Below are 125374 nucleotides of genomic sequence, written 5' to 3'. Positions count from 1 at the left end.
CGACACCTCGGACTCCCCCCCTTCCGTCCCAGGTGCATCGGGTGGGCAACGGGCAGGACAGGCTGGCAGCTCACCATCCCAGTCGCCCGGGCCGCAGCCTGGCCCATCTAGGCCAGGACGCCCCAGGAAACGGCCGCCAAAGGGATCCAGTGTCAGAGGGCAGGAATCACAGGAGTCCACCTCCAGTTCTGCTGTACCGTCTGGGGAACCACGTAGACGTAGTCAAAGGGCCCGTAAGGCCAAACAATTAGACACTGAGTAAGTTGGCACGGGTGCAGGGCACAGATGAGTTTTAGGGGCTAGGGCACGTGCATGAACTCCTTTGGTTATTAAAGTCAATGTTACACCCCCTCCCCAACCTCCACCCCAGCACGGACCCCCCCCCCCCCCCCAACCTCCACCCCGGCACGGACCCCCTCCAACCCCCAACCTCCACCCCAGCACGGACCCCCTCCCCAACCTCCACCCCAGCACGGACCCCCTCTCCAACCTCCACCCCAGCACGGACACCCCCCCCAACCTCCACCCCGGCACGGACCCCCTCCAACCCCCAACCTCCACCCCAGCACGGACCCCCTCCCCAACCTCCACCCCAGCACGGACCCCCTCCCCAACCTCCACTCCAGCACGGACCCCCCCCAACCTCCACCCCGGCACGGACCCCCTCCATCCCCCAACATCCACCCCAGCACGGACCCCCTCCAACCCCCAAACTCCACCCCAGCACGGACCCCCTCCCCAACCTCCACCCCAGCACGGACCCCCCCCCCAACCTCCACCCCGGCACGGACCCCCTCCAACCCCCAACCTCCACCCCAGCACGGACCCCCTCCCCAACCTCCACCCCAGCACGGCCCCCCCCCCCCAACCTCTACCCTGGCATGGACCCCCTCCAACCCCCAACCTCCACCCCAGCACGGACCCCCCCCCCCAACCTCCACCCCGGCACGGACCCCCACCAACCCCCAACTTCCACCCCAGCACGGACCCCCTCCCCAACCTCCACCCCAGCACGGACACCCCCCCCAACCTCCACACCGGCACGGACCCCCTCCAACCCCCAACCTCCACCCCAGCACGGACCCCCTCCCCAACCTCCACCCCAGCACGGACCCTCTCCCCAACCTCCACCCCAGCACGGACACCACCCCCCCCAACCTCCACCCCGGCACTGACCCCCTCCAACCCCCAACCTCCACCCCAGCACGGACCCCCCCCCCCAACCTCCACCCCGGCACGGACCCCCTCCAACCCCCAACCTCCACCCCAGCACGGACCCCCTCCAACCCCCAACCTCCACCCCAGCACGGACCCCCTCCAACCCCCAACCTCCACCCCAGCACGGACCCCCTCCAACCCCCAACCTCCACCCCAGCACGGACCCCCTCCCCAACCTCCACCCCAGCACGGACCCCCCCCCAACCTCCTCCCCGGCACGGACCCCCTCCAACCCCCAACCTCCACCCCGGCACGGACCCCCTCCAACCCCCAACCTCCACCCCAGCACGGACCCCTTCTCGGCACTCCACCGGGGCCCAGCCTACTCTAACCACCCCCCCCCCCCCCCCCCCCCCCGCCGCACACACACACACACAAGCCGAGTCACACCTCTCCTCACGCAATCAGTCTGCGGCCACGCCATTTCCTGCCCAGAACCAACCCCACAGGCCATCACTCACCTCCACGCTGGTCGGCGTGAGCCTGGAGCACCGGGTCACGCCGATGGAAAGGAGGTTTGATTCACGTCGACGTGAACGGTCATCACGTCGACGGGACTTCGGCACATCCGGAAGGGAGAATATCGGCAGGCCGAAAATCGTCTGCCTTGCGCAGACCCGTGACATTCTCCGCGGCAGCGGCGCCATTAACGCCCCGCCGACTTTTCTCCCTTCGGAGACTTCGGCGGGGGCGGGGGCGGGATTCACGGCGGCCAACGGCCATTCTCCGACCCGGCGGGGGGTCGGAGAATGACGCCCCAGATCACTGCATTTGAGCAGAGAGCAGACAGAGTGTTGTTATTGTTCTCTTATCTTTGTTCTCTATTTTGTTGCTCTTTTTAGCCTTAGTTTATTAGATCTGATTACGTCACCTTTGCTCACGAGTCACCAGGTATCTTTCTGATGCTGCCACGTGGTTCAAGCTCAAGTTCTGATTAATAAGTCAGCACACCGCTTAGTAAGATTGAAATCAATGGTCATTTATTATATACAACAAGTAATGTTTACACAATAATCCTACTATCTATATAGATACCTATCACTACTGGCCAATACTTAACTTTAGGAAGAGCCCACCAGGTCAGGGAAACGAATGGCTTATCGAATCGGATCTGGCCCGCGGGATTCAAAAGGCTGATACAGGTCGATGGCTAGGAGTCTTTATCGGATAGCGATCGCTGGATTCAAACTTACAGTTGCTGGTTGATGTTCTTGCGAAGGTCTCGAGCAGGCGAAGAAGGGAGAGAGAGAGAGAGATCTGAACTTGGCCCCTCACTTTATAGGGCCCAGGGGCTTCCCGCCTCCCGGGGCGGCCCCTGACCCTGAGTCCAAGTGATTGGACTTGTTCCAAATCACTGGGTTCGATACGTCCAATTGCAAGGCGATTCCCCGATCGGGGGGTGGTCATTCACCTGTACTTTGTTTCGGCCACTGCAGGAGCCGACAGGTCTGCCCCGGTATTCAATTGCTAATATGTTGCAATTGTTCCCGGGGATAGCCAATTAAACTGCAGATGTCTGGGTTGATGGGCTGCTAATAGTCCTGAGTATAACTGCAGATGTCTGGGTTGATGGGCTGTTAATAGTCCTGGGTATCGATCTGGGACGACTTCCCCAGAGCCGAATATGATATTCTGCCTGCAGCTGTCCGTTTGTGTCCTGTTGCCTGCTTTTCCCATCAGCCTTTTCGGTTAGCCATTTTAAATCGGGTTTTGGCCAAATTAATAGGGAAGCAGCCATTTTACGTGGCTACATCCTGCCTTGTGATCCTAACGCGAAGCGTGAAGGATCACATAAATTTGTTTCTTCCATTCCCTGACCGGGGGGGGGGGGGCACCTCCTACATGGCCACTACTCTGACCCTAGCTATGCACAAAAACATACCTAAACAATTCTTGAGGGCGCTATGTCAGGCAGGGGCATGTATCTAAAAAAAAATAAAGCTGGGAACCTCTAGCTTTACCTAAACAACTCATCAAGCATTGCATAATCCTATCTCTCTAAACATACAACAACAATCATAATATTCCATATATTCTTTCCTGGCTTGGCAGTCAACGCAGGATCATACATTTCCATACATTTCTTTTTTATTTACAGGAAAACGCAAGTGCATGTTTCATTATTCATAGGTCGCGGGGGATCTGGGGTCTGGTCATAACCGAATATCGGAGATCGGATCCGATATACCGGGGTTCGAGCGCGGTACGCTCTCCTTTTCCACTTGCGGAGGCGCATGGTCTGTACTGCACAGCAGAGTATTGCCAACGCTAACAGTGCCTCAATGACGTACGATAGGGAGTACCAAGTTCTGAATTTGGCACACCAGGATAATGCAGCGTGGCTGGTGACTGGGCCCTCGGTACTACGGGGCAGTGAAACATTAACAGCAGGGGGGTTTGGAGTAATGGGGTCTGCGTTCCCGCGCAACCAAATGTTCAGAAAAAGAGTGTTGAGCACGATGAAAGGAGTCCTCATGGCTGTCCTCTTTCTTTTCTTTCTCTGTGTTCTCTGTTTTTCTCCGGTCCTGGAGCTTCTGAAGTTCTGTAAAACAAGCATAGTATCTGTAACTACCTTGGTTTAATATCCGGTGTGTTAGTGTGTCTGTCCTTCTTGGGGCCAATTAAACCCTTATAATTGGTCACAATATGTGACTTCTCCCCCATTTTTTTTTTCAAAACAAATGTTTGGACACGGCACACTTCCCACTGGTGGACCAGTGCTAAGTTTATCATCCAAATGTTCTAGGATGTAAATAGCATTTGGCAGCAACCCAAAGGTTGCCTAAATTAATAAAACTGTTTTTGAAAGGAAAAGGTCGAATGAGGTGCGTATGCGCCGCGACGGGTAAGATTTGGATGGAGTCCCCGGGTAGGACGGCTACCAATACCGTATGTCCCCTACCCGAGCGTTTTTGACCAACGGGGGGGTCCCCAGGCAGGGCGGGTCTCACGCCGTTTCTCCACTGCCTGAGCAACCGACAAGAACGGACAAAAATGTAGTCATCATGGTGGGGTTACTGTTCTGAATCTCCCGTCAAATCAGAAGAGCAGTTACGATCGGGCGTCTGATACCCGAACAAGTATCAGCTGAAAAGCTAGTTCCTCTGAACAAGCGTCTGGTGTCGGTGGGTGGCTGAGGCAAGTCCTCAGAGGTGTCAGCCGAATGGACGCGTGGCGGTGGTGGGTGTCAGTGGGAAAAAGTTAAAAAGTTCAGGTGAATGGGTGTGTGGCGGTGAGAACATTCTCCTGTTGGACGAACAACATTAAACAAACATACAAACAACGGAAAACATTCTGCAGGTTCCATCAGGAAGTACAACACTTTTCACCAAGTGTCTCCTTTAAATCATCATGTGGACACCTCAGTTCTCTGTTGCCAACAGGGTCGCAAAGGGGTTGGCAGCTTGGGAGTCAGACCCGAGGTCGTCACCTTCTCCCAGGTGCCAAACTCTGGAGTGAATTAGGGCTGAAAGGGCTGCGTGGTGTGAGTTGGGGTTGCTCTCGTCGTTGCGGACGAGTCTGCAGGAGTTGTCGCGGTGCCAATGAGTTGGGTCGAGTTGGGTGGGAACAAAGTCGGGGTCGTCCGTGTGGTTCGGTGGTGTGGTTTATTTAAGTAAGTGATGAGGAAGGGGTCACTGGAGTCGAAGTCGGAGTTGCTGGGTGTGGGACCAGGATAGTAGGGAGGCGTGCTGTGGCTGTCGTCAGAGTCACAGTCGCTGGCTGTGCTGCTGCAGTCTGTGGGCGTTCCGGGGCGGAGCGTAAAGTTTGTGGGTGGAGTCGGGGGCGAGTCCGTGTCTGGGCTGGACGTGGAAGGGGTTGGTGTGGTTACGTTGGCTGTGGGCGGGGTTTGGTCTGCTGCGTCAAGCATGACGTGGTGGGCATGGTTTGACTGTGCTCCATAAACCTTTAGCTGGTTTATGTGAAACCATGCAGTCTTACCATTTTGGTATTTGATTTTGTATACCGATGGGCTTACTTTATCCGTAATGGAGTACGGACCCGAGTATTTCAGAGACAGAAATGTGCTGGGGTTATACACAGACAACATCACTTGTTGTCCTATATTATACTCCGTCGCATGCACTGCCTTATCAAAACAGGCTTTGCTCTGTTTTCTTTTAGTGCCCAGTTTAACAGCGGCTGCTAACTGAGCCGTTTTTACATTTGCGAGTATTTGTTTAACGGCTTTCTCATGGGTGAGGGCCGTAACTTCAGGGCTGGTCAGGTCTAAACCCAACAAGTACTCTGTCCCTTTCATGGGGCGTCCAGTCATGAGAGTGTGTGGGGTAAAACCTGTGGAGGTGGAAACAGTGTTATGCAAAAACATCAGCGCAAAGGGGAGGACCGAATCCCAGGTGGTGTTGTTCTGCTGGACCATTTTTCTAAGGGTGGTTTTTAGGGTCCGATTCATGCGCTCCACTATACCACTCGACTGAGGGTGGTACGCAATGTGAAATTTTTGGGTTATGCCAAATATCGTGAGGACGTTCTGCATGACCCGTCCCGTAAAGTGAGAACCTTGGTCCGATTCAATACTGCGGGGGAGTCCCCATCTTGTAAAGATGTGGTGGGTGAGGATTTTGGCTGTGGTTTTCGCGGTGTTGGTGCGGGCTGGAAATGCTTCCACCCACTTTGTAAAAGTGTCTATGACCACCAGAACATATTTATAGCCATTCCTGCAAGGGGGCAATGGACCTATAAAATCGATCTGGAGGTTAGTCCAGGGGCCGTTAACGGGTCGGGTGTGGCTGAGATGTGCCTTTTTGGCATATCTATCTGGGTTGTTCTGAGCGCAGATGAGGCAATTCTCGATGTAATAGGATACATCCTCTTTGAGATTAGGCCACCAACAAAGCTGTTTGAGGTGGGTTGTGGTGGGTTCGATTCCCTTGTGTCCATGACCATCATGGAATAAACAGTTCATTTGATTCCTATCCTGCTCACGAACTACATAAAGGGTGTCCTTTAGCACCACACCATCATGTGTGGTTATTGTATTTCTGTACCTCTCGTATGAGGCTGGAAACTTTCCTTTCACGATGTCAGTGAGAGCGCTATCCTGCTTCTGGGCCTCTACTAGATCTTCGATCCTAGTCTGCGTGACCTGAACTGCACTCACTGGGGCGCTCTCGGGGGACTTCCAAAAATACCCATGCCTGGATCCTGCCTTAGCCAGCGCGTCGGCTTTTACATTTCCGGGGGGGAGGAACGATGGTGGCTGCGGACTTTTATAGTGCCAAAGGTCCGGTTCTTGGCTTTTTTCAGAATATGGCGGAGTAATGGGGCTGAGGGGAGGGGCTTCCCATCCGCGGAAAATAAATCCTCTTGTTTCCCCGAGGGGCAGAAATTCAGTGAGGTTGTTGCAGACGTATAGACTGTCTGAATATATGTCTGCTGGGCTGGGGAAGGAATCTGGGTGGTCTACAATGTAGGCGATGGCCGCAAGCTCTGCTGCCTGCGCGCCTAAGTGTCCGAGTAATTTTAATGCGATTTCCTCGAGGGCGCGTCCCTGCGCGTCCTCCACATAAATCCCACAACCTGTTATGCGCTGCCCATCCAAGACTGTGGAAGATCCATCCACATAAATCCTAAGGGGTCACACGTGTCTGGGTGAGGGGGGTTCTGAGATGGAGTGGCTAGTTTTCTGGGGGGTGTTTTAGCTATAAAGGGGCCTGTATTATGGTGGGGCGAGATGATTTCACACTCATGGGGGGTTCCGGGGTACTGTAGATTGTCCGCTAAGTATGTGTGTGTTTTGGTCCGTTTGACTGTGATGTCCCGTCCTTGTAAGAGAAGGGTCCACCTAGCAGCGCGGATTTGGCTGACGGTATCGTCTTTAAGTCATCCGTCTCGTAAAAGTTGGGTGGGGGTGTGCTCGGTCAAGATGGTGATGGGGTTCAGACCGGTAATGTATGAGAAGTACTGGACTGCCCAGAAAACTGTGAGCAGGTGCCTCTCACAGGCTGAGAATCCCTGCTCCACAGCATCTAAAATCCGGGAGGCATAAGCTACGGGTCTTAGCTGGTCGTGCCGTTCCTGCAGGAGCACGGCTGAAAGGGTGCGGTCTGTGGTCGCTACCTCTATGGCGTAAGGGGAAAGCGGGTCGGGAACTTGTAGTGCGGGGGCGGCTATGAGCGCCTGTTTTAATGAGTCCACAGCATCCGTATGCTGCGGAAGCCATTCCCAGGGGGTTCCTTTCTTTAGGAGATCTGAGAGGGGCGCTGCCTTGCTGGCGAAACCGTCAATGTGGTTTCGGCAGTAGCCAACCAGTCCTAAAAACGACCGGAGGGCTGAAACGTGTTAGGGAAGGGGCAATTTAGCAATCGAGTCAATTCTTTTGTGCTCGATCTCGCGTTTGCCGTGTGTGATAATTGTACCCAAATATACCACTTTTTCTTCCAATATCTGGGCTTTTTTGGGGTTTACTTTACAGCCAATGGAATGTAGTAATTCCAGGAGTTCGGACAGAAGCTCAATGTACTCTTCCTTTGTGTCTGTCTGCAGTAGTAGGTCGTCTACGTACTGTACCAGACATTCGGGGCGAGAAATCTTTGCTAGTCCATTTGCCAGCTGTCGGTGGAAAATGGAGGGGGAGTTGTGGAAGCCTTGTGGCAGGCATGTCCACGTGTACTGCTGCGCTCTGAAAGTGAAGGCAAATTTATACTGCACGCCTTTGCCAATGGAATGGACCAGAATCCATTACTGACGTCCAAAACCGTGAAATATCGGGCATGGAATCCCTGTTTGAGCATGGCCTCGGGACTTGTTGCAACGGTGGGGGCTGCTGCGGGGGTGACTTTATTGAGTTCCCGATAATCAATGGTCAAGCGCCATGATCCGTCGGGCTTCCTTACTGGCCAAATTGGGGCATTATTAGTTGAGGCTACCGATCTTAGGACACCCTGATCTAATAAGCTTTCTATGACCTTTAGGATTTCGCCCTCTGCTTCTAGGGGAAATCTGTACTGTTTCTGGTGTCTAGGGCCCGGTCCTGTTATTTGTACGGAACCGGTCATCCGTCCACAGTCGTGTTTGTGGGTTGCGAATGCTGCCCTGTTCTTTTGCAGGACTGCCCTAACCTGTCGGTCCGTGCTGAGTGTGCTGGGGTTGAACCAAAACTCGCCTACTGCGCTAATTTTGTTCATATAGTCCCCTATATTGAGCGTTGCAGGGGCTCTAGCGGATTTCGCCATCTTCCAGACACACTGGTTGACTGGATCGAAAGAGAGGTGATGAGAGTTCATGAAGTCGATCCCCAAAATGTGCTCTGCTGTTGGGGGCAGGTCGACTAACACTACGGGGTGTTTCGTATTAATGGTTCCGATCTGGATGGGTACAGGGGTTGTGATATGTCCCTGTTGTGAGTGGCCTGTGAAGCCGCTGAGGGTGATAGTGGCTGTGGTGGGCCACGTGTCCTTACCAAGGGTGGAGGAATTTAATGTTGTGCGGGATCCTCCTGTGTCCCAGAGAAGCTCGATCGGCTGTCCCCTAACCTTTGCTGCGACTATGGGTCGTCCTGACCTATCCCAAAGGGTATCGCAGACCCAGCTGGGGGAGCCTGTACACCGTCAGTCCGTTCTGGTCAAGTGTGTCTGATCGGACTGGGCGCTAACGCTATGTATGAGCTCTGCCTTTTTCTTATTGAGAGTGCCTGTCTGATGGGCTCTCTGTGGTTTTTTAAGGGCCTTGCATTCTTTGGCAAAATGTCCCAACTGTCCGCAATTGTAGCATTCTTGCGGTTTTGCTGGGGGGCTGCTCTTTCCCTCGTTTACCCAGGCGGGGTTGTGAAGAGTGGTTCTTACTGCCTGCACGTCTGCGGCGGCTTGGTTTTCCTCAGGGGTTCTAGCTGCGGATTTACCGTGAGCCGCTTGTTCCCAAACGCGGAACAATCTTTTGACCACCCACTTCTCATTATGAGCCTCTTCCGAGGCATGGGAGATAAGGGTGCGGGTCCATTTGGCCATATTGTCTGCGGACAAATGGGCACGGTCTACGTTGCCGAAAACGGCTTCAAAGTGAATCCACAAGCGTCCTGCGAACGCTGTGGGGTGTTCAGACTTTTTCTGTCTGCATTTATTTAGACCGTTTACGGGGTCGCCCTGGTTGTACCCGATCGCATCCAGGATCGCGGTATGCATTTCTGCAAGGGTGCCTCCTCCTACATTCTGTGGGTCGGGAAGGGCTGCTGCGACCGATAGGTCTAAGCTGAGGACCGTGAACTTTACCTGCTCTTTTTCATCCAGGCCGTACATGGTCGCCTGGTGTTTGACGGTGGCAAAGAAATGGTGTGGGTCTGAAGCGGGGAGGAACGGTGCGATTTTAGCACACGCGTCCCGTAATTGGGTCACTGTGAGGGGGGTGGAATATAAGACTTCCGCCTCGTCTGCTGTGGCGGTGCGGTGGGTTGTTACAGGGTTCATGGGAGCCTGTATTACCTGCTGTGTGGGGGGTGGGGGTGCTCTCCTCCTTTGGGGTTTTCCCTGCGCACATGCTCCCTGAACATATCTCTGCGCTGTCTCTTGCAGTTCTTCACAATCAGGGCTGTCTTCCTGGTCTAAACTTTCCCCAAAGGTGTCTTGGAATCCCTTTTGGACAGAAAGCATTGCTTGCAGGTCTGCAATTTGCTTTCGGCACTTTGCATGGTCTAAGGTACTCTGCCTTTGTTCCGTGGTTGCAGCATGGAGCGCTCTCAAGGCTGCCTTGAGATCACTACATTGCTTCTGTAGTGTCGCCACCTGCTTCTCCGCCTCTTTCTTAACCAGGATGGCACGCTGCGTGTCCTGATAGGCCTTCTCATACTGGGATTGAAAACTGCTTAAATGCGCCAGACAAGACTGGTGACCCCGTTTGGCGTCAGCCACCTCTTTGTCCTTGGCTTCTAACTGCCTTTTCAATTCCAGGTTTTCCTTTTCCATCTCGCATACATCGATTTTACTCATACGATGTATGCCCTCTATTTCCTTTCGGAGCGTCCTGACGACCTCCTCTGTGCCTCGCAATTGTGCCATGCAGGGCACGATTGCCATCGGCTTGCGCGCTTTTGCTAAGCTCTTTTTATGGATCTCACTCAGGTTCTCCCACCAAGTATGCCCTATACTTCCAGGACCTGAGTTGTCGTTATTACAGAAACCGCTCCACACGGGCCATCCTTTGCCCTGCAGAAATTTGCGAATTTCCACTTCCCAAATGGGACACTGTCCCACTCTGATTGGTGAGACCGCAAATTCTTCGGGGTTCATGAGGCACTGCATTGCCTGCATGGCTATCTCTCTTATCTGCTCGTTACGTTCAAATTTGGAACAGGGGGCTAAGGTGGTGTCGTAGATGCGGGTACGGCTTGCGCTAATTTCCGAAAATACAGACTTCCGACAGTTTTGACGCAACAAAATCTATCAGTTTTACCTTATAACCCTGTTAGTTACGCATGCATACACACACTTCCGAATTGTGAATTATTAACCAGAACCGCTTGAACACTTGTGGTTTTTTTGTTTTTGTTTCCAATTGGATTCTATTCAAATTGTTGGGGTTCTCCCGGAGTGGTTTTCCACTTCTATGTCGGGTCCCGCCGGAGTCGCCAATTATGTTGCCCTTTTTAGCCTTAGTTTATTAGCTCTGATTATGTCACCTTTGCTCACGAGTCGCCAGGTATCTTTCTGATACCGCCACGTGGTTCAAGCTCAAGTTATGATTAATAAGTCCCCACACCGCTTAGTAAGATTGAAATCAACGGTCATTTATTATATACAACAAGTAATGTTTACACAATAATCCTACTATCTATATAGATACCTATCACTACTGGCCAATACTTAACTTTAGGAAGAGCCCACCAGGTCAGGGAAACGAATGGCTTATCGAATCGGATCTGGCCCGCGGGATTCAAAAGGCTGATACAGGTCGATGGCTAGGAGTCTTTATCGGATAGCGATCGCTGGATTCAAACTTACAGTTGCTGGTTGATGTTCTTGCGAAGGTCTCGAGCAGGCGAAGAAGGGAGAGAGAGAGAGATCTGAACTTGGCCCCTCACTTTATAGGGCCCAGGGGCTTCCCGCCTCCCGGGGCGGCCCTTGACCCTGAGTACCAAGTGATTGGACTTGTTCCAAATCACTGGGTTCGATACGTCCAATTGCGAGGCGATTCCCCGATCGGGGGGTGGTCATTCACCTGTACTTTGTTTCGGCCACTGCAGGCGCCGACAGGTCTGGCCCGGTATTCAATTGCTAATATGTTGCAATTGTTCCCGGGGATAGCCAATTAAACTGCAGATGTCTGGGTTGATGGGCTGCTAATAGTCCTGAGTATAACTGCAGATGTCTGGGTTGATGGGCTGTTAATAGTCCTGAGTATCGATCTGGGCCGACTTCCCCAGAGCCGAATATGATATTCTGCCTGCAGCTGTCCGTTTGTGTCCTGTTGCCTGCTTTTCCCATCAGCCTTTTCGGTTAGCCATTTTAAATCGGGTTTTGGCCAAATTAATAGGGAAGCAGCCATTTTACGTGGCTACAATTTCCCCTTCAGTTATTTCACCTTCTGACCTAACGCCATGGTTTCCACCCCCCTGCCCTATTAGTTTAAATCCACCCGAGTTAAAACCTCCCACGCAGGTTATTGGTGTCCCTCCAGTTTAGATGCAACCCGTCCTTCTTGTACAAGTTCCACCTGCCCCGGATGAGATCCCAATGGCACAGTAATCTGAACCCCCCACCCCCCCCCCGCCCCCCGCCCCCCCCTCCTACACCAGCAGTTTAGCTATGTATTTAGCTGCACTATCCTCCTATTTCTAGCCTCACTGGCACGTGGCATAGGGAGTAATCCTGAGATTACAACCCTAGAGGTCCTCCTTTTTAGCTTACTGCCTAACTCCCTTAACCTCTTCTGCAGGACATCATCGCTATTCCTGCCTATGTCATTAGTACCTATGTGTAGGCCTTTAGTTCACCCTCCCCTTCAGGACGTCCTGTGTTCGTTCAGAGGCATCCTTGACCCTGGCACCAGGGAGGCAACACACCATCCTGGAGTCTCTTTCACGTTCACAGAAGCACCTATCTTTGCCCCTTACTATCGAGTCCCCTATAAATATTGCTCTCCTGCACTTTGCCCGCCCCTGCTGAGCAACAGAGCCAGTTGTGGGGCCATTGTTCTGGCTGCTGTTGTTTTCACCTGATCGGCTATCCCCCCCAAACAATATCCACAACGGCATATTTGTTAGAGAAGGGGACAGCCACAGGGGATTCCTGCACTGACTGCCTGTACTTTCTAGTGGTCACCCATCTATCTGCCTACACCTTGTGTGTGACCACATCTCTATTACTCCTGTCTATGACACTTACCACCACCTGCATGCTCTTAAGTGCATCCAACTGTTACTCCAACTGAACCACGCCGTCTGCTAGGAGTTGCCATTGGTTACACCATTGGTCAACCGGAACGCTGGAAGGGTCACGGACCTGTCACATCTCACAGTTAGAGCACTGCACCCCGCTGAGTGAAATGCAAGCACTAGTTAATTAATTTAAAATAAATACTCATTAAATTGTTTTTCGATTAAGTTACAATTACGATATGGGGCGAGATTCTCCGACCCCCGCCGGGTCGGAGGATCGCCGGGGGCTGGCGTGAATCCCGCCTGCACCGGAGATTCGGCGGGGGCGGGAATCGCGCCGCGCCAGTTGGCGGGCCCCCCCGCGCGATTCTCCGGCCCAGATGGGCCGAAGTCCCGCCGCTAAAATGCCTGTCCCGCCGGTGTAGATTAAACCACCTACATTACCGGCGGGACAAGGCGGCGCGGGCGGGCTCCGGGATCCTGGGAGGGGGCGCGGGGCGATCTGGCCCGGGGGGGCCCCCACGGTGGCCTGGCCCGCGATCGGGGCCCACCGATCCGCGGGCGGGCCTGTGCCTTGGGGGCACTCTTTCCCTTCCGCCTTCGACACGGTCTCCACCATGGCGGAGGCAGAAGAGACTCCCTCCACTGCGCATGAGCGGGAATGCTGTCAGCGGCCGCTGACGCTCCCGCGCATGCGCCGCCCGGAGATGTCATTTCCGCGCCAGCTGGCGGGGCACCAAAGGCCTTTTCCGCCAGCTGGCGGGGCGGAAATTCGTCCGGCGCCGACCTAGCCCCTTAAGGTTGGGGCTCGGCACCCAAAGATGCGGAGCATTCCGCACATTTAGGGCGGCGCGATGCCCGTCTGATTTGCGTCGTTTTGGGCGCCAGTCGGCGGACATCGCGCCGTTTCCGGAGAATTTCGCCCATGGTTCCTGGCGCTAGATTTATACTGAAAAATTAAATGCTAAATACTAATCTCCGCCCTCAGGTTTAGTTACTCCTCTACCTAGTTAATTAATTAGCTTTTTCAATGTTTTTTTTTTCAAATCTAAATTTACTGTGATATCACTTCTCAGTTTTTCCCCCCCACAATTTGAAAACACCGAGAGACACAGACACAAATTACCACTTACCTTCCCAGACTGCACTCTGGATTTCTCCAGCTCAGTTCGCTGCAAACTACTTATATCCTCCTTACATCCTGCCTTCCCTTCCACCTTTGCATCATCCAGAAATTGCCCACAGTATATTCTGTTCCTTCCTCCAAATTATAAATATATATTGTGAAGAGCTGAGGTCCCAGCAGTGATCCCTGTGGCACTCCACTGGTTATTGCCCGCCAACCTGAAAAAGACCCCGTTTTGCCAGAATATTACCCACAACACCATGAGCTCCTATCTTGCATAGTAGCCTTTTGATGCTCCTTGGAGTTAAATGGCTGCAGGGCCGCCAATATCGGGGGAGGAGGATGCGTCCATCACTAACGCTTTGGTGAAATGGGCAGCATGGTGACACAGTGGTTGGCACTTCTGCGTCACAGCGCCAGGGACCCAGGTTCGATTCCTACCTTGGGTGACTGTCTGTGTGAAGTTTGAACGTTGTCCCTGTGTCTGTGTGGGTTTACACCGCATGCTCCGGTTTCCTCCCACAGTCCAAAGGTGTGCAGGTTAGATGGATTGGCCATGCTAAATTGTCCCCTAGTGTCCAAAAGGTTAGGTGGGATTACAGGAATAGGATAGTGGCGTGCGACTAGGTAGGGTGGTCTTTCAGAAGATCGGTGCAGACTCGATGGGCCGAACTGGCTCCTTCTGCACTATTGGGATTCGATGATTCTATGAAATGCCCACTATCTGAAAAACCCTGGTCGTAGAAACAGGAGTGGCCAAATTAGCTCAACAGACTTATTCCATCAATTAATGATTCCATGGTCGATCTATGTACTAATTCCAAATACTTGACTTTGACCCATATTCCTTATAACTTTTGGTCAAAGAAAACAGAATTAAAGTTAACCCAGAACCAACTGCCATTTACAGGAGCAAGTTCCAAATCTCTTGCATCCCTTACATGGAGAAGTCTTTCCTAACTTCACTCCTAAAAGGCCTGGTACAAATATTTAGGTTGTGTACTCCCATGTCCGAGTTCCTCAAAGCAGCAGAACTAGATTCTCTCTTTGCCCAATCAGTTCCCCAGAATATTTCATGCCTGCATCTTCTAAATTCTTGGGTATACAACCCTCATTTATTCGGTCTCTCCTTGTACCTTAAGCCTTGGGAGCCCAGGGGCTTTCGAGAAAATCTACTCTGCACTCCTTGCAATGCTAATACGCCCTACTTAAGGTGCTCAGAAAACCCCCCCCACAGTGCTTCATGTGTCGTCTAACTTGGGCTTTGTATGTCTGTTGCATAATTTCAAATCCGTTGTTTTCTTTTTTTTCTAAATTAAGATCAGTGTTACATTAACAGGTCTGGTGGACAGCATTCCATTCAGTTTAGTAATCCCCTCTGCCAGTTTTCCGAAGGTGAAATAGTTTCTTTCAGAGTAAATTGTTGTATGCTGTAGGTTTTGGATAATTCAGGACACAAGAGGAAAGGTTAATACATATTACAAAAAAACATGGGGCAGAATTCTCCGATTGCTGACGCTGAAATCACGTTCGGCGATCGGACGGAGAATCCCTTTTTACCCCGAAATCGGGGGCGGCGCCGTTTTTCAGAAGCTCCGCCCCCTCAAAAACAAGTGTATTCGAGATGTACGCCGCACGCCATTGGGATGGCCTCAGGACGTTATATGAGGACCTCCCCCGATGCTCCGCCCCCGATGGGCCGACTTCCCGACGGCGTGGGACACGTGTCCTCTCCGGACTGTGCCCAGCGCCGGCAAGGTCGGGAAGGAGGGGGGAGGGGAAGCCGTTCCTCTGGCAGGGCGGGCTTTGGCGTGGGCTGGGGGGACTGGTGGAGGGTGGTGCGGGGGTGGTGAGGGGGGTTACAGGGGACAGTATTTGGCAGGCCAGGTTCGTGTGTGGCCGGCGCCATGTTGTACGGTGTGGCCGCCACAGCGTGCATGTATGGCCACGGATCCGGCAATTCTGCTTCCGCATCGGCAGGTAAGGGGCTTTACGTGGCGTGGCTGCTAGCCCGCCACCAGGCGGAGCATCGGTGCGGGGTCGGCACTGACATTTTGGCCATAAGACCAGACGCTTCCTCCGGATATAGCCGCAGAATCGGAGTATCCAGCCCATGGAGTGCTGGATGAAGCCTGTTTAGTAACGTTGTCCATTTTTATTTCAGATTTCCAGCATCAGCAGAACTTTACCTCAGTATTACAAAAAAGTGTGATCTGAAACATTCTTGTCATTTTGGGAATGCAGTGGCGTAGTAACATTGTTGTTGGACGAGTAATCCAGGAAACTTAGGGTAATGCTCTGGGGACCTGGGTTCGAACCTCACCAGGGAGGATGGTGAAATTGAAATTCAATAAAAATCTGGAATTAGAAGTCATAATGATGATCATGAAACCATTGTCGGAAATGCCCATCTGGTTCACGAATGTCCTTTCGGGAAGGAAATCTGCCAGCGTTACCTGGTCTGGCTAACGTCTGGTGCGAAATTCTCCGGTATCGGCGCGATGTCCGCTGACTGGAGCCCAAAATGGCGCAAATCAGTCGGGCATCGCGCTGCCCCAAAGGTGCGGAATGCTCCGCATCTTTGGGGGCCGAGCCCCAACATTGAGGGGCCAGGCTGGCGCCGGACGAATTTCTGCCCCGCCAGCTGGCGGAAAAGGCCTTTGGTGCGGCTGACGCGGAAATGACATCTCCGGGCGGCGCATGCGCGGGAGTGTCAGAGGCTGCTGACAGCATTCCCGCGCATGCGCAGTGGAGGGAGTCTCTTCCGCCTCCGCCATGGTGGAGACCGTAGCGAAGGCGGAAGGGAAAGAGTGCCCCCACGGATCGGTGGGCACCGATCGCAGGCCAGGCCACCGTGGGGGCACCCCCCGGGGCCAGATCGCCCCGCGCCCCCCCCCCCCCCCCCAGGACCCCGGGGCCCACCCGCGCCGCCTTGTCTCGCCGGTAAGTTAGGTGGTTTAATCTACGCCGGCGGGATAGGCATTTTAGCGGCGGGACTTCGGCCCATTCGGGCCGGAGAATCGCGGGGGGGGCCCGCCAACCGGTGTGGCACGATTCCCGCCCCCGCCGAATATCCGGTGGTGGAGAATTCGGCAAACGGCGGGGGCGGGATTCACGCCAGCCCCCGGCGATTCTCCGACCCGGCGGGGGGTCGGAGAATCTCGCCCCACTCCAGACGCACAGATGTGGTTGACTCTTAATTGCCCTCTGAGCAATCCACTCAGTTCTCGGGCAATTAGGGATGGCCAATAAATGCTGGCCCAACCAGTGACACCCACATCCCATGAACGAATAGACATATATATATTGAAGGGCAAAGATTCTCACTGTGTTCTGGAGATAATGCAATATTGATAATGATGGTGGCAGCCTCACTTTCTTACACACAACAAAAATAAGATAAAAAAGACAATGAGGTTAAATTTACAATCTCTTCCTTGAAGAGAACACCCTTGACACACAGATGTTTTTTGAGTGCGCATACACAGCGACTATATCAAAACAACTACTGCTAAATTTAATATAATATTAAATTTATATTCTTGACATCGATTTCTGAACTTAACCAAGGTTACCCTCCAGAAGCTCAATTAGTGCTTTTGAAATTTAAAAATGTACTGAACATTAACAATGAAAAATCAAGGCGCTTTGAAAATTATAGGGAGTGTATTTAGCTACTTTGAAGCTTTTTCAGGCAGAAGAGGTGAGAGATCAGCAGGAAGTCCAACCCACTCGGGTAAAAACGCCGCCTCATACTTAAATAACTTTAGAAATGGTGACTCTGGCAAAGTAAAGTTTGTGAGGTAAATTGTCTCCCCACCTGCCAAGTAGCCGGCCCAGTAACCAAATGTCCCTACTGTCATTATGGTGTGATTACAATGAGCAAGGATAGCAATGTCATCAGCTGGACTGGATTGCTTTGCATCGTCTGAAAAGAAAACATCTCCTTTGGATTTATCGATGTTCTCCTTACTCCAATCCATTCCATTACTTGTCACGACAAAAACAACGTTTTTGTATTTATTTCTGAAGTAAGCCATTGCTGTGTCTAAATATTTCTTATCAGCTATAACTCCTTTCCACACATCTGGCATGATATGTATGTAATCTCCCCTTCGAACGTGAACACCAACATACGTCACATTCTTTCGCTCCCCTGTAATGCGTCTAAGGAACGTATTGATCTGTTCTTTCAGAAAGTCATGAAAGGTGAATTCATGGAGAATTTCTTCTCGGATATGATGATAAAATGTCCATGAACATGGGTGTCCAGCGAACATAACACAGTTTCCTTGAATACTGCGGTATTGATCCTCCATCCAGTCATTGACATGAAATTCTTTCCAAAGTATTCCGTATTTCATACTGTCATGGAGGGTCGGAAGGGTAATTTTGAAGATAGGGGACAGGTAATTGGCCATGGCAGGCAGAATGTATGCTTGGTGACCGTTCAATTTTGCCAATGCGTACAATGTTGCATATTCCCCCATCTGGTTGCCAAGTCGTCCATCAGAGTTAATTGTCCAAATTCCTTTTATAGAAGTGTTGTCATTTTCAGAGTCTTTTGCTATTTCACATTGCAATGCCATGGTTATATTTCCAAACAAATAAAGGTATTTGGCTGGTACGATACTATATGCTAATTGATATTTGTAGATTACGGTAATTAATGTTAGTGCAGAGAAGAATATTAAAAGGATCAGCAGCTTTTTCTTGCTTTTCCAAACACAAACTTTGCTTAAATTAACCATCTCTGCTGCTTCTTCAGGCTGTGATAGATTTCCGCAGTTCAGGTTGGGTTCCTGAAATTTCAGAAATACCTCATTATTATAGAACAATGATGAAACAAACCTTCAAAATTCGCTGTTGGCTCATTTTTTTTGACGAAGTTACTCTAGTAAAATGCATTGGACTCATTATTGATGAAATTGAGTGCAATAACAACTTAATGCAAGCAGATATGAAGTAGTAGGCCTGAAGGGTAACAAATACTTAACATCATTATCAGCATCACACTACGATTTGAGGACACTTACTTTGTTAATATATTTATCATATTGTTAGGATACCAGACCAGACCCCAATGTATGTTAGGAAACTGGACAAGAAACCCAACCATTTTTCAATTTGTGAATTGTGAGGAAATTATACTTCGCTCCCCAGGAGTGATTCCACTGACAAGAATGGATCTTTTATATCAAAAAAACTTTATTCTTAACACAGGACCAACTACATTAACATCACAGAAAATAGCTTACAATTAACAGTTAAAGAATTCTTAACAATAAAACAAAACACTTTAATTTCTAACTTATACCTTCTCTATCTCAAATTAAATAAAGCACATTACAGATTAAAAGCCACTTGTAAGTAAAGTTAGCAAACACACGGATACTTGTTGTCCTCTGTGTAGAGAGTTAGTTACAGCAAAGGAGAGAGACCCTTTCAGACACAAGCTGCATGTCCTTCTGTCTTTGGCAGACTAAAAGCTAAACTGCTTGCTATAGACCTGGCTCCTCCCAGTAATTACATGATTTCTATCCCACGAACTGTCTTATGACCATCTTACTAAGAACCATAGAATTCATAAAGTGCAGAAGGAGACCATTCAACCTATCAAGTCTGTACTGACCCTCTTGTTAGAGCACCCTACCCAAGCACCCTGCCCTGCCGTATCAGCATAACTCCATAAACCTACCTAACCTGCGCATCTTTGGACACTGTGGGGCACCTTAGCATGGCCAATCCACCTAAATTGCACATCTTTGGACTGTGGGAGGAAACCAGAGCAGCTGGAGGAAACCCAGGCAGCCACGGGGAGAAATTTCAAACTCCACATAGACAGTCAACCAAGACCGGAATTGAACCTGGGTCCCTGGCGCTGTGAGGCAGCAATGCTAACCACTGTGCCACCACTGTGGTAACCACAACCCCTCAATTATCTAAAGTCTAGGGAACCTTCTTTCTCCAACAAAAGTCCATTACCCCTTTATAGGTAAACAATTGAATACACTGTGGTGTATCTGGTGGAGTGAGCAAAGCAGGACATATTGTGATACAGAAAACCAAGTTGAGGCTTAACCTTAGCTTGTGAAAGCCAATATGGGAATTAAACATCCGAGCATGGTCCAGACATATCCTGAGATATTTGTAAGCGGAAACTTGCTCAAGTTCAGAGTTATGAAGCGTTAACATTTCATGATCAGAGGCAGAGTAAGACAGTTTCCGAATAAACAGCATTGACTTTGCTTTAGTCGAATTCAGCAGAAGGCGAAGACCAAAATATCGGGCGGGATTATCCGGCCCCCCGCCGGGTTGGAGAATTAGAAGTCATAATGATGATCATGAAACCATTGTCGGAAATGCCCATCTGGTTCACGAATGTCCTTTCGGGAAGGAAATCTGCCAGCGTTACCTGGTCTGGCTAACGTCTGATGCGAAATTCTCCGGTATCGGCGCGATGTCCGCTGACTGGAGCCCAAAATGGCGCAAATCAGTCGGGCATCGCGCCGCCCCAAAGGTGCGGAATGCTCCGCACCTTTGGGGGCCGAGCCCCAACATTGAGGGGCTAGGCTGGCGCCGGACGAATTTCTGCCCCGCCAGCTGGCGGAAAAGACCTTTGGTGCGGCTGACGCGGAAATGACATCTCCGGGCGGCGCATGCGCGGGAGTGTCAGAGGCTGCTGACAGCATTCCCGCGCATGCGCAGTGGAGGGAGTCTCTTCCGCCTCCGCCATGGTGGAGACCGTAGCGAAGGCGGAAGGGAAAGAGTGCCCCCACGGATCGGTGGGCACCGATCGCAGGCCAGGCCACCGTGGGGGCACCCCCCGGGGCCAGATCGCCCCGCGCCCCCCCCCCAGGACCCCGGGGCCCACCCGCGCCGCCTTGTCTCGCCGGTAAGTTAGGTGGTTTAATCTACGCCGGCGGGATAGGCATTTTAGCGGCGGGACTTCGGCCCATTCGGGCCGGAGAATCGCGGGGGGGGCCCGCCAACCGGTGTGGCACGATTCCCGCCCCCGCCGAATATCCGGTGGTGGAGAATTCGGCAAACGGCGGGGGCGGGATTCACGCCAGCCCCCGGCGATTCTCCGACCCGGCGGGGGGTCGGAGAATCTCGCCCCACTCCAGACGCACAGATGTGGTTGACTCTTAATTGCCCTCTGAGCAATCCACTCAGTTCTCGGGCAATTAGGGATGGCCAATAAATGCTGGCCCAACCAGTGACACCCACATCCCATGAACGAATAGACATATATATATTGAAGGGCAAAGATTCTCACTGTGTTCTGGAGATAATGCAATATTGATAATGATGGTGGCAGCCTCACTTTCTTACACACAACAAAAATAAGATAAAAAAGACAATGAGGTTAAATTTACAATCTCTTCCTTGAAGAGAACACCCTTGACACACAGATGTTTTTTGAGTGCGCATACACAGCGACTATATCAAAACAACTACTGCTAAATTTAATATAATATTAAATTTATATTCTTGACATCGATTTCTGAACTTAACCAAGGTTACCCTCCAGAAGCTCAATTAGTGCTTTTGAAATTTAAAAATGTACTGAACATTAACAATGAAAAATCAAGGCGCTTTGAAAATTATAGGGAGTGTATTTAGCTACTTTGAAGCTTTTTCAGGCAGAAGAGGTGAGAGATCAGCAGGAAGTCCAACCCACTCGGGTAAAAACGCCGCCTCATACTTAAATAACTTTAGAAATGGTGACTCTGGCAAAGTAAAGTTTGTGAGGTAAATTGTCTCCCCACCTGCCAAGTAGCCGGCCCAGTAACCAAATGTCCCTACTGTCATTATGGTGTGATTACAATGAGCAAGGATAGCAATGTCATCAGCTGGACTGGATTGCTTTGCATCGTCTGAAAAGAAAACATCTCCTTTGGATTTATCGATGTTCTCCTTACTCCAATCCATTCCATTACTTGTCACGACAAAAACAACGTTTTTGTATTTATTTCTGAAGTAAGCCATTGCTGTGTCTAAATATTTCTTATCAGCTATAACTCCTTTCCACACATCTGGCATGATATGTATGTAATCTCCCCTTCGAACGTGAACACCAACATACGTCACATTCTTTCGCTCCCCTGTAATGCGTCTAAGGAACGTATTGATCTGTTCTTTCAGAAAGTCATGAAAGGTGAATTCATGGAGAATTTCTTCTCGGATATGATGATAAAATGTCCATGAACATGGGTGTCCAGCGAACATAACACAGTTTCCTTGAATACTGCGGTATTGATCCTCCATCCAGTCATTGACATGAAATTCTTTCCAAAGTATTCCGTATTTCATACTGTCATGGAGGGTCGGAAGGGTAATTTTGAAGATAGGGGACAGGTAATTGGCCATGGCAGGCAGAATGTATGCTTGGTGACCGTTCAATTTTGCCAATGCGTACAATGTTGCATATTCCCCCATCTGGTTGCCAAGTCGTCCATCAGAGTTAATTGTCCAAATTCCTTTTATAGAAGTGTTGTCATTTTCAGAGTCTTTTGCTATTTCACATTGCAATGCCATGGTTATATTTCCAAACAAATAAAGGTATTTGGCTGGTACGATACTATATGCTAATTGATATTTGTAGATTACGGTAATTAATGTTAGTGCAGAGAAGAATATTAAAAGGATCAGCAGCTTTTTCTTGCTTTTCCAAACACAAACTTTGCTTAAATTAACCATCTCTGCTGCTTCTTCAGGCTGTGATAGATTTCCGCAGTTCAGGTTGGGTTCCTGAAATTTCAGAAATACCTCATTATTATAGAACAATGATGAAACAAACCTTCAAAATTCGCTGTTGGCTCATTTTTTTTGACGAAGTTACTCTAGTAAAATGCATTGGACTCATTATTGATGAAATTGAGTGCAATAACAACTTAATGCAAGCAGATATGAAGTAGTAGGCCTGAAGGGTAACAAATACTTAACATCATTATCAGCATCACACTACGATTTGAGGACACTTACTTTGTTAATATATTTATCATATTGTTAGGATACCAGACCAGACCCCAATGTATGTTAGGAAACTGGACAAGAAACCCAACCATTTTTCAATTTGTGAATTGTGAGGAAATTATACTTCGCTCCCCAGGAGTGATTCCACTGACAAGAATGGATCTTTTATATCAAAAAAACTTTATTCTTAACACAGGACCAACTACATTAACATCACAGAAAATAGCTTACAATTAACAGTTAAAGAATTCTTAACAATAAAACAAAACACTTTAATTTCTAACTTATACCTTCTCTATCTCAAATTAAATAAAGCACATTACAGATTAAAAGCCACTTGTAAGTAAAGTTAGCAAACACACGGATACTTGTTGTCCTCTGTGTAGAGAGTTAGTTACAGCAAAGGAGAGAGACCCTTTCAGACACAAGCTGCATGTCCTTCTGTCTTTGGCAGACTAAAAGCTAAACTGCTTGCTATAGACCTGGCTCCTCCCAGTAATTACATGATTTCTATCCCACGAACTGTCTTATGACCATCTTACTAAGAACCATAGAATTCATAAAGTGCAGAAGGAGACCATTCAACCTATCAAGTCTGTACTGACCCTCTTGTTAGAGCACCCTACCCAAGCACCCTGCCCTGCCGTATCAGCATAACTCCATAAACCTACCTAACCTGCGCATCTTTGGACACTGTGGGGCACCTTAGCATGGCCAATCCACCTAAATTGCACATCTTTGGACTGTGGGAGGAAACCAGAGCAGCTGGAGGAAACCCAGGCAGCCACGGGGAGAAATTTCAAACTCCACATAGACAGTCAACCAAGACCGGAATTGAACCTGGGTCCCTGGCGCTGTGAGGCAGCAATGCTAACCACTGTGCCACCACTGTGGTAACCACAACCCCTCAATTATCTAAAGTCTAGGGAACCTTCTTTCTCCAACAAAAGTCCATTACCCCTTTATAGGTAAACAATTGAATACACTGTGGTGTATCTGGTGGAGTGAGCAAAGCAGGACATATTGTGATACAGAAAACCAAGTTGAGGCTTAACCTTAGCTTGTGAAAGCCAATATGGGAATTAAACATCCGAGCATGGTCCAGACATATCCTGAGATATTTGTAAGCGGAAACTTGCTCAAGTTCAGAGTTATGAAGCGTTAACATTTCATGATCAGAGGCAGAGTAAGACAGTTTCCGAATAAACAGCATTGACTTTGCTTTAGTCGAATTCAGCAGAAGGCGAAGACCAAAATATCGGGCGGGATTATCCGGCCCCCCGCCGGGTTGGAGAATTAGAAGTCATAATGATGATCATGAAACCATTGTCGGAAATGCCCATCTGGTTCACGAATGTCCTTTCGGGAAGGAAATCTGCCAGCGTTACCTGGTCTGGCTAACGTCTGATGCGAAATTCTCCGGTATCGGCGCGATGTCCGCTGACTGGAGCCCAAAATGGCGCAAATCAGTCGGGCATCGCGCCGCCCCAAAGGTGCGGAATGCTCCGCACCTTTGGGGGCCGAGCCCCAACATTGAGGGGCTAGGCTGGCGCCGGACGAATTTCTGCCCCGCCAGCTGGCGGAAAAGACCTTTGGTGCGGCTGACGCGGAAATGACATCTCCGGGCGGCGCATGCGCGGGAGTGTCAGAGGCTGCTGACAGCATTCCCGCGCATGCGCAGTGGAGGGAGTCTCTTCCGCCTCCGCCATGGTGGAGACCGTAGCGAAGGCGGAAGGGAAAGAGTGCCCCCACGGATCGGTGGGCACCGATCGCAGGCCAGGCCACCGTGGGGGCACCCCCCGGGGCCAGATCGCCCCGCGCCCCCCCCCCCAGGACCCCGGGGCCCACCCGCGCCGCCTTGTCTCGCCGGTAAGTTAGGTGGTTTAATCTACGCCGGCGGGATAGGCATTTTAGCGGCGGGACTTCGGCCCATTCGGGCCGGAGAATCGCGGGGGGGGCCCGCCAACCGGTGTGGCACGATTCCCGCCCCCGCCGAATATCCGGTGGTGGAGAATTCGGCAAACGGCGGGGGCGGGATTCACGCCAGCCCCCGGCGATTCTCCGACCCGGCGGGGGGTCGGAGAATCTCGCCCCACTCCAGACGCACAGATGTGGTTGACTCTTAATTGCCCTCTGAGCAATCCACTCAGTTCTCGGGCAATTAGGGATGGCCAATAAATGCTGGCCCAACCAGTGACACCCACATCCCATGAACGAATAGACATATATATATTGAAGGGCAAAGATTCTCACTGTGTTCTGGAGATAATGCAATATTGATAATGATGGTGGCAGCCTCACTTTCTTACACACAACAAAAATAAGATAAAAAAGACAATGAGGTTAAATTTACAATCTCTTCCTTGAAGAGAACACCCTTGACACACAGATGTTTTTTGAGTGCGCATACACAGCGACTATATCAAAACAACTACTGCTAAATTTAATATAATATTAAATTTATATTCTTGACATCGATTTCTGAACTTAACCAAGGTTACCCTCCAGAAGCTCAATTAGTGCTTTTGAAATTTAAAAATGTACTGAACATTAACAATGAAAAATCAAGGCGCTTTGAAAATTATAGGGAGTGTATTTAGCTACTTTGAAGCTTTTTCAGGCAGAAGAGGTGAGAGATCAGCAGGAAGTCCAATCCACTCGGGTAAAAACGCCGCCTCATACTTAAATAACTTTAGAAATGGTGACTCTGGCAAAGTAAAGTTTGTGAGGTAAATTGTCTCCCCACCTGCCAAGTAGCCGGCCCAGTAACCAAATGTCCCTACTGTCATTATGGTGTGATTACAATGAGCAAGGATAGCAATGTCATCAGCTGGACTGGATTGCTTTGGATCGTCTGAAAAGAAAACATCTCCTTTGGATTTATCGATGTTCTCCTTACTCCAATCCATTCCATTACTTGTCACGACAAAAACAACGTTTTTGTATTTATTTCTGAAGTAAGCCATTGCTGTGTCTAAATATTTCTTATCAGCTATAACTCCTTTCCACACATCTGGCATGACATGTATGTAATCTCCCCTTCGAACGTGAACACCAACATACGTCACATTCTTTCGCTCCCCTGTAATGCGTCTAAGGAACGTATTGGTCTGTTCTTTCAGAAAGTCATGAAAGGTGAATTCATGGAGAATTTCTTCTCGGATATGATGATAAAATGTCCATGAACATGGGTATCCAGCGAACATAACACAGTTTCCTTGAATACTGCCGTATTGATCCTCCATCCAGTCATTGACATGAAATTCTTTCCAAAGTATTCCGTATTTCATACTGTCATGGAGGGTCGGAAGGGTAATTTTGAAGATAGGGGACAGGTAATTGGCCATGGCAGGCAGAATGTATGCTTGGTGACCGTTCAATTTTGCCAATGCGTACAATGTTGCATATTCCCCCATCTGGTTGCCAAGTCGTCCAACAGAGTTAATTGTACAAATTCCTTTTATAGAAGTGTTCACATTTTCAGAGTCTTTTGCTATTTCACATTGCAATGCCATGGTTATATTTCCAAACAAATAAAGGTATTTGGCTGGTACGATACTATATGCTAATTGATATTTGTAGATTACGGCAATTAATGTTAGTGCAGAGAAGAATATTAAAAGGATCAGCAGCTTTTTCTTGCTTTTCCAAACACAAACTTTGCTTAAATTAACCATCTCTGCTGCTTCTTCAGGCTGTGATAGATTTCCGCAGTTCAGGTTGGGTTCCTGAAATTTCAGAAATACCTCATTATTATAGAACAATGATGAAACAAACCTTCAAAATTCGCTGTTGGCTCATTTTTTTTGACGAAGTTACTCTTGTAAAATGCATTGGACTCATTATTGATGAAATTGAGTGCAATAACAACTTAATGCAAGCAGATATGAAGTAGTAGGCCTGAAGGGTAACAAATACTTAACATCATTATCAGCATCACACTACGATTTGAGGACACTTACTTTGTTAATATATTTATCATATTGTTAGGATACCAGACCAGACCCCAATGTATGTTAGGAAACTGGACAAGAAACCCAACCATTTTTCAATTTGTGAATTGTGAGGAAATTATACTTCGCTCCCCAGGAGTGATTCCACTGACAAGAATGGATCTTTTATATCAAAAAAACTTTATTCTTAACACAGGACCAACTACATTAACATCACAGAAAATAGCTTACAATTAACAGTTAAAGAATTCTTAACAATAAAACAAAACACTTTAATTTCTAACTTATACCTTCTCTATCTCAAATTAAATAAAGCACATTACAGATTAAAAGCCACTTGTAAGTAAAGTTAGCAAACACACGGATACTTGTTGTCCTCTGTGTAGAGAGTTAGTTACAGCAAAGGAGAGAGACCCTTTCAGACACAAGCTGCATGTCCTTCTGTCTTTGGCAGACTAAAAGCTAAACTGCTTGCTATAGACCTGGCTCCTCCCAGTAATTACATGATTTCTATCCCACGAACTGTCTTATGACCATCTTACTAAGAACCATAGAATTCATAAAGTGCAGAAGGAGACCATTCAACCTATCAAGTCTGTACTGACCCTCTTGTTAGAGCACCCTACCCAAGCACCCTGCCCTGCCGTATCAGCATAACTCCATAAACCTACCTAACCTGCGCATCTTTGGACACTGTGGGGCACCTTAGCATGGCCAATCCACCTAAACTGCACATCTTTGGACTGTGGGAGGAAACCAGAGTAGCTGGAGTAAACCCAGGCAGCCACGGGGAGAAATTTCAAACTCCACATAGACAGTCAACCAAGACCGGAATTGAACCTGGGTCCCTGGCGCTGTGAGGCAGCAGTGCTAACCACTGTGCCACCACTGTGGTAACCACAACCCCTCAATTATCTAAAGCCTAGGGAACCTTCTTTCTCCAACAAAAGTCCATTACCCCTTTATAGGTAAACAATTGAATACACTGTGGTGTATCTGGTGGAGTGAGCAAAGCAGGACATATTGTGATACAGAAAACCAAGTTGAGGCTTAACCTTAGCTTGTGAAAGCCAATATGGGAATTAAACATCCGAGCATGGTCCAGACATATCCTGAGATATTTGTAAGCGGAAACTTGCTCAAGTTCAGAGTTATGAAGCGTTAACATTTCATGATCAGAGGCAGAGTAAGACAGTTTCCGAATAAACAGCATTGACTTTGCTTTAGTCGAATTCAGCAGAAGGCGAAGACCAAAATATCGGGCGGGATTATCCGGCCCCCCGCCGGGTTGGAGAATTGTCGGGGAGCGGCGTGAATCCCGCCCCGCCGCTCTGACGTCGGCCGCGATATTCTCTGGCAGTCAAAAAAACGGAGCGATGGGAATCGCGTCGCACGCCTCACAGAATGGCGAGAATCGGCACGACGCAATGGGCCCCGGGGCTGCACCAAATCACCGGGCTGGGTGGGCCGAAGTCCCGCCGACGTGACCACAGGTCATGCCGGCGTAAATCAAACGCCCTTTTTAACGGCGTCAACCAGTCGTGCTGGCTGACGCCGGCGAACGCAGAGGTAGGGGTCGGCGTGGGGTGGCCGCAGGAGAGGAGCTGTCATGGCCGTAGGTGGGGGGAGGGGGGGTCGCGGGTGCCGATGGAGGGATCGTGGTCGGTGCCGGGGATGGGGGGGGTGGGGTGCTGGGGAGGGTGAGTGCTGGGCCGGTGCGGGGGGGGGGGGGGAGGCTGGGGAGCGTGAGTGCCGGGTAGGGTGAGTTCCGGGAAGGGTAACAAATTCCATGGCAGTTTTAAATAACAGTAATTGTTGGTACACACGTTTGTTGCAAGTGAAACCTTCTGCTAATTTGGCATATCTGGGTACTTCTGGTACTAGGTGCCGGTCCAATTTGGCTACCTGGTTCACAGTTAGTTTGCAGCCTCCACATATTCTAATGGTCCCATCTGGCTTCACCACTGGCACAATAGGAGCTGCCCATTCTGAGAGCAGTGCAGGTTTGATGACACCGAATTCTTCTAGTCATTTGAGTTCAGACTTAACCTTCTTGTTTAAAGCATCCACGTAAATCCACGTAAATCTTTGCTTCAAAGTCCTGCATCTTGCAGACTCATCTTGGAAAACATTCTGATTTTTTAAAAGATGTTAAGAAGAGCTCCTTCATTAATTTGCAAGATTTCTAGCAAATATGATGAAGCCAATCTGTCCCAATTACCTATCCAAGATAATTGTCTATCTAGACGATCTATTGACTTGGCCATTGGCCCCCCCGCTACTATTAGGGTCAGTTGAGCTAACTGGTTCGGGTAGTTTATGGGCGCTGTGGCCGTTCCGAGGATTCGTAAAGCTTCCCCAGTATACATGGCTAGCCTGGCCGATATGCTCTTTAACTTAAGCTCTGGAACACACCATGCAGATAACAATACGTTTGTATAGTAATCCAGGCTTCACAAAGAAGAAGGCCAACAGGTTTATTTTACCCCAAAAGATAAAGCTGCTCTCACAGCGTATAACATAAATGTTCCAGCTCGGGTCTATCGGAACTTCCTGTTGGGTCTGGGACCAGCATTTAAAAGGCTCACTAACAAGACCCAGCTGGGTGAGCCTCCACCCCCTACAACGGGACTCGTACTCTACCAGCCCCATGGGGAGATCGATTAGTGACCTCATGGTCCCCGTGGGGGTTACCACATCTCTCCCTTCTCCTAAGTCCAGATCACCCCCCCCCCCACCCCCCCCCCACCCCCCCCAACACTCCCACGATGCTGAGGCCTCCTTGGGCCAACCGTCAGTGGAGCCGGATGGGTGGGGAGTGGTGTGGAATTGTGGTAGGGGATTATCAAAGGGTCAAGGCACCACTGATGGGGCTTCCTTTCGATGCTGACCTCCAGCTGAGGGTCAGTGACCTCAGTCTCCATTTCTGATCCCAGGTCTTCGTCCTCAAGAGGAATGGCTCTCGGGTTCTCCTGGACTGTTTGTGGGAAGCATGGTAGCTTATTGGTTAGCACAGTTGCTTCACAGTTCCAGGGTCCCAGGTTTGATTCCCGGCAGGGTCACTGTCTGTGCGGAGTTTGCACGTTCTCCCCGTGTGTGCGTGGGTTTCCTCCGGGTGCTCCGGTTTCCTCCCATAGTCCAAAGATGTGCGGGTCAGGTGGATTGGCCATGCTAAATTGCCCTTAGTGTCCAGAAAATGTTAAGTGGGGTTTACTGGGCTACGGGGATAGGGCAGATACGTGGGCTTCAATTGGGTGCATTTTGTCAGGGCCTGTGCAGACTCGATGGGCTAATCCTTCTGCAGTGTAATTTCTATGATACCATGAAACTATGGACTGAGTCCCCTGCCCGGAGGCGGGCACAAAGGATGTTGAGAGCATCATTCTGTCCAGAGTTATTTCAACAGGGGAGGGTTCCCTGCTCCTAAGATGGTCCACATATTTCTTATGGTCTTCTCTTTAGCCCTGACCTTGTACAAAACGGGGCCAGCCTTTTCCAGTATGACTCCTGGGATCCAAGGCGATCTGTTTCCAAAGTTATGTTCATAGATTGTGCCTCCTGTCTTGAAGGTCCTGTAGGGCCTTCGGGTCTCAAAATTTATTTTCTTGTCCTGACTCCACTTTTTGTCCTAGATTGGGCAACACTAGGCTGAGTCAGTGGCCCATGAGCAGCTTTGCCGGCATGACTCCTGCTGCAGTGTGTGGCATGGTCCTGTAATCGAAGAGGAACCTGGCCAATTTGGTGTCCAGAGAATCAGTGATCTGTTCCTTCATGTCATTTTAAAGCTTTTGGACCGCTTGTTCAGCCAGGCTGTTGGCGGATGAATGGTATGGTGCCATTTGGATATGTTTCATCCCATTGGACTTCACAAATGCTTGGAATTTTCTGCTGCTGAAGGGACTCTCGTTGTCTGAAAAGAGGATCTCCAGTATCCCATGAATGCAAAATGATTACTGGAGTTTCTGTCTTGTCTTATTGCAAGTTGTGGAGGACATCCAGTGTATGTCCACCTATTTAGGATGGTTGTCGACCAGATTAAGAACATTGATCCCATGAACAGCCCGGCATGGTCTGCATGTACCGCATGATACCCAAGATCTCCTTGGCCATTCCCATGGGTGCAGTGCAGCTGAAGGTGGGAGTTTCTGGTTCTCCTGACACAAAGGGCACTATTTCACCAAGTTCTCAATTGTCATATCAAGCCCGGGCCACCAGGCGTAGCTCCGTGCGAGCATCTTCATCGTGGAGACTCGTGAGTGACCGTTGTGTAACTCTGCCAAGATTGGGCACTGATCTGGGTGGGGGACAACCACTCAGATCCCTCATTGGATGATGCAATCTTCCACGTTCTTGGTATTTGGATAGGAAGGGCTTCTGTGGGGTGTCCTCGAATTCTGCCACTTAGGATCGTGCGGCGCAGTTTGTCAGTTTGTTAGCGTGGGGTCCTTCTGGGCCCATGCCTGGACTTGTTTCACTGATTCATGCACGCCATCCAGGAAATTTAGTGTCATTATTATTTCTTCCTTAACTGGCAGAGGGGCCAAATTCGTGGGCAGCAGTAGGCGACTCAGGAAGTCAGTGTAGGAGATGTGTGTGCCAAGGTGATCCAACAATGGATCTGAGTCGAAGAGATGGGGGTTCACTTTGTCCTTGTTAAATAGGCCCAACAGTGGTTTATGGACCGTGATTATCGCAAAGTGTCGGCCGTGGAAGTACGGATAGAATTTCTTCACTCCATACATCAAGGCTAGTCCCTCTTTTTTGATTTGGGCACAGCATCCTTTTGCATCTGCCAAGGTGCATTATGCATGTGCAATTGGTCACTCAGTGCCATCATCTTACCGCTGGAAGAGGACTTCCCCCTACTCCGTATGGAGAGGCATCGCATGTTAGTACCAGCCATCATGTGGGATTATAGTGTGCCAAAATGTTGGACGATAGCAGCTGTTGGTTCACTTTCATGAATATGTCGTTCTGTGGCACCTGCCACAATCACTTCTTGTGCTTCATCAATAGTGCATGCAGGGGTGCTAGTGAAGTAGCCATGTTGGGGTTGAATTTTGCATAATAATTTATGAAGCCTAGGAATGACTTCAGTTCCATCATGTTTCACGGGATTGGTTTCAGCAGCCTTGCAACTGTCGCTTGAGGTCCTCTGGGAAGCTTCCCTAATATATCTGGAATTTTGCAGCCATCCATCCATATTCTTGACTGAGTGGCGAACAGGCGATGGGTGGGTAACGTGAGTGCTCTCGAATGGGATCGCCCGACACTGAACACACAACTGTCCATTGACCCTTGAAGTTCCTGGGCTCCTTTCTCCAGAGACGTCAGTTTTGTGGCTCTTTTAAGGCCTAGGGTGTGTTCTACTCATAGCTTTCTCTGTGTTCCGATGTTGTTTATTCTGTATACCAATTGGTCCCATTGCATCTCAGGAAGGGATAGCCCATACTCACAGTGTTCCACCAGTTCCCTGAGCCTGGTCAGGAATTCGTTCATGGATTCTCCAGGGGTCCAGACAGCCACGTTAAATCTGTGATGCTGGAGAATTATCGAAGATCTCAAATTCCCTATATTTCTGCAGTCTCGTTTGCTCCCAGCCCCTTTGTTCTTTGGACTCAGTGACATCTCTGACGCCACGCAGCGGCTTCCCATCAAACCTGGTGGACCTCGTGTGGTTGGATGCTCTGCAATTCCATCGCCTCCCTTTGGTGCTTTCAATAGCCCGGGTGACATTGAATGCCTTCTTTAGGATCATCTCTGCTAACGATTGTTTTTGTATGGTCATGATGTTAACAACACAGACCAGCCTGTCTTTCAACATGTCATTGAGTGTAGACCTGAATTTGCATTGTTCAGCCATTTGTTTTATGTGTACCATGAGCACGGCAATTGTCTGCCCTGTGGCCCTTGTCATCGAATTAAATTTGTAACGCTGTGAGGGCTTTGCGTGATAATGGCCCTTGACTAACTCCACCAGCTCCTCAAATGTTTTGGAATCAGGGGCATCTGGAGAAATCAGACTCCGAATCATGTTGTAAGTGGGAGTCCCGCAGGCTATAAGTAGGATTACCCACTGCTTTTCCTCCACCCAATTTTATTGGCCTTGAAAATGTAAAGGAGGAGTTTGTCATAGAACAGCCACTGCTCCGTACTAAGGTCGATTGGTTTTACTTTTCAAAATAGGAAAATTCTGGCACTCAACGACTGTTGAACGAGTTTGCTTCGAAGGAAAGGATTACACATGAGGTTCTCCCGCCCGATTTCTGTAACAGCAGGGAGACACTCTGGTTGATTCTCGTCGCCAATATAATATTGTCATGTGAGAGTACCATTAAGAAATGGGTGTTTAAGAAATGTACCTTTAGGACTTCCGGGTGCGGCGATGACCAGCTAAGTCGCACGTTTCGGCAGCTCCCAGTGGAAAGGACTTTTGGGCTCTTAATAGGAGCCCCACCGGCAATTTTAACGGCTAAAAACACTGTGCGATAAACCAGAAGGGAATCCCCCCTGGACACGGATGGAGAAAGTGGCCGGATTGCGGTGGATCCTCTAGAGCAGCGGCCAGGAAGGCAGGCACAAAGCAAGATGGCGTCGGAAGGAGGCAGTTTAATATGGGGCCCTGACCAACAAGAATTCCTGCGGCGTTGCGTGGAAGAACTTAAAAAGGAGATGAAGAAGGAGCTGTTGGCCCTGATATTACATGCGATTGAAGGGCTAAAGGAGGAGCAAAAGACCCAGGAGCAGGAGCTTCGGGTCGTGAAGGCAAAGGCTGCTGAGAATGAGGACGACATACAGGGCCTGGTGGTGAAGACAGAGATGCACGAGGCACAACACAAAAGGTGTGTGGAAAGGCTGGAGGTGCTGGAGAATAATGCGAGGAGGAAGAATTTAAGGATTCTTGGTCTTCCCGAAGGTGCAGAAGGGGCGGACGTTGGGGCATATGTGAGCACGATGCTGCACTCATTAATGGGATCAGAGGCCCCGACGGGCCCATTGGAGGTGGACGGAGCCTATTGAGTTATGGCGCGAAGACCGAGGGCTGGAGAAATTCCTCGAGCCATAGTGGTGAGATTTCACCGATATAAGGACAGAGAGATGGTCCTCAGATGGGCAAAGAAAACTCGGAGCAGTAGGTGGGAGAACGCGGTGATCCGCGTATATCAAGATTGGAGTGCGGAGGTGGTGAGAAGGAGGGCAAGCTTTAATCGGGCCAAGGCGGTGCTGCACAAAAGGAAGGTTAAATTTGGAATGCTGCAGGCGGCAAGACTGTGGGTCACACATCAAGGGAAACACCACTACTTTGAAACGGCAGAAGAGGCGTGGACATTTATTGTCGAGGAGAAACTGGAATAAGCGGGCTAGAAAAAGTACGTTTGGGACAAAGTGGTGGGGCGAATATGTGGGGTGAAGAGGGGGAAAAGGGGGAAGAGATGATTTCCCAAGTTGTCAATCCTGCGACCCTCTAACTTTTCTCTCTTCCCCATGTCGTGGGGGAGGGGGGGAGGGAGGATGAGGAGCTGGGGGCGCCGGCCATTGGGGGCGGGGCCAAATGGGAAGCGCGGGCTGTGTTCCCGTGCTATGGTAATCATGGCGGGAACAGGGAAGCAGGAAGGAGGGGGCCTCGCACAGTGGGAGCCGAGGTCACGGGGGGAAGCCGAGGTCGGCCAGAGTTTGCTGACTTCTGGGAGCAACATGGGGGGTGCAATTACGCTAGTGAGGGATCTAGCGGGGGGGGGGGGTTAAATGGGTTGCTGCTGCTGGGGAGAAGGGGGAGCTGGTATGGGGCGGGGTGGTCGGGGCGGGAGGGCGCCGTTGGGGGGAGATACGGCTACGTGGGAACCAGGTGAGGAGCTGGATTGAAAAAGGAGATGGCTAGTCGACAAGGGGGGGGGGCGGGTAAAGAGCCCCCCAACCCGGCTGATCACGTGGAATGTGAGAGGGCTGAACGGGTCGATAAAGGGGGCACGGGTACTCGCACACCTAAAGAAACTTAAGGCAGATGTGGTTATGCTGCAGGAGACGCATCTGAAACTGATAGACCAGGTCAGACTACGCAAAGGATGGGTGGGGCAGGTGTTTCATTCGGGGCTAGACGCAAAAAACAGGGGGGTGGCTATACTAGTGGGGAAGCGGGTAATGTTTGAGGCAAAGACCATAGTGGCGGATAGTGGGGGCAGATACGTGATGGTGAGTGGCAAATTGCAAGGGGAGGCGGTGGTCTTAGTGAACGTATATGCCCCGAACTGGGATGATGCCAACTTTATGAGGCGTATGTTAGGATGTATCCCGGACCTAGAGGTGGGGAAGTTGGTAATGGGTGGAGATTTTAATACGGTGCTGGACCCAGGGCTGGACAGATCGAGGTCCAGGACCGGAAGGAGGCCGGCTGCAGCTAGGGTGCTGAAGGACGTTATGGAGCAGATGGGAGGAGTAGACCCCTGGAGATTTAGTAGACCTAGGAGTAAGGAGTTTTCGTTTTTCTCCTATGACCACAAAGTTTATTCACGGATAGACTTTTTTGTTTTGGGAAGGGCACTGATCCCGAAGGTGACGGGGACGGAGTACACGACTATAGCTATTTCGGATCACGCTCCACATTGGGTGGACCTGGAGATAGGGGAGGAAAAAGAACAGCGCCCACCCTGGAGAATGGACATGGGATTATTGGCAGATGAGGGTGTGTGTTTAAGGGTGAGGGGGTGTATTGAAAGGTACTTGGAACTCAGTGATAATGGGGAGGTTCAGGTGGGAGTGGTCTGGGAGGCGCTGAAGGCAGTGGTTAGAGGGGAGCTGATATCTATTAGGGCACATAAAGGAAAGCAGGAAGGTAGGGAAAGGGAGTGGTTGTTGAAAGAACTTCTGAGGGTGGACAGACAATATGCGGAGGCACCGGAGGAGGGACTGTACAGGGAAAGGCAAAGGCTACATGTAGAATTTGACTTGTTGACTACGGGTAACGCAGAGGCACAATGGAGGAAGGCACAGGGTGTACAGTACGAATATGGGGAGAAGGCGAGCAGGTTGCTGGCCACCAACTGAGGAAGAGGGGAGCAGCGAGGGAGAGAGGGGGGGTGAGAGATGAGGAGGGAGAGATGGAGCGGGGAGCGGAGAGAGTGAATGGAGTGTTCAAGGCATTTTATGAAAGATTATATGAAGCTCAGCCCCTGGATGGGAAGGAGAGAATGATGTGCTTTCTGGATCAGTTGGAATTTCCTAAGGTGGAGGAGCAGGAGAGAGCGGGACTGGGAGCACAGATTGAGACGGAGGAAGTAGTGAAAGGGATTGGGAGCATGCAGGCGGGGAAGGCCCCGGGACCAGACGGATTCCCAGTTGAATTCTATAGGAAATATATGGACTTGCTGGCCCCGCTACTGAACATAGAACATAGAAAATACAGCACAGAACAGGCTCTTCGGCCCACGATGTTGTGCCGAACCTTTGTCCTAGATTAATCATAGATTATCATTGAATTTACAGTGCAGAAGGAGGCCATTCGGCCCTTTGAGTCTGCACCGGTTCTTGGAAAGAGCACCATACCCAAACTCAACACCTCCACCCAACACCAAGGGCAATTTGGACATTAAGGGCAATTTATCATTGGCCAATTCACCTAACCCGCACATCTTTGGACTGTGGGAGGAAACCGGAGCACCCGGAGGAAACCCACGCAGACACGGGGAGGACGTGCAGACTCCGCACAGACAATGACCCAAGCCAGAATCGAACCTGGGACCATGGAGCTGTGAAGCAATTGTGCTATCCACAATGCTACCGTGCTGCCCTTAAGAACAAATAAATCTACACTATATCATTTTACCGTAATCCATGTACCTATCCAATAGCTGCTTGAAGGTCCCTAATGTTTCCGACTCAACTACTTCCACAGGCAGTGCATTCCATGCCCCCACTACTCTCTGGGTAAAGAACCTACCTCTGATATCCCTCCTATATCTTCCACCTTTCACCTTAAATTTATGTCCCCTTGTAATGGTGTGTTCCACCTGGGGAAAAAGTCTCTGACTGTCTACTCTATCTATTCCCCTGATCATTTTATAAACCACTATCAAGTCGCGCCTCATCCTTCTCCGCTCTAATGAGAAAAGGCCTAGCACCCTCAACCTTTCCTCGTAAGACCTACTCTCCATTCCAGGCAACATCCTGGTAAATCTTCTTTGCACCTTTTCCAGAGCTTCCACATCCTTCCTAAAATGAGGCGACCAGAACTGTACACAGTACTCCAAATGTGGCCTTACCAAAGTTTTGTACAGCTGCATCATCACCTCACGGCTCTTAAATTCAATCCCTCTGTTAATGAACGCGAGCACACCATAGGCCTTCTTCACAGCTCTATCCACTTGAGTGGCAACTTTCAAAGATGTATGAACATAGACCCCAAGATCTCTCTGCTCCTCCACATTGCCAAGAACTCTACCGTTAACCCTATATTCCGCATTCATATTTGTCCTTCCAAAATGGACAACCTCACACTTTTCAGGGTTAAACTCCATCTGCCACTTCTCTGCCCAGCTCTGCATCCTATCTATGTCTCTTTGCAGCCGACAACAGCCCTCCTTACGATCCACAACTCCACCAATCTTCGTATCGTCTGCAAATTTACTGACCCACCCTTCAACTCCCTCATCCAAGTCATTAATGAAAATCACAAACAGCAGAGGACCCAGAACTGATCCCTGCGGTACGCCACTGGTAACTGGGATCCAGGCTGAATATTTGCCATCCACCACCACTCTCTGACTTCTATCGGTTAGCCAGTTCGTTATCCAACTGGCCAAATTTCCCACTATCCCATGCCTCCTTACTTTCTGCATAAGCCTACCATGGGGAACTTTATCAAATGCCTTACTAAAATCCATGTACACTACATCCACTGCTTTACCTTCATCCACATGCTTGGTCACCTCCTCAAAGAATTCAATAAGATTTGTAAGGCAAGACCTACCCCTCACAAATCCGTGCTGACTATCCCTAATCAAGCAGTGTCTTTCCAGATGCTCAGAAATCCTATCCTTCAGTACCCTTTCCATTACTTTGCCTACCACCGAAGTAAGACTAACTGGCCTGTAATTCCCAGGGTTATCCCTAGTTCCTTTTTTGAACAGGGGCACGACATTCGCCACTCTCCAATCCCCTGGTACCACCCCTGTTGACAGTGAGGACGAAAAGATCATTGCCAACGGCTCTGCAATTTCATCTCTTGCTTCCCATAGAATCCTTGGATATATCCCGTCAGGCCCGGGGGACTTGTCTATCCTCAAGTTTTTCAAAATGCCCAACACATCTTCCTTCCTAACAAGTATTTCCTTGAGCTTACCAATCTGTTTCACACTGTCCTCTCCAACAATATCGCCCCTCTCATTTGTAAATACAGAAGAAAAGTACTCATTCAAGACCTCTCCTATCTCTTCAGACTCAATACACAATCTCCCGCTACTGTCCTTGATCGGACCTACCCTCGCTCTAGTCATTCTCATATTTCTCACATATGTGTAAAAGGCCTTGGGGTTTTCCTTGATCCTACCCGCCAAAGATTGTTCATGCCCTCTCTTAGCTCTCCTAATCCCTTTCTTCAGTTCTCTCCTGGCTATCTTGTATCCCTCCAATGCCCTGTCTGAACCTTGTTTCCTCAGCCTTACATAAGTCACCTTTTTCCTCTTAACAAGACATTCAACCTCTCTTGTCAACCATGGTTCCCTCACTCGACCATCTCTTCCCTGCCTGACAGGGACATACATATCAAGGACACGTAGCACCTGTTCCTTGAACAAGTTCCACATTTCACTTGTGTCCTTCCCTGCCAGCCTATGTTCCCAACTTATGCACTTCAATTCTTGTCTGACAACATCGTATTTACCCTTCCCCCAATTGTAAACCTTGCCCTGTTGCACGTACCTATCCCTTTCCATTACTAAAGTGAAAGTCACAGAATTGTGGTCACTATCTCCAAAATGCTCCCCCACTAACAAATCTATCACTTGCCCTGGTTCATTACCCAGTACTAAATCCAATATTGCCCCTCCTCTGGTCGGACAATCTACATACTGTGTTAGAAAAGCTTCCTGGACACACTGCACAAACACCACCCCATCCAAACTATTTGATCTAAAGAGTTTCCACTCAATATTTGGGAAGTTAAAGTCGCCCATGACTACTACCCTATGACATCTGCACCTTTCCAAAATCTGTTTCCCAATCTGTTCCTCCACATCTCTGTTACTATTGGGGGGCCTATAGAAAACTCCTAACAAGGTGACTGCTCCTTTCCTATTTCTGACTTCAACCCATACTACCTCAATAGGGTGATACTCCTCGAACTGCCTTTCTGCAGCTGTTATACTATCTCTAATTAATAATGCCACCCCCCACCTCTTTTACCACCCTCCCTAATCTTATTGAAACATCTATAACCAGGGACCTCCAACAACCATTTCTGCCCCTCTTCTATCCAAGTTTCCGTGATGGCCACCACATCGTAGTCCCAAGTACCGATCCATGCCTTAAGTTCACCCACCTTATTCCTGATGCTTCTTGCGCTGAAGTATACACACTTCAACCCATCTCCGTGCCTGCAAATACTCTCCTTTGTCAGTGTTCCCTTCCCCATTGCCTCATTACATGGTTTGGCGTCCTGAATATCGGCTACCTTAGTTGCTGGACTACAAATCCGGTTCCCATTCCCCTGCCAAATTAGTTTAAACCCTCCCGAAGAGTACTAGCAAACCTCCCTCCCAGGATATTGGTGCCCCTCTGGTTCAGATGCAACCCGTCCTGCTTGTACAGGTCCCACCTTCCCCAGAATGCACTCCAATTATCCAAATACCTGAAGCCCTCCCTCCTACACCATTCCTGCAGCCACGTGTTCAACTGCACTCTCTCCCTATTCCTAGCCTCGCTATCACGTGGCACCGGCAACAAACCAGAGATGACAACTCTGTCTGTCCTGGCTTTCAACTTCCAGCCTAACTCCCTAAACTTGTTTATTACCTCCACACCCCTTTTCCAACCTATGTCGTTGGTACCAATGTGCACCACGACTTCTGGCTGCTCACCCTCCCCCTTAAGGATCCTGAAGACACGATCCGAGACATCCCTGGCCCTGGCACCCGGGAGGCAACATACCTTCCGGGAGTCTCGCTCGCGACCACAGAATCTCCTATCTATTCCCCTAACCATTGAATCTCCTACAACTATTGCTTTTCTATTCTCCCCCTTCCCTTCTGAGCCCCAGAGCCAGACTCCGTGCCAGAGACCTGACCGCTAGGGCCTTCCCCCGGTAGGTCATCCCCCCCAACAGCATCCAAAACGGTATACTTGTTTTGAAGGGGAACGGCCACGAGGGATCCCTGCACTGTCTGCCTGTTTGTTTTTTTCCCCCTGACTGTAACCCAGCTATTCTTGTCCTGTACCTTGGGTGTGGTTACCTCCCTGTAACTCTTCTCAATCACCCCTCTGCCTCCCGGATGATCCGAAGTTCATCCAGCTTCAGCTCCAGTTCCCTAACACGGTCTTTGAGGAGCTGAAGTTGGGTGCACTTCCCGCAGGTATAGTCAGTGGGGACACCGGTGGTATCCCTCACCACCCACATCCTACAGGAGGAGCATGTAACTGGCCTAGCCTCCATCCCCTCTTACCTGACAGAATATAGCTGCTGTGTGGACTAACTAGGTCTCCGCCCTCCGACTCTGCTCCCAGTCAGCTACACTTCCTGTAAACTCCTGGCTCTCTTCGCACTCTTTGCGGAAATGTCGGAAACAAAATGAAAGGAGCACCTTACTCCCTCCTCACCTAACTCCCTCGGTCACCAAACTCTCACTATCGCACTCAAAAAGCACCAAATTCAGCACTCAGTGCAAACAAAGTCTGCACTGTAGGGGATCACTTTTATACTGTGAATCTCGCCTCTGAAAAACTGGCCTAATCCAATTAACTAATTAACAAGCTCCAGCTGCAAGTGCCTAGAAGTAGAAGCCTGTTTAAAGCTGATTGAAAATTCACCTTCTTCTAAACCAAACAGCAACTTTTAAGTTAATTAACTAAATAAAAGAAAGACTAAACTTTAGAAAAAAATTAAGCCTTATACTCCCTCGGTCACCAAACTCTCACTATCGCACTCAGAAAGCACCAAATTCAGCACTCAGTGCAAACTGATGAGAACCTTTAATGAGGCGCGGGAAAGGGGGCAGCAGCCCCCGACTATGTCAGAGGCAACGATATCGCTCCTCCTAAAGAAGGAAAAAGACCCGCTGCAATGCGGGTCCTATAGGCCTATTTCCCTCCTGAATGTGGACGCTAAGATTCTGGCCAAGGTAATGGCAACGAGGATAGAGGATTGTGTCCCGGGGGTGGTTCATGAGGACCAAACTGGGTTTGTGTAGGGGAGACAGTTGAATACAAATATACGGAGGCTGCTAGGGGTAATGATGATGCCCCCACCAGAAGGGGAAGCGGAGATAGTGGTGGCGATGGATGCCGAGAAAGCATTTGATAGAGTGGAGTGGGATTATTTGTGGGAGGCGTTGAGGAGATTTGGCTTCGGGGACGGGTATATCAGGTGGGTACAGTTGCTGTATAGGGCCCCGATGGCGAGTGTGGTCACGAATGGACGGGGGTCTGACTATTTTCGGCTCCATAGAGGGACGAGGCAGGGATGTCCTCTGTCCCCGTTATTGTTTGCGCTGGCGATTGAGCCCCTGGCCATGGCACTGAGGGGTTCCAGGAAGTGGAGGGGAGTACTTAGGGGGGGGAGAAGAACACCGGGTATCTCTGTATGCGGATGATTTGTTGTTATATGTGGCGGACCCGGCGGAGGGGATGCCAGAGAGAATGCGGATACTTGGGGAGTTCGGGGATTTTTCAGGGTATAAACTGAACATGGGGAAAAGTGAGCTATTTGTGGTGCATCCGGGGGAGCAGAGCAGAGAGATAGAGGATTTACCGTTGAGGAAGGTAACAAGGGACTTCCGGTACCTGGGGATCCAGATAGCCAAGAATTGGGGTACATTACATAGGCTTAATTTAACACGGTTGGTGGAACAGATGGAGAAGGATTTCAAGAGGTGGGACATGGTGTCCCTGTCATTGGCAGGTAGGGTGCAGGTGGTTAAAATGGTTGTTCTCCCGAGATTCCTTTTTGTGTTCCAGTGCCTCCCGGTGGTGATCACGAAGGCTTTTTTCAAAAGAATTGAGAAGAGCATTATGAGTTTTGTGTGGGCTGGGAAGACCCCGAGAGTGAGGCGGGGATTCTTGCAGCGTAGTAGGGACAGGGGGGGGGGGGGGGGGCTGGCACTACCGAGCCTCAGCGAGTACTACTGGGCCGCCAATGTTTCAATGGTGTGTAAGTGGATGGGAGAAGGGGAGGGAGCGGCGTGGAAGAGATTGGAGAGGGCGTCCTGCAGGGGGACTAGCCTGCAAGCAATGGTGACGGCGCCGTTGCCGTTCTCACCAAAGAAATACACCACAAGCCCGGTGGTGGTGGCTACATTGAAAATTTGGGGGCAGTGGAGACGGCATAGGGGAGGGATGGGAGCTTCGGTGCGGTCCCCGAGAAGAAACAATCATAGGTTTGTTCCAGGCAGAATGGATGGGGGATTTGGAGCATGGCAAAGAGCTGGGGTAGTACAATTAAGAGATCTATTTGTAGATGGGACGTTTGCGAGTCTGGGAGCGCTGACGGAGAAATATGGGCTGCCCCAAGGGAATGCATTTCGGTATATTCAATTGAGGGCTTTTGCGAGGCAACAGGTGAGGGAATTCCCGCAGCTCCCGACGCAGGAAGTGCAGGATAGAGTGATCTCAGAGACATGGGTGGGGGACGGTAAGGTGGCGGACATATACAGGGAGATGAGGGGCGAGGGGGAGATCATGGTAGATGAGCTGAAAGGGAAATGGGAAGAAAAACTAGGGGAGGAGATTGAGGAGGGGCTGTGGGCTGATGCCCTACGTAGGGTAAACTCATTGTCCTCGCGTGCCAGGCTAAGCCTGATACAATTTAAGGTGCTACACAGGGCGCATATGACTGGAGCACGGCTTAGTAAATTTTTGGGGGTAGAGGATAGGTGTGCGAGATGCTCGAGAGGCCCAGCGAATCACACCCACATGTTCTGGTCATGCCCGGCACTACAGGGGTTCTGGGTGGGGGTGACAAAGGTGCTTTCGAAGGTGGTGGGGGTCCGGGTCGAACCAAGCTGGGGGTTCGCTATATTTGGGGTTGCAGAAGAGCCGGGAGTGCAGGAGGCGAGAGAGGCTGACGTGTTGGCCTTTGCGTCCCTCGTAGCCCGGCGCAGGATATTGTTAAAATGGAAGGAAGCCAAACCCCCGGGGGTGGAGACCTGGATAAACAATATGGCAGGGTTCATAAGGTTGGAACGGGTTAAGTTCGTGTTAAGGGGTTCGGCTCAGGGGTTCACCAGGCGGTGGCAACCGTTCGTCAACTACCTCACTGAAAGATAGAGGGAATGGAAAAGAAATAGACAACAGCAGCAACCCAGGGGGGAGGGGGGGGGGTGGGGAAGGCCGGGGGGGAGGAATCGGATGGACTCTCAGGGATGTTATTGTATATGTATAGGTATTTGGTATATGTAATTGTATATTGGATTGTTGGATTGTATTTTTGGAGAGTATTTATTTTGGACAAGGCAGTTGCCATGTAGTTTTGTTTTTGTTTTTGTTTATATATTATTTATTTATTTGTTTAAAACTGGCCACGGTTATTTATATTGCTTTATTGTTGTGTAAAAGAAACACTACGTATTGTTACGTTTGGCCAAAAAGCTTGAATAAAATATATTTAAAAAAAAAGAAATGTCCCTTTAAGAAATGGGTGTTTATCAGTGATGTCAGAGAGTGGGTGGAGCTGAGCTGTCTGTCAGCTTTTTACTTTCGTTTTAGGCTGTTTGCTGCAGGGTGTGTTTTAGTTTTGTTTTTAGTGTTGGAGCTGAAGCCAGACAGAGCAGGTGTACTGTTGATCTCTCTGCCATGAAAAGACTATCACTTGATCATTTGGTGAATTCAGAATTACAAATGTTCTCCGTAGTGAATGTAAACCTAATGTGCTTCTGTTAAAAGATGTTTCTTTTGACTTATCATAGAATTTACAGTGCAGAAGGAGGCCATTCGGCCCATCGAGTCTGCACCAGCTCTTGGAAAGAGCACCCTACCCAAGGTCAACACCTCCACCCTATCCCCATAACCCAGTAACCCCACCCAACACTAAGGGCAATTTTCGACACTAAGGGCAATTTATCATGGCCAATCCACCTAACCTGCACATGTTTGGACTGTGGGAGGAAACCGGAGCACCCGGAGGAAACCCACGCACACACGGGGAGGATGTGCAGACTCCGCACAGACAGTGACCCAAGCCGGAATCGAACCTGGGACCCTGGCGCTGTGAAGCAATTGTGCTATCCACAAGGCTACCGTGCTGCCCACTAGATTGTGGTATGGGGAACACATGGCCCATTCTACAAGTGTGGTACAGCAGAAATGGAAAAGTATTTTTTAAAGCAAAACAATGTTTATTCTATGAACTCAAGTTAACCTTTTTAAAACATACAGTAAACATCTTAGCAACCATCAATTCAAATACAACCCCCAAAGAATACAACACTAAGTAGTACAACACACAAGACTTCTGGATGTTGTTTGGGAAGTTATTAAGGATTACTTAGTGTTGTATTCTTTGGGGGTTGTATTTGAATTGATGGTTGCTAATATGTTTACTGTATGTTTTAAAAAGGTTAACTTGAGTTCATAGAATAAACATTATTTTGCTTTAAAAAATACTTTTCCATTTCTGCTGTACCACACTTGTAGAATGGGCCATGTGCTCCCCATACCACAATCTATTAAAAGTTGTGGCTTAGGTGAACCCCATGATACTCTTTGGGGTTCTCTAAACCCTGGCCCACAACAATATCCTGACCGACGGACGACCACCATGTCGGTTAACAAATAAAGTTTTATGAAAGTACGAACATACAGAGAGTGAGATAAAAGCTACCATTTTCAAAGACTCCAAACTCCCATCTAAGTGGGAAACCCATGCTCCCTCCCCAGGGTTCACGAGCTCTGGCCCCATTGGCCGATCGGGTCACATGATACTCCAGCAACACGCCCCCTTAAAGGGGCATGCGATCACACTATTTAAACTAAGAAAAGAAATGCTGAACAAGTTTTTTTAACGAATAGTTGAAGAAGTGGAAAGTGGGAGATCTAGGAGAAATGCAGAGAGACTAGATTGAGAAGCGCGAGCACATGGGTAACAATGGGCGTAATTTCACCAAAACAAATTTAAATCCGGTTTTGGGCGCATTTAATGGGGTGTTTCTCGGCAGCTGCAGCACTGATAAATCCCCAAGGATGGCACTGCCAGTGTGCCAAGCTGGCAGTGCCTAGTTCCAGAGCAGTGCCAGTTGCCATGCCCCTGACCATCAAGGAGTCCCCAAAGGCTTGAAGACCTCCTCCTCCCTGTCCCCCGGGTCCCATTACGACTTGTCCACTTTTGTGGTAACCAGTACTAAACAACACCTTGGCGTGGTCTCTCAGCTGTGACCTAATGGCTAATTTAGATATGCTGATCTGGGTCACACCCAGTGAGGGCGAGATCCAGATTGCGACATTTCGCGAGACTCCCGGTAAATCCCCCGGGGCTTTTCAAGCGTCGCAAATCTGGCGACATGCCTCTCGCTGCATTGAGCAATGTTGGTGCAGAACGAACATGTACCAGCAGAAAGCAGCTATTGCTGCCGAGTGGTAGTGAAAAGAATTAGACTTGGGGCTGGGGAAAGTGAAGGGTAATCCTCCAGTTAAGGAAAAGTCAAACATAGATCAATCACAAACAAACCTTTTGGGCTTTAACCTGGTGTTGTAAGACGTCTTACTGTGATCACAATTAGGTCATTAACGTCAATTTTGAGCTGAGCACATTTGTTTGCAGAAGTTATCATTCACCTCCCCACATTCAAAACTCCAGTCTTTGCTCGCTTCTACTTTTAACTTTGCCCACCTCAATTACTTTATGCTCCTTCGTTCCTTTAATTTTCTTCCACTCTCTTCTCCGTCTTGGCCAGTGAGTTTTTATTATCTTTGCCTCATGGGTTCTTTCCCACTTCCCCCTTTCACGCCACGCTGTTTCGATGTTGCAAGATGTACAATGCTGATCGTCCCTTCCCAGGGAGCGTTGTCCGTCTGGCCCCAGTTTAAGCAAAATATTTGGTATGCAGCAATATTGACACGAGTAAAGCAGACACACAACCAGTCAAATTAAAATGATCGTGGCTGTCAAAACCAGGAAGTTAAAAGCACTCTTTTTCTTTGACCTTGTTAGATAGAGAAGTCAATGGTTTAAGATAGAAAGGAAAGTTTAAAAAAAATACTTTGCAAAAAAAAGAATCGTTTTAAAAATGTTTTTTTTTTGTCCACCACGGAGAAGTCATATTACATGTGCGTAACGAGCAGGTAAGTGTGACTCGCAGTAATTAGAAGGTAGTAAACACCTTTGAAAACCCAGCCACACCTTATTCAAGATGATATTGAACAGGTTTTTACAGCTATCCATCACATGTTCAATTGCAAATCACAAGCAACTTTGGAACTAGTCTGAACGCACATTTGTATCTCCGCCGTGCACGCTCCAATGCCCACGTTTGTTTGTAGTTTCAGATTAAAAACTGTCAACTTTGGCAGCTTCGCCAAAATCTGGCCCCTGTAGCCAGCCTCGCCAATCACGGACCATCCCCCACCAGTCCCCCCAGCCCCTGCCGAAGCCGCCCCTGCCAGCAGAGCGGCTTGCCCCCAACTGTGGTGGCGCTGGGCACAGCATTGTGAGCGTTGTGAGCGCACGTGTCCCACGCGTCGGGGACTCCACCCATCTGGGGCGGAGCATCGCACAAATGGCGCCGCCCATGATTTCGCCGTAAATGGGGATTCTCCGGCCGACTTTTAATTCCAGATTGTTATTGGATTCAATTTCACCATCTGCAATGGTGGGATTCGAACCCGGGTCCCCAGTGCAATACCCTGGGGTTTCTACGTCAGTGACAGTGACCTGGGGGCAGCCAGGTGGTACAGTGGTTAGCACTGCTGCTTCACAGCTCCAGGATCTCAGGTTCAATTCCTGTCTCGGTTGACTGTGTTCAGCTGACGGAGTTTTCACTTTATCCCCGTTTCTGCATGGGTTTCCTCCGGGTGATCCGGTTTCTCTCACAGTCCAAAGATGTGCAGGTTAGGTGGATTGGTCATGCTAAATTGCCCCTTAGTATCCAAATGGTTAGGTGGGGTTACTGGGTTACAGGTAGGGTGCTCTTTCCAAGGACCGGGGCCGACTCGATGGGCCGAATGGCCTCCTTCTGCACTGTAAATGATATGAATTACACCACTGCCTCCCCATCATGGTCAGAATCCCCCATCGGCAGAATCATCCCTATTTTGAAATGTATGGACATCAGGTGAGCACAGGTTCAGCTACAGGTATAAAACCTCCCATTGTCCATCTTGCACCTTCAGCATGGGCAACGCGACTTGATCAGGGTTTAAAATTAGAGTTCTTGCCATGAAGCAGGGAGTGGATGCCACTGCTGCTGTTGCTCAGGGGAGATAATCGACAACATTCTATTGTCGAACTACAGATAATCCACTCCAATATTTTGTATCGACGCAGGCAAGTCCAATGCCTCAGGGGATAACTGCCAAACATCACATTTGCCAGTAGCCTGATGTCAGTTTCAACCAGATGAAATACAAGTTCATAAAAGTTCAACCTTGAGATAAAGAAACAATTTCAAGACTTAGTAGCAGCACCCCCCCCACCCCCAACCCCATCAGCAAGACCTTCTTAAAGGTAAGCAGTTCTTAAAAATTCATTTATGGGATGTGGCATCGCTGGCTGATCCAACATTTATTGCCCATCCTTAATTGCCCTTGATCTGAGTGACTTCCTAAGCCATTTCAGTGGGCATTTTTAAGAGTTAACCATATTGCTGTGGGTCGGAATTCACATGTAGGCCAAACCAGGTAAGGTTGGCAGATTTTCTTCCCAAAAGTATACTAGTGAAACAGTTGGTTTTTATTGTGACAATCGTTTCATGGTCATCATTATACTTTCTTCAAATTCCAGATTTTTATTGAAATCAAATTTCATTATCGGCCCTGGTAGGGTTCAAACCTGGGTCCTCAGGGAATCACCCTAGGTCCAGTCACAGTACTACTACACTCCTGTCTCCCCTTAACTCAGGCACATGCAGTCTCAGTTCTAAGAGGGGGATCAATGATCAGACAAGATCAATTAATCAAGTCCAAAAATGTGCAGGTTAGGGTGGGTTACAGGATCATGGGAAAAGGGCGGGGGAGTGGGCCTAGGTGAAATGCACTTTCATCGGTGCAGACTCGATGGGCCAAATGGCCTCCTTGTGCACTGTAGTGATTCTATGATTCTATAAAGTGAGTATTGTGTTGAGTGCAGTAATCCACATTTAAGTATTGAACAGTCATTTAAGTGGATTTTCTGTAGGCCAAGATGCCGTGTACGCACCAGCAAAGCACGTTTAGGGGCGTGGAGAGAAATCATCGACCCTGGTGCTTCTCCAGTTTCCAGCCCCTTATTATCCCCGTCCTGTCCCTAATCAGACAATTACGCACAACTTGTAGTCAGTCATATTATTCAACCAGCTCCGCATTTTGGAATCCGGCCCTTTTACAATATCTCGACAGCAACGAAAATTATAAAACTTTCCAGTAAATTGAGCAACAACCAACCCAATCATTTGCAATCAAGTGCTATTTCTACCCCACAAGTGGGCTTGATTAACTGAAAACTTACACTTTGCATTGAGCGATTATTAGTTTATCATTTTCAATTGAAACTGACCACACTGACAAATGCACCAGCACTGAACGTGTAATAGGAGAGCAAAGTACTGCAGATTCTGGAAACCTAAAATTAAAAATGCTGGAAATACGCAGCAGGCCAGGCAGCATGTGTGGAGAGAGAAACAGTGGGGTGAGTTCTCCACCGGCGGGATTCTCTGCTCCGCCGGCAGCGCTACCCCGCCTGCGGGTTTCCCGGTGCCGTTGGTTGGCTACAACGGGAAATCCCATTGGCCAGTGGCGGGAACAGAGAATCCCACTACCAGCGATGGTGCGTCGCCAAGAAACCCGCGGCTGGGGAGGCAGAGACTTCACCCTTGTGTCAATGTTGCAGGAGCATGCGATCTACACAACTGATTCCATTTCTCTCTCTGCACAAGCATTTTCAACATTTCCCTTGTTCTGTTGGAGCAAGTTTAATCACCTTTGACAACTCTCCAAAGATCAATCTGATTGTGAGCCTTCCATTCCCCTTCGGCAACAAACCCAGCTGCAGCTGCCTGAGATTGGGTTCGACACAATATTAAAACTGAATTTCAAAAAAAAGGTACAGCATGACAAAAACATAAGCCACTTGCTGAGCTTAAAAATCCAGCTCAAAGCAATAAATTGATCATTTTATATCATTAAAAAAAAATAAGTAGTTAATAACAATGACCATTAAGAAGTACCAAGCAGCAGAACTAACTCACAAAACCTTTTTTGCCTCTTTGTTTCAGAAGCAGATGTAGAGAGAGAAAGACACACTTGAGTCCGTACGACTTCCTGGTCATTAGGATAGGGGAGGGGCCAGGGTTGAACCGAGGATGTGCGTTTAACTAACACCAACATTTGCATTCATCCCTGAAGGTGCACAGTCAGAGCTGACCTTGACAAAATTCATACCAGTGTGGGGTTTAGAAGCAGGATGCCTTTTCGCTTGGGTTTCCCTTCTCTCCGACCTCCATGTGGGGATTGATTTTTGGGGAGGGAGGGAAAAGAGGGGGAGGATGTGCGTCCTTGTACTGATCAACATTTAAGTGTGTGTGTGTTGTGAGAATAGATGTTATTTTAAAAATATTTGGGGGAAATATTGTGCTATTCTGTAAAGAAGCCTGTGTGTGTGTGTATATGATTTAATTGAGCTGGGGAAAGGTTCATACAGACCATTTATCTGTAAAAGTTGAGGGATGAAAGGGGTGAAGCTGCAAGGTGCATGCATTAGGAATGAAGCTACAGTCAAGTGCTCTTTTTAAGCAATAAAGTTTAGAAACTTGGGTTAAGAGGACTTAATTTATCAACTGTTAAATTTCTTTGGGGAATTAAATGCTTTTGCAGCTTGCACTGACAAGCGGGACCTCCTCAGTGCTAAATTACGCTAAAGTGTGGCCTCGGGGGGCATTCCCCGCAGGGGCCCGGAAACAAAACAGAGTGTCGCTCGAAAGTGGGGTCCTTGTGATCCCGGCTGCAAGTTCCAGGAACGCCCCACTAGTCCGCCCAGAACAGACTGTTGTTTTTAGTTAAATCACACCTTAAGTGTGGGTGAATAGAGGTGTGGATTTGACCCGAAAAGCCAGCGACAATCACCCCGTCAAACCCACCCAAAGTAACACTAACGGCATGATCCAATGGCCATGCTGTGCAGGAAAAGCAGCTCGCCGCGGTGCAGCATGGCCGATAAAAACCTGGAGACCCGCTCTCGGATCTACCCGGCATGCAATGCATGGCGAGATCCAACGTGATTTTGTGAGACGTTGCGATGTAAATCCCGCCCATTACGGATGGGATCACGTTTTGGCAAATCTGCATATTATAGCAAGACAGTTGGGCGCGATTCTCCAGCCTTGTCGCGCTCTCGCTCAAGCGAAACAAGGCCGGTGAATAGCGGGAGAGGCCAACAACATGAAACGCACCAGGTGCTAAACAGTTTGCGATGCAAATGGCCCGCTGCCATAGGCAAAATTGGGATCGCGCTGTAGGTGGCGAGAAGCCAATTATCACCGCTTATGCCTAATTTCCATACAATAAATGAGAGCCCCCCCCCCCCCCCCCATATCCAATGGCCTCCCGTCATTCAGCGGCCTCCCAGCAAGTGGTCACGCTGGCGCCAATTAGTACTCCTTTTGAAAAACGTGAACCTGGTGGAAGGGCTTCTGTGGGGAGCCGAGGATGTGAATGGGGGGGGGGGGGGAGGAGACGCTTGGGTGAGAACCAGTGGGAACCGCTCGCAGCACCACCATTTCAACTCCTGGATCATTTACCCATTCCGGGGGCAACCCTTGTTCCTGCCCGTCTGCCCCAATGACCATTCATAGCCCCGCCGACTGCAGTCGTCTCTGGCCATGCGGCTGGAGGCTTTTGCTAATCGAGAATTGACAATCGTGGTTAAGTGAGCACTTCACACATCCAAAGTGGATTCCCATGGGTGGGCGGGCCATATAGCATGTGGGAGTGTTGCCAAGCATCCCAATCACACCTTGATGCCTGGACACTGCGGGAGGCAACACCACACACGCAGCAGCCAACATCCGAACACCCAAGGGTAGGGACACAGCTCCGGGGGCATGCCCACGGCCGGAGGGTGGGTGGGTGCCACTGGGAGGGGGAGATGCCTGGAGAGATCGGAGGTCAATACACATTGCGGAAGAAAATGACAGGCGTCATAATGGTTGTGCACAAGGGTGTTGAATGTACAATACGAGTCCTCAGTTTCCCAATGCTGCCCCCCCCCCCCCCCCCCCCCCCATGGCATGCTGACTTCAAGATGCGGCCATGGGATGGGTCCGGGTTGGCAACCAGCCCTGTCGGAGCCCATAGGGCCCTGGGGTTCACCTTGGGATGGAGGGGCAGTTGATTTGAGCCCCGGCTGCCCCTGCATCCTCTGGCTCTATCAGCCCTCATGCTTCCCCATGGTCCGCACCATGATGTTGATGCTCCTCAGTGATTGGGCCATGCTCTGTAGCGCCTCGTCAATGCCCACATGCGACTGGGACAAGCTCCGTAGCGCCTCGGTGATGTCCATCTGAGAGTGGGACATATCCCACAGAACCTCATCAAGGTCAGCCTGGTACTGGATGGCATCCCCCAGTGAGGCAGACATTCTGCTGAGACCCTCAGCGATGGCCATCACCGACTGCGCAACGCCTTGGACACCTTCATTAATGGTTCTGACGCCGTGCACCAGGCTTTTCACTGCGGTTGCCACCCTAGCAGTGTTGGCCCAGTGCCACGCATTGCCGGTGGCATCTCCTGCATCCATAGCCTCTGGGACTCCTCCAAGCGGCTATGGATCTGCTGGAGTATGCAGATTCTCTCTCTGCATGTCCCGGCTGCTCCTTGTCATCTCCATCAGCTCCGAGTACCTCTGTAACACAGGCTCAGCATCAAGCTGGGTCCCAACCTGCGATCGAACAGCCCTCCGACTGCTGTCTCTGGGGGTTCCTGCCTCCACCTGATGTACATCAGCAGCTGTGTGGTGCTCACCAGATTGTGCCCCTGAAGCCTGACCTCTAATATGTCCCACCGAGGTGTGTGTTTCTGCGCTGGTGGAGGGTGGGGATGACAGCAGTGCCGCGATTATAATGGTTGCATCCTTGGTCTCATGGGAGGCAGGCGAGGGTACGGCGATGTCAGCTGGAGGGCTTGCAGGAGAATTAACATGTGGTCAGTGGGAGGGATGGGTCAGTCAGTCAATAAGGCAGTAAAAGCTCATGTTTGACAGGTCCCCCAGGTGGTCCCTCCCCATCTGCGGCGTCCACCAGCCTCCGCGTGGGTGACCGCCCTGTCCACAGCCACCCCAGCCACCTCCAGGGCCTGCTCCTCGAAGGAGGTGAGGATTCTTAAGTCTGGCAGCCCACCGTCAATCTGGGCCCTCTCCCGATGATTATGGGAGACCTTTACCTGAGGAGACACAGAGGGGGGCATCATTAGCCACATGCGTGGTTCACAGTGGTGGGAATGGGGGTGTGAAGGGAGGGTTGAGGTCACATGGGGAGTTGGGGGGTGGATGCTCCCTTGCGGGGGAGGGGGAGGTGTTGGTATCTACTCACGCATGCTGCCCGATGTAGGCCGTTGACCCTTTTTCGTCACTAGAGGCCAGTCCTCCTGGTCACACTCCCCGAACTCACAACTGCCGTCACCTCGCCCCAGGCAGCACTGGCTGCCCTATGGCTCACCCTCCGGGGCTCTCAGTGGAACAGGATATCCCTCTTGGCCTACACCATGTCTAGTAGCCTCCCCAGGTCTGCATCGCCAAATCTTGGGGCTGGTCTCCTGGGTGCCATTGTTGCGAGCTGGCTGGGGTTGGTTGAGCAAGTGCAGCTTCAGTGCGGCTCAACCTTGTTAGCGGGTGGGCTGGCGAGCGTGGTCCCAGCGATCCAGCTCGCGCGCCTTCATTTGCAGTGGGAAGCCCATGAGGCCTCATTAAGTGGACCCATTAACATTGAATTGCATTGCCGGCCACAAAGGGCAGAGCGCCAGGAAGCTTGCTACCACACTTAGAATTTTTTTGGAGAATCGCGCCCATTGTCCCACTCTAATGTGCAGATTCCTGAGATACCTGAGGCTTTGGGGTTCATCCCCTTCGCCTCGGAGTCCTCGGGTGAGCGCCGTTCAGCACTGGTCTCCACAAACGGGGAACAGACAGAACGGCACTCATGGGGGCCTCCCAGGAGATCGGACACACCCAGCTGCATGCGCTTTGGGCAGGATGATGCCTTGGCACCATTCTGGTGGGGTGGGGAAACACATACAATGACACCTTTAGACTTTCCAATGCAAGCAGCCCAGCGATTAGGTAGACGATGGCATCATTGGCCAGGGCACCCGGCCATTGTAGCTGGCATGGGTGCTGGCATGTGGGGCAGGGTGGGGGTTCGGCTGTCCCGGGGGAGGGGGGTTACATGGGTGTGGGGGGTGGGGTTAGTGCCAGGGGCAGATGTTGCCTACTCAGCCTGGCCGCCCTGAGGAGGTCATGCAGTTTCTTCCGGCACTGCATGCCAGTCCGGACAATGTTGCCCATGGCACTGACCGCATCTGCCACCTGTGCCCAGGCACGGCGAGTGGCGGCGCCTGCTGGCCTTTCTCCCAGGCTAGGGCACATGGTCATCCTTCTCTCCTCCACGGCGTCCAGGAGGATGTCCAGCTCAGCGTCCCTGAACCGGGGCACTGCTCTCCTTCCAGCCATCTTGTTGACTGGAACGCTGTGTGTGTGTGTGTGTGTGTGTGGGGGGGGTGGATCATCAAATTGCGGCTGCGGTGTGTGAGCCTCATGTCCGCCAATCATGGTCCCGACAAATTCGGAGTCATTTTACATGGAATCGGTTGCGTTCCACGTGTCGATGGTGCTAGCCCATTTAGAGTTGCTAAATCGGTGCAGCTGTTGGCTGTTTTCCTGTCGTAAAACACCACTATCTCCATGCCATCTCGAAATCGGAGAATCCAGCCACCCCGACTCTCTAATGTACTCATTCTCTCAAAAACACGCACACACTTAGGCCGGAATTCTCCGGCGGCGGGATTCTCCGTTATGCCGGCGCCCGGGGTTTTCCCGACGGCCCCACAATGGGAAATCCCATTGGCCGGCTGGCGTAACGGAGAATCCTGCCGGCCGGTCGGAGCAGGAATGTGGGCCGGAGAATCCTGCCCTTATTCTCTCACTCAGGTTAAATCACCACCAGTTATCTCCCTCTCTCAAAGAGAAAGCAGCCTCTCGTCCTCTGGGACTACTCATTTTCATTTTCTTTCTCTCGTAAACATACACACGCTCTTTCGTCTCAGAAGCTCCCATTCTCACACACAGAATTTTCTGTTTTATTGATGAAGGGTGAACTCAGGAGGGAGAAGTGGTGAGAAACGCTCCCCCCCCCCCCCCCCCATCATGCACACTCCCCCCCCACCTGCCCCACACACCTCCCAGGCAACCCCCCACTGCTTAGGCCTCCCCATCAGAAGCCATCCTCCCTGGCACTGCTCTCTGACACGGTTCAGGAATTTTCCTCTTTTAGTGCCCAAGCATGGCCCCCTGGCATTGTGTGAAGTACCAGGTGGCAGTGCCCGAGCACTGCCAGGGTAGTCATAGTCATAAAGTCATAGAATCATACAGCCCTTTCGGCCCATTCTGTCTGCGCCGGTCAAAAACAATCATCTATCCATTTTAATCCCATTTTCAGCACTTGACCCATTGCCCTGTATGCCCTGTGATCGCAAGTGCACATCTAAATGCATCTTAAATGTTATGAGGATCTCTGCATCCACCACCTTTTCAGCCAGCGAATTCCAAACTCACAAAACCCTCTGGGTAAAAATGTTTTTCCTCACACCCCCTCTCAATCTCCTGCTCCTTAAATCTATGCCCCCTTGTCATTGACCCCTCCACCAAGAGGAAGGTTTGTTCCTGTCTAACCCACCTATGCCCTCAGAATTTCATACATCTCAATCATGTCCCCCCTCTCAGTCTCCTCTGTTCCAAGGAAAACAATCCAATTCTATGCAATCTCTCTTCATAATGTAGCCACCTGGGTTGGCCACTTCCCGACTTAAAATGGAGAACCTCAAAGACTGAAGGGAAATTCAGCCAACTCAGGCAAAGACTAGCAAGTACAGAAATCATGTGTATTGAAACCTGTAAAAAACCAGACAGCACTGAAACCAGCAGCCATCTGCATAGTAATGAGCAATTCAAATGCACAATTGCAACAGTTAAGGTGAATAAAGCCAAGCCAGACTCCTCGGCGCCAGCAAGAGCCAAGACAAAGGAAGGCCAACGGACATATAGGGACCGCCCAGCGATCAGTGAACAACTCCAGTGTTGGAGAAATCGATCAAAATGATCGGAACGCAGTCCAATCATTTGGAACCAGGTACGGGGTCCATCCCGAAGGACGGGAAGACCCTGGGGACTATAAATTAAAGCCCCCAAGTTCAAATCGTCCTTCTTGGCAGGGTCACTCAACAACGCGAATCAACCCTGAGAGTGAACTGCCCAAGCGGCCACATCAACCAAGTAAGTCTCAAGTCAACGCTCGCTACGAGATAGGCGTTCCTAGCTACAAGTCCATACCAGCTTTTGAATCCTGCAGACTCAGGACCTGAACGAAAGGCCATTTGTTCCCCTGACCTGGTGGGCCAATTCCAAAGCTAAGTAGGGGCCTTTTAGTGATAGGAATAGTCTAGAAAGTAGAGTTTATGCATGAGTAATGATTTACTGTGTATAATAAATGTGTTTTGATTTGAATCTTACTAATTGGTGTGTTGAGTTATTGATCATTACTTGAACTTGAACCTCGTGGCGGTATCATAAAGATACCTGGCGACTCGAGAGCAAAGGTTAAACAAACAGAGCAAATTACAAATTAAGAACCAACCAAAAGTTAGCAACAATAACTAACACTCTCCAGCCCAGGTGTTATGGGTCAGGGTTTAGAGAACCTCAAAGTGTATCATGGAGTTCACCTGACCCACAACTTTTGCTAGATTGTGGTATGGGGAGCACACGGCTCACTCTACAGGTATTGTACAGCAGACATGGACCAGTGTTTTTTTTAAAACAAAACAATGTTTATTCTATGAACTCAAGTTAACCTTTCTAAAACAAACAGTGTACATCTTAGCAACCAGTAAATCAATACACCCCCCAAAGAATACAACACTAAGTAATCTGTATGCTGTTCTTTTAACATCCAAAAGACTTAACAAACCTCCAAACAGGAGCGCATCAGGGTTTACATTCAAGACTGAAAGCATTTATACTTCTTCTGAATTCACCAAATGATCCATAGATAGTTTTTGGATGGCAGAGACCAACAGCAGTGCAGCTCACTTTTAACTTCAGATTCAGCTCACTGAAAAACACAGACACACCCAAGCTTTCTCAAAGTGAAACTAAAAAGCAGAAGTGGAGCTCAGCTCCACCCATACTCTGACATCACTCCTGTAACCTGAGCAGCTCCATTTCTTAAAGGTACATTTCTTAAACACCCATTTCTGAAAGAGTACTCTCACATGACACAGGCAATATCCTGGTAAATCTCCTCTGCATCCTTTCCAGTGCTATCACATCCCTCCTATAATGTGCAACTGCACACAGTACTCTAGCTGTGGCCTAACCTCACCTCCATGCTCCATGCTTGGGTATTGCCCAGACATCACCCTCTCCCCCCTGGGGGCTGGACTTACCTTTGCGCTCCCAGCAAGGATCATTCACCAGATTCTTGTCTTTAATGGCTTCATGACCCCATTAATTCTTTGGCAGGGCACAATTGAAATGGGAAATCCCAACGGCGGAAAAGCCATTTGGCGACTCCCGTTGGATTACCTGCCCCTGTCGCCAATCCTGCCCACCAAAAATGGGGGGCGAGGATTCCTCCCACTGTCTCACAAACACACATTCAAACACACACACTCTCACATACACACACTCTCACACACACACTCTCACACACAGACATTCACTCTTACTCTCTCCCACATACACACCCACTCTCTCACACACAAACACAATCTCACTCTCTCACTTATACACACACACACATGCACTCACTTGCTCACTGTCATGCACACACTCTCATTTGCTCTCATACACACTCAACCCTTTCTCACTCACACACAATTTCCTAATTACTCACCCTCTCTCACACTCACTCTTGTACACACACACATCCATTTTATCTCTCTCTCACACACACTCACTCACTCACTTACTCAGTCTCACTCACTCATTCTCACACACAAACATTCACTCACACTCATGCTCACTAACATGTTTGCATATTGCACATTCAATCAATCTCTCATTCAGTCTCACAAAGGGAAACTAGGGATGAAGCAGAGGGCAGGAAGGGCTAGGGACCACTGATACCAATGATCAAGGGAAGACTTTGTATTATAATTGGTTAATAGCCATTGTGCTAATATCTGGAGTGCATCTTCAATTATGTCAGATGATGAAAGATCGAATGAACTGGAACCTGAGGGAGGCAGGTTTGAATGGAGTCCTGCTTATGTCTGTCATTAAATAGTCAAGAAATATTCAATATTTTGCAACAAATAATACTCTGCTGTGGTTTCCAGCTGTCTTCTATAAAAGGCACCCAGAGCCCAGTCAGATATTAATACATGGTGGCAATAGTCTGCGAACCATGTATTTTAAGGGAATAAAATAGCTTTCCCATCATTGAAGGCAGAAAAGAGGAATAGCAGTCACTTCAGCAGAGTACACTCGAGAAACACTTGCAGCAGAAAATGGAGCAACAAATTGTTATTGGACTCTAATAACAGCTGACTGTTGCTGAGTAGGCAAGATGACTGTGACGAATGGTTACTGTATCCTTAACACCATGTAGGTGATGCCTCTTTAAGACCGGGTTTGGAACCCTGGGGAACTCCGCCTCCGGCTCCGCCCACCAGGGAGCCTTATATAAGGTGATGCCCTGTAGGTGGCACTCAGTAAGCGCACGTCTCGGTCACTGACTAGTTCTCTGCTTATTAAAGCCTTCATTTACCATTCTACACTCTTGTGTCGTTATTGAGGGTACTACAATGACTAACATTGTGCCATGAGCAACAATGGTAAAAGAGGTCAACAGATTTGTGTGTGTGAGAAAACCTGCAACTCTCTGCATAATGAATTTAGTGGGATCAGACAGAATGAAGGCTTACAACTGAAGATTTTGCTGCGAAGACTTTATTTTGGAACAGCGAGAGCAAGGCTCTCTCAAGGATGAATAAGGCCTGTAGTCCCCAGGACTTTTTCCATGAATGAACTATACACTGTGAACTAAAACATTATAAAATAGCCGGGACTTCTGAGATTCAGCAGCTATCACCCTGGGATCAACATTCACAAGATAAGACCGGAGTTTGGAAACTCACAGCGACATCCTCAAACGTGAACCTGACAAAATTCTCTCTACCGGGTAGTGTGTTTACGTGCAAGGTGTGAGTCTTAAAACCTATGTGACTGTTTAAATAAGCTTAGTGAGAAAATAAGGACTGCATCAATTCAACTATTGTTATGAGTACTGATTTACCGCCTCTTCGGTTGCCACCAGCAGAGGCAGCAATACTGTCAAGCCACAGGACCTCATGTAGGGCCTCGAGCAAGCTGTGTACTGGAGAAACGAGCATTGCCAATTCCATCAATACCAGATCTCCTATCATTCTTTTAAATTACAGAAGATACAGGCCTAGTTGACCCAATCTCTCCTTAAGCAACAATCTTGCCATCCCAGGAATCAGGCTGAATCATCTTTGCATTCCCTCTATGGCAAACATATCCTTTCTTAGGTAAGGAGACCAAAGTTGCACACAATGCTCCAGGTGTGGTCGCACCAATGTCCTGTACAGCTGCAGTAAGACATCTTTGCTTCTTTACTCAAGTCTTCCTGCAATGAAGGCCAACATGCAATTTGCCTTCTTAACTGCTTGCTGTACCTGCATGCTTACTTTTAGTGATTGACATACAAGACCACTCAGGCCCCTTTGTCATTCAACATTCACAGTCTATCACCATTCAAATAATACTCTGGCATTCTGTTTTTCCTTCTGAAGTGGTTTACTTCACATTTATTCACACCATTCTGACAGAGCACCGAGGCAGGTTGAAACATTTATGAACAGGTGTTTATTGTGACCTGGTGAACATGTATCTACAGGTTTGTGCCCTAGCCCCTAATGCTAGGAAACAGGGATAATCCAGCAATTTATAGGCCAGTGAGCCTGACATTAGTCATGGGGAAGCTTTTGGAAAAGAAACTGAGGCACAGGATATGTGCACATTTGGAGGAAAATGGACTAGTTAGTGACAGGCAGCATGGTTTTGTATGGGAAGGTCAGGTCTCACCAACTTGATTGAGTTTTTTGAAGAAGTGACAAAACAAATTGATGAGGGAAGGGCTGTGGATGTAAAATCACACAGGATTCAGGGTGGGCTGGCTAGGTGGATACAGAACTGGCTTAGTTAAAGAAGACAGAGAGTAGCGGTGGAAGGATGTTTTTCAGAATGGAAATCTGTAGCTAATAGTTTTTCGGAGGGATCAGTGCTGGGACCTCTGTTGTGTGTAGTATATAAAAATGTTCTGGAGGAAAATGTGGGTGGTCTGAGTAGTAAGTTTGCAGGTGATTTGCATAATGATGAGGATAGTGAGAAAGAGCGTCAAAGTCGAAGGCTTGGTGGGGATCGATTTAAATATGTCCAAGCATTGCCAAGGTTTGACGAGAAGGAGATAGAAGCCTTTTTCATTTCACTTGAGAAGGTGGCTAAACAAATGAAATGGCCACAGGACATGTGGGTATTACTGATTCAAACAAAGCTGCTAGGTAAGGCTAGTGAAGTGTTTGCATCACTACCGGAGGAGGTATCTGGGACGTATGAGGAGGTGAAAAAATCCATCTTAGGTGCATATGAAGTAGTGCCTGAGCTTACAGAAAAAGGTTAGAAATTTACGGACAGAATTTGGTCAAACATACATGGAGTTTGAAAGCATCAAACAGAGTAATTTTGATAGGTGGATAAGGGCTTTGAAAATAGACCAAACGTATGAAGCTCTCAGAGAAATTATACTTTTGGAGGAGTTCAACAATTTAATTCCTGATGTAGTGAGAACTCATGTGGAAGAGCAGAGGGTTAAAACTGCAAGGTTAGCAGCAGAAATAGCAGATGATTATGAATTAGTTCATAAATCAAAGCTTGGTTTCCAACATCAGTTTCAGCCTGTGAAGGATAGAAACTGGGGACATGAGAAATACTCACATGATGGAGGTAAAGGTGATCTGGTGGGAGATAATAAGGAGAGTGTACCTCAGATTAAAAAAGAAATCCAGGAGGGTGGAAAATAAATGAAAAGTTTCAAATGTTTTCACTGAAATAAACGTAGAGTCACAGTGTTGGTGGTTGAAGAAAAGCACTGGGAAGGATGATGTGGTAAAACAGGATAAGACAGTGGGGTTTGTGAAAGTTGTAAAGGAAAGCCCAAGTGAAGCGAAGGAGCTGCAAAAGATTGTACAGCCTGATCAACAGGTGATTGATAAGAAGGTGCCAGATCTCTTAAAAAATGTTACTTGTGTGGGTAACGTTTATACATGTGTATCAGGAGGAGCAGGTAAAGAAGTCGATCTTTAATAGTAAGAGATGAGGAGTTATGTAGTTTGGGAAGATTGTTGCCAGAAAAAGTGGTGATATGTGGAATTCAGGGTGAGAGGCGTAGTGTTCCATTATATAAGGTATGGTTGGAAAGTCCAGTGAAGAGTGGTGAAGTAGTAGTAGGAGTAATAGAGAAACTATCTTGTCCAGGAATACAGTTTATCTGGGTAATGATATAGCTGCATCGCAGGTGGGAGTGATGTCTACTGTGGTTGATAAGCCAGTGGGAAATCAGACAACTGAAGTGTTGAAGGATGAATATCCTGGGATTTTTCCGGATTGTGTAGTAACAAGGTCGCAAAGTCACAGGTTAAGCCAAGAGGAGAAATCAAAGAGTGAAGATGAAGTTGAAGTGCAATTATCAGAAACGATTTTTGATCAGATGGTTGAAAAAGAACAAGAACAGGTGGAGGATGAGGCGGATATTTTTAGTTCTGGAAAATTGGCGGAGTTACAACAGAAAGATGTAGAAATAAAACGGATGTATCAGAAAGCATACACGAAAGAGGAATCTGAGTGTATACCAGAGTGTTATTACCGTAAAAGTAATGACTTGATGAGAAAATGAAGACCTTTATATATGCAGGCGGACAAAAAGTGGGCAAACTTTCTTCAAGTAGTATTGCTGGTAGGGTATAGAAATGAGATGTTGCGAGGTACCAGTGGGAGGTCATTTGGGAAAAAGGAAAACTCAATCTAAAATCCAGAACCATTTTTATTGGCCTGGACTACATAAAGATGTAGTTCAATTTTGTCAATCATGTCATACATGTTAAATGATAGGGAAACCTCAAGCAGTGATAAAACCAGTGCCCTTAATCCCCATTCCAGCATTTGAGGAACGTTTTACAAGGGTCCTAATTGATTGCATTGGACCGCTTCCTAAAATGAAAAGTAGGAATCAATATCTTTTGACGATAATGGATGTGTCTACTAGGTTTCCAGAGGCCATTCCAGTATGTAATATTACAGCTAAAAGGATTGTGGAGGAGTTACTTAAATTCTTTACTCGATATGGACTACCCACAGAAATACAATCGGATCAAGGATCAAATTTTACCTCAAGGTTATTCAAAGAAGTTATGGGTAGCTTAGGAATAAAACAATTTAAATCAACTGCGTACCATCCAGAATCACAGGGAGCGTTAGAAAGGTGGCATCAGACATTAAAGACAATGTTAAGTGCTTATTGTCATGATTATCCAGAGGATTGGGATAAAGGAATTCCATTCGTACTGTTTGAATTAGGGATGCACCTATGAGTCAACCAAATGTAGTCCTTTTGAACTAATTTTTGGTCATGACGTAAGAGGACCACTGAAATTGATTAAGGAAAAATTGGTGAGTGAGAGATTGGAACTTACATTATTGGATTACGTGTCAAATTTTAGGGAACGATTAAATAGAGCAGGTGAATGGATGAACAACATTTGAAAGTTGCACAAAATGTGATGAAACGGGTTGCGGACAAGAAATCCAAAGTTCGTAGTTTCGCCAGTGGAGATAAAGTCTCTTTCCTTGAGGAGTTTCCGATACCCTCAAGACGACGGGAAATAATATGGGAAATAATGTGATTTCTTGGCATGAGTGGATTTGATCGAACATTTGTGCCAAATTGTTGTAGCATGGTTGCTCCACTGTTGGATTTGCTGAAGAAACGTCAAAAATTTCAGTGGACAGGGGAGTTTCAACAGGCATTTGACGGCCTGAAAGCTGTGATAACCAAAGCTCTTGTGTTGGAGAATTACAAGGGACTCTGTGATCAGATTGAACGAAAGTATCTGACTTTAAAGAGACATGCCGAGTTGTAGAGAAATAGATGGACCGTGCAGAGACCTTCTTGTTCAAAGAGACTGTCAATCGAGAAAGATTTCAGTTGGAGGAAGAACAAAAAATGTTTTTTTTAACGATAAAGTATATTTACTTTGTGCATTTCCTAAAGGATGGTGAAAAGGTGAAAAATGAAACCATCTTTAAGTTGATGGTTTATTTATTTTTTCTTGTGGGGAGGTGTCATGTGAGAGTACCTTTAAGAAATGAGTGTTTAAGAAATGTACCTTTAAGAAATGGGTAGTTATCAGTGATGTCAGAGTGTGGGTGCAGCTGGGCTGTCTGTCAGCTTTTTACTTTTGTTTTAGGCTGTTTGCTGCAGGGTGAGTTTTAGTTTCGTTTTCAGAGCTGGATATCTGTAGTCACAGCCAGAAGGTGTATGAGTCTCTCTCTCTGTAATCTAAAGACTGTAAGATCCTTTCGTTATTTAAAACTAATAACTGCCCTCAGTAGTGACTTTAACCTGATGTCCTTCTGATTAAAGTTTTTTTTAACGTCTTATGGATGTTAAAAGGACAGTTTAAGGATTACTTAGTGTTGTGTTCTTTGGGGGTTATATTTGAATTGATGGTTGCTAAGATGTTCACTGTATATTTGAAAAAGGTTAACTTGAGTTCATTGGATAAACATTGTTTTGCTTTACAAAATACTTTTCCATTTCTGCTGTACCACACCTGTAGAGTGGGCCGTGTGCTCCCCATACCACAATCTATTAAAAGTTGTGGGCCAGGTGAACTCCATGATCCTCTTTGGGGTTCTCTAACCTTGGCCCATAACAATAGTGACGGCACTTTATTAACAAGGTGAAAGTAAAACAATGTTAACCAAGTTAATGTTAAGTGGAAATTTACTGCATAAAGCAGCAATTATGATTAAGTCTGCCTTCAACCAATTTTCATTCTCTCCTTGCAAAGAAAGAGACATAATAATAAATGTACTCTGTCCCTTTCATGGGCTGACTTTCCTGTTTTAATGTGACCATCCCTTCTAGCAGCAGGAACAGACCTGCTCCAAGTCCCGGACTCGAACTTATTTAGGTAGAATTTTCTTTGCGTGCCACTGGTGTTGGATTTCCAATTTTCATGAAGGAACATGCAATAAAAAGGTGCCTGCACAGAGTGTGGCTTCCAACCATATTGACAATGGGGTTCCGTAGAACCCAGTTTGGGCACCCCTGCATTAGATGACTATTTGAACAGAAGCAATGTGCAATGGTACAGGGAAACGTCATTAAATCATAATGCTCATTGTGAGAGCCAGTTCAAAGTGGTTAGGCTGAATGGCCTTAACAATTCTGGAATTCTGTGATTTTTCTTTTGATAATTTTCCCTGCAGAGAAAGTAATGATAACAAGGATTTGCTATTTCCATCCTGTCAACAGTCACGAACTTCAGAGGTGAGGTGGGAGTGACCGCCCTTGACATCAAGGCAGCTTTTGTCCAAGTTTGGCATCAAGAAGCCCTCGCTAAACTTGAGTCAATGAGAATCAGGGGGAAAACCCTCTGTTGGTTGGAGTCATACTTGGCTCAAGGGAAGATGGTTGTTGAAGTTGGACATCGATCATCTCAGCTCCACGACATCACTAAAGGTAAGCGTGACTCATGTCAAATTTCCTAAATGTGCGCCCCCCACTGAGCTTTGCGTAATGTCCTCGATCTGGGAATGGGGTAACAGTCCAGTCAAGATAAACGGTTGACCATAATTTTATCGTTGCCACAGATACGTACGATTCCATCCAGTTTCATGACCGGGACAACCGGCGCCGCTCAGTCGGAGAACTGTACCAGGCGGTTGATGTCCAAGTTCTTCATCCGCTCCACCTCTGGGAATAGCCAGGGCGTCCATGATCTCACCGACATTTTGACTTTGCGGGCCCATTTCAAGGAGCAATGTTCCTCATCCTCATTGATGCCAACTCAAAGTGGATGGAAGTCCTCAAGATGCAGGCGACGATGGCCTGGACTACCATAAACTCTGGCACATTTTCAGCACGCAGGGCACACCTGAGGTTCTGGTGTCAGACAATGGTACAGTGTTTACGAGGGTGGAATTTGCAGCACTCATGCCTGCCAGCGGGATCCGTCACGTGAGGACCACCCCATACCACCCAACTTTGAATGGGTTGGCTGAGCGGGCAGGACAACCTTTTAAGCTCGGCATGAAAAAACAAACATCGGGACCATGGGGTTCCCACTTTGCAAGCTTTTATTCTACTACCGGACAACCCCACATGCCATGACGGGCATCGCGCCAGCCGAGATGTTGATGGGTCGCCGCCTCCGCACCCATTTGAGTCTCCTCCTTCCGGATCTTGGCGGAAAGGTTCGCCACGCTCAGGACCGAATCGAGGTAGACATAGATGGCCGCAGGCCAATGAGCGATTTCGCACCGGGAGACGCAGTACACATCCGGAACTTCAGCGGAGGGGCCACTTGGACCCCGGGTATCGTGCTGGCAAAAACAGGTCCAGTTTCGTACCAAATACTGGCACAGGGCAGCGAGTCTAATTGCTACGTGGAACATCTCTGCAGCCGCATGTGGGACACTCCCACCATACCGGCCGTTGATTCAGGCATCACGTCTTCACTGTTGCCCCAGCCACCCCTGTTAGCACCAATGCTCCCGCCTCCGCCGGTTGCCGAGGATTCAGCGGTAATTTCTGAGGACTCTGAGATGTCGGATGAAGAATCATCCAACTCCGAATCGGAAATGGACATTCTGCCACCGCTGGTGGTGCTCGTGTTGGCTCCCGCGGCCACGCCAGCATTGCCGCCGCCACCCAGACGCTCGTCATGTAAACACAACTCACCGGCCCGATATACGCCTCCCGAAGCCACGAGGGCAGTGCCTGCACGCCACCCACAGACAAGAAGGTCGAAAGGTCCGGCACACTTACCCATGGATGTGGGCGTTGCTCTGGACGTTGGGGGGGGGGTGGAGTGTTATAACCCCAATGGAGGTCCCGGGATCAGGACTATACGATTTCCCATGCCCTCCCGGGAATATCTCTTTAAGACAGACAAGCCTTCCCCTTTTACAAGGAGTGCCCCAGTTGTATAAAAACCCCGGCCTAACTGCAAGAGAAGGAGACCCTTAGGGGAGTGGAGAGGGACTGTAATTGTCTCAAAATAAAGCTTGTCCTGTGATTTCTACTTTCGTCTGTGCGTTCAGCTTGGAAGACTCAACTGTGGGGTACTGCCGAAACCACATCAAGGTTTTGCCACCAAAGCCGCTGCCCTTTCAGAATGAGCACCAGACACACAGGCTGCCTCAGAGTTAAAACAGGCCCTAACGCAGGTCCAAGCACACTTGCTGCCGTACTTCTGCAGGAATGTCACAGGAGACTCAGGCCAATAGCCTATGCCTCCCGGCTCCTAACCCCAGTTGGACAGGGTTTTTCAGTGTGCACCATTGATTTGTCAGTTAAAATAAGACGTTGAGAAGTAGCAAGATATATTTTACAGGTCAGAATAAACAGGATAAAAATTCAGCAAATATATGAACAACCATATGAACAGCAAAGCACCATCTTGTCCATTAAATGTTTCACACTGTTGTTGGAGCTTGTGCGTCATAATGGTCTGTACCTTCCTTTCGGGTCCCAGCTGAAGTAGCTGGACCGCCACACATGCGCTGGAAGTTTCCGAGCATTCAAACACCCGGCCTGATTTTTTGGGGACAGATTGAGCGATGCGCTGACCAGTTGAATGCAAATTAAAGGGGCAGCATTAACTTGGTCGACCTGCCCCTAGGTACGTTTTTACGCCTTTTTATTTTCAATTTTATTTCTGGGTCCAGGATCATCGAACAGAGACAGGCGGCATTGGGAGCCATTTGTTTGGTAGGTTAGTGTTTCATATTATTCGTGTTTAGTGTTTATAAATATGTTTAAAATGCAAATAAAGTGAAAGAAAGTTTTTTTTTTAAACTTTGGTTTGTCATGAGGCAGTGTGGTATTATCAGGTATTACGGTACTTGAGAGGCTGAAGTACCATTGGTTAAACCTAGGGGTTTACCATTGGCTGTATAGTATTGTAGCTGCGCCCTGATAGGTGGGGTATAAGAACCCGTGCCGTCCCAGCAGCCCTCATTCTGTACCTGAGCTGCTGGGGATCAGTTCTTGCTTATTAAAGCCTTCAGTTGTACGACAACCTCGTTTTAGTAGTTATTGATCGTGCATCAATTTAATAAGCTAGAACTAAGTATAAAGAATGGAGCTCCGAATCAAGCCGGAGTGTCTGCAACTCAGTCCTCATGCGACAAACTCAGCGGCGATTTTTAAGCACTAGCTGGCGTGTTTTAAAGGCTACCTTGAGATGGCTGGAGGCACACTCTCGGGGGAACAGAAACTGCACGTCCTGCACTCAAGAGTAAGCCCAGAGATCTACACCCTCATTGAGGAGGCGGAAGATTTTGATGCAGCAATCAAACTTTTAAAAGGATACTATATTCGCCAGTAAATCAGGTCTACGCTTGTCACCTGCGTGCACCAAGACGCCAAAACCCCGAGGAATCATTGGAGGAATTCTACCGTGCGCTATTGGTGCTGGGCAGAAGCTGTGGCTGCCCGCAGGTTTCGACGAGCGAGCACACGGACTCCTAATCCGGGTCGCCTTTGTAGCAGGTATGAGCTCTTCAGAAATCCGCCAGCGTCTTTTGGAGAAAGACACCCTAGGACTTAGGGAGGCACGGGCCCTTGCAGGCTTCATGGATGTTGTCTCCAAGAACGCCTGATCCTACATGCCTGACCACGCGGCGGCCCCCTGGGCAGCATGGAATCCCGCAGCGGCTGCCCCAGAGACCTTCCCCACTTCTCCGCAGGCCTGCGCTGTAAGGCGGCCCGCCATCCGCGATGGACCCCGCTACTTCTTTTGCGGGCAGGAAAACACCCCCGCCAGCGCTGCCCGGCCCGCACATCCATCTGCAGGGGATGTGGCAAAAAGGGCCATTTTGTGGGGATCTGCCAGGCATGAGCGGTTGCCACGGTCTCCAGCGGCGACTCCGGACTGCCACAGCGAACTTCTCCAGGGGCCCCGGGCGGCCAGTGGTCGCCGCCAACCCCGTATCCCAGGCCCACGTGTGGACCCCGGGCGCCGCCATCTTGTCCCTCGGACACTACGCTGGACGGATGGGCGCCACCATTTTGTCCACCCGCGACCACCATGTGCGACTAATGGGAGACGCCATCTTGGATGCCCCAGGACCCCAGCTCGGCCGACCACACACTGCCTGAACGAAATCCACAACTACTGCATCTGGCCTCGGTGACCCTGGCTCAAACTCGACCTCGAACACTCAACAGCATCGACGGCCGTCTTCATCAAAGGCCACGAGACGTCCTGCCTGATCGACTCTGGGAGCACGGAGAGCTTTATGCACCCCGACACGGTAAGGCGCCGTTCCCTCTTTATCCACCCTGTTAATCAAAGAATCTCCCTAGCCTCCGGTTCTCACTCTGTAGAGATAAAGGGGTTCTGTTTAGCAAACCTCACAGTCCAGGGAAGGGAATTCAGAAATTTCCGCCTTTATGTTCTTCCCCACCTCTGCGCGGCTACACTCCTGGGTTTAGACTTCCAGTGTAACCTTCAAAGTCTGACCTTCCAATTCGGCGGCCCTATATCCCCCCTTACAGTCTGCGGCCTCGCGACCCTTAAAGTCGACCCGCCTTCCCTGTTTGCGAACCTCACCCCGGATTGCAAACCCGTCACCACCAGGCAGATGGTACAGTGCCCAGGATCGGATCTTTATTAGGTCAGAGGTCCAAAGGTTACTGAGGGAAGGGGCCATTGAAGCTAGCAACAGTCCCTGGAGAGCTCAAGTCGTGGTGGTAAAGACCGGGGAGAAGCATAGAATGGTCATCAACTACAGTCAGACCATCAACAGGTTTACGCAGCTGGACGCGTATCCACTCCCCCGCATATCCGACCTCGTAAACAGGATCGCACATTATAAGGTCTTCTCCACGGTGGACCTCAAGTCCGCCTACCACCAGCTACCCCTCCGTACTAGTGACCGCAAATACACTGCCTTTGAGGCAGACGGGCGGCTCTATCACTTCTTAAGGGTTCCCTTTTGTGTCACTAACGGGGTCTCGGTCTTCCAGCGCGAGATGGACCGAATGGTTGACCGGTACGGTTTACGGGCAACGTTCCCGTATCTCGATAATGTAATCTGCGGCCACAACCAGCGGGACCACGACACCAACCTCCGAAAATTTCTCCAGACCGCTAAAATCCTTAACCTAACATACAATAAGGATAAATGCGTGTTTAGCACCGACCGTCTAGCCATTCTCGGCTATGTAGTGCGAAATGGAGTTATAGGCCCCGACCCTGAACGCATGCGCCCCCTTATGGAGTTCCCTCTCCCCCACTGCCCCAAGGCCCTGAAGCGGTGCCTAGGTTTTTTCAGTTACTACGCCCAGTGGGTCCCCAACTACGCAGACAAAGCCCGTCCCCTGATCCAATCCACAACTTTCCCCCTGTCGATAGAGGCCCGCCAGGCCTTCAGCCGCATCAAAGCAGACATTGCAAAGGCCACGTGCACGCCATCGACGAGTCCCTCCCCTTCCAGGTCGAGAGCGATGCGTCCGACGTAGCACTGGCGGTATCCCTCAACCAAGCGGGCAGAACCATGGCCTTCTTCTCCCGTACCCTCCATGCTTCCGAAATCCGCCACTCCTCAGTCGAAAAGGAGGCCCAGGCCATAGTAGAACTGTGCGACATTGGAGCCATTTCAGACCACCACCCCCGCCGGACTCTTTTTTAACAGGGGTGAATGTGGTATTATAGGTATTACGGTACCTGACAGGCTAAAGCACCATTGGTGGAAACTGTATGCTCTCTATTAGTAGAATGTATGATAGCTCCGCCCCTGATAGGTGGAGTATAAGAACCCGTGCCACCCCAGCAGCCGTCATTAAGTACCTGAGCTGCTGGGGGAAACATCTAGCTTATTAAAGCCTTCAGTTGGACTACAACCTCGCTTTAGTGGTCATTGATCGTGCATCAGCTTTCAAATAACTCGAAAAGCTGTCAAAGAAGTATCAAAGCATACTCGGTGACATGGTATGAAAGGGCTAAAGGCAGAGAGTGATGGCTCGAGGTTAGCATGAGCTGGCTCTCAGTTAGCAGAAGGACTATGATTAGCCTTGAGGATGTGAGAGGTATTGGGGGTGAGAAAGGCCATGGCAGGCAAGTATCGGGGCATGCAGAAGCTAATTTGCAATGGAATACACTGTGCTAGGCACAGGGCCCCAACCAATGGGGGAGCCTAGCCGACTGGTGTCTGTGGACACCAGTGAGAGCTTGATAATTCTGTATTTGTAAGCAGGCTCAAAATGAGCCTATCAGCAGTCGATGCAGAGCGACATCAGATTCTGGAGTCCCCCTGGAACAGGAAAACAGGTTGGTCCGAATGTGGAGGTGCACACATGCAAGGAACGAGAGGCGACTAGGCAAAGATGGAAAAAGGCAGAGGCAGAAGATGCTGTGTTTTACTTTTGCGAAAAAAGGCGCAACCTGTGATGCACGATCAATTACACAAAGACGAGAGTAGGATGTAATCGAGGCTTTATTACACTGAGATGTGTGGCCTCCTACAGCAGCTGACAAAATGGCTGCTGTACTGGGAGCACACATATTTATACTCCGCCTACTGGGCGGAACCAGCAGGCAGGGATCTACCCCCGTACCTGTAGTACAGGGCCTTACCGTAAAGCTCCTATATCAACATCCTATATATACATATATACATCAGTGGTGACTACCACAACCTGCAGGTTTCTCGCCCCAGCCTGAGGGCAGGCCAGCCAGCAACAGAGAGGTGAGGCGTCAGGCCAAAGCCACAAGAGAAGGTGAGCCAGCTGATCAGCAGCTGCGGAGCAGCCAGGGGAGCAGGCGAGGGGCGACTCGACACAGCCAGAGCTGAGGGCAGGCCAGCCTGTCACAGCGAGGCGCAAAGCACTGAAGCAAGCCCTACCGAATGAGAAGACGGCGAGTGAGACTGGAAGCTGCCTTGAAGACCCCAGGCCAGCAAGGTTAGTGATATTCTTAGAATGGCAGAGTGTGAGTGGATGAGGGGTGAGGGGGAAGAGTGTAAGGGTGTGGGGAAACCTGGGGGAGGAGAACATGTGAGGGGGAGACGGGGCGGCGGGTTAGCCGGGATTACAGACCTACAGGGAGGGTGAGCGTGAAAGGGCTGGGTTATATTTTTGAAGGGGGAGAGAGTTTGTGAGGAGGGAATGGACAGGTGAAGAGTATGGTGACTGGTGTTTGAAATGCAGCATCACAACTCAATAGTTAAACACGAATCCAATTTTTGCAGAGCTTGAATAAATTTGGGATTGACTGTGCAAACATCTGCTCTTTCAGGAAACGCATTAAAATCAAGATCAGTTTCATTCGCAATATGAAACGACTTATCAATTCTGCTGTCAAAATTGTTGAAAATTGGTGGCGAGGCAAGAGGACAAAGCTAGGGAAAAAGACAGAACTATTGAACTAGTGCACAAACTGCACAGTCAACCCCACCCACCAAAATTACGGAGAGCCACTGATATTGGGCTTTAACTCACTGGGCACTCTCCACTCCTGTGAATTTACAACAATAACTTCTTTGATTCTGTGAGAGGAAGTAAGGATGTTCACTTTCGAAACTGAATGAGACTGAAATATACAGAGTGGCAGCATATATACCTTGTCGATTGACGTATTTGGTCCTGCATGGGACTGACTCATTCTGCCTCACACTAGTCTGGGCTGCAGTGATAACGTTGGCTGATCTTTCCATCTCATTACTCATCAGTAAGCTCCATGTTTGCTCGCCTCAAGGCATTGACAATATTGCACACATCACAATATTGACCATCTTTACTGTCATTTTGATGAGAGGGAAGCCTGGATTTCAGTTCGGCAAATATCAGTACAGGTGTGTTTTTACTAGTGAAAATACACAAAAGCAGTGATCAATTTGTGCATTTTTGTGGCTTGCTCCTCTGTGTTCTATGGCACGAGGGTGGGCGGGATTAGGAGGGGCATGGTGTCATCGGGGGAGGGCAGAAGTGAAGGTGAGCGCAGGGGAGCCACCAAGTGTAAATCCACCTCTGGGCACATGGGTTGGCATAGGAGTATGTGGAATCATGGGGGTGGGTGGAGGGCATGAGGTGATATATGGGATTGAGACACCACGGGGAGTGAGGGGGGACGAGAGTTGGAGGGCTGGTTTTTGTTCCAATCATTTTTTTTACTTAATTCGACAAGGTACTGGAGCACAGAGGCAAAGCTTCCAAACAACCAACCTCCATGGCTGACAACATACACATTCACTCCGGGGTTGAATGGCTTGACTCTGAATCCAACCCACTCCCCCAGCAGAATGGAATACAGAGCTGCCATTTGTGGTAAACCACTGTTGCACCTGTATTAGATGATGTAAGGTAGGACCTGTACGACAGGTTCGCCGGTAGTCCCTGCCTGCTGGCTCCGCCCAGTAGGCGGAGTATAAATGTACGTGTCCTACATTCAGCAGCCATTTCGCCAGCCGCTGCGGGAGGCCACACATCTTAGAGCAATAAAGCCTCAGTTGCATCCAACTCAAGTCTTTGTTCAATTGATCGTGCCTCACCATTTTTAAAGGGAAGCTTCACGGAGCCAGGAATTTGCGCATCTCTCTTCAGCCTACTCAGAGGCAAAAAAAGGGCCAATGTTTGAATTTTATTTTAAAAACTATATGTCGTAGTATAAAGTGTATGAGGTTGGTAAATCTTTGGCATGTGGCGATAACCCTTCACTCCTCCGCTTTCTGTAGCAATTGCGATTGACTTCAATATATACCTTAATGCCTGGATTTTGCTGTCAAGTAACTTCTCTTGCTGCTGACCTTGAAGATAGCTGGCCACAAAGATTTAGCCTTTCCTGTTGTTAACCTAATTCTGCCGGCAGCTGTCTGGCGTCCAGCAACAGTGATGTCATACACAAACATAATCTGGACTTTCAGCACCTGAGAGGGTTGTTCAGGAATTCTATAGAAATGTAATATTTTGGTACCCTTGAGAGAAAAGCCAGAAATTTGTTGGCCCTTTCGGTCACTGTTTTGAACTTAGCTTAGATTTTGGCCCTCGATCCATCTCCTCGAATGTTTAGCATGGCGGGGAAACTGTTCATTCCCCTCCTCAGGCCTCCAACTCAATTTTGCAAAACAGGTCTTTATCATAACGTTCCTGGGAGGTCCATTAGCTCAGTTGGCTGGACGGCTGGTCACTGATCCTGAGTGAGGCCAGCAGCGCAGGTTCAATTCTTGTACTCGTTGAGGTCACCATGAAGACCCCGCCTTCTCAACCTTGCCCCTCGCCTGAGGTGTGGTGATCCTCAGGTTAAATCACCACCAGTCAGCTCTCCCTCCTCAAAGGGGAACGCTGCCTATGATCCTCCGGCAAATTTAATTTTAATTTCTGACAGATGCCTGTTCAGAGGAGCAGGTTAACCTTTGGGACAGCGGCAATACAGCAGGATCAGAAACGGTGACTAATTGATCTCATTTTAACTTTCGCCAAACACTTGATTCCCAGCCGGTGCTGGGAGTTAAACTCAAGCCCCGGGTTTCTGTTTAGCAGCTGATTTTCACAGGGCAATTATGCAAATTTTTCTGTCACCTGGTCCTGCATGTTTCCATAGAGATGTACCCAATGACTAATCCAGGAAATCAGTTTCATAAATAGTACGAACCAAATACTGTCTGTAATGTTGAGAGCTCTTACAGTACGACATCTGTTGCCTGAATTTTGACTGCTGGAAAGAGAATTTGAAAATCATAATTATTTTGAAATGTGAACATTGTTATGTGGATTCCCAGATTGCCATTTTCAGTAAAGAACCTTCACAATGCGCCTGTTAAACTCCAGCCTGTCAGTATTCATAAACGCTGTGACAACACCCTCTTGAATTCATCGAAGGGTTCATCGCAAGTCAAATAAAAATGATTAACAATCATTAATATTCATTCAGAAGTGTATTTATTTAAAATAAATGACTTCCACAAAACATGTGCCAGTAATGTAAAACAACTATCCGTGAACGTCATCACACATAAATAGAGATTTTGCATTCCACCCTAAACCAGGTCATTCCAGAATTTCCATGGAACATTGTTTAAATAATAGCTTTGTTCAATTATCGAAACAGGAAATAAATGTGTTAACATTGCTAAACAACTGCAGTCGGTGTGTGCTCTTCAGTGGTACGTGTGGGCCTCCCCCATCCTCACACCTCTGGCCTCGTTGGTTCCAGGCACCGTGGGGGTTTCTCGCTCTGGCGCTCAACCCTGCCGTCAGGGATACTGTTGGCTGGTGATGCCCTTGTCAGCGGCATGCTCCAAAGCCCCTGTCTGACACCCCCCTGGAGGGGCTACTGTGGGCATTGCCCCTGGGTGGGCTGCCTGATGCCCCACCGACAGGTTGTGGCCGGTTAAGGAGGGGTTGGTATGGCGGAGGGTGAGGTGCAGGGGTGGTAAGGTGGGGGCACCCATATGGCCGGTGTCACTCTGCAGAACCAGGGGCCAAGGTGTGTGGTCAGTGGGGTGCGCAGCAAGATGGCTACCTTGCAGGCTGCAGAAATTGCAGTCGATGCCTGTAAACCCCTCCAGTCCCATGGAAACCGCCCCAGTCACCCTGGCTCCACGGCCCGTCCGCCGCCACCCCTCCCTTCCCCCGCCGAACCTGACAGGGCTCCCCCCAGCCAGCCAGCCCACCAGTGTCAGGACCGGCAGCCCATGGGTTCACCTCTCCGTGTCCTACCTCCTCTCTCCCCCTCATCAGCCATGCGCCTATTCCTCAATTTTTAAAGGCATAAGTGAACCTTGCCGTCGGGAGTGACCCCCAGTGGAGGCGAGAATCGTGGAGGCCCCTTGAAAATACCATATCAGGCACACTAATGATATGCCAATGGCATTTACTGTACATGCAGAGTTGAACGCATTGACGCTGCTGTTAATTTCACCATAGGCTCCTAAAATAATTATTGTCTTTCAACCAAGATTCCTTTAAAAACATGACTGCAGCAGTTAAATACACCTTAACCCAGGCTTTTACTGGGCCAAATATTTACAATCCAATATATCTAAAATCCTACATTCATCACCAATGACAATGCTCCGCAGCGCCTCAGCAATTCCCATCTGAGACTGGCTCCATCAAGATCTACTTGTACTGGGTCATGTCCCCCCCAGCGAGCTAGACATTCTACCGAGGCCGTCAGCCATGGCTGTCGCTGACTGATCTACGCCTTGGACACGTCCACTAATACTGCTGACGTCGTGCACCAGGCCCTCCATTGTGGTTGCCACCCTAGTAGTGTTTGCCGGCAGCATCTCCTGTGCCTGTAGCCTGTGGGACTCCTACAATTGGCTATGGACCTGCTGGTCGTGACCCAGTATCAGGCTGACCTTGATGGGGTTCAGCGGGACACATCCCGCTCTCAGATGGGAATGGCCGAGGTGCTGCAGAGCTTGTCCCAGCTACAGGTGGGCATTGCCGAGGCGCTGCAGAGCATGGCCCAATCACTGAGGAGCCTCACTGAGGGCATCGACACGATGGTGCTGACAGAGCCAAACTACGCAGGAGTAATCGGGCTCAAGGGGTCCCCGGGGTCCTCTGGGCACCGAGAGGGAGGAGGGGCACTGGGTACAAATCCGGATCCGTCCCATGGAGTGGGGATGGTGGCCACCAGCTCCCCCCAGTTCCAGCCCTCTGATTAGGCCTCATCTCTACAGGTATGCAATCCCGCCCCCCCAGCCCGGACATACCACGTAAAGGTGATGGGTCTGAGCGAGCACTCAGTAGACCAGCAGGGGTCAGACTATAGCATAGATCAAGAAGCACTGGCATTCAGCTCTCTGCGGGTTACCATCACCCCCCTGCACTCGACAGTGACCCGCTGACGGTGCCAACACAGTCCCAGCACCCTGGAGTGATGTCACACATACTCTGGGAGGGTGGGGAAGGTAGCGATTAAGCACCAGGCCACGTCCTATGTGAATCGGCTGGATATGAGCACCTCCGGACTTGCCAGAACCTTGCCGCTGCCGCCTGTCCTGCAGTCTCCGCCTGGTTCTCTGGTTCATTCCTGGGATTGTCCTGCAGCTCTGCTGGTCCAGCACTTCCTCATCATCCTCGTCATTCTCCTCCTCCTCCTCAGATGTGGGCACATGACCCTCATCCCCATCCCCCACCTCCAGGACTTCATCCCGTTGCTGTGCCAGGTTGTGGAGGACGCAGCAGACCATCACAAAGCAGGTGACCCTCCAGGTGGTGTACTGCAGGGTACCACCGGAGTGGTCGAGGCATCGTAACCGCAATGACCGCCTGGGTGGCCACATGGGCCTTGTTACAGCGGGTCTCCGCAGCCGTCTCCAGCTGATGTATTGACATCATTAGCCAGGTCCTCAGCGCGTACCCCTTATCCCCCAAGAGCCAGCCAGTCATCCTGGGGTGACCTCGAGGGCGCCAGGGACGTCTGACTGCCCCAGGATGTAGCTGTCATGCACATTCTCTGGGAAGCACGCTGGGACAAGCTCTGCAGCACCTCGGCCATTCCCATCTGAGAGCGGGATGTGTCCTGCTGAACCCCATCAAGGTCAGCCTGATACTGGGTCATGTCCAGCAGGTCCATAGCCAATTGGAGGAGGAATTAGGAAACACGCACACACGTGCATGGTCTTCATATTGTGGTCACACACAAGCTGTATGCGGAACCCCTTTCTGTTAACATAGGGTACTCCCAGGAGGCCCGGTGAGCGCAAGGCGACATGCTTGCTGTGTATCAGCCCTTGGACCTTGGGCATCCTGGAGATGCCGGTGAATCCTGCTGCCTGGGCAACTTCTTGGGCTTGGTCTGTGTCAAAGTTTATAAAGTTTTCCGCCCGGGCAAACAGGGCATCCGTGATCTGTCGAATGCATCTGTGGGCTGTTGCCTGCGAGATGCCACACAGGTCCCCGCTGAAATGATCCCAAGATGCAGAATTTCAGGGCTACAGTGACCTTGATGGCCACAGGTGACCTCCTCCACCACGTGGTGACACGTCCGCGAGGACATAGCACAGGTGCTGCACCATCTGCTTGTTAAGGCGAGTCTTCAGTAGCACACGCTATCCGTCATCTGTTCAAAGGGCCTGTGACGCCTGTACATCCTGGGCCATCGCGGGCCTCCCCCTCTGGGTCTTGATGTGCTGGGTGCTTTGGATCCGTGGAACACATACAGGCCACCAACACTTAAAATAGTGCAACACTATTTTATTCAGCTAGAAACTGTTGAACATACTTTCACTGTGGGTTAACACGATGTTAGATTAAACTAAAGACCTATGCCTGTCCTAACCAGCCTATCCACTCAGCACATGGTGAAGATCTGTGCTGTAAGCTCTGTCCTACTGAGAGGCTGCATCTCGAATGAGCGGGAACTCTGATGCCCTCTGTCTATATAGTGAGTGTGCTCTAACTGGTGATTGGCTCCGGTGTTGTGTGTGTTGATTGGTCCCGCTGTGTGTCCATCAGTGTGTGTGTCTGCACCATGATATACTGGTGTATATTATGACAGGTCTCACCCTGGCCCGATGGGCAGCCGGGTCCTCAGGGTGTGGGGCGGTCCCCTGCACATGGGCAGCCGTTGCGAGCCTCTGCAGACATTGTAGCTGCCACTGTCTCCTGTGCCTGGCTGCCCGCCCTGTCAGCAGCACCACTAGGGCAAGTTCTGTTGGGTGCGACATACCATCCATAGTGTTCAATATCTATAAGGAATTGGGAAGGGGTGTTAGACTGACGATCAGCGGTGGTTCCCACCTCGGGACCCTCCATTCCTCCATTGATTCCCCCATACACGGAACACCCTGCCCATGCACTCCCGGTTGCAGTAGGGTCCTCTCAGCAGATCCTTGACCTTATACCCCAGAAGCCCGCACATAACTTCACCTGGACCGGGCGCTGGTCCCCTCCTGCCATGGATATGTCCCTGGAGCTGCGTCCCATCCGCTGGGTGTTCGGATGTTGGCTGCTGCGTGTGTGTCGTGTTGCGTCCCGCAGTGTTCAGGTATAGTGTCCAGGCATCGCGATCTGATTGGGATACCAAGCAATAACCCCCACATGCTACATGGTTGCCCACCCACGGGAATCCACTTGGGTTGTGTGGGGTGCTCAAGTAACTATGATTGTCGGTGGGGTTTATGGGTGGTCAGTGGGACGGGCAGGGACAAGGGTTGCCACCAGAGCAGGTGCACATGATGCAGGGGTTGGCCATGGTTGAGTCGCGCGCGATTGCCCCCCTGCCGTTTTTAAAAAAAGAGTACGAATCTGCGCCATCGTGACCACTTGCTGGGGAGGCCGATGAATCATGGGAGCCCATTGGTTATGGGGGTCGCTCCCGTTAATTGTATGGAAATAATGCTTAAGTGGTGATAATTAGCTTCTCGCCACACTTCAGTGGGATCCCCATTATGCTGATGGGAGCGGGCCGGTTGCATCGCAAACTGTTTAGCGCCTTTTCAACCTCTCCCGCTATTCACAAGCCTCTTTTCGCTCAAGCGAGAGCGCAACGAGGCCGGAGAAGCGTGCCCTAAGTAAAGCACATTAGCAAATATTATATTACTTATCTTGCTGCTGCTGCTGCTTTGGTTGTGTTGGAAATGTTAGAGGTGAAAATATTCACACAAAGGCCTGAGTATAAGTAAAAAAAGCATTTTATTATGTCAGAATTCTGGGAAACGAGGTCTCAGACTCCGCAACCTTTGACAGCATCTTCTCTCACTTGAGCTAAAGCTCACACGGGTTAATATACAGATTCAAGGGGCGGAATTACTTGTATTCTCATTGATATACAATCAATCCACTATATTCGTGTCACACTTATTACATGCAGTCAATCAATTTTCCAAGCATCCCAATTATTGCATATATGGTTAAAGTGGGTGTTGTCTTACCCGCCCCTCACTTCATACAGAAGTCATTCAAAACTAACATAATGATGTGTCCTGTCTACAGCCGTAGACCTTGAGCTTTAGGGCAGCATGGTAGCATTGTGGATAGTACAATTGCTTCACAGCTCCAGGGTCCCAGGTTCGATTCCGGCTTGGGTCACTGTCTGTGCGGAGTCTGCACATCCTCCCCGCGTGTGCGTGGGTTTCCTCCAGATGCTCCGGTTTCCACCCACAGTCCAAAGATGTGCAGGTTAGGTGGATTGGCCATGATAAATTGCCCTTAGTGTCCAAAATTTCCCTTAGTGTTGGGTGGGGTTACTGGGTAATGGGGATAGGGCAAAGGTGTTGACCTTGGGTAGGGTGCTCTTTCCAAGAGCCGGTGCACACTCGATGGGCCAAATGGCCTCCTTCTGCACTGTAAATTCTATGATAAATTCTATTATCAAGGATACATTGCATGTCTTGTTCTGTGAAGCTGTTATCAGCGGCTGTTGGGACACTCCCTATACATACCCACGCTTAGGTCTCATGAGACAGTTTACAGGGAATGTGGCTTGTTCAGCCATTTTGTGTCATTAATATCACAAAATAGCGAGCAGCCATTTTGTGTATTTTCTGATATTAACAGCATTATGTATACACTATCTATTTCTACAAATTGCCTCTTCTAAGTAGACATCTAAGCCAATGAGTACCTTTTGTTTCATCAGAACTATTCAAAAGTAATATAGGAGCACAAATGTAATTACAGGGCCACCTATAATTTATATCATAGTCCAGTATCACAAAATCTCCTCCAACACTTCCCCCTTTTGGTCATGGAAGATGTTTACAGAACTCCAACTGACCACAATGAAATGATATGAGGGCCGCAGGGTGCGTTTAATACGGCCTTTGGGGTATGTAACCTCCCAGATGTTCCGTACGTACACTGTGCATGTGACTCAATGATCACCCCTCAAATGAACCCATATATGTCACATTTAATGTCTTGATATCAATCATTCCTGCCTCCCTGACTAACCCTGCTGTCTGTCATTAAATTATGTTATTCACAGCAGTTTTCAAGTAAGCTCATCTAACAGTCCCATACCGGCTGCTACTAAACTGTCACTCTGAAGTAGATCCTCTGTGTGTTTATTTTTCAAAGCGTGGATTTTTTTCATTAACTGGTGGTAAAGCTGAACTGATTGACTGATCTTGAATCTTCATTCCCTCAGAGTTTCTGCAAGATGTGGGACCATCTCTGGCTATTTCTACTCCTAACTCAAATGGTCCTTGCTAGGCCTATAGTGGTGGGCCTAAGGGGTACAAAAGTTATAACGATAGGAGGTTACGGCATTTTCCTTTTTTTCCATAAACTTAAAATGCATGAGGGCAGGTGTAATCTCTAAGACACAACCGTGAGTTCTGATGAACTCACATTCATCCAACTCTCCCTGTCCCACTGGGTGGGGGCAACATGAGGGAGATCTCATATATTATCCCTGCGTATAGCAGAGGTCTCGATGAGGTAGTACCTGAGGGAGGTGTTAGCCTGTATGATTCCTCCTTTGAAAGCAGACCAAGGCAGGCCAGCAGCACGGTTCGATTCCTGTAACAGCCTCCCCGAACAGGTGCCGGAATGTGGCGACTAGGGGCTTTTCACAGTAACTTCATTTGAAGCCTACTTGTGACAATATGCGATTTTCATTTTCATTTCATTTCCTCCAGTTGGTTGTGAGGGTATGGCCCTGAGTCTGGTGTGATGATAGGGATCATCAGGACCATCTGTACCCCCGTTATCTCGTCCATTTTACAGTCGGGGATCGCTGAGTGTACTCTGGTTACTCCCTTCAGAGTACGGTCGTCCAGCATCCCTTGTCATTTGGCTAGCTTAGCCAGTTGCGGGCTGTCTATTCAATCAGGCACCTCCCCCATTTAGATTAGATCAAGGTTGTGTCTTAGCTGCCCCTGTCAGAGCCTTGCGGCTGTCTCCCTTTCCTGGTCGATGAGTTTGTTAATTAATGTTGAATGTCTTAGTGTGTGTACCTAACACTATTGTCCTATTCAATTGTATATCCAGGCCCTCTTCCCCAAGCTGGCTAGACCTTTCTCTGCTTTCCCTAATATTCTCTTCCTTATTCCTGTAATTTGTTCCACCTTCGCATTTAACCTTCGTATGTCTAGTGACTTTACTATCGAAGTTTCTGTGTTAAGTCATGTCAGTGCATCATTGATTATGCCTCTTCTAACCCTGTGTAGGTTGTCATGCCCTCAAAATCTAGTGACACCCGTGTCATTGGCAGCCTGCTTCATAACAACCTTACTTAAAACACTGTACATATTTATTTCACATTATAAACAATACCGGAACGGGCGAGAAGTACAGACACAAGTTGTATACGCATCCAATGTCTTTCCCCGAATATAGCTGCAGCCAAGCATTAAAATAAGCTATATCATTGTTGCAGTCTCTGGGTGCTGGGATGCACATCCCGTCAATAAAATTATATAAAGCACCATAGTCGATTTCGGCGGGAGAATCAGCTGGTGAGTCAGTTTCAGCGGGAGCAGTGCGGAAGTGGTTGCTGGGAGGTAAGTCTGTCCTTTAAAAGCACTTGTCTTTGCAGGGGCAGGCCAGTCGATTTCGGCGGGAGAATCAGCTGGTGAGTCAGCTTCAGCGGGAGAAGTGCGGAAGTGGTTGCTGGGAGGTAAGTCTGTCCTTTAAAAGCACTTGTCTTTGCAGGGGCAGGCCAGTCGATTTCAGCGGGAGAATCAGCTGGTGAGTCAGTTTCAGCGGGAGCAGTGCGGAAGTGGTTGCTGGGAGGTAAGTCTGTCCTTTAAAAGCACTTGTCTTTGCAGGGGCAGGCCAGTCGATTTCGGCGGGAGAATCAGCTGGTGAGTCAGTTTCAGCGGGAGCAGTGCGGAAGTGGTTGCTGGGAGGTAAGTCTGTCCTTTAAAAGCACTTGTCTTTGCAGGGGCAGGCCAGTCGATTTCGACGGGAGTGGAGCTGGCTGGTTAGTCAATTTCAGCAGGAGCTGAGAATTTTTTTTTTTTAAATTAGTGTTTTAGGCGGGAACAGGAAGTCGACCCGCGGACGTCTGGGAAGACCCTCACCAATAAATTCTGGTGGAGAGGAAACCCGAGACACTACACGTGTAGTGTCTCCCACCCGCCCTCCTCCTCTAACCTAATAATAAAACCCATTGGTCTGAGGTAAGTACCATATTTTATTATATTATTATTATTTTTTATAAAAAATTTAATTTAGTTGTTAGCCAGATCTTGGTAGAAAGTTAGAGGAATGGCAGAGAAGGGAGTGCAATGTTCCTCCTGCAGGATGTTTGAAGTGAGGGATGCAGTTAGTGTCCCTGCTGATTTTACCTGCAGGAAGTGCTGCCATCTCCAGCTCCTCCAAGACCGAGTTAGGGAACTGGAGCTGGAGTTGGAAGAACTTCGGATCATTCGGGAGGCAGAAGGGGTCATAGATAGCAGCTTCAGGGAATTAGTTACACCAAAGATTGGAGATAGGTGGGTAACTGTAAGACGGACTGGGAAAAAGCAGTCAGTGCAGGGATCCCCTGCGGCCGTTCCCCTGAGAAACAAGTATACCGCTTTGGATACTTGTGGGGGGGGGGACTTACCAGGGGTAAGCCATGGGGTACGGGCCTCTGGCACGGAGTCTGTCCCTGTTGCTCAGAAGGGAAGGGGGGAGAGGAGCAGGGCATTAGTAATTGGGGACTCTATAGTCAGGGGCACAGATAGGAGATTTTGTGGGAGCGTGAGAGACTCACGTTTGGTATGTTGCCTCCCAGGTGCAAGGGTACGTGATGTCTCGGATCGTGTTTTCCGGGTCCTTAGGGGGGAGGGGGAGCAGCCCCAAGTCGTGGTCCACATTGGCACTAACGACATAGGTAGGAAAGGGGACAAGGATGTCAGGCAGGCTTTCAGGGAGCTAGGATGGAAGCTCAGAACTAGAACAAACAGAGTTGTTATCTCTGGGTTGTTGCCCGTGCCACGTGATAGTGAGATGAGGAATAGGGAGAGAGAGCATTTAAACACGTGGCTACAGGGATGGTGCAGGCGGGAAGGATTCAGATTTCTGGATAACTGGGGCTCTTTCTGGGGAAGGTGGGACCTCTATAGACAGGATGGTCTACATCTGAACCTGAGGGGCACAAATATCCTGGGGGGGGGATTTGTTAGTGCTCTTTGGGGGGGTTTAAACTAATGCAGCAGGGGCATGGGAACCTGGATTGTAGTTTTAGGGTAAGGGAGAATGAGAGTATAGAGGTCAGGAGCACAGATTTGACGTCGCAGGAGGGGGCCAGTGTTCAGGTAGGTGGTTTGAAGTGTGTCTACTTCAATGCCAGGAGTATACGAAACAAGGTAGGGGAACTGGCAGCATGGGTTGGTACCTGGGACTTCGATGTTGTGGCCATTTCGGAGACATGGATAGAGCAGGGACAGGAATGGATGTTGCAGGTTCCGGGGTTTAGGTGTTTTAGTAAGCTCAGAGAAGGAGGCAAAAGAGGAGGAGGTGTGGCGCTGCTAGTCAAGAGCAGTATTACGGTGGCGGAGAGGATGCTAGATGGGGACTCTTCTTCCGAGGTAGTATGGGCTGAAGTTAGAAACAGGAAAGGAGAGGTTACCTTGTTGGGAGTTTTTTATAGGCCTCCTAATAGTTCTAGGGATGTAGAGGAAAGGATGGCGAAGATGATTCTGGATAAGAGCGAAAGTAACAGGGTAGTTATTATGGGAGACTTTAACTTTCCAAATATTGACTGGAAAAGATATAGTTTGAGTACAATAGATGGGTCGTTTTTTGTACAGTGTGTGCAGGAGGGTTTCCTGAAACAATACGTTGACAGGCCAACAAGAGGCGAGGCCACGTTGGATTTGGTTTTGGGTAATGAACCAGGCCAGGTGTTGGATTTGGAGGTAGGAGAGCACTTTGGGGACAGTGACCACAATTCGGTGACGTTTACGTTAATGATGGAAAGGGATAAGTATACACCGCAGGGCAAGAGTTATAGCTGGGGGAAGGGCAATTATGATGCCATTAGACGTGACTTGGGGGGGATAAGGTGGAGAAGTAGGCTGCAAGTGTTGGGCACACTGGATATTTGGGGCTTGTTCAAGATCAGCTACTGCGTGTTCTTGATAAGTATGTACCAGTCAGGCAGGGAGGAAGGCGTCGAGCGAGGGAACCGTGGTTTACCAAGGAAGTGGAATCTCTTGTTAAGAGGAAGAAGGAGGCCTATGTGAAGATGAGGTGTGAAGTTTCAGTTGGGGCGATGGATAGTTACAAGGTAGCGAGGAAGGATCTAAAGAGAGAGCTAAGACGAGCAAGGAGGGGACATGAGAAGTATTTGGCAGGAAGGATCAAGGAAAACCCAAAAGCTTTCTATAGGTATGTCAGGAATAAGCGAATGACTAGGGAAAGAGTAGGACCAGTCAAGGACAGGGATGGGAAATTGTGTGTGGAGTCTGAAGAGATAGGCGAGATACTAAATGAATATTTTTCGTCAGTATTCACTCAGGAAAAAGATAATGTTGTGGAGGAGAATGCTGAGCCGCAGGCTAATAGAATAGATGGCATTGAGGTGCGTAGGGAAGAGGTGTTGGCAATTCTGGACAGGCTGAAAATAGATAAGTCCCCGGGACCTGATGGGATTTATCCTAGGATTCTCTGGGAGGCCAGGGAAGAGATTGCTGGACCTTTGGCTTTGATTTTTATGTCATCATTGGCTACAGGAATAGTGCCAGAGGACTGGAGGACAGCAAATGTGGTCCCTTTGTTCAAAAAGGGGAGCAGAGACAACCCCGGCAACTATAGACCGGTGAGCCTCACATCTGTAGTGGGTAAAGTCTTGGAGGGGATTATAAGAGACAAGATTTATAATCATCTAGATAGAAATAATATGATCAGGGATAGTCAGCATGGCTTTGTGAAGGGTAGGTCATGCCTCACAAACCTTATTGAGTTCTTTGAGAAGGTGACTGAACAGGTAGATGAGGGTAGAGCAGTTGATGTGGTGTATATGGATTTCAGCAAAGCGTTTGATAAGGTTCCCCACGGTAGGCTATTGCAGAAAATACGGAGGCTGGGGATTGAGGGTGATTTAGAGATGTGGATCAGAAATTGGCTAGCTGAAAGAAGTGGTTGATGGGAAATGTTCAGAATGGAGTACAGTCACAAGTGGAGTACCACAAGGATCTGTTCTGGGGCCGTTACTGTTTGTCATTTTTATCAATGACCTAGAGGAAGGCGCAGAAGGGTGGGTGAGTAAATTTGCAGACAATACTAAAGTAGGTGATGTTGTCGATAGTGTGGAAGGATGTAGCAGGTTACAGAGGGATATAGATAAGCTGCAGAGCTGGGCTGAGAGGTGGCAAATGGAGTTTAATGTCGAGAAGTGTGAGGTGATTCACTTTGGAAGGAATAACAGGAATGCGGAATATTTGGCTAATGGTAAAGTTCTTGAAAGTGTGGATGAGCAGAGGGATCTAGGTGTCCATGTACATAGATCCCTGAAAGATGCCACCCAGGGTGATAGGGTTGTGAAGAAGGCCTATGGAGTGTTGGCCTTTATTGGTAGAGGGATTGAGTTCCGGAGTCGGGAGGTCATGTTGCAGCTGTACAGAACTCTGGTTCGGCCGCATTTGGAGTATTGCGTACAGTTCTGGTCACCGCATTATAGGAAGGACGTGGAGGCTTTGGAGCGGGTGCAGAGGAGATTTACCAGGATGTTGCCTGGTATGGAGGGAAAATCTTATGAGGAAAGGCTGATGGACTTGAGGTTGTTTTCGTTGGAGAGAAGAAGGTTAAGAGGAGACTTAATAGAGGCATACAAAATGATCAGGGGGTTAGATAGGGTGGACAGTGAGAGCTTTCTCCCGCGGATGGAAATGGCTGGCACGAGGGGACATAGCTTTAAACTGAGGGGTAATAGATATAGGACAGAGGTCAGAGGTAGGTTCTTTACGCAAAGAGTAGTGAGGCCGTGGAATGCCCTACCTGCTACAGTAGTGAACTCGCCAACATTGAGTGCATTTAAAAGTTTATTGGATAAACATATGGATGATAATGGCATAGTGTAGGGTAGATGGCTTTTGTTTCGGTGCAACATCGTGGGCCGAAGGGCCTGTACTGCGCTGTATTGTTCTATGTTCTATGTTCTATAGTTCATATAGCTATGTGCATTCTGTGTAGGGTGTGAAGTCAAGTATGTTCAAGCGCCTTGAAGTGTTTGTAGTTGTTCTGAGATCTCAAGAGCCCTCCCGAGTTCCCACAGCTGCTGCTGACGTGCCAGCCTTTCTTGAATGATTAACCTAAAAATTTAAAGGAAAAGTGGAAAAGTGTCCTGGTCGTCACCAGGTGTTAGATGTTGTCCGTATAAAGCTTTTCCTATATGGGCTGAACACGTGTGTCATGCAGGGGTTAGTAGTTCTTATATATATTCCAACCCTTTCATATCTATTTTCCTAATTCTGTTGCGTTTGAACCCGATCTTGACATGCATTTGCCTGGTTAATTAGCCAGTTCACAATAACTCAACTGTCTCAAATTCCTGAAGCTACTGCAAATATCGTGGCACTTTTAGTTACTTGTAAAGTTCTGCACTGTACGTTCTATGTTCTAACACCAAAGATCGATTCTGCATGGGACAGAGTGGGTTAACTAATCTGAATATATCTGACAATTCAAAACTTAAGATTTGGAAGTTCCAATTAATAATACATCTTCAGCTGTTTTGTTTTTTTATTACTTGATCAGAATGACAAAGCCTGAGCTCAGAGTGTGGACAGGCAAACCCAGCACGGGAGTTTTGGATTGCTGCCAAGTTCCTGTTATCACATTGTCTGAAGTTTTAATTTCCAAGCTAATATTAAACATTTATTTCAAATGTCTTTTAAAAGGGCAGCACGGTAGCATAGTGGTTAGCACAATTGCTTCACAGCTCCAGGGTCCCAGGTTTGATTCCCGGCTTGGGTCACTGCCTGTGCGGAGTCTGCATGTCCTCCCCGTGTGTGCGTGGGTTTCCTCCGGGTGCTCCGGTTTCCTCCCGCAGTCCAAAGATGTTCAGATTAGGTGGATTGGCCATGCTAAATTGCCCTTGTTGTCCAAAATTGCCCGTGGTGTTACTGGGTTATGGGGATAGGGTGGAGGTCTGGGCTTGGGTAGGGTGCTCTTTCCAAGAGCCAGTGTTACTCGATGGGCTGAATGGCCTCCTTCTGCACTGTAAATTCTAATTCAATGAAAATATCAAACACAAAAGTTATTGAATATATGACTGAACCAATTTTCCAAAAATAAGAAGAACAGTAGGCGTTAAACATTAACATAATGCAAAAATAGACATTTCCCCGAACGGCTCTGTCTTCACAGACCATCGAAAATAACAAAAAACAAACAAACACAACAGTACCACAGACTATAATCCACATTCTGTCAACATTGATGCTTGTGGTTCACAAAGTGTTAATGACTAGGTAATTTGATATTGGTCTGGATACCGGGGGAGGGGGAACTCTTCTTCAAAATAATGCCATGGACTCTTTTACATTCACCTGAAGGTGCAGCAGATGGGACCTCAGTTTTTACACCTCATCCAAAAGGCTGCACCTCTGACGGTGCAGTGCTCCCTTAGTGAATTCTGCCAAGTGAGCCGCACCTACACCGGTTTCTGTTGAAAATTGGACAGTCGTGGTAATGTAATATGCAAATCTTCTTTATTTGAAAATGCTGAGGGTCAAACAGAGGAACAATTTCAGCAACAGTTCCATTAAACACAAGTGAAGCGAGCATTCATTTCCTGAGTCACTACCACCACAGCACCACTTTTAGGCAGTTTCCCCTTGAGGTTTTTCACTACCAGGTTGATGCTTAGCAGCTGCAAACCTGAAAAATGAAATATTTTTATATTTCTTCCCTTTCTAAAAAATTACTGGAAGGTGTTTCTGAACCTTAGGCCGTAAATTTGATCGACTATGAATCATGAGGATGGTGCCAGCGTTCCTCCCACATGGGGTTTCCCACCAATTTTTTAAATTTGCCTTCTGAATTTTCTCCTGAATAAAGGATGTAGATTTCACACCAGGAAGTGAAACAGGATGACCCTGCGACATAAAACATGCCGCATCTATCCACGGTTATTAACCTCTCCATTTACTGCAGCAAACACATTTATAATACGATTTGCATGGAATTTGCAAACTCTGAAAACAGCTTGGAGCTGAAACCTCACAATGATTGCACATCTCAGTATAACCTTGTGCTGTGTGGCAATCAACGAAGGCCAGGATTTCACCACCGCGGCCCCCCCCCACCACCACCGCAGTACGTTTTCCAGTGGTGAAACCTTTGACTGCCAGTGTGATTTTTAGTCCCGTCGATGCCTGCAGCGTTTGGTATGGCTCACCCATGGCACCACTTGGGAACCTGATGGTGGGTGGGCAGGGTGGGGGCGGGGGGTGGGGTCGCTTTCGGCCGGACCAAAAGATCCTGCCGGCGGAAGAGCTGGAAAATCCCTCCATTCTAAATCTCTGGCAAGGCAAAGGCGATGAACAAACTGCCCGGGAAGGCAACTTCAACAGCTGCTACTTCCACCCGCTCTCAGATTCGACATGATTTCACGAATGGATCATTGCACAGATTTGTTGGCATTTCCCCCGCCAATGAGACAATAAATTAAACTCAAGGCTGGATTCTCCGTCGGCAGGATGCTCCGTTTTTGCGAGCAGCGCACTCACCCCCGCAATTTACCAACGCCATTGCCCGGGGGGGGGGGCACTATGGGAAACCCCATTGGCTGGCAGGACGAAGAATCCCGCTGCCAGTGGGGCATGCGCACCAGAAAATGGGTGCGGAGGGACAGAGTATCCCGCCTAAATTTACAACTTGTCACTTAATGTCACAGTGGGAATAAAACAACCCTCAGGTACACTATTCCAAGTACTGTTATTAGGAATTTGCCAAATGAGGAATGAGTGAATGAACAAAGGTTTATTTTGGTGTTAGCCAGGTCACCTCCGAAACCCTAGAGTGATTCCGGCACGATGGCATCGTCATAAAATTCAGAGCAGGCCGAGGATTAGAGATGTGCCTTTGTCCTTGTCATGGATATGCAGACATGCAGATAATGATACACAGACAGGCACAGGCACACAGAGAACAGGACATGACCAATGAGCATGCAGGACACTCAGGGGTGGTATCTCATTATAAAAGGCACGAGGCACTCACACTCCGCCTCTTTCCACTGATGAACATCTTGTGGTAATCACCACTGTTGTATATATTAGGAGATGTGTGGTGAGGCCCTGTACTACAGGTACGGGGGTAGTCCCTGCCTGTTGGCTCTGCCCAGTAGGCGGAGTATAAATATGTGTGCTTCCCATACAGCAGCCATTTCACCAGCTGCTGTAGGAGGCCACACATCTTAGTGTAATAAAGCCTCAGTTGTATTCAACTCTCGTCTTTGTGCAATTGATCGTGCATCAATTTATTACACTAAAGTTTTCAGAAGATGGACCTCCGCATCAAGTCGGATCGCCTGCAGCTGGATCCGCAATCAAGCAACGCCAAAAAGGACTTTGGACATTGGCTAGCTTGTTTCGAAGCTCACATCAGGTCTGCACCAGACCCAATTTCGGAAGCTCAGAAGATCCAGATCCTCTACTCACGGATCCAGATCCTCTACTAGCTCCAACGTTTTTCCGCTTATCCAGGACGCACCGACCTATGATGAAGCCATGGCACGACAGAAAGAGAACTACACCCAGTGGACGAACACGCTCTTCGTCAGACACATACTCTCTACTCATAGTCAGTTCCCTGGTGAGTCCGTAGAAGATTTCTGCCGTGCTTTAATTCCCCTGGTCAGAGACTGTGACTGTCAGGCCGTCACAGCCACGGAACGTTCAAACCTCCTCATGCGGGACGCTTTTGTCACGGGGATAGGGTCAGACCACATCCGCCAGCGACTTTTAGAGGGGGCCACGCTCGGCCTCGTGGAAACCAAAAGGCTGGCGCGATCGATGACTATCACCTCGCGCAATATCCAGGCCGACAACCCCGGCCTCGCGGCCCACTCCTCCTGCGCATCGTGGACTCTGCAGACGGCCGCCCCACTGGGGACCCCACTCAGCCAATCCTACGCCTGTGCCACGCGCCAGCCAGCCAACCCCGGGGGCCCCAGATGTTACTTCTGTGGGCAGCAAAAACAACCCCGCCATGTGCGTTCCGTGGGCGCCGCCATCTTGTCCACCTCAGGATCTTCAGGCGCCGCCATCTTGTCTCCCCCACGGCACATGCGCGCCACCATCGTACCAGGACCCGTGCCCCCGGGCACCCCATCATCCGACACCAGTGGCGACCAGCCGCGACTCGCCTTGGTCACGATTGACCAGTCTCGCCCGCACAATCTAACCACCGCCTCGACAAGCGTGAAGAGTCGATGGGCACGAGATCTCCTGTCTGCTGGACTCCGGGAGCACCGAAAGCTTCATCCATCCCGATACGGTAAGGCGCTACTCCCTCGCGGTACACCCTGCCAATCAGAGAATCTTCCTGGCCTCTGGGTCTCACTCTGTGGTGATCCGGTGGTACTGTAGAGCCACGGTCACGATCCACCTCTACATCCTCCCCAACCTCTGCGCTGCCTTGCTACTCGGCCTGGACTTCCAATGTAACCTCCAGAGCCTAACATTGAAATTCGGCGGGCCCCTATCACCCCTTACTGTGTGCGGCCTCGCGACCCTAAAGGTTGACCCACCTTCCCTGTTCACAAACCTAACCCCTGATTGCAAACCCGTCACCACCAGGAGCAGATGGTACAGCACCCAGGACAGGACCTTTGTAGCCACCTGGGTTGGCCACTTCCCGACTTAAAATGGAGATCCGCAAATAATGCAGGGAAATTCAAAGCTGGTATGGACTGGTAGCTAGGAGTGCCTATCTCGTAGCCTCCAGAGTTTTAGATCCTGTGGAGCAGGGACTTTTGGCCTGTGAAAGGCACCTGCTCGCAGTTTTCTGGGCAGTTCAATATTTTTCATACATCACCGGACTAAACCCCATCACAATCCTCACGGAACACACCCCCACCCAACTTTTACTAGACGGACGACTTAAGGACGGTACAGTAAGCCAGATCAGAGCAGCCAGATGGACCCTACTTTTGCAGGGATGGGACATCACTGTTAATAGGACCAAGACCCACACTTTCCTAGCCGACAACCTTCAGTACCCAGGCACCCCCCACAAATGTGAAATCATCTCACCACACCTCAACACAGGCCCCTTTATCGCAAAGCCCCCCCCCCCAAAAGATAGGTAGTTCACCCCAGAGCCCCCAGCACAAAGACACGTGCGCACCCTTGAGAATATATATGGATGGTTCTTCCACTATATTAGACGGGAAGCGCATTACAGGATGCGGCATCTATGTTGAGGACGCGCAGGGACGCGCCCTAGAAGAAATCTCCTTAAAACTGCCAGGCCACTTAAGCGCGCAGGCGGCAGAACTAGCAGCCATTGCGTACATTATAGATCACCCAGATTCCTACCCCATCCCAGCAGACATATACTCGGACAGCCTCTATGTCTGTAACAGCCTCACAGAATTCCGACCCCTGTGGAAAGCAAGAGGATTTGTTTCCGCGGACGGAAAACCCCTCTCTTCAGCCCCATTACTCCGGCACATTTTGGACAAAGCACAGGACAGGATTTTTGGCATTATTAAAGTTCAAAGTCACCACCGTTCCTCCCCACCTGGAAATGTAAAAGCCAGCGCACTGGCTACAGCAGGTTCCAGACATGGACATTTTTGGAACCCCCCCGAAAGCGCCCCAGTGAATACAGTTCAGGTCTCACAGACTAATATCGAGGATTTAGTGCAGGCCCAGAAGCAAGATAGTAATCTCAGGGAGATTTTAAAAGGAAACTTTCCAGCCCCATACGATAGGTTTAAGAATGCACTGACCACACATGACGGTGTGATCCTAAAAGACACCCTTTATGTGGTTCCTGAACAGGTCAGGAATCAGCTTATTTGTTTGTTCCACGATAGTCATGGGCATCAGGGAATTGACCCCACTACAGCCCACCTCAGGCAGCTCTGTTGGTGGCCGAATTTAAAGGAAGACGTCACGCACTATGTTGAAAATTGCCTTATCTGTGGCCAAAACAATCCAGACAGATATGCAAAGGAAGCTCAGCTTAGCCACACCCGCCCCGTTAATGGCCCTTGGACTAACCTCCAGATTGATTTTGTAGGACCATTGCCCCCCAAGCAGGAATGGTCACAAGTATGTCTTAGTTGTGATAGAAACGTTTACAAAATGGTAGAAGCATTCCCATCTAGGACAAACACGGCAAAGACTACCGCGAAGATTTTAACCCACCACATCTTTACAAGATGGGGACTCCCCCACAGCATTCAATCCGACCAAGGTTCCCATTTTACAGGACGTGTCATGAAGAACATCCTCACGATATTTAGCATTACCCAAAAATTCCACATCGCATACCACCCCCAGTCAAGTGGTATCGTGGAGCGAATGAATCGGACCCTAAAAGCAACCCTCAGGAAAATGGTCCAACAAAACAGCACCACTTGGGATTCAGTCCTCCCTTTTGCACTAATGTTTCTGCATAACACTGTTTTGACATCCACAGGATACACCCCACACACTCTCATGACCGGACGCCCAATGAAAGGCACAGAATTTTTATTAGGACTTGACTTGACCAGCCCCGAAGTGACGGCCCTCACACATGAGAACGCAGTGAAACAACTAGTCGAGAATGTAAAAACGGCTCAGTTAGCAGCCGCAGTAAAATTAGGCACAAGGAAGAAACAGAGCAAGGCCTGTTTCGACAAGACAGTGCACGCGACTGAGCTTGATGTAGGACAGCAGGTCATGCTCTCCATTTACAACCCCAGCTCGTTCCTGTCACCCAAGTTATCGGGTCCGTACTCCGTTGCGGACAAAGTAAGCCCCTCCATTTATAAGATCAAGTACCCCAACGGGAAGACCGCGTGGTTCCATATTAACCAGCTCATGGCATATGGCCCGCAGTCTAACCACACACACCACGTCATGCTCGACGCAGCAGACCACACCCCGCCCACAGACAACGTATCCCCACCCTCCCCCAACACATCCACCCCATCCACGGACTCGACCTCGACTCCACCCCTGAACTCTAGACTCCACCCCGGCACGCCCACAGACAGCAGCGACAGCGACAGCGACTGTGACACAGGCAACAGCCACAGCGCGCCTCCCTACTATCCCCATGCAACAGGACCCACACCCAGCGAATCTGACCACGATTCAAGTGATCCCTTCCTGATCACATTCCTTGACAAACCTCACCAAAGACCACCACCCTACGATGACGACTCTGACTCCATCTCCACAGAATTAGATACAACTTTTTGGCATCGTGACAATTCGTACAGGCTCGTCCAAAACGACGAGATGGACCCTAAGTCACACCATGCAGCATTAGCAACCCTCATCCACTCAAGAGTATGACATCCGGGAAAAGATGATGACTTTGAGTCTGACTCCCAAAACGAGAACCCCTTTGCGACCCTGTCCGCAACTGATAACTGAGGTGTCCAGATGATGGTTTAAAGGAACTGCTTGGGAGAAACGGTGTCCTTTCTGATGGAACCTGCAGCGTGTTTGTTCAATGTTTGTTCGTTAATGTTATCGTTAAGTGTTGTTTGTAAACTCGGAAGTTTCACGGCCCCACGCCACCACTCCGTTGACGCCCGGCTGTTAATGGAACAAGTCTGTCCCAGACAATAGTTCAGAGGAACTAGTCTGTCGACAGAAAATTGTTAAACGGAACAAGTCTGTCCCAGACAACAGTTCAGAGGAACTAGTCTGTCAGCAGACAACAATCAGAACTACTCTCCTGATTCGAAGGTAATCACAAGAGGCAGCCCCCACGACGACCACATTCTTACCCCTTCTTGCCTGTTGCTCAGGCAGTGGAGAAAACGCATTGGTCTCCGACCTGCCTGAGGACCCCCCTCTGGTCAGCTACGCTTGGGTAGAACACATACGGCATTGATCACCATCCTACCCGGGGATTCCATCCAAATCTTACCAGCCCATACGCACCCCAGTTTGGCTCAATTACGTTCAAAATTCATTTGTTTGGTTTTAGCAACCCTTAGGATTGCTTCCCTCTGCTAGTTACATCCTCAAACACTGGGATGGTAAATCACATAGGCTGCGAGATGGCTCGCAGTACGGCAGTATTTTCTTAGATGTCTTGTCCGAATATTCGTTTTTTTTAAAAGAATGAGGGAGTCACACATGGTGACCAATTATAAAGGGAAATTGGCACTAAAAGACAGACATGCTAACATACAATGATAATAAACAAGATAGTAACAGAAAGTATACTTGATCCACAGAATTCCAGAAGCTCCAGGAAGAGAGAAGAGACGAAAAGGAAGAGAAGAGAAGAAAGAAGAGAACAACAAAGACATCATACGTGTTTCTCGTCATCATTGTAATTTGTATTCGGTTACGCGCGGACGCGAACCCCCTGACCCCAAACCCCCCGGCCGTCAATGATTCACTTCCCCATAGCACTCAGAGCCCAGTGACAAGTAACAACGCACCATCATGGTGTGATAGGTTTATAACATGGTACTCCCTTTCTTACGTATTTGAATCCCTTTTAGTATTGGCGATATTCTGCAGCATCGTGCAGGCACTTAGACTCAGAAAATGGCGAAGGAGAGCCCACCGCTCTCGCACCCCGGTATACAGGATAAGATCCCCCATCTTCGGTTTTCACCAGGCCCCCGAACCCCTTGATCTACAATAAAGGACATTCGTTTGGCGTCATTTTGTGAATAAAGACAACTGAAAGATTGTACAACTCTGAGCTTGACCGCCAAGCCAGAGGGAAATGTGAATGCTGCTATTATTTTTGTATTGTTGGGAAGTTAGTATGATTGGATGTTTAAGTGAGTGTAGTTTATGGAAGATAGTTAGAGGTACCGTTTTTATATATGTTGTAATCCATGTCTCTGTCGTGACATAGCGCCACTTAGAATTGTCAGTTAAAAATTTATTGCATAGCTATGGTCAATGTAGAGGCCATGGAAGAGTGCTCACTGGGTCAGGAAGTGAAAACGACGCAGTTATGTGATCCTTCACGCTTCGCGTTAGGGATCACAAGGAGGGTGTGTAGCCACCTGGGTTGGCCACTTCCCGACTTAAAATGGAGATCCGCAAAGAATGCAAGGAAATTCAGTCAAGCCAGGAAAAACTAGCAGGTGCAAAGTTTCCTGTATATTAGAACTTGCAGAAACCCAGACAACACTGAAACCAATAGCCATCTGCATATTAATGAGCGATCCCCGGGAACAATTGAAACATTTAAGGTAAATAAGGCCAAGCCAGACTCCTCGGCGCTAGCAGGAGCCAAGACAAATGAAGGCCAACGGACACTTAGGGACTGCCCAGCGATCAGGGAACAGCTCCAGTATTGGAGAAATCGATCCAAGTGATCTGAACGTAGTCCAATCACTTGGAACCAGATATGGGGTCCGCCCCAAGTTCAATTCGTCCTTCTTGGCAGGGTCACTCAGCAGTTCGAAACAACCCTTGACAGTGACCTGCCTAGCTGCCGCATCAACCAAGTAAGTCTCCAGTCAATGCAAACTACGAGATAGGCGCTCCTAGCTACCAGTCCATACCAGCTTTTGAATCCTGCAGACTCAGAATTGAATGAAAGGCTATTTGTTCCCCTGACCTGGTGGGCCAGTTCCGAAGCTACGTATAGGCCTTTTAGTGTTAGAGATAGTCTAGTAAGTAGAGTTTTGTGCATGAGTAGTGATTGACTGTGAATAATAAATGTGTTTTGATTTGAATCTTACTAATTGGTGTGTTGAGTTATTGATCAGCACTTGAACTTGAACCTCGTGGCGGTATCATAAAGATACCTGGCGACTCTAGAGCAAAGGTTATAGAAACAGAGCAAATTAAGTAAAGACACAACGAGCAACGAATTAAGAGCCAACCAAAGTTAGCAACACCTTCATCAGGTCCGAGGTCCAGCGGCTGCTTCGGGAAGGCATCATCGAGGCCAGCAACAGCCCCTGGAGCGCCCAAGTGGTAGTGGTGAAAACTGGGGAGAAACACCGAATGGTCATGGACTACAGCCAGACCATCAATCGGTACACGCAGTTCAACACGTACCCCCTCCTACGCATATCTGATATGGTCAATCAGATTGCACAGTACCGGTCTTCTCAACTGTGGACCTAAATTACGCCTACCACCAGCTCCCCATCCGTAAGGCGGACCATCCATACACTGACTTCAAGGCAAATGGCCACCTCCACCATTTTGTTAGGGTTCCCTTCGGCGCCACCGACGGGGTCTCGGTCTTCCAACAGGAGATGGACCGAATGGTCAACCGGTACGGGTTGCGGGCCACTTTCCCGTACCTAGGCAATGTCACCATCTGCGGCCACGATCAGCAGGACCATGGTGCCAACCTTGCCAAATTTCTCCACACCGCCACTCTCCTAAACCTCACCTATAACAAGGAGAAGTGCGCATTCAGCACAAACTGCTTAGCCATCTTCGGCTATGTGGTCCAAAACGGAGTTCTGGGGCCCGACCCCGACCGCATGCGCCCCCTCATGGAACTCCCCCTTCCCCACTGCCCAAGGCCCTCAAACGCTGCCTGGGGTTCTTTTCTTACTACGCCCAGTGGGTCCCAAACTATGCGGACAAGGCCCGCCCACTCATCCAGTCCACTCTTTTCCCCCCTGACGGCCGAGGCTCAACAGGCCTTCAACCGTATTAGGGCTGACAGCGCCAAGGCCGCGATGCACGCAGTCGATGAGACGTTATCCTTTCATGTGGAGAGCGACGCATCAGACGTCGCTCTAGCCGCCACCCTCAACCAGGCAGGCATTCTTTTCACGAACCATTCGTGCCTCCGAAATTCCACACTCCTCCGTCTAAAAAGATGCCCAGGCTATCATTGAAGCTGTGTGGCATTGGAGGCATTACCTGGCTGACAGGAGATTCAGTCTCCTCACTGACCAATGGTCGGTAGCTTTCATGTTAACAACACACAGCGGGGCAAGATCAAAAACGATAAAATCTTGCGGTGGAAGATCGAGCTCTCCACCTACAACTACAAGATTTTGTATCACCCCGGTAAGCTCAACGAGCCCCCCAAAGCCCTATCCCGAGGGACATGTGCAAGCGCACAGGTGGACCGTCTCCGGACTCTGCACGACAACCTTTGTCACCCAGCAGTCCCACGGTTGTACCACTTCATCAAGGCCCGCAATCTGCCCTACTCCGTCGAGGAAGTATGGGCAATTACCAGAGACTGCCTGGTCTGTGCGGAGTGCAAACCGCACTTCTACTAGCCGGACCAGCCTGGTGAAGGCCTCCCGCCCCTTTGAACGCCTCAGTGTGGATTTCAAAGGGCCCCTCCCCTCCACCGACCGTAACACGTATTTCCACTGTGTGGTCGATGAGTACTCCAGATTCCCCTTCGCCATCCCATGCCCCGACATGACGTCAGCCACCGTCATCAAAGCCCTCAACACCATCTTCGCTCTGTTCGGCTTGCCCGCCTACATCCACAGCGATATGGGGATCCTCATTCATGAGCAATGAGCTGCGGCAGTTCCTGCTCAGCAGGGGTATCGCCTCCAGCAGGACGACCAGCTATAACCCCCGGGGAAATGGGCAGGTGGAGAGGGAGAACGTGACGGTCTGGAGGGCCGTCCAGCTGGCCCTACAGTCCAGAAATCTCCCGGCCTCCCGCTGGCAGGAGGTCCTCCCCGATGCACTGCACTCCATTCGGTCGTGCCTATGCACTGCGACTAACGACGCACCCCATGAACGTTTCTTCGCCTTCCCCAGCAAGTCCACATCCGGGGTGTCGCTCCCGACTTGGCTCGCAGCTCCAGGACCCGTACTCTTCCGTAAGCACGTACGACTCCACAAGGCGGACCCGTTGGTTGATAGGGTGCAGTTTCTCCACGCTGACCCCCAGTATGCCTACGTAGACGACCCCGATGACCGTCAGGATACTGTCTCCCTCAGGGACCTGGCACCAGCAGGTTCCCCACACACACACCCCTCTGGCCCGGCGCCACCCTCCCCTCCCCCGGTGCACCCAGCAGCAACCCCCCCGGGACCATCAGTCCTTCCCTTGCCGATGCCCGAGGATGAGGAGAATTTCGGCACGCTCCCGGAGTCACCGAGGACCAGACCAGCACCGGAATCGCCGCCACCACTGCGTTGCTCCCAACATCAGATCAAGGCCCCAGACCGGCTAAACCTGTAATTGGTTCAGCACTGCTAAAGCACCATGTACGGAACTCCAAAATTTTTTTCGCCTCTGTATATTAAAACTAGTTCTGGAAATAGTTCTCCGCCACCCCCACCGGACTCAATTTTAACAGGGGGTGAATGTGGTAATCACCACTGTTGTATATATTAGGAGATGTGTGGTAAGGCCCTGTACTACAGGTATGGGGGAGTCCCTGCCTGCTGGCTCCGCCCAGTAGGCGGAGTATAAATATGTGTGCTCCCCACACAGCAGCCATTTCGCCAGCTGCTGTAGGAGACCACACATCTTACTGTAATAAAGCCTCAGTTGTATTCAATTCTCGTCTTTGTGTAATTGATCATGCATCACATCTACAGAGTGAATCAGGGTGTATGTACAGTATCACACCTCCAGCACGTGGCTAAGAGCTAGTCTGATTCAGTCAGACAGAGTAACCACACTTAGGTTAGCAGAGAGCGGAACTCATAGAGAACTGTGCTAACTGTGCTACTGGTTCAATAAATCAGATTCAACTAACTTCAAGGTCTGGAGTATCTTTTGGTTAAAGCTGCATCCAGTTGCAGCCTGAGTTATCCCAGAGTACATAACACATCAGCCCTGTTTTGCTGATTTCAACAGAAAAGAAAATGGAGTCATTTACAATGGTGGTCAATCCACGACTGCCAGCTCCTCTCCCCATATCCTTCCATTTCTAATTGGGCTCTATTTAACAGTTGGGGTGGGGTCGGGGGGGGGGGGGGGGGGGCTGGTTATTGCTCAAAACCCATCCACCCATCTCCTTACCCAGATGCACAGTCAGTGGGAAACCCAGTTATTTTAAATCAGGTTGCCTCGCAGCACTAAAATGCTGCATGTGGTCTTAACCATAAGACCATAAGACATAGGAGCAGAATTAGGCCACAAGGCCCATCGAGTCTGCTCCGCCATTCAATCATGGCTGATATTTTCTCATCCCCATTCTCCTGCCTTCTCCCCATAACCCCTGATCCCCTTATTAATCAAGAACCTATCTATCTCTGTCTTAAAGACACTCAGTGAATAGGCCGCCACAGCCTTCTGTGGCAAAGTGTTCCACAGATTCACCACCCTCTGCCTGAAGAAATTCCTCCTCAGCTCTGTCTTAAAGGATCGTCCCTTTAGTCTGAGATGGTGTCCTCTGGTTCTAGTTTTTCCTACAAGTGGAAACATCCTCTCCACGTCCACTCTATCCAGGCCTCATCCTTCTAAACTCCAACAAGTACAGGCCCAGAGTCCTCAAACGTTCCTCATACGCCAAGTTCTTCATTCCAGGGATCATTCTTGTGAACCTCCTCTGGACCCTTTCCAAGACCAGCATATCCTTCCTTAGATATGGGGCCCAAAACTGCTCACAGAACTCCAAATGGGGTCTGACCAGAGCCTTATACAGCCTCAGAAGTATATCCCTAGTCTTGTAGTCTAGTCCTCTTCACGTGAATGCTAACATTGTATTTGCCTTCTTAACTGCCGACTGAACCTGCAGATTAACCTTAAGAGAATCGTGAACAAGGATTCCCAACTTTCATTGCGCCTCTGCTTTCCGAAGCATTTCCCCATTTAGGAAATAGTCTATGCCTAAATTCCTCCTTCCAAAGTGCATAACCTCACACTTTTCCACATTGTATTTCATTTGCCACTTTACTGCCCACTCTTCCAGCTTGTGCAAATCCTTCTGCAGCCCCCTGGCTTCCTCAATACTACCTGTCCCTCTACAGATCTTTGTATTATCTGCAGACTTAGCAACAGTGCCTTCAGTACCTTCTTCCAGATCATTAATGTATATTGTAAAAAGTTGTGATCCCAGCACAGACCGCTGAGGCACATCACTAGTCACCGGCTGCCATCCTGAAAAAGACCACTTTATCCCCACTCTCTGCCTTCTGCCTGTCAGCCAATCCTCTATCCATGCCAGGATCTTACCCTGAACACCATGAGCTCTATGCGGCACCTTGTCAAAGGCCTTCTGGAAATCTAAATAAGTCACATCCACTGGTTCTCCTTTGTCTAACTTTCTTGTTACCTCCTCAAAGAACAAGAGGGACTTCTGCCCCCACCCCTGGCCCCGCCCCATCAGCTCTTGCAGTCCAGCAGTTTCACAAGAGAGTAACAGGTGCTATTGAGCCTGCAAGGAAGCATATCAAGAAGTGTCATGGATGCCAGACAAGGAGAGGGCTGGGTTTCATGGGCAGGAAGGGATTGGGCATCTCAAGGAGGGGTTGAGGTGGGAGAGGAGTGGTGGGTTTTGCAGACCATGTGGGGAAGCGCAAAAGGGGGGAATGATCTTAAAAAGGCTGCTCAGTGAAGGAGGTACCCTCTCCTTCCGTTCTGCCTTTACATCAACTTTGGTGAAAAAACAGCCTCCCCACCCATGTCCACCGTATTAGTCTCAGAGAAGCCTTATAAAATACCATTCAGCCCATCAAGCCTGCATCAACCTTCTGAAAGAGCACCCTACCTACACCCAGCCTCCACCCTATGCTGAAAACCCCACCTAATCTTTTGGACACTAAGGGGCAATTTAGCATGGCCAATCCACCCAACCTCGTCAGATTGAGGCGCTTAATTTCCACTTAGATCGGCAGTTAAGAGCCTCAATGGACCGAAGGGTGAGCAGCTAGTAGGAACCTGGCCCACCCTCTATTATAATCGGTGGTTGGTGGGAAGACCCCCCCCCAAACAGGCCTGTTGAGGTGGGGGTAAATTCCTGCCCATTCTCACTGGCTAATATGGAACATACAATAATAATCAAGATCAAAGATCTTCAGACTCTGAATAAACATGATGTCATATTGGTGTTCCATTTGACCTCTGGGCAACACGGTGGGGAGATTATGAGCCCACGTTAGCCGTCAATGAGAACTGCGACACGAGCTCAAAATCCAGAGAGAATTAGAATACACGATTCTCTCCAGTGAGATTGCGATTTCCGATTTTCACTCCCTTTCACCAGTGGAGCAGAGTGGGGCCCAGGAGCCTCATGTTAATAGCATGTCATTAGCGAGCACTCACTCCAGACCTTCCTTCTCACGTAATATTCGTCAGGCGCTGGCATGAAATCACGCCAGCGTCATTTACAACGGGTCCACATAAACGTGAACCTGGCAGTACCTCCGAGAGGATATTGGAGGTGAGCGCAGAGGCAGCCACGGATCTCCAGGGTGTTCACTGCTCAGGGTGCACTGGAGAGAATGTGGAGGACAGATAAGTTTAACTCGAGGCTGGGGTTCAGTCACTCAAACCCAGCGGGAGGGGTCATTTATAGGCCTTTCCTTCCCTTCATTTCAGAATGCCCCTTGCTTTAAGGGGGTCTAGAGGCTGGCATTCAGGCTTCCTGTGTGCTCCCTGCTGGGCCTGTGCTCATATCACTGCTGAGGGAGTGTCTGTCCTCAGTGGGAGCTGTAAAGAAGGTAGTAGGAGGTGAATACCTAAGGTCAGCACTGGAGGCAACTGTGAGGTTCTTGCATGGGGTTCCTTGAGAGGCCAGGCTGCACGGGGGGAATTCAGGAATGTGTTGTATTCCTGCCTCATGAGGCTTCAAGTCTCTCTACTTGGGAGAGGACGACTGCAGTGTGAGTAGAACCCCACACCCAGGCAGCACTGTGAGGACAAAGGGGTAAGTCAAATGGAAGTTCAAATCCACTTGTCAGGAAGGTTAGACTGTGTGGCAGTCACCACTAGCAGTATCACATGTATTACAGGAAGACACGTATAATAGAGGTACATGGGTAAATCCCTGCCTGCTGGCTCCGCCCAGTAGGCGGCGTATAAATGTGTGTGCACGCCGGTGCTGCAGCCATTCTGGTTCCAGCTACAGGAGGCACAACATCTTTGCTCAATAAAGCCTCGATTATTCCACTACTCTTGCCTTTGTGGTAATTGATAGTGCATCAATTTATTGAGCAAAGATTTTTAAAACGATGGATCTTCGCATCAAGCCTGATCGCCTGCAGCTGAGCCCTCAAGCAGCCAACACTGCGTCCTCCTTTGACCACTGGCTAGCCTGCTTCGAAAGCTACCTCAGAACATCCGCTGAGGAACCCTCGGACTCGCAGAAGCTCCAAGTCCTTTATTCGCGGGTAAGCCCTGACGTTTTTCTTCTCATCCGGGATTCGCCCACTCACTCCGAAGCGATGGAGCTCCTGAAGGGACATTACGTTCGACCAGTCAATCAACTATACGCCAGGCACCTTCTGTCCACGAGACAGCAACTCCCCGGTGAGTCTCTGGACGATTTCTGGCATGCCCTGCACATCCTGGGGAGGAACTGTGACTGCCAGGCAGTTTCGGCAGTCCAGCACACAGAAAGTTTAATTTGAGACGCCTTCGTTACGGGCATAAGGTCTGCGTAAGTCCGCCAGCGGCTACTGGAAGGGGGTACGCTTGATCTTGCGGGAACCAGGCAGCTCGCAAACTCGTTAGAAGTAGCCTCCCGTAACGTCCAGTCGTACGCCCCCGACCGCGTGGCACCCTCATGGGCATCACGGGCCCCACCAGCTGCCGACTCCACCTCACCGCAAGCCTGCGCCGTGTGGCAGTCAGCCAACCCTGGCGGGCCCAAGTGCTATTTTTGCAGGCAGAACAACCATCCCAGGCAGCGCTGCCCGGCGCGGAGCGCGATCTGCAATGGTTGTGGAAAGAACGGACACTTTGTTTCTGTTTGCCAGGCCCGGTCAGTCACCGCTGTTTCCAGGCCCAGCGTTCCTGCACCCCCCACGTGCGACCCAGGGGCGCCGCCATTTTCCTCCTCGCAAGCCACGTGCGGCCCGTTGGCGCTGCCATCTTTGATGCCGCAAGCCATGTGCGGCCCTTGGGCAGGCCACCTTTGATGTCGCCCACCATGTGCGCCCCGTGGCCGCCGCCATCTTCGGCGCCATTTTGGACAGCGCCTCAGGACCCTTGCTCGTCAGGATCCCTGCTCATCTGGCCGCTCATCGCCTGCCGCTACCTCCGCCATCGCAGACCAGCCCGGGACCTCCCAGCATCTGCCGCAGCTCGCCTCGATCACGCTGAACCAGTCCCGACCCCGCAACCTTGCAACCGCAACGCCGACGGTGAAGATCGACGGGCACGAGACGTCCTGCCTTTTTGACTCCGGGAGCACAGAGAGCTTCATCCACCCCACGACGGTAAGGCACTGCTCCCTCGCGGTATACCCCGTCACCCAGAAGATCTCCCTGGCCTCTGGATCCCATTCTGTGGAAATCCAGGTGTACTGGATCCCGACCCTCACCGTCCAAGGCGTAGTGTTTAGCAACTTCCGGCTCTACGTCCTCCCCCACCTCTGCACTGCCCTGTTACTCGGCCTGGACTTTCAGTGCCACCTCCAAAGCTTCACTTTAAAATTCGGCGGGCCCCTACCCCACCTCACCGTATGCGGCCTCACGACCCTTAAGGTCGATCCACCTTCCATGTTTGCGAACCTCACCCCGGAATGCAAACCCGTCGCCACCAGGAGCAGACGGTACAGTGCCCAGGACAGGACCTTCATCAGGTCGGAGGTCCAACGGCTTCTGCGAGAAGGGGTCACTGAGGCCAGCAATAGCCCCTGGAGAGCTCAAGTGGTAGTAGTAAAGACTGAGGAGAAGCACAGGATGGTCATTGACTACAGTCAGACCATCAATCGGTACACGCAGCTCGACGCGTACCCCCTCCCACGCATATCTGATATGGTCACTCAGATTGCGCAGTATCGGGTCTTTTCCACAGTGGACCTGAAGTCCGCCTACCACCAGCTCCCCATCCGCCCGGAGGACCACCAATACATTGCGTTCGAAGCAGGTGGCCGCCTCACTTCCTTAGGGTTCCCTTCGGCGTCACTAATGGAGTCTCGGTCTTCCAATGTGAGATGGACCGAATGGTTGTCCGGTACGGACTGCGGGCCACCTTCCCGTACCTAGATAACGTCACCATCTGCGGCCACGATCAGTAGGACCACAACGCTAACCTCCAAAAATTCCTCCAGACCGCCAAACTCCTTAACTTCACGTATAATAAAGAGAAATACGTGTTCCGCACCAACCACTTAGCCATCCTTGGCTATGTCATGGAAAATGGAGTTCTAGGGCCCGACCCCGACCGCATGCACCCCCTCATGGAACTCCCCCTCCCCCACTGCCCCAAGGCCCTGAAACGATGCCTGGGGTTTTTCTCCTCCTATGCCCAGTGGGTCCCTAATTATGCGGACAAGGCCCGCCCACTCATTCAGTCCACAGTTTTTCCCCAGGTGGCTGAGGCCCGCCAGGCCTTCAACCGCACCAAGGCCACGATGCAGGCAGTCGATGAGTCCCTCCCCTTTCAGGTCAAGAGCAATACATCGGACGTAGTTCTGGCCACCACCCTCAACCAGGCGGGCAGGCCCGTGGCCTTCTTTTCCCGTACCCTCCATGCCTCTGAAATTCGGCACTCCTCTGTCGAAAAGGAGGCCCAAGCCATAGTAGAAGCTGTGCGGCATTGGAGGCATTACCTGGCTGGCAGGAGATTCACTCTCCTCACTGACCAACGGTCGATTGCCTTCATGTTCAATAACACACAGCGGGGCAAGATCAAAAACAACACGATCTTGAGGTGGAGGATTGAGCTCTCCATCTATAATTACGAGATTTTGTATCGCCCGGGGAAGCTCAACGAGCTGCCTGGCGCCCTATCCCGCGGTACATGTGCCAGTGCACAAGTGGACCGACTCCGGGCTCTCCACTATGACCTCTGCCACCTGGGGGTCACCCGGTTCTTCCATTTCATCAAGGCCCGCAACCTGTCCTCCTCCATTGAGGAGGTCAGGACCGTCACCAGAGACTGCCAGGTCTGCGCAGAGTGCAAGCCGCACTTCTACCGGCCAGATCGAGCGCACCTGGTGAAGGCCTCCCGCCCCTTTGAGCGCCTCAGCATGGACTTCAAAGGGCCCCTCCCCTCCACCGACCGCAACACGTACTTTCTGAACGTGGTCGATGAGTACTCCCGGTTCCCTTTCGCCATCCCATACCCCGATATGACTTCTGCCACGGTCATTAAAGCCCTCCACAGTATCTTCACACTGTTCGGTTTCCCCACCTACGTCCACAGTGATCGGGGGTCCTCTTTTATGAGTGATGAGCTGCGTCAGTTCCTGCTCAGCATGGGCATTGCCTCAAGCAGGACGACCAGCTACAACCCCCGGGGAAACGGACAAGTGGAGAGGGAGAACGGGACGGTCTGGAAGGCCGTGGAGTTAGTAGTTTCTCCTCTGGTTTCATCTGGGTGCTCTGGTTTACTCCCACAGTCCAAAGGTGTGGATTGGCCATGCTAAATTGCACCTTAGTGTCGAGGGATGTACAGGTTAGATAGTGTGGGGTTTGGGCATAGGTAGGGTGCTCTTTCAGAGGGTCGGTGCAGACCCGATGGGCTGAATGGCCCCCTTCTGCACTGTAGGGAGTCTTTGATTCCATGAAAAAGATGCATTTCAACACTGTAAAAAATAAAATACAAATGAACAGTGAAAGTGAATTTTCAGTTTAACAGGCTTAAGTATTCTAGTCAACAGAATCTTAGACAAATGACATCCACAGTAATAAAACGGGTTGTACCAAGTCCAGTCACTGGCAGTCTCAAAGTGAAATAAATGATGGCCAAAGACTTTGCTCGCTGTAGGGAGTGACCTATTTGATCAAGTCACATGACCTCAGATTACAAGAAGAGGCAGTGAAATCATAGCATCATAGAATTTACATGCAGAAGGAGGCCATTCGGCCCATCGAGTCTGCACCGGCTCTTGGAAAGAGCACCCTACCCAAGGTCAACACCTCCACCCTATCCCCATAACCCAGTAACCCCACCCAACACTAAGGGCAACACACATGGCCAATCCACCTAACCTGCACATCTTTGGCCGTGGGAGGAAACCGGAGCACCCGGAGGAAACCCACGCACACACGGGGAGGATGTGCCGACTCCACACAGACAGTGACCCAAGCCGGAATCGAACCTGGGACCCTGGAGCTGTGGAGCAATTGTGCTATCCACAATGCTACCGTGCTGCCCTTTCAAATAGGCAGTTGTTTCCCTGGCGAGGTTCGATAAATGACCAGAATCCAGTGGAGTTTCCGCCTAATCAGGGAGTACAGGTCACAGTGCTGAGAGGGAAAGGGAAACCAGTGCCAAATCTAACTGCAGAGCGATGGCCAACTTACCAAGAGAGGTGTTGGATGCCATTTAATAAATGGCGGCAGTGTAATCGAAAATGGGCAGGATAGATATCTGGGCTGGATTCTCAGCACCCCGACACCGAAATCGTGTTCGGCGACGGTGGGGAGAATCCAGTTTCCCGCACGGAAAATCGGGACGGGTGCCGATTCCGCGATTCCACCCCCCCCCCCTAAAAGTGCCGCACTCGGGGAGTACGCTGCGCTGATTATCCACCGCCTCCGGCCATTGCCTGAGGCCCGCCCCGCTATTCTCCGTCCCCGACTGGCCGAATTGCCGACGGCGTGGACCACTCACGGTCCCACTGTCCGTGATACCTGCGTGACTGCGGACTCAGTCCGGGGTCACCACCATCGGGGGAAGGCCGATTGGAGCAAAGGGATCGCCTCATTCGAGACTGTTTTTTTTTGTGCAGGCGGTCCAGGTCGGTTGAGCGGCCGATCAGGGGCACTATTTCCGCGGTCCAGGTCCGTGGGCTGAGACTGCCATGGAGCACGGGGCGGCCGCTGGAGGTTCCGCCGTGCGATTTGCGCGGCCTCGGACCCGAACGTGCGGGGGGCTGCATCGGTAGCTGGAGCTGTGAGCTCCACGACAGCTGCCTGCTCAGGCCCTGCTATGCAGTGAATCTGTGGCATTTTGACGCTGGCGTAAAAGACCACAGTGGGGACATGGTCCCAAAAACGGAGAATCCAGCTCCTGAACTGTGGTGTATCTGGTGGAGTGAGCAAAGCAGGACATATTGTGATACAGAAAACCAAGTCGAGGCGAAACCTTAGCTTGTGAAAGCCAATATGGGAATTAAACATCCGAGCATGGTCCAGACATATCCTGAGATATTTGTAAGCGGAAACTTGCTCAAGTTCAGAGTTATGAAGCGTTAACATTTCATGATCAGAGGCAGAGTAAGACAGTTTCCGAATAAACAGCATTAACTTTGCTTTAGTCGAATTCAGCAGAAGGCGAAGACCAAAGTATCGGGCGGGATGAGCCGGCCCCCCGCCGGGTTGGAGAATTGTCGGGGAGCGGCGTGAATCCCGCCCCGCCGCTCTGACGTTGGCCGCGATATTCTCTGGCAGTCAAAAAAACGCAGCGATGGGAATCGCGCCGCACGCCTCACAGAATGGCGAGAATCGGCACGACGCAATGGGCCCCGGGGCTGCACCAAATCTCCGGGCCGGGTGGGCCGAAGTCCCGCCGACGTGACCACAGGTCATGCCGGCGTAAATCAAGCGACCTTTTTAACGGCGTCAACCAGTCGTGCTGGCTGACGCCGGCGAACGCAGAGGTAGGGGTCGGCGTGGGGTGGCCGCAGGAGAGGAGCTGTCATGGCCGTAGGTGGGGGGGGGAGGGGGGGTCGCGGGTGCCAATGGAGGGATCGTGGTCGGTGCCGGGGATGGGGGGGGTGGGTGGCTGGGGAGGGTGAGTGCTGGGCCGGTGCGGGGGTGGGGGGAGAGGCTGGGGAGCGTGAGTGCCGGGTAGGGTGAGTTCCGGGAAGGGTGAGTGCCGGGGAGGGGGGTGCTGGGGAGGGGGGGGGGCCGGGGTGGGTGAGTGCCGGGGAGGGGGGAGCCGGGGAGTATGAGTGCTGGGGAGGGGGAACCGGGTGGGTGAGTGCCGGGGAGGGCGGGGCTGGAGAGGGGGAGTGCTTGGGGTGAGTGCCGGGGAGGGTGAGTGACGGGGAGGGTGAGTGCCGGGGAGGGTGAGTGCCGGGGAGGGTGAGTGTCGGGGAGGGTGAGTGCCAGGGAGGGGGGTGCTGGGGAGGGGGGGTGATGGGGAGGGTGAGTGCCAGGGAGGGGGGTGCCGGGAAGGGGGCTGCTGGGAGGGTGAATGCCGCGCAGGGGGTGGGTGGGGCTGTGGAGGGTGAGTGCTTGGGAGGGGGGGCTGGCGAGGGTGAGTGCTGGAGTGGGGAGGGGGGGGGCTGGGGGGGGTGAGTGCCGGGGAGGGGGGGGGGCTGGGGAGGAGGGGCTGGGGAGTGTGAGTGCCGGGGAGGGGTGTGCTGGTGAGGGGGGGCCGGGGTGGGTGAGTGCCAGGGAGGGGGGGCTGGGGAGGGTGAGTGCTTGGGCTGAGTGCCGGGAAGGGTGAGTGCTGGGGAGAGTGAGTGCCGGGGGGTGGGGGGGGGGGGGCGTGGGTGGGGCTGAGGAGGGTGAGTGCTTGGGAGGAGGCGCGGGGAGGGTGAGTGCCGGGGTGGGGAGGGGGGTACTGGGGAGGGGGGCTGGGGAGTGTGAGTGCTGGGGAGGGTGAGTGCCGGGGAGGGGATGGGTGCCCAGGAGGGGGGGTGCTGGGGAGGGTGAGTGCCGGGGAGGGGATGGATGCCCAGGAGGGGGGGTGCTGGGGAGGGTAAGTGCCAGTGGGGGGGGGGGGGGCTGGAGAGGGTGAGTGCTTGGGGGGTGGGGGCTGGGGAGGGTGAGTGCCGGCGAGGGGGAGGGGAGGCCTGGAGGGGGGGGGAGGCCTGGGGGGGTGAGGGCCGGGGAGGGTGAATGCCGGGGACGGTGGATGCTGGGGGAGGGGTGGGGGCTCTGGGGAGGGTGAGTGCTGGGGAGAGAGAGGGCTGGGGGGGTGAGTGCCGGGGACGGTGAGTGCTAGGGGTGGGGTCCTGGGGGGGGTGAGTGCTGGGGAGGGGAGAGGAGCTGGGGAGGGGTGAGTACCGGGGCGGGGAGCGGGGCTGAGGAGGGTGAGTGCCAGGGAGGTGGGGCTGGGGAGGGTGTGTGTTGTGTTATGTAATTTGGAATAACACAAGCTGCCACTTGATGCAGTTTTGAGTAAAAGATGCTCCAGACTTTGAAGTGAGTTCAATGTGTTTTATTGAACTATTAGCACAGTTCTCAATGAGTTTGACTCTCTGCTAATCTAAATGTAGTAACTCAGTCTAACTCAACCAGCCTTGCTCTCAGCCACGTGCTGGGGTGTGATGCTGAGGATACACCCTGTCTCACTCTGTAGATGTTCGTCTGTGGAAAGAGACGGGGTGTGAGTTCTCATCCCTTTTATAGTGAGATACCACCCCTAAGTGTCCTGACTGCTCATTGGTCGTGTCCTATTCTATGTGTTCATTAGTTGCATGTTTGCATATCATGACATCTCCCCTTTTTTAATGTTTTGTTGGCGTATGTGAATGTATTTACATGTGAACGAGTCTGTCTAACGTGACTGATGGAGGACAACAGAACAGAGCAAACAAAACAAACATTCACAAGTCCAATCTCTGAGACTTGCGTCTGATCCTGGTCGACCGCCAGAGAGGTTGCGGAGGGGACGACGGCGCCTTGACAGGCAGGGTGGAAGCCTGACTGGTGGCCTCGTGGTGCGAGGTATCAGGAGATGACAATTCAACATATGGAAATGGAGGACAAAGTGGTTGCGGGCAGGCAACTTTGCGCAGTGCCCGTCGATTCCTTCGCACGATGGAGCCATTAGCCATACGTACAACATAAGAGCGGGGCAAGGCCTATCGAACAACAACAGCCAGGGCAGACCACCCACTGTCCGGTATCTTGATCCTGACAGTGTCTGCCGGGGATAGCACAGCCAGATCGGTGGCATGGGCACCATAGCCCTGCTTTTGATGGTCTCTGAGCTGCTGCATCGTCTGCAGCACTGGGATGTGGTCCAGATTGGGCAGGTGTATGGTGGAAGCGTCGTCCGCAGGTCCCTGTTCATCAGGAGTTGAGCCGGGGGCATGCCAGTGGACAATGGAGTCGCCCTGTACACGAGCAGTGCAAGGTGTATGTCAGAAGCAGAGTCTGCGGCCTTGCAGATGAGCTGATTCACAATGTGCACCCCTTTCTCGACTTTTCCATTGGACTGCGGATAGTGCGGACTGGAGGTGACATGCTGGAAATTGTATGACCTGGCAAACGTGGTCCATTCCCGACTGTTAAAGCACGGGCCATTGTCGCTCATGACGGTGATTGGGATGCCTTGAGAACGTCTCCTTACAGGCTTTGATGACGGTCTGAGAGGTGAGGTCCGGGAGCTTCAGCACCTCAGGGTAATTCGAGAAATAGTCGATGATCAATACGTAGTCGCGACCATTCACATGAAAGAGGACGATGCCAACCTTGGACCACGGAGAGGTCACTATGTCATGCTGTTGGAGCGTCTCCTTGCTCTGTGCTGGCTGGAACCGCTGACAGGTAGCACAGTTCAGGACAATGTTTGTGATGTCCTGGCTGATGCCGGGCCAGTAGACAGCTTGCCGGGCTCTGCATCTGCACTTCTCGACGCCCAGGTGTCCCCCATGAATCTGGCGCAGCACCAAGCTCTGGAGACTGTGCGGAATGACAATCCTGTCCAGCTTGAGGAGGATACCATCAATCACCGTCAGGTCATCCTTCACATTGTAAAATTGTGGGCACTGCCCTTTCTGCCAGCCATTGGTGAAGTTGTGGATGACGCGCTGCAAGAGGCGGTCTTTGGCTGTCTCATCACGGATGAGAACTACCTTCTCACCTGTCGCCGGGAGAGTGCCTGCACACAGCTGCACCGGCGATTCGATGTGCTGGATGATCTCCAGCAGCTCACTGGGCGAGGTGACGGAGCGGGACAATGCATCAGCCATGATGAGCTCCTTTCCAGGTGTGTGCACCAAGTTGAAGTCATACCTCCTAAGTTTAAGCAGGATTCTCTGCAACTGAGGCGTCATGTCGTTCAGGTCCTTGTGGATGATGTGGACCAGCGGCCTATGATCCGTTTCGACAGTGAATGACGGCAGGCCGTAGACATAATCATGAAATTTGAGGATGCCAGCAAGAAGACCCAAGCACTCCTTCTTAATCTGAGCATATCTGGTTTCAGTGGGCGTCAACGCCCTTGATGTGTCGACTTCTGGTGCCCAGGATGATGTGTCATCTCGTTGAAGCAACACCGCACCGATGCCATCCTGACTCGCATCTGTGGATATCTTTGTCTCCCGGTCTGGGTCGAAGAATGCTATGACTGGTGCAGTGGTGAGCTTGGCTTTCAGCTCCAGCCACTCTGTCTGGTGTGCCACCTTGCACTCAAAGGCAGTTGACTTTTTCACCAGGTTGCGTAGGGCCGTGGTGTGTGTGGCCATGTTTGGAATGAACTTGCCCAGAAAATTGACCATACCCAAGAAGCGCAGCACCGCCTTTTTGTCCTCGGGGACCTTCATCGCCTCGATGGCCTTGATTTTGTCTGTGTCCGGGCGCACACCATGCTGTGAGATCTGGTCGCCTAGGAACTTGAGCGTCGATGTGCCAAAACAACATTTGGACCTGTTTAACTTTAGGCCGTTGGCATGTACACAGCGGAATACATTCTGGAGACGGGACACATGTTCTTCAGGGGTCATGGACCATATGATGATGTCGTCCACGTACACACAAACCCCTTCAATGCCTTCCATCATCTGCTCCATGATGCGATGGAATATCTCCGATGCCGAGATGATGCCAAATGGCATGCGATTGTAGCAGTATCTGCCAAAAGGCGTGTTGAAGGTGCAGAGCCTTCTGCTGGACTCTTCCAGCTGAATTTGCCAAAATCCCTGTGATGCATCCAATTTGGTGAAGTGTGCCATCTCACTCGTGAGTTCTTCCCGTTTCGGGATGTGGTATGATCCCGCATGATATTATCATTGAGATCCTTGGGATCAATGCAGATGCGCAGGTCTCCCGAAGGCTTCTTTACGCACACCATCGAGCTGACCCAGTCAGTCGGTTCGGTGACCTTGGATATGATGCCTTTTTCCTGAAGATCCTTGAGCTGTGCCTTCAGGCGCTCTCTCAGTGGAGCAGGTACTCGTCGTAGTGCATGGACCACTGGTTTGGCATCAGGTCATAGCAGAATCTTGTATCGATACAGCAGCATGTCCATCCCGTTGAACACATCTGGATATTGGGCGAGGATGTCGTCAATGCCGGCCTGGAGATCCAATGGGAGGATGTTGTGGTGTAAACCCTTTGAATGAGGTTCAGCTGCTTGCAGGCGGGCGCACCTAGTAGGGATGCCCTGTCTGGCTGAACAATTTCAAAGCGTAACCGTGTGTGTGTCGGTTGGATACGTGCAGATGGCAGGATCCCAGTGCCGGGATGGCATTCCCGTTGTAATCCAGGAGCTTGCAGGCAGCTGGAAGGACCGTGGGGGGCTTCTTAATGCATCTGAAGTCTGCCTGTGAGAGGAGGTTGGCAGAGGCACCTGTGCCCAGCTTGAACTGGATGGGGCAGTGGTTGACCTTCATCACTGCTCGCCATTCGTACTCTGAATCCACAGCTAGGATTGACTGGACTTGCGACGTGTTTGGTGTGGCATATTCGCACATTGTAATAATGCCCACATGGTAGGCGTTATCCAGGCATTCATCATCTAGATCCATTGCACTGTCGGGATCAGAATCCTGTAGGCGTTGTTGCACACTCCGGATGCGCTGTCGTCGGAATTGGGAGCGCTGGCTCCTCATTGGTGGTGCAGATCTGCACAGGGCTGCATAGTGGCCTGGCTTCCCGCAGTTTAAACAGAGTCTGCCTCTTCCTCGGCAGTGTTTCTTTAAATGGGCGGTGTCACAGTTTGAACACGTCATGATGTCGGAGTTCTGACGCTCCGTGCGTCGTTGCACATGCGCAGTGTGGTTCTCAGACGTCTGCACCTGAGCAGTGCGGGTTTCGGCCGCTTTGTTATCCCATTCGCGTCGCACTTGCGTCGGGCCCTGGGAAGAGCACGCGAAATGGCTGCTTTCGTCAATGTTGAGGCACTGCATCCGGGAGATGGCGTACAAACTCTCAGCCTCGTGGGAGGCTAGTTTATCATTTTCTGCCGTTTTGTACTGGGAATAGTGATTTTTAGCGTGCTCATGCACTGTGCATGATTCAATCACGACTGGCAGGGTCATATGTTTGATCTTCAGTAACTGCTCTCTCAGAGGATCAGAGTGAACTCCAAAAACGATTTGGTCTCGGATCATGGAGTCAGTGATATCACCGAAGTTATAGGATTGCGCTAGCAGTCTAAGGTTAGTTAAATATAAGTTGAGGGATTCGTCTTTACCTTGCAATCGCTGCTTGAATATGTACCGTTCAAAGATTTTGTTGGTGTCCACCTCACAGTGGCTGTCAAACTTGTCCAGGATGGTCTGATACTTTGTCTTGTCCTGGTCTTCGGCGAAGTGAAAGGAGTTGAATATTTCCAAGGCGTGATCACCCGCTGTGGTGAGGAGAAGAGCTATCTTCCGTGCATCGGACGCACCATTGAGGTCTGATGCTTCGACGTAAAGCTGAAATTTCTGCTTGAATGTCTGCCAGTTGGCACTGAGATTGCCGGAGGTCCTGAGCTGGTGAAGAGCCTGAATCTTTTCCATTGTGCCGATATACATTCGCTGGTCGTCACGGATCTTGCTGAGTTGAACTAACTAGATTAAATAGACTCCTGGTATCATGTTGTGTTTGTAATTTGGAATAACACAAGCTGCCACTTGACGCAGTTTTGAGTAAAAGATGCTCCAGACTTTGAAGTGAGTTCAATGTGTTTTATTAAACTGTTAGCACAGTTCTCAATGAGTTTGACTCTCTGCTAATCTGAATGTAGTAACTCAGTCTAACATCGACTTCTCAAGCTGCTGTCTCAAACTGGCTTTCTCCTTTTAAGCAGCTCACAGCAATCCAGCCAGGCACTTTTAAGCTGCTCTCAGCAAAACCAGCCAGGCACTTTTCAGCTGCTCTCAGCAAAACTGAAACCAAAAGCAGAAGTGAGCTCAGCTGCCCCCAACCTCTGATATCACTTCATTAATATGATCAACTCCATTCCTTAAAGGTACATTGCTTAAACATCCATTTCTTAAAGGTACTCTCACATGACACCTCCCCCCAAGAAAAATAATAAACCATTAACTTCAAGATGGTTTCATTTTTCACTTTTGCACCATTGACTAAGAAATGCACACAGTAAAAATACTTTTTCGTTTCACAAAACAAAACACACACAAAAAGGCATAATAATATAGTCCATTTTTCTTTGCTCTTCTTCCTCCAACCAAAATCCTTCTCGATTGACAGTCTCTTTGAACAAAGTCTCTGCACGATCCATCCATTCCTCTACTCCTCGGCATTTCTCTTTAGAATCAGATACTTTAAGTCAATCTGACCACAGAGTCCCTTGCAATTCTCCAATACAGGAGCATTGGTGATCACAGCTTTCAGGCAGTAAAATGCCTGTTGAAAGTCCGCTGTCCCTTGAAATTTTTGATGTTTCTTTGGCCAGTCTATCAGTGGAGTACTCACGCCACAAAACTTTTGCACAAATGTTCGATCAAATCCACTCATGCTAAGAAATCGCATTATTTCCCTTCGTCTTGAGGGTATCGGAAAATCCGCAAGGAAAGTGATTCGGGCTTCTCCAAATTCACTTTTAGCTAGGTTCATCACCAAACCCACCTCCTGAAGTCGATCGAAGAACTCCATACGATGTTTTAAATGTTCTTTCCATGTCTGGAAGTTGGAAATAAAAGCAGATTGTCCCACTTTCGCAATGCAATCCTTCAAACGTGGGACAGGGTAAGAGTCCGTTCTTGTAACTGCATTCACCTTTCGATAGTCCACACACAACCATTGGGTACTTTCTGGTTCAGGTACCATCACTATGAGTGAGCTCTATTGGCTGCAACCCACTGCAATTATGCCATTTTTAAGCATACTCACAATCTCTGTTAACCTGTGCCAATTTTAAAGGGTTAAGTCTATATGTTTGATAGGAACAGCATTTCCCACATCTACATGTATAGCCATTTTAGTACTTCCCAATTTATCTCTACAAACTTGCCCATGTGACATCAATAACTCTTTCAGGTCAGTTTGTTTTTCCTCTGGAAGGTAACTTAACAATTCATCCCAATTTTTAAGAACATCCTCATTTTCCAATTTAATTTGAGGTATGTCAAATTCACAGTCATCTGGATTTGGTTCGTCACTTTGAGTTAGAATCATTAAAACTTCCTTTTTTCTCTCCTTCCCTTTCAAAGTACCTTTTAAGCATATTCACATGACACATAGAAGTTTTCCTACTATCCGATGTTTTTACCACATAATTCACGTCACTTAATTTCCTTTCAATCTGATACGGTCCACAAAACCTAGCTTTCAAAGCCTCCCCTACCACTGGTAACAACACAAAAACTTTATCCCCACTGGCAAAACTACGAACTTTGGATTTCTTTCCGCTACCCGTTTCATCACATTTTGTGCAACATTCAAATGTTGTCTAGCCAATTCACCTGCTCTATTTATTCATTCCCTAAAATTTGACACATAATCCAATAATGTAATTTCCGATTTCTCACCCACCAATTTTTCCTTAAATAATTTAAGTGGTCCTCGTACCTCATGACCAAAAATTAGTTCAAAAGGACTAAATTTGGTTGACTGCATCCCTAATTGCAAACTATACGAATGGGATTCCTTTATCCCAATCCTCTGGATAATCTTGACAATATGCCCTCAACATTGTCTTTAATGTCTGATGCCACCTTTCTAATGCTCCCTGCGATTCTGGATGGTACACAGTTGATTTAAATTGTTTTATTCCTAAGCTATCCATAACTTTTTTGAATAACTTTGAAGTAAAATTCGATCCTTGATCCGATTGAATTTCTGTGGCTAGTCCATATCGAGTAAAGAATTTAAGTAACTCCTCCACAATCCTGTTAGCTGTAATATTACATACTGGCATGGCCTCTAGAAACCTAGTGGACACATCCATTATAGTCAAAAGATATTGATTCCCACTTTTTGTTTTACGAAGCGGTCCTACGCAATCAATTAGGACCCTCGTAAACGGTTCCTCAAATGCTGGAATGTGTATTAAGGGTGCTGGTTTTATCACTGCTTGAGGTTTCCCTGTCACTTGACATGTGTGACATGATTGACAAAATTTAACTACATCTTTATGTAGCCCTGGCCAATAAAAATGTTTCTGGATTTTAGCTGGAGTTTTCCTTATTCCCAAATGACCTCCCACTGGTACCTCATGTGCAACTCACAACACCTCCTGTCTATACCCTACCGGCAATACTACTTGATGAACTTCTGCCCATTTTTAATCCGCCTGCATATGTACAGGTCTCCATTTTCTCATCAAGACATCACTTTTACGGTAATACTCTCAGATTCCTCTTCCGTATATGCTTTCTGATATACCCGTTTTATTTCTACATCTTTCTGTTGTAACTCCGCCAATTTTCCTGAACTAAAAATATCCGCATCATCCTCCACCTGTTCTTGTTCTTTTTCAACCATCTGATCAAAAATTGTTTCTGATAATTGCACTTCAACTTCATCTTCACTCTTTGATTTCTCCTCTTGTCTTAACCTGTTACTTTGCAACCTTATTATTACACAATCCGAAACAATCCCAGGATATTCGTCCTTCAACCATTCAGTTGTCTGATTTTCCACTGGCTTATCAACCACAGTAGGCATCACTTCCACCTGCGATCCAGTTATATCATTACCCAAGATAAACTGTATTCCTGGACAAGATAGTTTATCTATTACTCCTACTCCCACTTCACCGCTCTTCCACTGGACTGTCCAACCTTACCTTATATAATGGAACGCTACTCCTCTCACCCTGGATTCCACATATCAGCACCTTTTCTGGCAACATTCTTCCCAAACTACATAATTCCTCATTTCTTACCATTACAGATTGACTAGCCCCTGTATCTCTTAAAATTGTGACTTCTTTACATGCTCCTCCTGATACACATGAGTAAACTTTACCCACACAAGTAAATTCTTTAAAGACATCTGGCACCTTCTTATCAATCACATTTTGATCAGGCTATACAATCTTTTGCACCTCCTTCGCTTCACTTGGGCTTTCCTTTACCACTTTAACAAACCCCGCTGTCTTATCCTGTTTTACCACATCAGCCTTCCCAGTGCTTTTCTTCAACCACCAACACTGTGACTTTATATGGCCTAGTTTATTACAGTGAAAACATTTGAAACTTTTCATTTCTTTTCCACCCTCCTGGACTTCCTTTTTAATCTGAGGTTCACTCTCCTTATTATCTCCCATCAGATCACCTTTACTTTTACCACTTGAGTATTTCTCATGTCCCCAGTTTCTATCCCTCACAGGCTGAAACTGATGTCGGAAACCAAGCTTTGATTTATGAACTAATTCATAATCATCTGCCATTTCTGCTGCTAATCTTGCAGTTTTAACCCTCTGTTCTTCCACATGAGCTCTCAGTACATCCGGAATTGAATTTTTAAACCCCTCCAAAAGTATAATTTCTCTGAGAGCTTCATACATTTGATCTATTTTCAAAGCCTTTATCCACCTATCAAAATTACTCTGTTTGAGCCTTTCAAATTCCATGTATGTTTGACCAAATTCTTTCCTTAATTTTCTAAACCTTTGTCTGTAGGCTTCAGGAACTAGTTCATATGCACCCAAGATGGATTTTTTCACCTCTTCCTACGTTTCAGATACCTCCTCCGGTAGTAATGCAAACATTTCACTAGCCTTATCCACCAGCTTTGTTTGGATCAGTAATACCCACATGTTCTGTGGCCATTTCATTTGTTTAGCTACATTCTCAAATGAAATAAAAAAGGCTTCCACCTCCTTCTCATCAAACCTTGGCAATGCTTGGACATATTTAAATAGATCCCCACCACGCCTTCGACTTTGACTCTCTTTCTCACTATCCTCATCACTATCATCCAACTGTACATTTCCCTTTACGTCTGCCAATTTTAACTGACTGTCATGTTTCATGGCCATTTTCTGAAGTTCAAACTCTCTCTCTTTATAAGAACATAATAACTAGGAGCAGGAGTAGGCCATCTGGCCCCTCGAGCCTGCTCCGCCATTCAATGAGATCATGGCTGATCTTTTGAGGACTCAGCTCCACTTTCCAGCCCGAACACTATCACCCTTAATCCCTTTATTCTTCAAAAAACTATCTATCTTTATCTTAAAAACATTCAATGAAGGAGCATCAACTGCTTCACTGGGCAAGGAATTCCATAGATTCACATTCCTTTGCGTGAAGAAGCTCTTCCTAAACTCAGTCCTAAATCTACTTCCCCTTATTTTGAGGCTATACCCCCCCAGTTCTGCTTTCACCCGCCAGTGGAAACAACCTGCCTGCATCTATCCTATCTATTCCCTTCATAATTTTATATGTTTGTATAAGATTCCCCCTCATCCTTCTAAATTCCAATGAGTACAGTCCCAATCTACTCAACCTCTCCTCGTAATCCGACCCCTTCAGCTCTGGGATAAACCTAGTGAATCTCCTCTGCACACCCTCCAGCACCAATACGTCCTTTCTCAGTTATGGAGACCAAAACTGAACACAATACTCCAGGTGTGGCCTCACTAACACCTTATACAATTGCAGTATAACCTCCATAGTTTTAAACTCCATCCCTCTAGCAATGAAAGACGAAATTCCATTCGCCTTCTTAATCACCTGTTGCACCTGTAAACCAATTTTTGCGACTCATGCACTAGCACACCCAGGTCTCTCTGCACAGCAACATGTTTTAATATTTTATCATTTAAATAATAATCCCTTTTTCTGTACCAAAATGGATAACCTCACATTTGGCAACGTTGTATTCCATCTGCCAGACCCTAGCCCATTCACTTAACCTATCCAAATCCCTCTGCACACTTCTAGTATCCTCTGCACTTTTTGCTTTACCACTTATCTTAGTGTCGTCTGCAAACTTGGACACATTGCCCTTGGTCCCCAATTCCAAATCATCTATGTAAATTGTGAACAATTGTGGTCCCAACATTGATCCCTGAGGGACACCATTAGCTACTGATTGCCAACCAGAGAAACACCCATTAATCCCCACTCTTTGCTCTCTATTAATTAACCAATCCTCTATCCATGCTACTACTTTATCATGAATGCCATGCATCTTTATCTTATGCAGCAACCTTTTGTGTGGCATCTTGTCAAAGGCTTTCTGGAAATCCAGATATACCACATCCATTGGCTCCCCGTTATCTACCGCACTGGTAACGTCCTCAAAAAATTCCACTAAATTAGTTAGGCACGACCTGCCCTTTATGAACCCATGCTGCGTCTGCCCAATGGGACAATTTACATCCAGATGCCTCGCTATTTCTTCCTTGATGATAGATTCCAGCATCTTCACTACTACCGAAGTTAAGCTCACTAGCCTATAATTACCCGCTTTCTGCCTACCTCCTTTTTTAAACAATGGTGTCACGTTTGCTAATTTCCAATCCGCCGGGACCACCCCAGAGTCTAGTGAATTTTGGTAAATTATGACTAGTGCATTTGCAATTTCCCGAGCCATCTCTTTTAGCAGTCTGGGATGCATTCCATCAGGGCCAGGAGGCTTGTCTACCTTTAGCCCCATTTGCTTGCCCACCACTACCTCCTTAGTGATAACAATCATCTCAAGGTCCTCACCTGTCATCGCCTCATTTCTATCAATCACTGGCATGTTATTTGTGTCTTCTACTGTGAAGACCGACCCAGAAAACCTGTTCAGTTCCTCAGCCATTTCCTCACCTCCCATTATTAAATCTCCCTTCTCATCCTCTAAAGGACCAATATTCACCTTAGCCACTCTTTTTTGTTTTATATATTTGTAGAAACTTTTACTATCTGTTTTTATATTCTGAGCAAGTTTACTCTCATAATCTATCTTACTCTTCTTTATTGCTTTTTTGGTAGCTTTCTGTTGCCCCCTAAAGATTTCCCAGTCCTCTAGTCTGCCACTATATTTTGCCACTTTGGATGTTTTTTCCTTCAATTTGATACTCTCCCTTATTTCCTTAGATATCCACAGTCGATTTTCCCTCTTTTTACCGTCCCTCCTTTTTGTTGGTATAAACCTTTGCTGAGCACTGTGAAAAATCGCTTGGAAGGTTCTCCACTATTTCTCAACTGTTTCACCGTAAAGTCTTTGCTCCCAGTCTACCTTAGCTAGTTATTCTCTCATCCCATTGTAATCTCCTTTGTTTAAGCACAAAACACTAGTGTTTGATTTTACCTTCTCACCCTCCATCTGTATTTTAAATTCCACCATATTGTGATCGCTCCTTCCGAGAAGATCCCTAAGTATGAGATCATTAATCAATCCTGTCTCATTACACAGGACCAGATCTAGGACTGCTTGTTCCCTCGGAGGTTCCATTACATACTGTTTTTCATAGAATTTACAGTGCAGAAGGAGGCCATTCGGCCCATCGGGTCTGCACCGGCTCTTGGAAAGAGCACCCTACCCAAGCCCACACCACCCTGTCCCCATAACCCAGTAACCCCACCCAACACTAAGGGCAATTTTTGGACACTAAGGGCAATTTTGGACACTAAAGGCAATTTAGCATGGCCAATCCACCTAACCCCCAAATCTTTGGACTGTGGGAGGAAACTGGAGCACCCGGAGGAAACCCACGCACACAGTTCTAGGAAACTATCGCGGATACATTCTATAAACTCCTCCTCAAGGCTGCCTTGACCGACCTGGTTAAACCAATCGACATGTAGATTAAAATCCCCCATGATAACTCTGTACCATTTCTACATGCATCAGTTATTTCTTTGTTTATTGCCTGCCCCACCATAATGTTACTATTTGGTGGCCTATAGATTACTCCTATCAGTGACTATTTTGCCTTCATAGAATTTACAGTGCAGAAGAAGGCCATTTGGCCCATCGAGTCTGCACCAGCTCTTGGAAAGAGCACCCTATCCAAGGTCAACACCTCCACCCTATCCCCATAATCCAGTAACCCCACCCAACACTAAGGTCAATTTTGGACACGAAGGGCAATTTATCATGGCCAATCCACCTAACCTGCACATCTTTGGACTGTAGGAGGAAACCGGAGCACCCGGAGGAAACCCATGCACACACGGGGAGGATGTGCAGACTCCGCACAGACAGTGACCCAAGCGGGAATCGAACCTGGGACCCTGGAGCTGTGAAGCAATTGAGATATCCACAATGCTACCGTGCTGCCCTATTATTCCTGATTTCCACCCAAATGGATTCAACCTTATCCTCCATAGCTCCGATGTCATCCCTTACTATTGCCCAGATGTCATCCTTAAATAACAGAGCTACACCCTTACCATCCACTCTGTCCTTCCGAATAGTTTGATACCCTCGGATATTTAACTCCCAGTCTTGACCATCCTTTAACCATGTTTCAGTAATGGCCACTAAATCATTGTCATTCACAATGATTTGCACCATCAACTCATTTACCTTATTCCGAATACTACGAGCATTCAGGTAAAGTACACTTATGTTGGCTTTTATACCTCTGTTTTGAATCTTAACACCTCGATCAGTAACCTCACCCAAGTTACATTTCCTCTTAACTTTTCTCCTAATTTTCCTTGTAAAATTCACCCAAGTTACATTTCCTTCTTCATGTAACCACCTGCCGCGCCGCTTACCATTTCTGTTTTTATTTCCCGTTTTATTCCTTTTAGTATTACTGGACCTATTCACTGAGCTCCCCTCAGTCACTGTACCTTGTACTGTCGCCCTTTTTGATTTTTCACTATGGCTTCTCTGTCTTACACTTTGCCCCTTGCTGCCTTTTGTTTCTGTTCCAGTTTTACTACCTTTCCGACTTCCCGCATTGGTTCCCATCCCCTGCCACATTAGTTTAAACCCAAAAGCTCCAGCAAACAGCCCCCCTAGGACATCGGTTCCAGTCCTGCCCAGTTGCAGACCGTCTGGTTTGTACTGGTCCCACCTCCCCCTGAACCAGTTCCAATGCCCCAGGAATTTGAATCCCTCCCTCTTGCACCATATCTCGAGCCACGCATTCATCCTATCTATCCTGATGTTCCTACTCTGACTAGCTCGTGGCACTGGAGCAATCCTGAGATTACTACCTTTGAGGTCTTACTTTTTAGTTTAACTCCTAACTCCCTGAATTCAGCTTGTAGGACCTCGTCCCATTTTTTACCTGTATCGTTGGTGCCTATGTGCACCACAACAGCTGGCTGTTCACTCCCCCCCCCCCTAGAATTCCCTGCAGCTGCTCCGAGACATCCTTGACCCTTGCACCAGGGAGGCAACATACCACCCTGGAGTCTTTTTCCCTGATCTGTATCTCCCTTTCTCTTTCTTTTTGTTCTGCTCGGGCTATTCTTTATTTTCTCCTTTCTTATCTCTCCTTTTCTTTTACCTTTCTCTCTTTCTCTTTCCGCTCTCTCTCTTTCTCTTTCCGCTCTCTCTCTTTCGTATTCAAGCTGCTTTAATTCTCTCTCAAATTCCATTTGTTTAATTGGCAACTGAATTTTTGTCATTTCCAATGAGTCAAACTGTAACTCAGGCAACTTTAAATGCTTTGCCACCACCATAATTATCTCATCTTTTCACATTTTGTCAGGTAATGTTAACTGCAATGTTTTTGCCAAATCTAACAGTCTGCTTTTAGTCTCTGTCCATAGGGTACTGCGTGTGACCGTCGCCACCCCAAAAAACTTCTGAGCCTCCGAAAGAGCCATTGTCCACAACACACTCCCCACTTAAACTAAAATACCACACCTGAAAAGCAACCACAATATGCTCACCCTTCAATGTCTTTAAGTTCAGTAAGCCAATCCAATAGGTAGACTTTTAACCCCCTCGAGCCCCCAATTGTTATGGGCCAGGGTTTAGAAAACCCCAAAGTATATCATGGAGTTCACCTGACCCACAACTTTTAATAGATTGTGGTATGGGGAGCACACGGCTCACTCTACAGGTATGGTACAGCAGAAATGGACCAGTGTTTTTTTTAAAACAAAACAATGTTTATTCTATGAACTCAAGTTAACCTTTTTAAAACAAACAATGAATATCTTAGCAACCAGTAAATCAAATACACCCCCAAAGAATACAACACTAAACAACCTGTGTGCTGTCCTTTTAACATCCAAAAGACTTAACAAACCTTCAAACAGGAGCACATTAGATTTATATTCAATACTGAGACCTTTTTACAATTCTGAGTTCGCCCAAATGATCCCTAGATAGTCTTTTGATGGCAGAGATCAACAGCAGTGCAGCTCACTTTTAACTTCAGATTCAGCTCACTGAAAAAACACACACACCCAAGCTTTCTTAAACTGAAACTAAAAAGCAGAAATGGAGCTCTGCTCCACCCACACTCTGACATCACTGCAGTAACATGACCAGCTCAATTTCTTAAAGGTACATTTCTTAAACACTCATTTCTTAAAGTGTACTCTCACATGACAGGGCCAAACCAGGCCGGTTTTTAAGGGTTCATTCTATGAGGCCCAGCTGATAGGCCTTCACCCATCAGTGGGGGAGCTCATATTCCACAGACCCCATGCAGAGATCAATCAGATCATCCCTGTGGGTCTTGTGAGGGTTATTACAGTTCCATATCAGGAACATTGAAACAGGAGGAAATAATATAGTCCTTCGACTTTGCTCCAACATTAACTGAGACATAATTTGTGAACAAATATCATAAACCTTACTTTGCCCATACCTCTTAATACATTTGCTGAACAGAACAAACTCAGATTTCAAATGCAGGTAAACCCTGCACCAACTCTTTTTTGCATAAAAGAGTTCCAAACCTATTGTCAGTGATGTCAGAGTGTGGGTGGATCTGGGTTGTCTGTCAGCTTTTTACTTTTGTTTTAGGCTGTTTGCTGCAGGGTGTGTTTTAGTTCTATTTTCAGTGTTGGAGCTGAAGCCAGACAAAGCAGGTGTACTGTTGCTCTCTGCCATGAAAAGACTATCTCTTGATCTTTTGGTGAATTCAGAATTATAAATGTTTTCAGTAGGGAATTTAAACATGATGTGCTTCTGTTAAAAGGTGTTTCTTTTGTCTTCTGGACGTTGTTTAGGAGGTTATTAAGGATTACTTAGTGTTGTATTCTTTGGGGTTGTATTTGAATTGATGGTTGCTAAGATGTTCACTGTATGTTTTAAAAAGGTTAACTTGGGTTCATTGAATAAACATTGTTTTGCTTTAAAAAATACTTTTCCATTTCTGCTGTACCACACCTGTAGAGTGGGCCATGTGCTCCCCAGACCAGAATCTGTTAAAAGTTGTGGGTCAGGTGAACTCCATGATACACTTTGGTGTTCTCTAAACCCTGGCCTGTAACACTATCTTACCCTTGACATGCAAAGATCGGCACTGGAATAACTGGTTCTAATATTTAGGTCATGCCCCCAGGACCTCAATTCCGAAAACAGCAGAAATAGTTTCTATCTGAATCCAATCATAAAAACACAAAAGCTTCAATCAAATCTCCCCTTAATCTTTCCAAATTAATAATCTTTTATTGTCACAAGTCGGCTTACATTAACACTGCAATGAAGATACTGCGAAAAGCCCCTGTTCTAGCGTATCTGAACGTAATTTGTTCAGTCACCCAGTCAGCATTCCGGTAAAAGCAAATTACTGCGGATGCTGGCATCCGAAACAAAAGCAGAAAATGCTGGACCATCGCAGCAGGTCTGACAGCATCTATGGAGAGAGAAGGGAGCTACTGGGCTGGAGTCTGCGTTCTGGAGACTAAGAGCTGACATCAGCATACAATGTGTTGACTTTCACGCCAGGATATTCAGCGGCGACCCCTCACTGATTCCCAGGGGCTAGCACCGGCGCCGGCTGAAACCCACCGCCCGTACCGAAAATGGCCGGACAACGGCTGTGTCCCAGGCTGCGCATGTACATTGCTGATGACCTGCACCGGTCGCGCCGTACAAATGGGCGCCAGCCATGCGTCTAACCTAACCCGCAAACAGCGACCCCACAGCGCACCCCCTGGCCATCCCCCACCAGTCCCCCCAGCCCTAGCAGATGCCCCTGGCCAGTGGCATGGATCACGGCCAAGTGTGGCAGCACTGGACCCAGTCTGCAGCCGGCATGCCGGCTCAGACCACACGTGTCCCGTGCTGTCGGGAACTCAGCCCATCGGGGGCGGAGCATCGCGGGTGGGCCAGCCGATGATATTGCAGCGGCGCTGAAACGGCGCACGCCGCGCGTCACGATGATGCTATTTTGGAGGGGCGGAGCATGGTGGACTGGCGTCAAATCGGCAATGGCCCCGATTTCACCGTCGGAGCCCATTCTCCGTAGGATCGGCGAACACCACCCAATGTTTCAAGTCTGGATGACTGTAGCATTCTACTAGTATTCTACTAAATCTGCTGTGCACTCCTTCCAAGGTGAATATGCCACTCGTAAGACGTTGGGCGGTATTCCCCGGTCCCCCGCCATGTGTTTCTCGGCGAGGCACCATTTGCTGGCAGCGGGATTCTATCCTCCCGCCGCTTGTCAATGGAATTTTCCATTGAAACCCCCCCACGTCTTCGGGGAACCCATTGGCGGGGGTGGGGCACTGCCAACGGGAGAGATGAATCCCGATATCTGGAGAATTCCGAACGAGGTATACAGAATGAACCACGATGCTCCAAGTGTGGTCATGCTA

General features: G+C 49.3%; 2 protein-coding genes and 1 pseudogene across 8 annotated transcripts; all 3 read right to left on the bottom strand.

The window, feature by feature from the left end:
• Positions 1-17186: 17186 nt before the first annotated feature.
• LOC140398719 (galactoside alpha-(1,2)-fucosyltransferase 2-like) lies at positions 17187-19381 on the bottom strand (annotated as a pseudogene).
• On the bottom strand, positions 18858-22373 carry LOC140398480 (galactoside alpha-(1,2)-fucosyltransferase 2-like). Its single transcript, XM_072487210.1, has one exon. It carries the CDS (start codon positions 22371-22373, stop codon positions 21297-21299), a length of 1077 nt encoding a protein of 358 aa, XP_072343311.1. The 3' UTR covers positions 18858-21296.
• LOC140398479 (galactoside alpha-(1,2)-fucosyltransferase 2-like) lies at positions 22350-72856 on the bottom strand. 7 transcript variants are annotated; one of them, XM_072487204.1, is made up of 3 exons: positions 26427-26507; positions 25396-26377; positions 22350-22424 (listed from the first exon to the last, which is right to left on the bottom strand). In XM_072487204.1, exons 1-3 carry the CDS (start codon positions 26490-26492, stop codon positions 22387-22389), a joined length of 1086 nt encoding a protein of 361 aa, XP_072343305.1. In that variant the 5' UTR covers positions 26493-26507; the 3' UTR covers positions 22350-22386. The 7 variants fall into 7 exon arrangements, with proteins under 7 accessions (XP_072343305.1, XP_072343309.1, XP_072343308.1 ...); XM_072487208.1 differs by lacking the exons at positions 22350-22424; positions 26427-26507 and adding an exon at positions 72269-72856 and having other exon boundaries at positions 22810-26377; XM_072487207.1 differs by lacking the exons at positions 22350-22424; positions 26427-26507 and adding an exon at positions 49185-49253 and having other exon boundaries at positions 22810-26377.
• Positions 72857-125374: the final 52518 nt, after the last annotated feature.

This window comes from Scyliorhinus torazame, chromosome 21 (assembly GCF_047496885.1).
Source record: "Scyliorhinus torazame isolate Kashiwa2021f chromosome 21, sScyTor2.1, whole genome shotgun sequence".
Classification (NCBI taxonomy): domain Eukaryota; kingdom Metazoa; phylum Chordata; class Chondrichthyes; order Carcharhiniformes; family Scyliorhinidae; genus Scyliorhinus; species Scyliorhinus torazame.
This window is presented reverse-complemented; position numbering and strand designations above follow the sequence as displayed.

What these genes read in the sequence shown, in the direction of transcription:
- LOC140398480 (XM_072487210.1), bottom strand. Translation starts at nt 22,373, where the DNA reads ATGGTTAATTTAAGCAAAGTTTGTGTTTGGAAAAGCAAGAAAAAGCTG.
- LOC140398479 (XM_072487202.1), bottom strand. Translation starts at nt 26,492, where the DNA reads ATGAGTCCAATGCATTTTACAAGAGTAACTTCGTCAAAAAAAATGAGC. An exon ending in GCCAACAGCGAATTTTGAAG is followed by an intron (nt 26,378 to 26,426) that starts GTTTGTTTCATC and finishes CTGAAATTTCAG; the next exon opens with GAACCCAACCTGAACTGCGG.